At 42.3% G+C, this 144,179-nt stretch overlaps 1 long non-coding RNA gene across 1 annotated transcript; it reads left to right on the top strand.

Annotated features, from left to right (window-relative positions):
• The first annotated feature begins 77,350 nt into the window (after nt 1-77,350).
• Nucleotides 77,351-141,797, top strand: LOC130163593 (uncharacterized). The gene is made up of 3 exons (XR_008826488.1): nt 77,351-77,479; nt 85,506-85,697; nt 141,584-141,797. It is a non-coding gene; the product is annotated as an uncharacterized LOC130163593 (long non-coding RNA).
• Nucleotides 141,798-144,179: the final 2,382 nt, after the last annotated feature.

The following is a 144,179-nucleotide window of genomic DNA, read 5'->3' as shown; positions in this document are numbered from 1 at the left end:
GCGTGTGTGCGTGCATGCGTGTGTTTGTGTGCGGGCGTGCACGCTCACAGACGGGGCCCAGTGTATGTGTGAGGCGGTGTGTGTTGTGTAGGTGGAACCTTCTGGAGTGTTGGAGGAAAACCCATAGGAGGCGACGATATGACTGGGCTGCAGCAACAGGCCACGGAGCCTCCTGGGGCTTATTCATCCTCACTCATAATTTTAGTTTAAACCTCCAACTTCACCCCATCTTTTATTGTTACTTCATCTCTTTGATACTTTCTCTTGTCTCTTCCCTCCCACTTCATACTCCCTTATATTTTCCCTTTCTTCCCATCAGTCTTCACTTCTTCTCTCCCTTTGTTTCCTGCTTCCCCCTCCTTTCATCCTTACCTCCCTCCTGTCTATTTACTTGCCTCGTCTATTCTTATACTTCACTCCTAATCTCCATCCATCTGTCCACTCTCTCTTCTCCTGTCGTTTTTATTATTTCCTCACCCTTGATTCTTTAAATCCTTCCTTCCTGTATATAATGATCCTGTAATGCTTCTCAAACAACAGAAAACAGAATCGTAAAAAAACAAAAAGGAAACTTTAGCATTCTTGCATACTCGGGGCCTCAGGGTGGAGCCAGAGGAAAAGTCGTTTGTGTCCAAATCCCAAAAAAGTTGAATCCCTCATGATGGTCATTTTTAGTTTGCCAGACTCAGCGCTTTAATTCCAGACTTAACTTTCATCAGTTTCATCTGGATCTCGACAGCCTCAGTTGTACTTGGGCTTAGCTGCGCTTTGAAGTAAACGCTAAGGTTAGTGTGCCGACATGCAGACAGCTTTTTCTGAACCCGTACTGCGGCTGCTTCACACTTTACCGAACTACACTGAAGCCTGAAAATGCCTTTAGCTGTCAGGGAGATGTTTTTTGTAGTGTTAAACGCTTTGATAAAGGCATCTATCTCATGTAATATCTCTGATCGTTTTAGGCCAGCTCAGGAAACGCTGTCAATCAATTAGCTGAACTTATTTATGGCAGTATGCAATGAAGTACTTTGAAGCCTCGGGTCTTTCATCCGTTGGATCCATCTAGCTTTACAATGCATAGCAATATTATGACATAAAATAGACTGTTGTTTTCTTTTGGCATCAGGAGTTTAGTAGATAACAAGCCTGCGGCGCTCAGCGCAGGTGTAGATGTGCAGCACAGTGTCCACTCTGGTTCTGACTGCACAGCCACTGGGTCACATCCTCACAAGCTCGTCTATCCAGCAGCGTTGTTCCTAAACATTCTGGTTTTTCCAGCTCTTCTGCCATTCTTTCGCTTTCTTCCTCCCCCTGCTGTCATGTTGTGTGTGTGTGTGTGTGTGTGTGTGTGTGTGTGTGTGTGTGTGTGTGTGTGTGTGTGTGTGTGTGTGTGTGTGTGTGTGTGTGTGTGTGTGTGTGTGTGTGTGTGTGTGTGTGTGTGTGTGTGTGTTTTGCAGTGGCAGGCATGCAGGCAGGCAGATGTCTGACAATATTCTGACGTTCAGTCCTGCTGTCTTCCTATGACTCAAGGATAGTCCACACACACACACACACACACACACTGATGCTTGTTCCCAGTCCCAACGGGCCTAATTGGGACAGCATGCTTAGTACAGCACTATTATTCAGCACTTCTGACAAAAAAAATATTGTGTGTGTGTGTGTGTGTGTGTGTGTGTGTGTGTGTGTGCGTGCGCGCGCACGGTAAAGCTTCCCAGTGACACTTAAAGAAGTCCCTCGAGAGCTTCATGTCGTCTCATGCTCTGACACATCTGTCGCTAGCTGAGGAAAGAACACCTTTCTGGGTTTCACACAAGTCCAGAAAATCTCAGTCACACACACACACACACACACACACACACACACACACACACACGGTATGAAAAGAGAAAAGAGGAACGATATGGAGAGGGGGAAGAAAAAAAAAAGTTTTTTTTTTTTAACACCCATCACGAGCTCACACCGCACAGCCGTGATTATGTTTTCCTCAGACGACTTATCAAAAATACTTCTTCACTCTCCTTTCCTTCCAGCCTCCAGATTGATTGCTTTGCCTTCCCTCAATAACAAACTAAACCCAGTGTGTTTGGCTCGGTGCCAGGCGACTGGAGCAGCGGCCCCCTGCTAGAAAGAAATCAGGACCGTGGCGTTGGCGTGTCGCCCCCCCCCCCCCTCGCCCTCTCCGATCCCTCCCACACTGACTCCCCTCCACTCCCTTCTGTCTCTCCACCCCAATCATTACTCCAATCAGCCGCCCAGCACTGTAGAATGATAATTCCCTTTCCTGCGGCGATTCATTGCATTAGTCATCAGGCAGTTTGTTTAGAATTACGGCCTCACCTTGCGCCAGTCTTGTTTTGGCATATGCTAGGACGCCCGCTCGCCATCCAGGGGGCCTGAGCCGTCAACGATATGCTGTTCGGGGTTATAAAATATCATCTGAAGAGTGTTTTTGGGTTTGTTTGTTGTCGCCAGTCGCTTTCATCGTGCAAAATCTTTCTCTAAAGGCGCTGTGATGAATTTCCGGCCACTAGGCGGCAGAGAAACATCAAAACGAAGTGACAGATGATCGACCACCTCCACTCACAGGGCACAGGTCAGAGGGGAACGGAGCTGAGAGACAGAGACGCTACAGTAAACTCAGATTACCACTGAGGTGGATGGGCTACGAGTCGAGCTCCTCTCCTGTCAGCCCCGAACAGAAACCTGAGGCTGCAGTCGACACAGACTCACCAACACCGGGCAGATGAAGACTGGAAAACGTGTCCTTTTCTGATGAATCTGGATTTCTGTTGACAGCATGAATCCATGGAGCTAACCTGCCTTGTGTCAACAGTCCCGGCTGCTGCTGGTGGTGTGATGTCGTGGGGAAAGTTATCTTGGCAAACTTTGGACCCCTTAATACCAATCAGTCATGGTTTGAATGCTGCAGCCTGTCTGGTGATCGTTGCTGACCACGTGCATCCCTTTATGACAGTTTACCGTCTTCTAATGGCGACTTTCAGCGTGGTAGTACTCCCAGCCTTCTCAAACTGCCGGCGAGACTGACCCAGACAGTGAATGCACCGTAAAACTAAAACAAAGAACTGAAACAGGTTTAAAATCTCTGCAACGATGCCGATGATTCTCTGTTGGTTTGTCAGAACGATTGAACCCTGAAATATTACATGCACTCATTTAATTTAGTGTTTGAATCAATCAAATATTAATTAATGCGTCTTTACCAGAAACTTAGTCTTTACACATAACATATGTAGATATATACAACTCTACAAGTATGAGCCGAAACTCTAATGACCACCCACAAATGAAGCAAACAACATTGATTATGTTCTATCAATGGCACATGTCCATGTCTGGGATATATCACTCAGTTCTAGTTGTCGATGAGTTGGATGCCGCAGTTTTAATAAGAACCAAATTTGTTATGGCCAGACGACTGGACAGCACCGTCTCCGAAATGCCAAATGTGTGTGACAAATGAGTATCTAACAACAGCGGCCAGAGAAGAGACAAACCATGACCCGGCCACAGGGTGTTCGGGGACGTGCTGGAACAAGTCTGACCTGCGGTGACTTCACCTCACACCTTACAGGACTCAAAGGATCTGCTGCTAACGGCTGGTGTCAAATAATACCTGCTCACCACAGGCAGTGTGTAACATCTCTTCTAAGAAAATAAAAAGTCTCCTGGAAGATGTGCGTCATCATATAACTTACTTCATATTTGAGCGTGTTTCACCTTCTTCACCACACACATGACATAATCTGAATGATGATGTATTACTTTAAAAACAAAAACAAAACAAAAAAACGTATGCATTTTGGCTTTAATAACACGATTACATCCCTGCCTGACTGAATCGTGCTGAATTTCCTTTCACAGTTTTCACGGATTCTTTACAGCAGCAAATCAAAGTATCACTAGAGTATGTGCACTCATGGGGGACAAATGTGCATATGTCTGCTATTACAGAAGAGCAAGAGAAAAAGTTCAGTCAACATGTACAACAGCAGTTGGTGTGAAAATAAAAAATCTCAAAGTGCTGTCACAAGCACTAAATACCTGCGCTGTGCCACAGACACTCACTTTCAAACTTTGATGAAGTTTTTTTTCCCCCCTCTTGTTTGGTCCTCCATCTGCTTGGCTTGAATAACTGCACAACACTTTGAGTTTTCCTCCTTCGCCCCATACCTCCGATTTATTTTCTTTCTGTTTTTTCTCTCCTCCTTGCTTGTCATTATGTTTTTCCGTCTTAAAGCAGGCGCACCAAGCAAATACAGCGTGTTTGAATGTGTTCTGACACCTCGTCTTCACAAGGCCTGATTTCCCGGGGGAAAATGGGCGTTTGGCGTGTTTACATTTTGTTCCCATTTCTGTGTGTCGCATCAAAAACGTTCCCTCTCCTTTCTCTTTCCCACCTTGCCGCAAACTAGACGCTCACCGAGGGAAAACGGATGCTGACCCGTCTCTCACACCTAAAGAGGAAGGAAAATACTGGAGAGCCGACAAACAAGAATTGCCTTGGGAGACAACAGAAACCCCAATTCGCCCACTGGAGTGTACAGGCCGCGCCATGTGAGTTTACTTGAGTGATTTCTTTTCATAGATCCCCCCCTTATAATGCATGCAAGCATGTGTTGTTTTGCGCAGAGGACGAATGCTTTTGGTATTTAAACATTTCATCGGAGGTTACGAGAATTTAAAGATCAAAAACTTTTAAAAGTCGCTCTCCGGAGTCCACACCCCGGCTTCTCCTCAGGGAGAGCTTCGGAGGCGTGACGGCTTCCATTTCCGTTTTACCTCCGATCCGACAAGTAAAACGGACGGGGAAATGAAACGTGGTACATCGGATTCAAACATCAGTTTTGGACAGAAACTGATTTGTCTCCACAGTGGAGTGTGATTTCTGACAGGATGCCACATTTTAACAAGCTGACTGAATCCTTATCCAATTATCCAAAACAGCTTAATCTTGTCTTTTTATTTCATAAACTTTCAAGATGTTATTAATACAGTATAAATAGCACAGACAATTAAAAGTCTTATACTTTCGGTGATACGTCAATAATGTTAACACTGGGCTCCCTTTCATTAGCTGCCAGTTAAACATATACATTGATTGTCCTACTGATCTGACCATTCAGTGCCAGTGCCGCGTTGGTGAGGAAATATCAGACTAATATTTTTCTTTTGTTGTGATAGGTTACGTGCTTTACAACTTTCAGATTCACAGCCAAGAACTAAGGGCTTAAAGTTCCAAGATTTTTATATTGAAATTGGATTTTGAAAGGTTGCAATATTCACTGCAAGTAAATATGATGCCATGATAAATGTGAAGAGATGAAAGTTTAAGCCACTTTATTAGCCTTATAGTGAGTCATCTGTGGCTATTTAACATCCATGACGCGACCGGACTACAAAATAAAAGTCTTTGTTGTTTTCTGGCTTATATAGTCTCTGCATGCTGGTGTTAGTCCTGTTGTTCAGCTGCTCTCGGGCCAAGATGGCTTCCTTGATAAAGAAACACCACACCGTGTCTTGGTGTCTGAAAAGAGAGACAGCGGACTGTATTGTTTTGCTGTTTCGGCCAATGGAGAAACTGCATCTGAAAACATTTTCGCTCTGGCTTCAGCGTTCAGCTATGAGAGCAGCTACTTGCAAAACTGATTGCTGTGACACACCAGAGGCCCACAGTCATTTATCAAAAACACACTTCACACTTCACACTCACCGTCTCCAGATCTTCAGGTGTGAAGATTTGCTTGTTCTCTGTTTTATATTGTTGTAAATTAAATATATTTGGATCGGTTGCTCAAGAGAGAAAATGCCACTTCAAACTGCTTGCATTTTTCTCTTTAGATGAGTTTTGTCAGGCTGTTGGTTGATAAGTCCAGTAATCCAGATTGACTTACAACTAGTGGATGGATTGCCGTGTCATTTTATACAAAGATTCACGGTCTCCAGAGGAAAGATCCGAACGACTTTGGTGTTCCCTTGGTTTTTCTTGTGGCGCCACTGGCGGCTCAAAGGTTTCACTTATCTGGTGAAACATCTCAACATCTCTGCAATGGATTGGCACCGAAGCATTTATGCTTTCCAGAGGATGAACCTTAATGACTCTGGTTTCCTCTCGAGCCAGCGTTTGTAAAGCCCGGTGCTCCGGCACAAAGTTAACTTTTCCACTGAAGCTCTCTCTGTCACATCTCTCCCATCCAATCATACTATTATCTCCCAGGTTTTGTCTCCCGCTATGATGTGTCCTCCCTCTCTCTGTCATCCTCTCCCTCACTGTCGAACCCATCATACATATTTCAATGAAATATGTTATATCCCCTTCTCCGTCTGAGCTCCTCTCCTTCCATCTGACAGGTACATGAGTGTGTGAATAGTATGGCTGGAATTAGCCCGTGTCATTTGTATTGGTCTGATGGTAAAACTCCCCGCCTCACCCCGTAACATGTACGAGTGTGAATGTGTGTATGTATATATATATATATATATATATATATATATATATATATATATATATATATATATATATATATGGTGGAAGCAGTGAAGTGAGGTGAAGGAGAGACGGGCTGCTGGCTGTCGGTCTGATCAGTGATCTGGAAGCTTTGAAGTTACACGGCACAGCTCATCATGAGGAGGACTTTAACCTCGCAGTGCGTCGGACACCTCTGTGTGTTTGTTAGGGACCAATGGCGTCACAGAACATTTCAAACAATAAGAGGAAAACGCCTCGGACCTATCCAAGCAGCTCAAAGACAAGACGCCCGGATCAGTCCACAGAACTCAGGGTTCAGAGAGTTTCACTTGTCAACGTTATATTAACAACTCATCCTGAAATGTTACTGTCATTGTTTGTGAACTGAGACAGCTGGGATCTGTTGTAGCAACGCTCCACACTCAAGCTATCTCATTCACTGTACGGAGGTGTGTGTGTGTGTGTGTGTGTGTGTGCGCTGTTGTATTGGATTTGGTATTAAGAATTGTGGAATTCACCGACTACCATATTTCTGCTGTTGTGACATCCCTTGTGGGTGTGTTTGTTTATGGCTGACAGCCTCAGTCGGCTTCACTCCACGTCCTTCAGTCATTTACCTTTTCTAAGTTTTTCCCTTGACTGTATGTATCTGTGTTGTCCGTCAGGTCTGGCTGATAAGGGACCTTGAAGACCAACGTACTTTGACAGTCTGTGTTTCCCTCAGGTATTTACTCGCATTAGTAAAACCACTATGAGAAAAGGACAATAAGCCCCGCAATATCTATTAGAAATAATGATTATATTAAGACATTATTGGTGATCATGTAGCTTAGAATCAAGGGCGCCCACAGGTTCAGGACTTTGGCGTTGTGACCCGCCAATGTGCCCCAGGATTAATCTCAGAGGTCACAAAGGTGTATGAATTATTTCTTTTCATTTAATACTGGATACTTCCACATCTTTAGGCCTCTAAAAGTACTTCAAATGAAACAATATGAGATGGAAATACTCTGGTCACAGCTCATGTCTAAGGAAATAACGTAATGAGATGTCACCGGTGGACATTGATTAGTTCAAAGAGGCCAAAACAATCACAAACCGCTGCCATAGACAACCAGTGGTAGAAAACCCCTCCAATCATTTACATAGAAGTCTGTCAGATAAAGTTGAGTTAAGTACACAAAGAGAGAGAGAATACACCTTTGTTTCGCTGTCGGGGAAATCCTGGCGTCTCATCTTTAGGGGAATTTTCAGACAAGGTAAAGAAAGAAAGAAATGCAAGAAGGTGAAGAACAGAAAGAAGGGAAGAAGAAAAGATAGAAGGAAGAAGGAAATAAAGAAGTACAGACACAAAGATGGAAGGGAAAATGTCGGATCAGGAAAGACTGACGACAAACAACCTGTTTATTGTTTTGATTGTAAAGATGAAAATGCTTCATCTTTGTACTGAAGTACTTTTCTAAGTGCTAGTGCTTTTCTAACCATCATCTACCACCAAGGAGACGAGCCGTGTCGTTTTGATCAGGAATAACACGGCGATCAATCAAGCTTTATCTTACCTGTCAACTCAGAGGTGGACGACACTGACAGCCTGATGTCTGACTGATATATATGATATATAGCCTGATATATTGACACACTGAATATTACCCTCCTCCTCCCTGTCCTCTTTCCCTTCTCCCACCAGTGATATAATGCCCCCCCCCCCCCCCCCCCCCCCCCCCCCCCTCATTAGCCTTTTATTCCAGCGGATTTATTTCATTCCTCCTCTGCCTCCTTCCCTCTCTCTGTCACCCCCTCTAATTTGAAGTGCAATAGTTTCCCTCTGGCATGAAAATATTGCGTCATTCATCATGTCTCTCTAATTCGTCTTAGATATCCTCCACCCTCCACCTCCAACCCTCCCCCTCCCTCCGATCACCCACCACCCCGCTGCACCACTTAGCTGTGATATTGCCCAGAGTCAACGAATACAAGGAGAGTAATATCCATCCGTGCAGTGATTCTTGATACATTTCAACAGACATGCAGTTCAGGAATGTGCTATTATCACTCTCTCACCTCTTTTCTCACACACACACACACACACACACACACACACACACACAAGCTGAGTGTGCTCTGGCAGTCGTCTGGCTGGTCTCATTGCGAGGCGAGGGGTGTGGGCCATTTTTGCGGCTCAATGCTCAGCGCTAAGCTGTTTGCCGCGGTGACTGGCCAGAGGTGTATTGGGCTAAATTGAACCGGCCGCTGATTAGATGGCTACTTATCGATAAGGCCGAAGTGGAATTTCAGCCTCGGCTCGTGTGTCCCGGAGAGTCGAAATGTAGCTGCGGGCTCGTAGTTTGCTGAGAAAAATATTGTGGGTGATTGAAGAGACGGGGCCTCGGCTCTGTCTGACAGAGTTTCAAGAACCCTCCTGTCTGTTTGGACTCCCTGCACCTCGTCGTCTCCTTCGCTGTCATCTTAATGAAAAGCCATAGCTCATAATTCCCTCACTGGATCTCTTCACAGGGGTCAATCCCATCATCAGTCTGCATAATTTATGTTCAGCCTCTTGGTTTTATAATTTTACTTTTCCTACTTTCATAGAACATAATCCTCTAGCCTTAGGACTGCAACTGTTATTTTCATTACTGAGTTATCTGTAATTTATGATTTTTTAAATGAATCTATAGTTTGTTTCCTTTTTTCGTGAGTTGATTGTTTGGTTTAGAAAATGTAAAAAACAAAAATCAGTCAAACCAGTCGAACACTCAGTTCACACTCATACAGAATAAATAAAAGCAGCAGATTTCTACATTTCAGAAGCTGAAGTCTTTGATATTTTTTGCTTGATAAATTTGATAAATAACTATCAGTATTTTAATCCAATACTTTTTTGTTTGTTGAACGGAACAGAAATTGATTGATTTTTGCATTTAAGGACAAATTTACTTCAATCTGACTTCAGTCAATTTAAATCCTTGTATTTACCCCAAATAAAGAGAGAATTAGGCTTTTATTTATTTATATATTTATTTTTGAAAATTAAAATAATCAAAAATGTCCACTTCACATCTTATTTAAGGCTTTCAGCTGTAATTCATTGTCTTCAACTACGTGCGATGCTTGTTCGTGCGAAGAATGTTTTGTCACACTAACTGTTGGCGAAGTTTTAAAAGTGTCTCTGGAAGGCTTTTATTCTGAAACATCTACAGGGAAGTGATGTGACAGCAGATCAACTACACCTACAAACTTTAGTCTGAGACTTTTTAATAAGTAGACTTTATCAATAGACTCTTATGTTTCATAAACATTAACAAATTTAAAGAGCAGTGGAATAAATGTGAAAGTATTAGAAAAATTAAACAAATATTGAGCTCCAGGCAGGTTGATATATAAGTACTTTTCATTCTGTCGGTGCCCGTGTGTCTGAAATCAGGCCACACAGCGATGTTTATATCGATGTGTGAGGTTTATCTACAATTCATCTGTCTCAGACGACACCATGGCTCGGTGTTGTTCCCATTCACGGCTCTTGCTATCATTAGCCGTGACAGAATAAAGCTGTATTGAGCGGCATCCTGTACCTCGCTCTTATTAAATTGTGTGTGTGTGTGTGTGTGTGTGTGAGTGTGTGTGTGTGTGTGTGTGTGGTACACGGCGCTGCAGCAGGCTGTCTGTGATACTGCTGACAGCAGCAGTTTAGGAGTCTGGACTGGTCCGTCTGACTGCATACTGTTATTATTGTGATCACTATCAAACTCCATTCAGGGACGATGTGATGTGAATTTTTTGGCTGACTTTATTTGGGTAGATGTGACGGCTGAAGTGTTTCTGCCTGTGGTTTTCTGGTGGACGAGTTTCCTGGCTGACAGTGCGGACGTTAACTCCACCGACACACACACACACACTAACACACACACACACACACACACACACCGGCGCACTGTGGAGTGTGTCGGTGTAAAAATGACAACTCAGGCAGACTCTTAAGAGTCCTGAGCTGGGAGGAGACTTCAAGTTTATTAAACCCCACACATGACGACTAGTGTGCACTGAGCTTTTAGTCTTGGCAGTCAGGAGAAATGAGGTCGTTAGCCTCAGTAGATACAGAGAACTGCATCTGCACCTATTTCTTTATAATCAATCGGTCTTCAGATTATTTTTTGAATTTTCTATTTGATTGATAGATTATCCAAACTGTCGCAGCTCTACAAAGGAGAACAGTTAGACAACATCCTGAAATCCGTAGAAAACACAAATTGTACATTCTTGCATCAAATAAGAAAAACAGGACGAAACTGTCAAAGAAAAGTCAGCAACAAGTAAAGTCGGAGAGAGAGAGAAAGAGGCTGAGCTGTGGCTGAAAATAATTCTCGCTCACGTCACACTGGTTGATTATTGTGAAAATCAAACATGTCTGAAATAATCTTTATGAACTCAACAGGCAGCAACTGAATCACAAGGCAAATTACTACAATCAGTAAACCCCACACCCACACACACACACACACACACACACACACACACACACACACACACACCACGAGGATTTTATTTCTGGACTGTCAGAACCAGCTGATCAAGTCTGCAACAGGCACCAACAGTTCAGCTTGATCTGATCAGTCAGCGACTCCCAGTTGTCAATAGCTGGGTGAACCTTCCTGTGGAGGCCCAGCAGTCATGTTGTGGTGTTTTGACCTATCAATAGGCCCCCGAAGCATAGATAAAGTATAATCAATTTCCACAAACTCTTATTTTCCACAAGCCTCTCCTCTTCTTTATGCTTTTGTCTCCTTTACATTAATAAAGTAGAGACATTTGCCTCTTTTTCAGAGCAAAGCTTCATCTTTTTGCCTCGGTTTTTGTCTTTCTGTATAATTCTTTCCACGTACCCGCTGCCTCCGAATTTCATTTTGAGTTCAGTGTGAAAAAGCTTTTTATAGAGGAAGCCAATGATGTATTTTCTATAGCTGCACAGTCTCTAATTATACTAATATTCTTTTATCACCTTCCACTCAATATTCAGACTTAAAATGAACTGAGTGGTGATTTGTGCGGTCTTAACTAGATGGTAGGGATAATTTCAGACAGGACAAACTGCATCAGACAGGTTTCTTTACAGCCCTGCTCATTGTCCTTGCCCTGTTTTGAACTGACTGAAGTGACTCTCTAAGCAGTATGGTTATATATATATAACCAATAGGAAAGTGGAAAAATTAAGAGCCAGGCTGTAAGTAAACAGACTTAACAAAACCATCACCTGGATAACCTCCTCCTGCTGAGCCTACAGTCACTTATAGATGGGTTCATTGACAGCAGACTTATGTTAAAGCAGCTTTATGGATCTGCTCCGATAAGTCACTTCCATTTATTTGAGGAAGGAGGCCAGTCTGTCTGAGCGCACAATGTGACAGTCCTTGTATTGATGCATTGACAGTAGCTCAGGGGTTCCAGCAAGTTGGCAGCTCGTCAGACAGAAAAGAACAGCCGCTCATGGGGCCAGTTACGATTAGTTTTAAACCATAAGATAATTCTTACAAACAGATCATCAACTCTTCCAGTTTTTTTTTTGCAGTGTTTTATTAAGATTTAGATTAGAGATGATAGGAATTGAATTGAGGTTAAAAGTTAAGGTTAGCCGTGGTTGAGGTAGATGCTCAGTGTTATAAGCAGGCAGAAATTGTCAATGGGAGTTCTTCATGTGTGTAGTAACACATTAGTCACAGCAGTGATGATGCGTGCTGCCTTTTTCTAACTCTCGACAGAAATAAAAACCCGTCCGTCCTGTAATGGCATGTGTTAGTCTAATCATGAGGAGTAGTAACACTGATGGAGTCTAGTGGTTCGGCTGTGTGGGAGAGGGACACTGTTAGCTTAGTGCGGCTATTTCAGGGCCCTTCCATGCTAAACCATCAGCACCCACACACGCACACGAGTGCCAGCACTCACATGCAGAAGCCTGAGCGCTGAACTCCATTAATACACAGATGCATGTAGAAGCCTTTCGCTGTATATCAGTTTGCATGAGAAGCTTCTGTGGCTTTGTTCATAGACATAAAAACATTAGCAGCACACTGACTCTTTTGTGTAATATCAAAGCACTAATTTAAGTATTTTATTAAGTTTTTTCTTTTCATCCTCTGTCAAGAAGTTGAGAAGAATATGATAAGTCATTGTCTTTGCTATTAGTATATAACATTTAGCAAATAATATGAGAACATATAGGGACAAAAACAGACTTAAATTAATTGCTCTTTGTAATCCAACCTCTCATGTCTCTCCTGTCTTTCTATCTCGCCCACTCGCCTCCTTACATCGCTGCTGGTCTCACTCCAGTGCATCAATGGAAACGTGACGCCTCTGACAGGAATACTTGTAATTATCCTCCCACACTCCTGTCTCTTGAAGGTGATTGGACGGCAGGTCCCGTTCCGACACGCTAGCCACCGCCCACGCCAGATCCGTCAATCTCCTGCGCCCCCCCACCCCCAATCCACCAACACAGAGGGCCCCCCCCCCCAACCCTAAACGCACTTTCCGCCAAACACTTCAGCAGGCACCTCCCACTTGGGAACCTGCACGAACCACCACGTCTCATGTTAAATGCAGTTTAGGTGAGCTGACAGGTGAAACACACACACACACACTGTACACACACATTCAGTTACACAGCAAAGCCTGGAAGTGACGCACATTCAGTCACAAAGGTGACTAATTGTCATCACTTGTCAGTCAAGCTCTCTCACACACTGGCACACTGGGATGAACTAGAGCAGCACTGTACCTGGTCCACACTGGTCTAAACAGTAAATAATTCCACTTCCTGTTTCACTGTTTCTGTTTCTTCTCATTGGACCCCAGACAATAAAAACATTACATTATGTGTTACAGTTTGTGTTATGCTACGTTGATGTGGCCATAAATAAAGTAAACGTTTTAGACCACTAGGCTTGTGCAATAATGTATTTATTTATTTATAATATCCCCATAATAACTTACATCACGATATCGCCCGAGCCGATAGACCACGTGTTACCACATATCAGATCATCATCAGTTCTGACATTTCATAGTTTTTGCTGGGATGTTCAAATGTACATCTTCGGTGCCTCTTTTGCTCTTCTACTTCTACCTCAGCTGCTTTATATTTCCTAAAATGTTTTGATGATTGATTGAAAATTCCCAGTAAACAAGCCCGGAGTAAATTTCACCTGTGGGTTGTACATGTAGGTAGAGACACAGAGGATTTAGAGGAGAAATGATTAGTTATGAAGTCAATGATTTATGAATGCAACATGTATTGTAGTTGTATTACACTCTGCTCTTCTGATGCTACTCTCAGTGGAGAAATTGGTAAGCTATTATGTTTTGCTAAGCTTTTCCCCCTGTATTACATCCTGTTGAACGTCGGTGAAAGAAGAAGTCCTGGAAGGACTCTTCAAACCTTCAGCTGACAGCTGAGACTTTTAAATTGATATATTCTCTCTGCTTATAAATTTTGTACCGGAAACATCTTGATTTGACATAATCTTTTAAAATATTCATAAGGATAAAAAAAAAAAAAATAGACCCAGGAATTCAAAATACAGTCAACAGTTTTAGGGGGATTATTCTTTTAAATCCTTAAGATAATTACCTTTTGGCTGAGTGCTCTCAGAATATCTTGAAGTTTAATACATGCCCCTCTCAACAAACTGAGCAGTTCAACTTTGACCCACCAGAAAATGTCACTGATTGTCGTTACACAAAGCAGCACTAATTGTTTTGAGACCGCGCTCTGATGAAAAGCCACGACCTTGAGTGTTTGACGTGGTTGCAGTGACTGAAAGAGCACATATTCTTTGTTGCTGTGAGGAATGAATTCATTTCCATAGCTCATGGTAAATGGGCAGGCACAGGCATGTTAATTAAAGGTTTGCCAATGCTCTTGAACTTATTACCTAGCTTCCTGCTAATGAGCGAAATGATGCCAAATTAATAAAAAAAAAAAAAAAAAAAGCTGGAGAGAAAACAAGTTTTATCAAGGAGGAAAAAAAAACCCTCACTGACAGCTCTTTCACTACTTCACCTTTATAGAGAAATAACTCTTTTTCTTCCTCGCTGCCCATATCTGTGCTGTAATGGCAAGTAATTTAAGGGAAATTAACATTTTGACATGCTCCTCGGGGGTTGAGGAAGAGTGCAGAGGAGAGGATAAGAGAAAAGAGGAGGAGGGGGGAATATGGAAAGGAGACGGAAAAAGAGAATGAATTAGTGTTTAATTCAGTATGTTTGAATCTTTGGTGCAAGGGTTAAGTGCGGTTGAGTTAAACTGTCGTCTGCGGTCCCATTGGCCGAGAACCCTCAACTGTCTAATGGATTTTAAAGCCAGTGGGGAGCGCCAAGGCAGATGGTCCAGACAGAAGACATCATGACCACTGAGCACAGCGAACAGATAATTAAAAAACAGATATTCACGTTTAATTGTTGTCCAGATCAATTTAAGAACATTTTGAATAAGCTCTCGAATGTCCACCCAGGCACATGTCAGTCCCTGTGGCTAAGTGTTGCTTTTAGCATGTGCCGCTCAAATTTTAGCAGCGCGGGCCTATTATGAAAATTCAAGTGTAATGGGCCGTGAGGCTGCATCTGACAAACTACCGGTGTCTCTGGGGTTTTTCCCATTTTTGTTTTATGAATTTATTTTAACAAGCCATTTCTGTGGCCCAACATTTTTGTTTTCTTGTATTGTTTAGTAGTTTTTAGAAAGTCCTGGTACCCAAAAAATGAAAGACACTGTTTCTTATATTATTCTCTACTTATATTTAATGGCATTTTCCCTTTATTAGACAGCAGGGAAGTGAGAGACTCTATTTAGCTCTCGAGGAATTACAATTACAAGGAATTAAATTGGCCAAATTGACAACTGGCCACCATCCTGCAACTTCCTGGCACGCTACGCTTTAAGAAGATGGCACTAGAGCCACCAACACACCAGGTGAACATAGTGCCCGCCATGTCAACGATCTAATCTCTTTGTCACAGTTCAGGGAATTAGCCTTGGCCCACTAAATGAGTTGATGCTTCACTGCAACAACACCCTGGATTTGTGATTAATGGAAAGAGAACCTCCAACCCTCCTCCACCCCCCCCCCCCCACCCCCCACCCCGATCAATTTAGAAATCTACACTTTCAAACTGCCAATGGAAACCCATTGTTATCAGTCTAGCTAAGGCCTCTTGCTTTCATTTAAGACTTGGGAGCAGCTGATCTGGCCTCTTGCAAGTAAATTACACTTTGCAGCAGCCAAAACACAGCTCTCGCTTTAAATTTAGACTTTGCAAAAAAGCCAGTAGGAGCCTCTTGTTTTTTTAAATCTAACCTTTGAAGCAGCATATGCAATTCCACTGTCATTTTAAAAACAATTATACAGCAACTTATAGGAACCTAAGGACTTAAAATGTCCCCAAAGGCGCTAACTTCCCTAAGATATCACCTTCAACTGCATGAAGATCTTACATTTTACATTTTGTTTTGAAACAGCTTTATGGTATTTTTCCTCTTTCTACTACTTATTTATCATCCATTATTCTTTTCCTTCTCTCATTCTCTTTGTCTCTTGCTTCCTTTCCCCCTCAGGGCCATGTGGATTAGCGCTGAAAGCTAATGAAATGTAATTACCGCCTTTGTCGATAACAATCGATCGGCTCGGGCCTCGCAGACCCCTTCCCAGAGAGGGTCCCGGTGGAGCCGGAGTTGGGGCCGCAATGGCTACCGCAGTTCTGCCCCCTCCCCCAATGCCCAGGCTTTATTTCCTGTTTGGCTGCCATGAGCCGGAGGAGATAGCATTGACAGGGCAGTATGAAGTGGAGTCAGATCTGTCGGGTGGTCCCTCAGCGCAGCCCCGCAAGGGTGAATGAGATTCCTTATCAAATCAGCCAGGATTAGAGAAAGGGTCTCAGGGAAAACGTCAATTCCTACATCAGGCACGAGAAGATCAGGTTTTGGCATGTTCGTGTGCAAACTCGTGTGTAACAGACTTAATAAGAAAAAGTGTGTTGCTGAATTTGCTTAACTTCTTCCCTCTGCATCACCTCATGTGAACCAGTATTCATTTAGCAAACTTTGTCTGTTTTTTATGGTAATTTTTATTTCTAATTATGATTTCTGTTTCAATTTACTTTAAGTTTTTAGATGAAGTTGGCTACTATGAAATACATGTCTTTTCTGTTGAAATGTGTGGCATTGTGATTACTTTTAATTTCTGCAACAATGAAATTGGCAATAATTTCTTCCCTCATGACCTTCACCGAATATTTTGGTTCTATATAAGTTTGCTTTGTAATATTAAAAAACTAAACTTTGGTTCAACCATACAAAGGCTTGACAGATTTGACAAGGCATTTCGTCTTACACAGAAAATCTTTTGTCTATAATTTAAAATTGAATCAATGAGAAACCAGTCCTAAGAACATCGGAGCACTACGACAATTCCTATAAAGAGAGGTTTCATCTTTTTTTCTGGTCCATATTGAGAATGTGATTTATAATTTAATGTCAATAGCCTCGTTTAAACTTGTAATTTGATCTGATTCATTCACCTTAAATCTCTGCGTTAACAGACAGCCGTGCAATATAGTCAGCACTGTTTTTGTATCCGAGTTGTTTAAATACAAATAAGAGTAACATTTGAAGTTTTGCAGCACAAACAACAATGAGAAAGGAGAGTAACGGTCTCGACCTACAAAACGATATCACCGAGTGAACGAGCAGAAGGTATCGGTCATCAGAGCCGTACCTTGGTAAATGTGTCTGTGGTGTCTCCTGTTGAAAGTCAAGAGGTCTGGGAGGAAGTGTCAACATGTTGTGTCAAGTGCACCAAAAGTATCATGTGCTGACGTTGTAAAGAGAGCATGTGGCAGTGTTGCTAACAGTCTTCTCGTGCACGCCAGGTAAATCACAGAGGTCAAAGCGACGTTTCGAGTGTGCCTCAGGTTTCTTATAGTGATTGTAAAGAGCGGATTTCAGCGTGATGCCCTGTATATTTTAAAGTGTTCTCTTGCACGGCAGGTAAAGCACACAGGTAAACATGGTGTTTTGAGTGTACCACAGGTGTCTTACTGTGACATTGTAAAGAGAGGATGTCACAGTGATGCTCTGTGTGTAGCAGGAACCGAGGCAGATCAGGCTTCTGTAAAACACGTCCGTGCATCCTACTTAAATACGGCAAATGCAGAAACCACCAGCGTGCAAACGTCACCAGAGCAGACCTCGATAAAGGTGATATGATGAACAAAGAGACCAGAAAAAAGGTTTCCCTAACAATAAACATTTGGCTACTGATGAAGGTCCTGCATGCAGGTATCATGCAGACGAGACACAGCCTTCTCGGTACGACAGCTGTCAACTACTAACTACAAGCTTTATGAAAAAAATAAAGTCTTAGGTCTACTTTTAAACATGTAGAGGGTCTTGCCTCCTGCCCCCGAACTGGAAGACGGGTGCACAGAAGAGGAGCCTGTTAGCTGAAGGCTCTGCATCGCATTCTCCTTATGGAGACTCTTGGAACCACAAGTAATCCTGCATTCTGGGAACGCAGTGTTCTAGTGGGGTAATAGGGTAGTATGAGCTCTTTGAGATAAGATGTGTGCCTGACCATTGAGGGCTTTGTAAGTGAGGACGGGGGGATTTTAAATTCTACTCTGGATTTTACAGGCAGCCGGTGCAGTGAAGCTAACATGAGAGAGATATGATCTCTTTCCTAGTTCCTGTCAGTACTCGTGCCGAAGCATTTTGGTTCGGCTGTAGAGTCTTTAGAGACTTGTTTGAGGCAGCCTGATAATAAGGAATTGCAATAATCCAGCCGAAAAGTAACAAAAGCTTGGACCAGTTTTCTAGTATCTTTTAGAGACGGCGCGTGCCTGATTTTCGCAGTGTTATGTAGGTTAAAGAAGTCAGTCCTTGACATTTTTTTTATCAGGGAGTTGAAAGACATAACCTGATCAAAGATAAGTCTGAGATTCCTTACGGTGGTGCTGGAGGCCAGGGCAAATACCATCCAGAGTAACACTTAATACTTTACACTTGTGAAAATAACAATGAATCAAACATACTATACAACCTGGATCAATTGCAGCTGAAGCAGCTCAGCATCATAATACCACCCTCTGTTGCATTATCCTTTTTCTTTTTTCATAAGCCTGACATTAACTCTTGTCAAAGTATTTACCTTTGCTAATTCTTTTTGGATGGAAATATTAATAAATGCATTCACTATATGGTAGACACGATACGCTGTTGTTTACTACATGGACACTTGAATTCAGATTTTTCTCGGCACACATTATGATGATGAACCAAGTTTGTGATCGGTCTCGCTCTGAGACTTTAATCGGTTTTGTCAAACCTGAAACCCGCCCATAGCTGCTGCTTCAATTTAGAGCGATTGAGTTGCTTCCTTTCATTGAGCACAAAAGGGTTTAAACCCAAAAAATTGCAGCTTACAGCTATAGTATTGTGTTTGTATTTTCCCTTGTGGAGCTCTAGTACAGAAAAACCACAGTGAGTTTGATTCATTTTATACGCTTCTACTTGTACCAGACTTAGTCTTTGCAGATGCAGAAATTGACCTTACAATGCTGGAAAGGTCTCACGCCTCCAAGTGCTGCTTAATGGAGAAAAGCAGGTTAAAATCTTGAACTTTCCAGTGTGAAGGAACTTCTCATTTTGGCTTCAGCTGAAAGAATATAACAGATGTTTGTTTGTAGTTCTAGAGTATTCAAAGTACTTGGATTCACTGCAGTTTTCCTGTTGTTGTCTGTTTTATAACCTTGAGTGTTTACAGTCATCAACGAAAGACATAATGTTCCTTCCTCTGCGTGTCTGTCTGTTCAATTGTTTGTTTGTAATCACATTTTCTCAAAAAATGAATGGATTGGATTTGCATGAATTTTGATGTGTATATTCACACTAAAAGCCTAATGGTTTTATTGACCCCGTGACCTTTCCTCTCGTGCAACCGTTGGTCTTAATCACCAAAGAAAGGAAGCAAGAAGGCACCTACTGACTTTGTGCACCCTGTGAACACTGGCGTAGCATCACCAGCAGACCAAACAATGCCAACATAAACTCTACAACTAGTCCATAATGCTTAACCATGAGATTAAAGATTTTAGGTTTCAAGTTTTTGGTTTAAGCCTGCACACTGCTGAGTTCTGTGGGAAACTATTTCTGTGCGGTAAATGGCAGCAAGCATGCGAGAGGTGGACAAACCGAGTTGTATCTCTCCCACACACTCACACACACATCACTGTGTTGGTATGGGGAAGGGGCCAAGTGTGTGGGAGAGATGGAGGGAAGGATCGATAGAGCAGCGAAAGAGTGCTGTAAACCATGAAAGAAGACAAAAGCCTCCTGTTTTCCCACAGTGCACCAGACTCTGTTAGCCTGGGAGCTACAGCGCTGCCTACCACCAACACTCTCTCACACTCTCATACAAACAGAAACACTTGCATACAATCACCCGGCTCAAGTAGAGTAATAGAGAAAAAAATAGCATGTACACAGGAAATATCAATAAGCATCTCTGGGAATGAACGCACTTTAGCTGAGGGAGGAATAGTTTTATTCTGCACTCTCTCAGACCGGCATCCACGGGGGATTGATCTTTATTCTTTATGTCCTACGGCTGTGTGCGTAGGTTTTTAATGTGCACTTCTTTGTGTGTCTGTATTTTAATCCTTATGACTGGACGCATTGTGCCACAAATGGCACCCTTTCTTCTCAATGTGATTAATGAGTCAAACTGGAACACACATCCTGACGAAGCTACTGCTATTTACTCTTTCTGGCAGTAGCAGTCTGCAATGTTCATCAAGAGTAAACATCCATAAATCTGATTTAGAAAAATCCTCGTTCAAACCCTCCACCCCCCCGTTTACATGATTAGGTGTAAGTAACTCATTGGCTCCTGTTTGAAAGACCTTAGACATGATGAGAGCTTTAGTAGCAAAACTCTACACACATATCGCAGATGTGGAAATAAGCCGATGGATTGTCAATCGCTTTTGGCCAGACTGAAAAAGTGTAACTGCTGTTGGATGGATTGCAATGAAATTTTGAATTCCATGGTCCCCAGAGGATGAATGCTTCTGACTTTGGTGACCCCCTGACCTTCCTTTCAGCATACACGAGGTTAACATTTTTAGTTTTAGTGAAATGTCTTGACAACTATTTGATGGATTGCAATGAAATTTGGTTTAGACAGTCAGGTCCCCCGAGGATGAACTGCAGTAACTTTAGTACTCCTCTGACTTTTGATATAGCTTCATCATCAGGTATGAATTTATTAAAATATTTTGTTTTTATAACCTATGTGGTTCATGAATTGTGCTTTGTGTTTAGTGCTGATTGGTTGCAATGAATGGAATGAATGAATGAATGAATGCAAAGAATGCGGATGGATTGCATGAAATTTTGGATGTCATGGTCCCCAGAGGATGAATGCTACTGACTTTTTCCAGCTTCATCGTGAGGTTAAAATTTTCTTTTGTTTTTAGTGAAATGTCTTGAGAACTATTTGATGGATAACAATGAAATTTGGTTTACACATTCATGTTCCCCTGAGGATGAACTGCAGTAACTTTGATAATCCTCTGACTTTTGATATAGCTTTGTCATCAGGTTTGAATTCACCACAATATTTAGTTTTATAACCTATGTAGTTCATGAACTGGGTTTTGTGTTAAGTGCTGATTAGCAGCTGTTACAGCGCTAACTAAATTTAGATGGTGAATATGATTACAACTATGTTAGCGTTGTCATTGTGAGCATGTGAGGATGCTGATGTCAATTTAGCTCCAAGCGCTGCTGTGCCCAACTTTCACAGAGCCACCAGCATGCCTGTAGACTCTGGTTTGACAGTCCCATCAGCATTGTTTTTATATTTCTAAAAGAAGCTTTCCAAGTTTGCTTCCAAATTTAGTCCAAATTTTAACAGAATTTGTGGAAAAATCAGCAAAAGAAAATTAGATAATTTAGATGAACAGCTTGTGGCACGGATTCTTTAGTGGGATGCCAGTAAACCAATGCAGAAGAAGGTGGCACAAGAAATGATATTGACAAATTATGTCAAAGATGTGATGATGATTTGTTTGTGTCATGTAATAATTTGAGGAATGTTACAGTCTCTCACAGATCGAATGTTTTCCGCTGTTACTACATTTCATCTCTTCAGTGGAGCAGAAGCTCAAATCACATGCTTCATGTATGTCGTGATAAATTTGTCGCGTCTCTTTCCACTGAACTTTTCCACATTTGCTCTTTTCTGTGCACCAACGTTTCCGCCTCAGCCGAGCTTGAAAGCCTTTTTTGTGATTTGTTTATTCTGAGATTTTATTCAAATTTTCAGCATTTTCACTCACACTTTTATGTGAGCCGATTAAAAATGCACATAAAAACAGGTGGTCGGGAAGACACCTATTGACTCTCTCCACCATCCATTCATAAATGAAATAAAACACAAAAGTTCACACGTGAAAGGAGAAAAGGAAAACTCTACAAGCTTGTAAATAAAGGGAGTGAAAATAGAACAAAAGCAGCCAACAGTTCAAAGAGTTTTAAACTCTAAGAGTGTGTGTGTGTGTGTGTGTGTGTGTTTGTGTGTGTGTGTGTGTGTGTGTGTGTGTGTGTGTGTGTGTGTGTGTGTGTTAATTGTCTGAGTGCCTTCATCTCTATGTGTGTGTTTTGTCTTCTACGTGCTTCATGTCACTCCTTATTTAATGACTGATGGATAGATATCTAAGGGGACAGGTTTTGGTGTCATTCAAAGGCCCCTGAACAGATTGAAATGCTCTGCTGATGATGCACACACACACACACACACACACACACACACACACACACACACACACACACACACACACACACACACACACACACACACACACACACACACACACACACACACATGCACGGCCATCACTGGCATATAAAACAAGTACACAGCACAAAGGATGAAAAAAATGCACAGCATGTATTTGTTTGACCAGCAGTTAGCAGAGAGATTGGGTTTATTTAACAAGCATCTAAGCAGAACCAGCAAAGCCCTCACTAATAATAACTCAAACAAATGCCCTTCAACTGTATGAGAGCAGTGGGAATACTATTAATACTCATGTAAATAGCTGTCTATTTTCAGCAGGTTGTTGTGCTCTTGAGGTGTGTGTATGTGTTTGTGGAAGCAGAGTGGTGGTGGGGGGGTGGGGGGGGTTTGCATCTCATTTGTTGTAATGTCAGAAAGAAATTGTAATTTAACTGAGCGGAGAAGGGAGGGGCCCGGGATGACTCAGAAGTTTTGATTGTAAACACTGTTGTTGCTGTTTGTGCAGATAATTTAGTGAAACTTGTTAAAAGAAAAAAAAAAAAAAAAAAAAAACCAACAAAGTATTTTTGTGCCTGTATATTTTCTGAACCTCATTTGCATTTGTTGGCCTGACACAGACTGAACAAAAAAAAAAAAATCATGTTTTTCATAACTCTGTGTTGTAGTTTTGGCTTTCAGTCAGTTCAGTCCCCTGGGCATGGACCCAAATAGGCTCCACTGTCGCTGTCTTTGGTGGTCAAGTTACCGCTCAGGCCATGTTGATTTCTTTAATCAGATTCCGAGGGGACGTATTGCATCGTGTCGGTACAGACCAAGTCTACTACAGAAACCCTGACACAGCCTTCACAGGAATCATGATGAGCTTCTTTCCTGCGGCAGCTTCAAAGTATACGTTCAGGCTGTTAGTCAGTTTTTGCATCCTTCGAAGGCTGCGTTTGAAGGCCGATTGCGTCACAGTGGTTTGACAAGGATGTCCAATTTCGAAGTCTCCTTTAAATGCGTCCTTCAGGTGGATCCTCTGCGCCCTAATCTATCCCGAGATTCATTGTGCATCAATGAGGAATCACTTTTCGAAAAGAAGAATAAGACAGTCTCCGCAAATAAACAGTGGCAGAGAATATATAGAAAATTCTCTGCAGACCAGAGCGGCTCGTTTGGGTTCGGCCTTCCCGGTGTACGCCGTCTTTGGAGGCCACGCCTTTGTAGCCCAAACCCTTCGAAGGATTCGGCCCATGAATTGCAAGACAGCTATTGTTTGTGGTACAGTAAACAGTCTAAAGTCACATTTAAAATAAAAAAAAGCATGGGGGGAGGGGACTGGGTGGCGGTAGTGGTGGGTGGGTTAAAAGCAGACCAATTAAGAGAAGCCTCCCACTTGCCCTGCTGTTACCACGGCAACTGCCAGGTGGATTTCCTGGTTGTTGCAGGAAGTTAAACTGCTTCCAACCGCCAAAGCTTACTTTCTCTTTGTCTTTGTTTCTGACTCGATTTCTTCCACTTCTCATTTCTCTCCCCTACGTCGCCAGTCACTAACACTGTCATGGCTGCGAGCTTTATTCCCACTGCCCATGTAATCTAAGACTTTTAGCAAAGGCTGCTGCCGCTGCACTCCCTCTAAACCTCTTCCCTCTCGGTTTTATTTATTTCCCTCCTGCTTTTTCTTTCTACCGACAGCTGCCTGCCCATCTCTCCTTTTTTTTTCCCTCTACCACCACTTTCCCCATTTCTTTCTCTCTCTCTCTGTCAGTTTGTCTTTCATTTCGTACCCCCAGCGCGAGAAGAGTCCTGCAGAGGAGTGGCATTTAGAGAATCTCGCTCTCCTATTGCTGTCTCTCCACTGGGGTTAGAGAAAATCAATCCCACTAATTAGATCTGTGCATCACTGTTATTTTGTCTCTATGTGTGTGTGTGTGTGTTCTGCATGTCCTGTAATCTATATTTAATGTTAGGAAGCGCAGCTTTAAAGAGCGCCACAGCTGGCCTGTTTGCTAATTAATGACATTTTCCCCTTTAATTACCATTCAGTGGAAGCCTGTGCTCTACTCTTCTGTCTTTCTCTTGGCTTTGTTTTTCCTTTCTGTCTTTTTCTCGTTTTATTTATTTATTTTTTTCTTTCTCCACTTCTCTCCTCATAATTTCTTTCTTTTTCATCTTTGCTTTCAGTTTTCTCCTCTGTCAGGCAGATCCATACTTAACAAATATTTTCATATCTTCAACCCTCTCTCTCTCTCTCTCTCTCTCCCTCTCCGCTGCCGCTATCACTGCACTCTTGAGCAAGACACTGAACCCAGTACAGTTTACCCTTTTGTAAAGTGTAAATGTCTTAAAGGGACTTACTTGGTCTGAATAGTTAAACTTAAGTTAAAGACGTTTCCACTTGCTGTGCATTTTCCATATGTGCATAAAAAAGTCAGGTGGAAAAACAAGATGTGCCCTTTTCTTTTATAATGGACTAATGGCTCCTGACTGGAGATTTTATCACCAACAAGTGTTTATTTTGATGAACCAACTTCTAATATTTGCGTAATGGTAGTTGGTAGTATGGTAGCGTGCATTAAATTTCCTTGCGTTAGCGCGGGAATAAAAATCACAGGATCCCCAACGTCAGCAGGGTTCATTCTCTGGGGACCATGAACGTCTGTACAAAATATTAAGGCGATCTGTTCAATAGTTGTTGAGGTATTTCAGTTTGGACCAAAGTGGTGGAACGACAGGCCAAGCGACATTTGCATCCACAGAGCCAGACAGCTAGCTTAGTCTAAAATCCTCAAGGTATTCGATTTGCGATGATTTTAAATGGAGAATAGCAAGAACATTCTCACAATTGAGAAACTTCAATCACATTTATTGACTTAAATCAGTTCGTTTTTCTGTCTGTTGAAATCTCTATTTAACCACTTTTTCTATTTTATTATTTCAGAGGAAGAAAAATGAAACTTTCATTCTGTTTTTTCCTCTGTTTTATCTATTCTTTATACGGCAGTCATGAAACTACTCAGAAGCCACCAGTAAATGATAGATTGTTTTGCCGGGCAGCTCCAGTATGCAAATGTACAAATCTGAAGATGGGGGTCACTGGAAAAAGAGAAACATGAAGCTCCTGAACATAACCTAAGGTTTAAAAAAAAAAAAAAAAAAGCATCATCATCTTCCCACTCTGCATTTCGTGACATTCCCTCTCTCTCTCTCTTTCTCTTATTTCCATTTCATTCTGTTTGCGGCTCAGATCTCAGATCGGCTGTTTGTCTCCTCGGGGAGGGAGAGCGAGAGCTGAGTCTCCATCTGCCTCTCGGCCTCGTCATCCCTTCCGCCCCTTCTCATCCTCCTCACCCGCTCCCTCTCTCTCCCTGGGATCTTGGTCCGTCACCACCTGTCAGATGCCCGTCTTTCTCCCTCACACCAGCTCTGTCTGCGTCCAACTGTCAAATGAAATTTTGAGTGAACTTCAAAATGTCTGAAACGATAGAAATGTGAAGAAAAAAAAAAGGTCCACTTCCATTGGTTTGCTTGAAGTAAGCACTTTTTAGAAAACTACTCACACAAAAAAGTTTTTTTTTTTTCCTCGTATGGAATCGTCTCCTTGGGTTCAATTCAAGTGCATAATTCAGCTTTTAGTTTCTTCTGTCCATTAAATTTTCAGCAATGTTCGCATGCTAGGTTCCTCACACAAACTATCCTGTTCTTTCTGTGAAACTAGTCTTACCTTGTGTCTAAGAACAAGAGTTAACCATGTTGAGTGTGGAATATCCGGGACCATAGTGGATAGATTTCAGGTTTTGAGAGTGATATAGATACATGCAAGTCCTTCTGACTTCTCCTCCCGTGGTCGTCTTCTTCTGCTCCACTTTTTCAATCTCCTCTTATATGGCGGAAAGGCAAGGTCTTTCTCTGGTTTCCACTGTGAGGCGTCTCCAGAGGATGGACTCACTTCGTCTCACAGACTCAGTAAATCTGTAAGCTATAGAAAAATGGCTGGCTGGTATCAATCTTTGTTTGATATATTTTCTTTGGTGGCGTTGGATCCAACTCACTCCAGGGGACTGAAGTTCTTCAAGCCAATGGGAAGGGTGGGAAGTCGTGAGCACGCGTAGAAACTAAGTAAGGTTTCTGGTACCATTTCATTCATACTTCCAAGATGCATGGAGAAAGGAAAAAGTCCAAAGATGTCAAAACTCCAGCGACAAAAGCCTAGAATTGGAGCAGAAAAAGAAGAATTAGACCGTTGCATTTCAGCTTGTGGCCGTCATTGTGTAGTAACATTCAAATAGGGTAAAAATATGAAACAGCCAACACATACATATCAGCCTATGGGGCTTCTTCAAAGATGGGTTGGGCCTACGGTCATGTGGCTTCAGGTCAATCGTTGTCTCAGACTGGTGAGGAATGTCCAATAGAGGACACGGGTGCCACCATGTTTAGTTCATTGCATGTTCCTCAGACTTTATTTGCGCCATTTATAATTGACAACTTTAGCAATGAACAACATTTTGTTTGTTTGGTAGCTGCTGACAAACGGCGCCAAAAGAGATTACTGGGGTTATTGACATTTAGTAGGTAGGTAACCGTGGGAACTGTTAACCACCACTAATTACTTAGTATAAAATAAATAGTTTGTGTTGAGTGAAACTTGCGGAAGTAAACATACAGATGTTAGATCTGAAACATTATGTTGAGTTGACTCAGATTGCACTCAGACAGTTGAATTAGACTCTGACTTTTGTGACTGTCAAACACCTCCGCTGGAAGGTAATGAGTGTGATTTTGGGGCGATGAAGTCAGCAATGACGGTTTCTTTGCCTGTTTTTGATCCCTAATGAGGATTGAAACCTCTTACGCCGTTGAAGACACGTTGGCTGCCCACACCTCGTCGTAACATCTCTGACAGGATGCTTTGACACGGCTGACAAAGTGCCTGTTGCTAAGAGACAAAGTGAGAAAATAGCATGGCACAAACAGAGAACCGGGAGATTAGTGTGAGAAGCAGAACTTGCTGGCATTCAAACCCAAAAACTTCTAACTATCGAGTGTTTGTTTTGATATGCCAGGCTGATGGGGTTTGATATAGGCCAGAGCTGTATGATGTAGTTGAAGCTGACACACGCAAGCTTGAGCAGGTCATAGAGACAGTCTGACCAAGTGTTTGAGTCATCTCAGGCTTTCAGATTTTTGAATATGCTTGATTTTGTCTGCAACCCAGTTCCTTTGTAAGAGATATCAGGCAAGTTTTAAATAAGTGAGCAGAATTTGCTGGAGAGAACTTGGAAAATCAGGTATAAGATGCACCACATTTCCTACTTCCTGCATTTCTGATCATGGTCACATGGAGTTAGAGGCCTCTTTCTTTTTAGGGTTACCACTCTCAATCATGTCCTGTTTTCTAGGAGCTGCATTTGATAACTCCCCACTGCAGCTACAGCATCTTCAGGCAAACCGTAACGGACAAATCTATAAAGTGCCTTACTGATGCTCCTCCAGGCTGCGAAACCAGCAACAAAACCTCATCATGACATATTGTCTGGTGACTTAAAACTCAACTTGGTAAAAACAAAAAAGAATGGCATCGAGACTTTTACTTAAATGTCAGTGACTTGATTTGGACTTGGAGTTTTTTGACTTGAAGTGACTCGACATTGTCCCTGAGTCTAAATATTGAACATCATCATTAAGGAAAGCTTCCTGTGTTAAATAAATGCAACAGCAACCACTCACATTGCTTTAACACAAACGTTTGGCAGCATATAGCGGCAGACAGAAGAGTAATGGCTTGTCTAGAACTTGAAACACAAAGTTTATGACTTGGGCTAAACTTAAAACTTGTCGACTTTAAACTTCTTAGCCAAGACTCGAAAATTACTCGTCACTTGCCTTTTCATATTTCTATCCTAAATTTCTCCTGATTTTTTCTGTGATCATTATAGTCTTCCAAGCTGAACTCTCCCTTAACTGTACAAACCTATCTCAGCTTGAAGAGTGTCGCCTGTTTATGAAGAGGTGCAGATCAGGAGTCTTGATCATTAGCATAATCTACCCCGCTGAAATTGCCATGTAAGGTTACCTGCTCCCCTCCATTTGTTTAGATTGGATTGAATCTTTTTCAAGGTGATCACAGCACTCCTCCAATGCTCGGCTTAACGTGCAGGAAAACACAAGCTACCGAGATCACATGAACAGCGTGGATATCAATTAGAAAAAGGCGCACAGGCGCTAAAAATACATCTACGGTGATTGCTGCTTTAGAACAGAAATTCAACTTTCTGCTTCCACTTTCAAGTTCAGTGTGAAGTGGCTCTTAAATTCAAATTGGTCGTTCTTACTCTTTGTGAGGCGGCGGCTCATCAGTATTGTGCACGATTAAAATACGAGAAATAAATCGTTTTACTGCGTGAGCCTTGATTTTTGTTGTGTCTGCAATTTACATCATCATATGGTGTTTTTTTTTTTCTTCTTCACATAGCTGGGTGGAGGTATTTGTCCACCATTATCGGACTGGCCATAGGTCAACCTCGAGCAACTGCACCAGCCTTTCTTTCTCAGTCTCCAGGGCCCCTTGAGTCGTAAGGACTGTGAGAATACAAGGATTGAAATGCACCAGTTAGCCTAATTCTGTCCCTCTCCCCCTGCAGATGTCCCACTGCCAGTCGCCTGAATCAAATCTCACCCTCCAGTCATTCATTCAGGGTTGTGGGATGTGGGCTCTCTGTGCCACGTCTCCAGCACTGGCTGTTCCTTTCGCCTTTATTTACGCTGTGTCTGTGAATATCCCCTTGTATCCCACAGCAGCAGATGACATATCACATCCCTCTCAAGCTTTTGTCAGGCGGCTAAATCCCGTCCCCATTGCTTTGGCGGGCCAACAGTGGAATGGGAAACCTTAACTCACTCCTGCAAAACCCCCCGGCAGACAGCGGCCTGGCCCCGCAGCTTCCGATCAATTCCACTTCCTCTGAATATCAGTAAATCAAGCGGCAGCGAGATCCCTCCCCTGGTATGTTGACGCAGACTAATTCTGCCGGTTTCCTCGATAGTGATCTCACTAAGACCCCCAGTGAATGGTGGAGAGAGAGAGAAAGAACTAGTGTTGTATAAGAAGCAAGCCAACAGGTCTACGGAGCAGGGATTAGTGGGTAAAGTGGATTAGGAAGCGGTATTCTGATATTCCGCCCAGGCTGCCGAGAAGGTCTTTAGAAAAGCAGAGAAACATCTGCTGGAGCTTAGTGAGGCAATGAAAACACTGGAAATCAGAATGGCTAGAAGACACACGCGTTAACACACTGAGAGATTTAAAACAACGAAGCCATGGCACGGGAATGAGATACAAAAACCTTCACACTTTTATATATATATAAATGTACATACAGCAGCACCCTGGGGTGCTTGTGTTCTTGGCTCTGTGTTTGTGCATCTGTGTGAGTGTATTTTTATAGATGTGTGTGTGTGTGCGTGTGTGTGTGTGTGTGTGTGTGTGTGTGTGTGTGTGCGTTTAAGAGTGCGAGCGATTGCACCAGCTAGACAGGTCCTGGCAAATTAGAGCTCATATCCTGATTGAAGCCTTTGTATTTTGAAAGCCACGCAGTCTCTATCACTCTTCCTTTACCTCTGCCTCTTGTTGTCTGTTCCTCCACCTTTATTTACAGCTCCATCGCGGCGCTGACATAATGAGGACATGAGTTTCAAATGAGATGAAATGAGGTAAAACAAGGCTCCTGTCAGCGCCGTTTTCTGGACAGCTTCTAAAAACAAACCACCGCCGTTTCCTTAACTGGGCCATTAACTTAGAAGGAAGCCTTCAAAGTCCTGCTTTGACTGAGCAAACGGTCCAACAGGACGGTAATGTGCAGCGGAGTGGGATGTCGCTTTGATGGGACGGGCAGAGGCGCTGCACGGCTGACTGCAGATGTAAGGCAGAGATGGGAGTCGGAGGAATTTAGCATCAGAAAGAATTGGGTGACAGGACTTTGCTATTTTTACTTTTGCTCGTCAGGAACAGTGAAACAAATGATTTCAACATCAATGATGTCATTAGTTGGCAATAAAAGATTCATTCATTTTATCAACAGGGCTGCAGCTAATGATCATTTACATTATTAATTACTCTCTCTTTTTTTCTCTTAATTGATTGATTTCATTTATAGACTGTCGTTAAATAGTGTCCAGGGTGACCTCCTTGTTTTCTTCTAACCAACAGTCAAAAATTCAAATGTGTTCAATTTACACTGATATAAAATAGAGAAATCAACAAACCCACGTAGTTGAGAGAAAAACCAGCCTCAGTAATTGTCCTTAATGATTAATCAATTATCAAAAGTTGTTGTATGTAACTACATGAATTTGTCAACCTCTCTCTCTGCTGAGCTCCGTACCTTTACGGTCATTTGTAGTTTAGATTAGTGAAAATATTACCACTCTCTTTTATTGGCCATTTTTCTGCCTTTGTTTGACAGGGAAAGTGGAGACAGACAGGAAGTACGGGAGAGAGAGTGGGCGAGAGACATGCAGTAATGGTATGCGCCATAACCACTTGGCCCATTGGGTCGCTCCAAAATATAACCGCTTTTAATTCATCAAGAAAGCAAGATTTGTTGAGTAGCTGCTCTGGAGCTTTCGCTTGTGTTGGCGTTTAAAACCTTGGAGCCGTGAGCTTGGAAACTTGTGCTGAAGAAGCTCATACAATATGAATGAAATCACCAGAGCAGCTACTAAATGGATCTCATGGCGAGACTGTATTCTCGACTTATTTGGGGGTTAGAGTTGAAGATTTCACAAAGCTCACCGAGTATTAAAAAATAAAAAAACGACAGCTGCGTACGAGGTCAAGTACGAGTTGTAGATACGTTTTTTTTTAACGTAAGTTTCACCTGCTGGCACCGTGTCAGCTGCAGTGAGGTCTGAGTTAACTTGGTTCAAAAGGACAAATGTGGTGTCTCGCCCTGACCTTTCGGCGCCATTATGTGTATGTGTGTGTAAGTAGTGTAACTAAACGTGCAAACCTTCCTGAATGTGTTTTCAAGTGTGTCATTGCCTCGTGTGTTTGTGCGCCTCTGTGCATGTATGTCTCCCTCTGATGCAGCCATAAGTCCAGTCGGGGTGTAGCGTGTTAAATATTGATGCCTGACCAGTCCCAGGGGAGGGCGGTGTAAAGGTTGTGGCTCTAACAGCGGGCTCCTGGGAGCTGCAGTATATCGCTCACTTTCCTCCCCCCAAGGCCATATTTTCCTTCTTTTCTCCGCGGCCTCTGTAGACTCACAGCAGCAGTAAATGCACCCTATATTTCATCTTTTATTTTTTTATTTAAAAGCCATGAGATATTCTCTGCCAAATCTGCAGGTTGCCTCACAACTCTGTCCATTTATCTAGCACAGGAGCGGCGTGTTGTGTAGACACCAAAGGAAGGCCAAAGAGACTGCCGAGGCTTTTCTGATGCACGTTTCCATCTCCACTGGAAAAACAAGAATAGCGGTTTGGGGCAAGTGTGGGCAGAGCTCTGACATAAAGGTAGTTATTTTTATCAACTGGTGGCACAAAGCCACTCAAAAGGGCAAGTCACATGTGTTTGTTATTTTATTTATTGTGAGCATATACACGAGGCAGCTGCCGTGCTGGAAGGAACATGCAATACACTACTTTACAGTTATTGGCATACAAGTGGGGGAGGGGAGAGTGTTGCAAAGACACAGCACCACAGCTGAATTCAGTTTTGTGAATGGAGATGTTGACAACTCAGTGATGAGTGATAAGCGCTGATGTGCACCAACAGCTTTCTTTGGAAGACACAGATTCTCACACAAATATTTGAGCTGCTATTGTTCAAATTGTTGTAAAAATAAGCCACATTTACTGCCCATGCACACAGTGACGCTTAGTGCAATCGTGAGTGAAGCGGAAGTCAGTGCTCTGCCGGGAACACACGACAAAGACATTTCGACGTAGAGTTTGCAGGCTGCTGGGATGTTAGATTTCTCTTCATTATAAATTAATTTGTCTGCAAAGTGCCACTGTCTCCACATGCAGCTGCTAAAACGGTTAAAAGAATATAATATTAGATGTTCTGCACACACCACGCAGCCAGTGTGTTCCCGGCCTTAGCGCTATACATAAGCTGACACGTCTACAAAATCATGCATAATCATGTGACTTAAATGCAATACGTACTGATTATTGATTATCAGAAGAAACTCAGAGGTGTTTGCTTAAAAAATAAAATGCTAAAATTTACTGTGCTGAACCTTTTCAGGCGTCAGTATCATGAGTCGAGTCTGAATCACCGGGAATTTCCCACATCTGTATATTTGCTTTGACAGAAGTGAGTTATCAGTTCATTTTGTTCTAAAACATGTAAAATTAATTTAATATTAATGTGACTCAAACAAACTCTGTAACATTTTTAATTGGTTTAATGAGTCTGTCTCAGCAACAAACCAGGGGTTTTCCCCTCTCAACTCAAAGTTGTATTTTGGGTAAGCTCTCGAGAGAACAGCTGGGCCACAATTTAATTAAATTTAATTTAATTCATCTACATCGTACTTTGCCTCTGGTCTTTTTCCCTTTATGTTTGAATAACAACAGTTCAGCTGTAGAATTTTGGTCACCCTGGCTTTTCCTGTGAGAAATGAATTTTCTGCAAACTCATGAAAATGCCTCGCTGATATCCAAGTAAACTGAGGACTTTGAGAGAGGCAAAACTGAGGTCAGCCAGGGTTTGAAAATCTTAATTCTCCTCTATTAAACCTTTTCATGGTTCCTCTTGAAGTTTTCTACAAAAGCCGTAGATGTTATCGGTTTAGCAAAGATTATCTGTGACCCTGCCAGCATCCACGCTGTGGAGCTGTTGTCAGAAGAACAAATGTAAAAAATCAAACTAGCCTGCAACAGTGTTGTGGCACATTTTGGCTTTGTATCAGTGGAAAACTTGCCCAAAGTTTCTCAGTAGATTAAAGGGAGATTTGGTTTCCTTCCTCAGGATTTTTGGATCTGAGGTAAACACTGGGATTTGACGTAGGTCTGAAATATTGGGAAATTTGGTATGGATCCTCAAGGTCCCAGGAGGATGATTTCTAATAACTTTGTCAATCCCCTGACCTTTTGTGTAGTTCAAGGTTTTCCCCTTGACCAACACTTGAAACTAGTGTCTGGGTTTCTGTGAAATTCAATGTGGAAATTGACTTTCCTGCAAGGGATTACTTGGCTGAGGGGCTAAAATTTAAACCCTTTATATGTAGAATTTTAACTTTTTATGATTTTATCCAAATAAAAGTCGTGGATGCGTCAATCTGATTGATTATTGGAGCCAATACTGACCTTAGTAAGTGGATCAGGTATCGGCCTTGATGTGAATCCACATTAAATACAATTTGTTTTTTGTTTTTTTTGGTCAGTGTTGTTGCTATCGGTTACATTCATTCATTCATAGTAAGCTGTTGTCTCAGTTTATAGCACACGGTGATCCCTGTCCTCATGTTACCTCACATTAAAGTGATTCCAATGAGTTCCACACAGCGTGGTACACAGATTATACATTTGCAACATAGAGAGCACTGCTGTCGGATTGTTGCTCTGTGTCTGCAGATTGAAATATCGAGTTGGATCAGTGCATCCCTATTAAATGCTGTGGGAGGCCATGATATTCAAATTCTCTGGAGAATTAATCTCACTCACTCTGTGTTTTTTTTTTTTTTTTTTTGATGACGTGAAAAGCTTTCCTTCATTGCCACCATCAGGTGAAGATTCCACTTCTACATACACCATCAAATGAGTCGGTTGCCAAGAAATGTGCACGTTCATTAGATTTAGCGACTCCATTGCATTTCCTTTAGCAACACCCATAACATGCATTGACTGTTTTTTTTATCCCCTCTTTAGTTAACACCAAGATATCAAATTTTCAATATATTTGTTTATTAATTGAGTCCAGTTCAGTGTCTGTAGGTTTCTGACCAGCTGCTCTGGTTCTGTCCACACTTAGAGACAGTAGAAACCAACCAGGTGAGAAACTCCTCAACAGCTTTGGTGAAATTTAAAAACCATCTTGTTGTTTGCAGGATAATATCTGCATTTCGGCTCGTAGCTCTACAACAACACACTGACGCGCTACGCGAGTCGGTGCTCACTTTACAAATGGCTAAATGCAATACGCCCTCCAGGGCTGTGTTACAGCCAGATGTTCACTCCCTCTCTCGCTCCATTTGCCTTCCCTCCATTGGCTCTTATTTCTTCCGTCTCCCTGTTCTCAGTCCAGATGTCCATCTCTCCCGGGTCCTCCTCTCTGTTTGCATGTGACAGCTTGTGGTTCCTTCCCAACAGATGGACAACACCACCCAGGTGTGCAAGAGCGCTCTGGAGTTGTCTCGTATAAATCTAATTGTAATACTTGTGTTTGTATGCACCTGAGTGTTTCATTGTATGAATGTCCATAGAGATACTGTGCTCGCATAATACAGTTTATAACCATCAGGTAACATTGTTAATGTCAGGTAAAGTCATTGTTAAAGGTGTCAATACTGTATAGGGCTGAAGGTTGGGTGGTAAAAGTAGGTATTTTCCTACTTAAGAGAAAACAGCAGCTGTTGAATTAAGTCCAATCCGGTCTAATTAAAGATTTTACAGCAGAAAAAGTGTCATAAGATTCATGGAAATGTTTCAGATCAGTCCTGTAGTATAATCCATTTCTACACTCCATATAATCACTATGTATGTTCCGGTGAAATATATGTAGAGCTTCCTTCAGCTTCAATCCAGAGCCTCACATGTGACGTTTTCGTGGTTGTATGAGAAAGGGAAGAGTGGTCTGTCGTTAGCGATATTGTTTGATGAAGCTATGGACACAAGAAGAAAACACAACGAACGTTGAGCATCGAGCAAGCTAGACCCACGTACAACCCATCATGTTTTCCTCCGAAGCTAGCGGACTAAACCGGGTAAACTGTGAAAGTAGATGATCATATCTAGCATTATGTTAGCAGTAAGTACTTGATCAGCTGCTAGTACGTCAAGCTTGTTGTGAGTTTGTTGTGGATTCTTTCTTTCGGGTCAGACTCCTTCATGTTTGTTGCGAGCGGAGCTAGCTAGCTTGCTAGACTACATTAGCTGCGTGTGCTAGTTAGCTTGCCAAAAAGAAATAAAGCACATTTTTATGATCAGACTATCACACCATCTGCTTGATCATGTTTCATAAGCAACAGAAAACCACTTGAATTTGTATTTATTTATTTATTTGCTATTTTATCTAAAAAAAAAAAAAGAAAGAAAGAAAGAAAGAAAGAAAGAAAAAAAAGCAGGGTATAAAACTGTACTAGCTAAAATGTTAAGCTAGGAATTAGCTGGAATCTACTGTGACTGCTGCTGCTTCAAAGGTCAACTCTGTTAACAGATGGTACTGGCTGACACACTGAATCAAAGTTGAGCAAAGTTAAGATGTCCCTCGCTGATTTACTTTTCTGCAGTGGCCAAACAGTCTGTGATAATTATAATAAAATTAAATGATATGATGCACAATTACAGTGTCATAACTTCTGATGGGAGCGGCACTTTTACTCAAGTAGAGGAGGGTTTATTATGAGACTTATTATGAGTACTCGAAAAACATCTCATTTATCTAGTTTCTTCTGTAACTAGTCATCCCATACCTGTACTTCTGGAGAAGCTAATGGACCACAAAAGCCTTTCATAAATCCAATAACACATATTGAAGAAGAGTTTTGTTTGTGTCAAAAGTTTCTATACACCAACTTACTTCTCCACTTGTGTTCATCAACGCCCAACCAGCGAGTTAATTTGAGCTTCCAGAGCAGCTCTGCGTGGAGGGAACGACTAAACATCCAATTAGATGATTTATTTTCTTTTTTTACACCAAGATTTGTCTTGCACAATAATTATCAATCGGTGAAGGTCACAGTTTTCCCGCCTTTCCGTTCACCACCACCACGTTGCCGGTTGTCAGTTTCTTACTTGTGTGTGTGTGTGTGTGTGTGTGTGTGTGTGTGTGTGTGACACAGGGAAAGACAAACAGAGGCAGAGGGAATGAGACAGTCGAAGTGTGCGGGAGTGTGCTTTGCCGTCAATATAGCCAGAGAATTGAGTTATGCTCCTAAAGCTGCTCCTGCAATCTGGCATCCTCGTCTTCATCCTTCCCCTCCCATGTCTCCCCATCTACTTCTCACTCTTTCAGTTTCTCTCCTTCACACACTCTCTCACACACATGCTCGGGTTACGAGACTGTGTGTGTGTGTGTGTTTTTGTGTCTATCTGTGTGGATCTGTGTGTGTGTGTGTGTGTGTGTGTGTGTAGGAGTTGCTTTGGCAGCCTCTGGTAGTACAGTATAATAACAAAAACTGTCCGGTTGGCATTTACTCACACATCCCAGTCCACCCTTCGTCCTTCGCCCTGTCCCCCCATCCTCCTCTTCCTCCGCGCTCTTGTTTTTTCTTTTGCCGTTCCTTTTCTCCCTGCCATCTTTTTCGCAGCACAGATGAAACTCTCGTCCTCACACCAACTCCTACGCTCTCTTTACTCCTCTCTCAAAGTCATTTTTTTCATCATTTGCCTATCTCTGAAATACATCTTCTCTATTGCTCCATGGTGCTGCGCGTCGAGATGCTCAGCCAGTGCTTGCACTTTAATTTTGTCCAAATCGCATTTGTGTGGCTCTCGCCCTGCATGTGTACTTTGAGAATTTGTGTGTGCTGCTCTAATTCCATCCAGTGAGAACCAAATGTCCTAACAAGGTTAGAAAGATGAGAGAAATCTTCTAAAGTGCGGACATTCTGGCTGGTGCTCATGGATCAAGAGATGACCTGATTTGAGTCCTTTGATTTGAAATATCTGCTGATACCGGTTCCACTAGCTGTGTTTATTTCTCTCACAGTCGACCTTAAATCTAAATATCTGAGAATATTCAGGCTGAATCACATCGCTCCTTCAGTTATTTCCTAATATATAAGTTTAGTTTTTTCTTTAGTTGTTTGAATAATATCCATGGAGAGATGATTGCCATGTAAGACCTAGTCTGACTCACCGGATGTAGGCTGCCATTCGGCGCCATCTCCTCCCTTTTCCAACCTCTCCTGCCTGTTACTGTTTTTAAAATCCCCTTTAATACGGGAGACGACGACGGCGACACCCTCAGAGCTAGCGACCTACACGCTGAACACGGTAAATTTTGATGAAGATTTGGATCGTGCAATTAAACAGTTGATGCACATCTGTGCTGTTTTTTCGCTGTTTTAATGACTGAAGTTTTCCACCAAAACAAGTTCCCCTCCAACACAACATTTCGCAGGGTCACCGTCGCTGCATCCTGGGCTCAAGATGATCGTGATTGGTTTAAAGAAATGCAAAAGAAATTACCCTATTCCAAAATGATAATGGGTGCAGGCAAACCGTTCTCCAACGCTGTGGAGATGTGAAGATTTTAGTTTTGAAGAAAGTAAACTGGGGAAATTAAAAAGTCGTCCATTTTCAATTGGTTCCTGATAGTAACATTAGCTTAATTATCTACTGTAGGTAGCTACAGCTGAGGCAGTCTGTCAGCAACAGTTACATTTCAGCCTTTCAATTATTTAAAAAATCTGCCCCAGTACTCACTACAACTTGTACAAGAATGGAAAGTTTGCAGTAGCAACAGGAACTACAGGGGTGGGGCTTCGACTACATTCAATTATTTAAAATGTGTGTTCTGTGGTTAATGTACTGTTCAGTATGTGCTCACAGTGTTTTAACAAATAGTGAGGAGGGAATAGACGACGCAAACTAACAAAGGAAATGGACTGGACTCCACTGCCAGTACTGATCCATCAACATTTAGGTTTCCAGGTTGAGTCGAGGGGCTTCGTAGGGAGGCAAGTTTTGAAAAACATTCTGCTTTTATTAACTACTCCACAAGTCACTTGTAATATTGGCCAAAACTAGGAATTCAATCTGAGCCAAAGAGAACGGCCGGGCTTTTGTATTTTAACAGTCGCTTTTCAGAAAGAGTGAAACCTGAAAGGAACTGTAGTTAAAAGAATAAGATTGGAGCGTTAAAGGGGGTTTGTTTGGAGCCACTGAAATTGTCAATCTACCGACATTTGCTTCTCTGCTGGAGAGTGATCCCACTGCGGTCGGATAAAACGCTACACAGTACCTGTTCATGTCACCAGTGGCTGGACCGAGCCAAATAAATCAACACCATGCCAGGTAATTCAGTGAAATCTATTAAACTGAAAAACACTCCAAGACTGCAGACTGTACTTGCACCAAGGCTGCACGAGCATGAGACACAATTCTTACAGTGATAATCAAAGGTTATGTGTGTCAGAATTTTTTCTTTTTTATTTAAATGTAGAGAAAACAGTAAAAACATGTTGAAAAGCTTCATTCCTTGTAAAGATTAGAAATCATAAAGCACTAAAAATCCCCCGTTTCTAAATCTTATGACCTTAATTTCCTTCACATTTCATGACCTCCTTAACAGAGGAAAGCAGTGAATGCAGCGATAATCTAGTTATATCATTGCTTTTAACAGTGATTGTTCAGACACTAGTGAACTCTCTGATCTTCACAGGTTCACGAGGCTCCTCTGCTCCACTCTGTCAGATCTTTACTCCCTCACACCAGCGTCCGCCCCTCAGCACTTCAAACTAAAGCTCAACCTGTCGGCTGGGAGCATTAAAATCAAGATAATCAACTTGATAGACATACTTGATACTGGATACAGTACCTGATTTACATGATGAAGAGATTGATTATCACAGAGCTCCGTTCATTAGGAAGTAAAATATGCACAAACACTTTTACAGAATCAGAAAGTGGTTCAGCTAAATTCTTTTTTAGGGAGAAGACCCATCTTTTGCATCCAACAACGCTCATTTTTCTTTCAGCATTTCATCACTCCCCTCTAATTTGTCATGTTTTGGGAGTTACACCACGAGTGCACAGAAGAATAAAATAGTATATTTGGAATCTACTTTTGTTGCACCCATATCACATGATGAATATTTTAGTTTTCCTTTGTATTAGGGAATTTAGTGGGACCCATTAGAGTAAAGTAATATTTGAACAATGATTGCACAACGTGTGGCCATTCATATGCATTGTATGTTTTATTGTAGATGTACTTTTCTCATTTGATTCTTAATTGTATCTGGTTTTTCCACCATTTCAACTTTTGCACTCTCCCTACAAACCCAGACTTTCCCTCTTTACTGTACGAACAGTTTTTAAACCTAAACATGTCTTTTTATTGTTGTTGTTATTTTGATACGTCATACCGTTTACTTATAATTGGTTGTCAAGTTTTTGCGTAAAAGTCCTATTTGTCATAAACTCTCATGACTATTGAACACAACATGTATTTTTCCCAAGCAGATTTAGATATAGGCAGCGTTACATCCACATGATGAATTTAAGTCCCAACTGTTCAGTATCAAAGTGTCGACCTTTTTTCACAGGAGACTTTTTGACACTGTAGGAAAATAATGTAAATAATAGATTCAGTTTCAGGATTCGAGTTATCTCCGTTGTTTATATGTCGGATTATGCAAAAGGTTACAGAGCTGATTTACACCGAATGTGGTGGAGGGATGGAACAGGGGCCAGAGAAGAACTCATTAAAAATTGGGGCAGATCCGGATCATTTACTATAAATTAGATTTTTTTTTCTCTGAAGTCTGGTGTAGGTTGTTTGACATTGGCCTTGGACTCTCTGAGTGCCATTCATGTATTTCTAATGCTGCAACTCCTGTGCTTTTTCTACTATTCAAAATGTCCAGTGTGTAAAAGGACTGTTCTCTGAGAAACATGGCTGCCATCAGCCAATCAGCATGCTTCCCTGTCACTGTGATAGTTGTGTAACTTGTACAAAGGTCATCGTTTTGTCATTTTCCATACGCAGGCAAAGCAGCGGCTGCAGTTTCCTTTGTAATTGGAGTCCTGCATGGCTGTTCTGAGATCAGCCCGTCTGTTCCCAAAACAGACGTGAGCCCTTTAACCTCAATCACTTATTTCCTGCAAATACCAGCAGCTTAAACAGCAGCTTTACCCAAGTCCCCATTCTGTTACTTTCTTTAAAAAAAACATTCATTAAAAAGGGTCCGATTGTTTGAGGAAATGTTTTGGTTTATGTTGAACAAAAAGGGAATTTTAAAGGAGATAATGGCCCCGTCGTTAATGGCTTTTTTTTCTTTTCTTTGGTAGAATTTCATCATTGTTGCTTTACTTGTCTGTTATGAGTAGAGTGGCATAATTTAGGTTCATTTTATGATTTTTTGTTTTATTTTTTTCCCCACACACACACACACACACACACACACAACACACACACACACACACACACACACACAGTCGGAGGAACGGGGTGATAATAGAATCATTGATGAATGAGCTGAATGCAGTTAGGGAAGCATGAAAGGGAGAGGAGGGGCGTGTTGAGATTAACGTAGCACAAAGCAAATTGGGTTTGCCATTATTACACAATTCAGACTGCAGAAAGCCCCTAACCATGAGAGACAAATGAGGCCTGAGATTCATAAAAGCTCCATTAACGGGAGCAAAGGGAGTGAGGGCAGACCATCAATGGGTCCGTTTAATACCAAACATTTATAGATCTGTGTCTATGGCCTGTGGCGTGTAATGACTAGACTGCAGGGCTCCTGCTTTCCAGGGACATCCAGACCGCTAAATTAGGATCAAAATAGATTCTTTGAAAGCGTCCCTTCTCAAACCAGTTCACTTAGTCTTGATCGCCTGACTGTGATCCTTAAGATAACAGGGAAATGCTATTCATTAAGTTTTTCGGTCCCTACTTTGAAGCGAATAGCCTCTTCCAACTTGTTTTTATTTACCTCTTTGTCTTTTTAATTAAGCTAAATCTGGATCCTCCTCACCCTGCGGTGCTGTTCTGTTCCGCGAAGTCCATCATCCTCACAAATCTGACACTGTTTTGTAGTTCGCCCGGATGTTGGCATTAGCAGGTGCGTCTGGAGATCAATGGAGTTGTTACCGACTTCATAAAGCCATCACCATAACCATAACACAGCCGCTATCATACTCCGCTTAACTGACTGAGAACACATCATCGCCCATTCAGGCTAATGTGCTAATACGTCTTAGTGCTAATGTCAACGCGACGGTGGGACTCGATGGATGAGGCCCCCAGCGCAAACCAGATTATCCGGCCGTCTGACTGTCTCTCAAATGGCCAGAGGAGGGGAAATAGAGTGTCTCATTATCATCATCTGCAGACGGCTCTTCACTAATCTCGAAAAAAACGATGCCATCAGAGTCTGTGAATATTTGCTTAGCGGGCAGGAGCGCCGAGGGGCTGCTCGCTACCGGCACAGATTGGCAGACGTAAGTCGCACACACTCATCACAAGTAGTGTCAGTGCTCAATGCAGGGGCATCCGTCAGCAGTATATAGATACAGATGGCGGGTCAAGTTTCAAACTGAGTGAGAATAGAGAGGGAGCAATGAGCCGATTGGGGGATAGAGGGTTTCTGGGATTGTTTATTGCTGAGCTGTAATTGGATAAACCTGGCGTCTAACCTCTTTAGGCCTGTCACATTGCTTCATCCTCATGAGGCCAATCTCAGATGCCCTGATTGAGTTTATGCTCAATTGAAATTTATCAGCTTTTTTTTTTTTTTTTCCCTGTCTCTTGTTTTAAGAGTGCTTGAACAAAGAGGTTCATAAGTGTGAAACACAGAGTTCTTTCTCTTTGCACAAAGTCGGAAAGGAGAACAGGAAGTAGCATTTTCATTTAAATCATTACGTTGTTAATGTTGATATCATCCCTCTGAGCTGACAAGTGTTAAGTTAGACTGGATGTCAGTCGGGTTTCACTTTTTACATTTCGGCTTTTTCATTCCTCAGGGCTGAAATCCGACATGAATTTGCCCCAGGATTGTCTCTGCACTGGTATTGCACCCCGCCAACAACTACATTTTCAAGTGCCGCAAGCAAACTACTGTTACTGCCTGGGGTCTGTCGTGCTGTAGAGTGCTAGTTATTGAACAAAAAAGTGGGAGGGGGGCGGAATTAGCATCTTCCTCTCACATGCTACATGATTACAATGAACTCCATTTAAGTCATGTCAGTTGTGGTAATTAAAGAAAATGTTGAAAACCACAGGGAAGTCACACTAATTTAAGGGATAATAAGCAAACCAGTTGCCAGTTCAAGAGGCGCTCGATCAAATCACACTCGTCTTTGATGCAATTTGTCACCTTTAACAGAAATCTTTCTTACAAATAGATAAGAGATTAAATCATTCGGAAAGTCAAATTAGAAAAAAAAGAAGTTTCAGTTGTGCTGTTTTTTCTTGATTTTAATATATGATATGTTCCGTTTTATAGCCAGTTGGTTCCCCCAACGTCTATCAATCAATCTCAACATGAGTAAAACACACTCTGCTGTTTGTTACTCAACCCAACCAAAGAGAGTGTATGTGAATGTAGCCCAAAAGAAATGGGATTTCTACAGAACTAAGTCCAGGAAAGGTTAAAACTCACTGTGTGATGATGCACTGTATAAAAATGCCAAAGAATTTCTATCAGATCCTGAAACCTTCCCCAGAGCAGAGACATTCTTACACCTCTTTTGACTGTTTTATGAACAGAAAGGTCATTGTCGGCCATTGTTCACATTTAATCTGTCTCCATCCCTCTCATTGATTCTGGTTCTTATCTGTCTCTGGTTCCAAATCTCGGCAAATTAGTTTGAGCAAGAAAAGAAACCAAAACTTTCAACGCAAAATCTTTATTTTCAGTCAATTTTGGTGACCATCAATGATCCAAAGCAATGAGATATTTTGTGATTCTTCAGGGATTCTCCTCACAATCAATTAATATTCATTGGCCAAACCTTTCTAAAGGTAGCTACTCTGAAGGTAACACTGTTTTCTCATTCTCTTGCCAATTACCTGCAAAGAAAAGGTTAGTGTAGTACTTCAAAACTTCACTTTCAGGAATCAATATGTAGAATCGAACAATTCTCCATGCCTTACAAATTTGGAAACAATCTCTGTCTGTCTTGTTCTATCAAATGTTTGAAACAAAATGCAAGCCAAAAGCAAAACCAAGCTTGTTGAGCTATAAAGAGACAGTCAATATCCCATCAGATCCACTAACCTGGACTGACTTGAAAGTTTGGACCTGAGACTGTGTTCGGTTCAAGTTTGGTCCTCAGGTCTTTGGCAGCTGAAGATCCCATGAACACACACCTTCACCTAGAACAAGTTTTTCCCTCCTGACTCCCTCTGGCACACACACACACACACACACACACACACACACACACACACACACACACATACACACACACACACACACACACACTCTCCTCTATAGGGTGAAGTCAGTTTCTTTCAGGCTCGTCCATTCACCTCTCCTCTCATGCTGATTCGTGCCCCTCTACCTTCCTCCCTTCATGAGTTACTTTCCAGAACCAAGGTGCTCTTTACATTTGAAAGACCAATTTCTTCTATTGGATTAATTCATCAAAGTTGCCTCGGAGCTCACTGACCACTACAGCAGGAGCAGAGGAAGGAGACATGAATGTAGAGCGAGCATGAAAGGCCGGTATCACTAACTTTCTGCCTTTCTATCGACAATTCACTCAGAGCCATAATTTTGACTTACTGCAATCCAAAGAGCCCACCCCGTGCCATCATGTTTAAACCATTTCAGCTGGTTTTATTTTTGTCTTTTTCCGTGCTCACATTTCTTTTACTCTTCACTCCAACCGACTCCAGTTTAAAGGTGTAAAATCTGTTTTAAGAAAATTACAAATTTGCTGGTCGCCTCGTCCCTGTAACACTTTATCCTGAGAAATAAATCTCAACACCTGCTGGCCTGCCGGCAATGACAGCTGCTACAAACGTTGGCACCGGTTGTCATGGGGACCTGACAAAATAGAGTGAAAGTGTAAACTGCCATGAAATTAACGAGCACATTCATGTTCCGCTGAAGATGAACCATTTCTTGGATGTTTCATGAGCTTTACATTATAGCAACCCACAGGCCAAAATGTCAACTTACCTGATACATAGATGGGGAGTAAAGCTTGTGGTTTCAAGGGCGTTATTTTAGTGCCAGCTACAGGATAAAAAAACAATATTTTTAGGCCTACTAATAAAAATCTTAAATGCTATTTTATTCAGGCCAACATATTTGTGTGTTTAGTTAAAACTGCAACCTCTTAGGCGTCTTGCTTTGACCACTAATGGTCTAACTTGTTAATTGTGGTTGGAAATTTTGAATCTGTTGAATTTGTGCAAAACAAGCAGTTTCTAGCAAGAGTTTCTAGAGAACAGCTTGTTCCCTTTAATATGACCACAAATTGTTTTCATTTTCATACATCTGACCTCTTCCAAACACGAGTTACATGGACTCAAACTAAATTTCTTCACGCAGCAGAGTTTTTCTAATCTCGTGATATCGTAGCCGAAGAGCACAAAGTGTTAAGCTGAATTTAAACATCAATCCAGAATGTTGTTTACCCTCAGTTTACTGTGTTATACCAGGCTTTCCATGAGTAATCACTGACGAACAGATGTCAACATCTGTCTCGTAACCATAAAGCCGAGGCTTGTAATTGGTTTCAAATATGCTTTCACAATTAATGGATCACACAACAGTTATATCGGAGGGAGGCAGTGAACTGGGCCTCATTTGTATCATGGTGTTACAATGAAATCTAATCTTAAACAATGGATTACACCAACTGGTTTTTGAGTATGTAGCTCTCTGCTTCATGGACATTGGTGGCTGTGCTTTGGGTTAATGTTTGGGGGAAAAGAATCAAAAACTCTTCTGCAGAGGTCCTCACAAATCTACCCGAACTCTAGGAACCGAGACCCGACCAGGGACAGGTTCGGATCAACGGTATCGTACGGTCAAACAGGTCCTGGTGAGGTCCCGTTCAATTGGTGCAAACCCTAAATGTATTTAACATTATGTGCGATACCAGAGGATATGATATGATTACACGCATCAAGACTACTACTAACTTTATTAAAGACAGCTTTGACAACTTGTAATCATAACATTAACTTGTCAATAGCAATCAACTGTGAAATTAGTCCTGATGGCGTCTGCGTCTCGCGTCCGGTTTCAGGTGTGACATTTCTCGGTTCTGCATGGGTCCTGGACCAGCTTTCAGGTAATAGGCTTATTATATTTGGTCCCACCAGGGTTCTAATGACATTATTCCACATGACCAAACAAATCAAACTAAAAGACTTGTTAGTCCATGGTTCAGATAAACAGCGTGCTTTTTGTGACTGCAAAACAAATTAAGGCTTTTAGTGCACTGAAAGAATGCATTGGCAGGTGTAATGGGTCGTTGCGGCTTGGAAAAAGGTTGGCACGTCTTATTGGTTTGCAGGTCCTAAAAAACCGAATATGTCTCTTAAGGCATATTACTTTCATTCCAGGTTTTATAAGCATTTTTTCACTCTGATCTTTCCAGATGTTTAGATTACTTGTTAACCAATCGTTGACATTCAGAGTAATTACAAGCGACTCAATAATTTGATCTGGTTCAGTAGGGATAAGAGATTGCTGGTGATCATAACTAAGTCCTAGCAGTGAAATATAAATCCTCGCTGATATAACCGAGTTAAGGATCAGAGAGGATTCAAGATGTAACATCTGCTGTCACTTCCCAATTGAAAACTACCCACACACTATAATTCAATCAGTATTTTATTTTCCAATTTCCCCTGCTCTCATTGCTTGGATGACCATGTTAACTTGTTCGCCTCCGTCTCCAGTGCAGATTAAGTTGTAATTGGTTTTTTTTCAAGAGGCCAGTGGGTTGAGCCGAATCAAAAGGGCCTGATTTGGCTTCCCTCTTCCTCACGACCTGGGCTACCTCCGAGTTACCCCCACCCCCCCCACCCCACACACACACACACACACACAACCACACACACACACACACACACACACACACACACACACACACACTCTCTGTGGAGCCACTGGCCGAGTTGCATCCCTGTTCATTAACAAGGGTTCGACGTGGCCCCCAAATGACAGCGCAGCCCCTACATCACATCGGCTGCTCACCAGATTTAAAACCAAATTCACTGAGTGTCTGAATGAAAAGCTCCAAACACACAAACACACAAATACACACCGAGCTTTAAAACCTTAGCTTTAAGTTTCTTGCACATGCCGCTGTGTCTCTAGTCGTATAAGGACATAAGTATATGTTGTATAAGATAAACATATTATGAAGAATATGGATATTACTTTCATGTTATACTCATAAACAAGCTCTAATAGTTCTCGCCGTTGCAGCTCGCCCATCAATTCGACGACAGCAACTAAAATATGCTTGTCGTTCCTCTCAATTACCTTAAAGTCATAATTGGAAAAGGCTAAGTAGCTGTCGTCTGTCTTCAGCGTGGGCTGGGAAGCAGAAGTTCAGTCAGTGGCTTTTAAGATATGTGCGCGCCTTCCGGTTGCTATAGTGTGATTTGCACCAGCACAAGACTGTCAAAAGCAATGAATCACATTACTTAAGTCAGTAAAGACGTGCTATTCCTGTTACACAAAGTACTCACATCAGCAGCTCCCCGTGACACCAGAGCAAGCTTTTAAAGCTCTCACCTGTGACATCGCTCCTGTGTTTTTCTTTTTTTTTCTTTACTCTGGCAAGATATTTGCTGGTTCGTGCTTATTGCTGTGTGTTTTTCTGAGATCGCTTGTCAATCAAACAGTGTGGGCAGTGCGTTGATTTCTTTGTCCTTGGGTTCTCATTGTAAGGAAAAAAATTATGAGGAACCATAAATGTGCACTAAGGCGCTGCGTAAGGATGGAGACCAAAAGGTCTTTACAAACAGCCACAACAGAAAACGCTGCACACACTGAACACTCAATCACAGTTATATCATTAATAAGAAGCCCTGAAGAAATATACTGATTCTCTATTTGAAATTCATTATTGAGAGGCAGAAGGAATAGATGTAATTTTGATCATTTTTAAGAAGGTATTTAAGTTTTTCTTTTTGGCCAGAAGATATCAGACACAAATTCAAACGACTCAAAGCCCAGTATTTTATATTTGTTAAAGGTTTGTAAGTTTTTCTGCCGCCAAACGGGAGCGGGTGGTGGTGATGCTGATGGTGGCTTGACAAGAGCTTCATCCATCGTTAACTCTACAAAACCAGAGGTTATACTACGCCCGCTGAGCAGCGCTATGTCTTCAGGGCAGATTAGAGGCTACAGTGAGTCGCTGTGGGAAAATGACGAGACAGGTCGGCGCTAGCTGGTTAGCATGCTAACTCCATTAGAAGGACAGATGTGATAGAAACAAGAGTTAACATCGCCGTTGCTTTTCAGTAAAGGAATGAAGTTTGATGCTGAACTTATAACGTTTCTCCTAGACTGCTGAAGTAAACAGCTGTTAATGCTAACGTTCACTACTGTTAGCATCACAAACTAAACTCTGTTCACGTGTGTTGTAGTAGTGTAGCAGTGGAGGCAGAAACATCAGCTAGGTAATGGGTCTGGCAGTCAAGTAAGGAAATGCTTTGTTTTTGTAATTTGGGTGAATCAACCTTTTAAAGCTGCACTGGGCAACTTTAAAAATAACAAGTGGTATAAATTGAACCGGAACATCTGTAACTGTGGGCGAGTGACACCAGTAAACCCAGCAGGTGGATTTTTCATCAAATATCTTGCCCCTGACGAGGAAATGAAAAGCTCTCTCGCTGTCATATCGCAGACACCTCTGCACTAAGTCGCTGTGCAGACGGCGGTGATCTCAGTGTTATGGTCAGTTGTACATGCAGTACCACAAGGTGACTAATAAGGAGGAAACAGACTGATGCAAGAAGTCCCAATATCTTGCCCCCATGCTGCTTTATTCACATGCCCGCCCCGCAATGTCTTCCTGCACCCACTCACTGCTGTAATGAGGGTCCCCAGGGTGCTGGGGAAAATCTGCCCTCTTCCTCTAACCCCCCTGTGGTGTGTGTTCATGTGGTGTGTGCTTATTTGCTCATAGACGCAGCTCACTGTCAGATTTATGTGGGGTTTTAATGGAAAGGCTTTTACAATATAAACAGCAGTACACACACACACACACACACACACACACACACACACACACACACACACACACACACACACACACACACACACACACACACCAAATACCATTATTGGCTGACAAAGATGACTGCAGTTTGAGCAGAAGAGAGCAGAAGATTCTCACCTCCACATTTACTGTCTGTTAGCAGAATAGGTGTTGGAAAGCTGATGGTGGATATCAATGAAATCAGGTATAACGTCAGAGCATGGTCCAAGGAACTAATTAGTTTTTGTTTTTTTTGTGGATCTGGATTAAATGGAGCCACCATGTGGTCGTTTTATTCTTTGGCTCATAACAGCTGAACCTTCAGGTGTAGGTGTGGAGGCAAATTATGTTACTAAAGTCCTTTGTTCGAGGTTAATCGTCAGTCCTGTTTAGTGAATCTGTGAGTATTGTCCATAGTCCTGGGTGTCCTCGACATGCCGTATGTTTATCTTGTCCCCGTTTTGATTTCGGCAGGGGTCCTTGGTTGCATTCGTACTCCCTCTCTTTTCATGCTCCCTTTTTGTATATGAACTGTCATCTCTCCAGTTCAAAATCCTCCAAAAAATAATGTGAAAAAAGTATAATCCATGCGCCATTACTGCCTGAACTGATTGCCTACTTACTCAAATGTCAATTTTCACCATATTTCTTGAAATGGCGTCCATTTATTCCAAAAAAAAAAAAGATGGTGTGACCATTTAAAGAGGAACCACACCCAGGCTGAAAATTCTCCGTCCACAAAACACAGAGTGAAATCTGGATTTAAATACATTTTTTTGGATCTGTGAAGCGTGTTAAGTTGCTCTTTACGCTGTCGTAACACTTAAAAGCTTTGGCTGCAAATGCAGTTTCGAGCGACATGCACACAATCCTGATACATTTGATGACATTTTCTTCGTTTTTGAAGCTCTGCAGGAAAATGATCAAGTAAATGTCACTTGAAATTTTGCCAAAATCTTTCTTGTTTCAAAGCCCCTGCCTTTTCAAAAGTCATCGCTGCCTCGAGCCAGCATGACGACGCCGATATAAAAACCACATGTAGCTTCACAATATAATTTCAGCGTTATCTAGTATTAAAAACAAACAAACACTAATATAGAGGACTGTGCAGCCTTGTGGGAGGAGTACACTCTGACTACTGTCGAGTGCATTACAGTGTTTTGTTTTAATTGTACCTAAAATGGGGACTTAACCAAAAAAAAATGTGATTTTTCCAACGGACTGATCTTTTGTCCCTTTGTAAATGTCATCAGGGGGCCAACTACAGCAAAAAACCCACACAAAAGAATCACTGAGGCCCATTACATTACGCAGAGATAGACTGTGTGGGTATGTCAAGGACTCTTGCATAGCCATTACTGTTAAAAAATAATTGATTGCATTAACCTGCCCTTTCACCATTTTACAAGTCCGATCCATATTCCTAAGTGGCCGTGTAGTGTGGGGTTTTAACCTAAGAGGAAACAGCGTAATGATTTTGTCAGGCCCGTATTGAATGGCTCAGTGGTGTTGGTGTTACTCATGGTGTGCTGCTTTTCAAGCATCCACACCACAACGGAAATGTCAGTGTGTCTTTTTCCATTGAGAGGAACCGACACACACACACACACACACACACACACACGTATGCACACATTCAAATAGAGCTTTCGACCTCTTGGTGTCTCTTTTATTTGTGTGTGTTCCAGTTTGTGGGACTGATGAACAGTTTGAAGAGATTTTTTTAAGTCAAGCTGCCAAAACCTGTTTTTTGTTTGTTTTTTTTGTACCAATCAATATGTGGTTAGAAAATACCAAAAACACCAAAGTAAATATTTAAATTTTTCGTAAAATTTTTCAATCTTTTTTTATTTATTTATTTCTTTTAATCTATCTATTTTTTAATTATATATCCATCTTATCAGAGCTGGAACGACCATGTGGGTGATATCTGATTCTCAATAAAAAGCCAGTTTATTGGCCTAATATCTGCACACTGACATCGGTCTAACTCATATCCGCCGAGCCATCAGCTGCTTTGTCATCCCGGTTTTTTGTTCTCGAGTTCATAACTTTTCATCATGTACGCACTTCTTTCCGGTTGACTTGAGAGGCAACGCAATGAAAAGTGCGAACGTTTGAAGTGGTACAAACGCCATTAAATTAATCAATTCGATAACCCCCCCCCCTCCCCCCACCACCCCCTCACGCAACCGTCGGCCTCACTGTCTCTTTCTGCTCTCTCTCTTTCTCCTCTTCCCTCTTTCAAGGCGGCACTGAGGGAGAAATATAGATTTGATAAGGCCGCTTACTCCCGCTCCACATCCATGCAGAGAAAATACATTTCCCCCCGGACAGAGCTGAGTCTCATCCTTCCTCTCTCGAAAGATTACAAAGCAGGCAGGGATGGAGAATGACACAATCTACCTCACTATCCCTTCCGCATCAGCGAGAGACTGTTCCTACACCAGCGTCCATAGGTTATGATGACAAGACGCCCAAATTGCTCAATCCATAATGTCTGGCGCTGCACCTGTCTGCAACCTTGTGTATAATTCATTATTATGTACTTATGGATTCCTGCATGCCTCACAAAGTGCAACTCTGATTCATTGCGCAGAGAATAGAAACGCTCTAAACCAGCCTTATTATGGCGAGCACAGTTCTCCACCACAGCTCCAAAGATAGATGCTGTGTTATGTTAGAGCTTTATTAGTACCACTAAATCATTTGATAGCAATATGGCTGGAACACAGATAATTATTGGCGTTGTATCTCGCCATTTAATGGCGTGGCATCGACACATGTAGCTCAATGAGTCGCAAAGGACCCGCTCTCTTTTATTCCTTCCTGCTTTTGCACATTTTCTCTTTCATTAGATCTCGCAGAACTTTCTCTACACGTGTTTCTCTTTCATCTTGTACTTTTGTTGTATGATTCTCTTTTATCTATTTTTACTCATTCCCTCTTTGTCTTTTCTCGTCCCTCGCCTTCCTCTCATTACATAGTTTAGAGAACATCTTTTCTCCTGCCCTGCATTGCTACACTGTGCTCTTGCATTTAAGCCATTAGTCTTAAAATGTGTTTGTGTCAGTGCATGTCCTGTTGTTGTTCTCCCTCCTCCTCCTCCTCCTCCTCCGCTTTTTCTAAGGCTGATGTGTCTTTCATTACCGGGGTCTGACAGCGCTGAGCCGAGTGGACGTCTGTTTGTCACCCTCTAATGGGGCTTGGCAGCCTACAAGGTGTGCACAACACCTCAGAGAGAGTGGCCCTCTCCTTCTGTCTCTCTCAGCGAGAGGAAAAGACCAATAACACTACCTTGCGCATTCAGTCCACTGTTCAATTTCACTTCACGTCTGCATCAGTGCCGTGAATTGGATCAGGCACCTATGGACAAATTCCACGTCCAGTTGACTTGATGGGAATTGACCAAACCTTGCCAGGATCTCACGCGGTGCTGGCTTTGATCCTGCTCCAGCTGTCAATTGCAATATACAGTTTAAAAGTAAGGCTATCTAATCCATTTTGAGTAAATCCTGCTTCTTGGTGTTGGACTATCGACCTGCTCTCTCCTGTACTGTTGCTGTTTTCATTTGATGGATTCCCAGACAGACTCATATTAAGGCCATAGACCACCAAGACTCCATTGGAGCCAAAATAGGCAAGCTTGGTTTAAATTTGGCATTGTATTGTGGGGCTTTAATGTTCCTTACACATCCACCAGAAAAGACACAATATGGAGAACCCAGTGGAGTCGTCCACTTTAAGCACCTGTGGAATACAAGTTCCTACCCTTCCTACCCTTTGGCTCGCTAGATGGATTTTTCCATCTACTTATTATTTTCAGTATCAGTATCAAAACTGTGACTCGTCTCAGCAGAAAAATATCAGCAATGGTCATCTAAAAAAAGAAGAAAAAAAAATAGATTTAGCGACAAGCCGTCTCTTGTGATCATGCAAATAATGACTTTCCTCTTTCACAAGCAAAGATGGTAAGTAATTTGATGTTGTTATAGCACTACAAAAGATCAGGGTTTCTTTTAATCATGACTTCAGGATGTCCCTGATGTACCTTGTGTAGTTCTGGGCACATCTTCTCCCACATCTAAGCTAGGTGCCGGATAACAGATTCAATGAAGGAAGAAATGGAGAGTAATTATACACTGGATTGAAGATCCAACTGAAAAGCAGGCGATGTGTTGACCCTGGTCAGAACATGTCTGGATACTCCTAACTTTACCTGAGTACTGACCTAAACTTAAAGGAGCTATATGTAAGATCTGCTATTGCTACATAGCCACGGTTAGCATTGAAAGCTGGTGTAGACACTACATTTACTCTGTATCGGAAAGTGATGAGACAGTTCTTGGAAAGTACCAAGAAACAGCAGTTACTTTCAGCCATGATGACAAAACCTCCCTGACATCAACCAAGTAGCTTTTGTTCTCGCATGGGTGACTTTCACATTTATTATATGCATCATTTAGGTCAATTAGGTGTGAGAGCATGTCACAAACATTGCTTAATGGAGCTTAGAATTAGATATTTTACAATAAATATCCAACATTTTTCAGAAGAGGTGATCTAAGGCCATCTGCAGACCATGGGCCTGACTTTGAGATCCACTTCTCTAGAGGACATCGTTCAGTTAGGACGTCAAAACCAAGGCAGGTCATAGAATAAAAAGATGGAAAGAGAGAAATAGGAGGAAATGGAATAATTCTGATGGAGAAGGAAAAATAGAAGACAAAGCAAGAGAGATGAGAGCAAAATGATTAGAAGGGCACCAGAAGATGGAAATAGCAAAGAATGGGGTGAGAGAGAGAATAGATCCAAATCCTTCCTTTTCTTCCTCTGTGGGTCTGTCAGAGCGTCACAATGAGCGGCCGGTAACCTACATTAACACGCATTCAGACCAGAGCCCACATCTTTTTATTAATCCCTACCTTAATTTGATCCCACGGAGGAGGGAGGAAATGGAGAGAACGGGAGGGAGGTGGAGGGAGGGAGGAGAGGATGCGGCTGAGGGTTGAAACATGATGTGGGAGTCAGAAACCTGCTTTACTCCGCTCGGAGATGAAAGGTCAAAAAGCCCGATAGATCTTTCCATTTTTAAATGCACCTCTGCACCTGTGTGTGCATGTATTTATGTGTTTGTGTGTATATGTGTGTGTGTGTGTGTGTGTGTGTGTGTGTGCGTGCTGATGCATTTGTGCAGCGAGTGTTTATCTGCATGCCAAGTGTGTTAGAATGGGGAAACGCTGGCTAATAACAAGATGTTCCTTTGAAAATCGCGGAGCATTCATCCTGGTGTGTTCTTTCAGGCGAGCGGCACAGGGCGAAATGTCAACCATTAGAAATAAACAGCCTTGTCATGACAACTCTTGACAGAGTGAACAATACCGGAGAGAAAGTGAAAGAGGAGAAAAGAGTGATAGATGTAGCAAGATGGAAATAGAAAAGGGTGGAAAGGAGAGAAAAAAGAGTGAGAGGGAAGATGAAAACACTTCCTCTTTTCTGCTCTTCCCTCTGAGTCAGCCTGCCAGTCCCTCCTTCCAAAGCTGCTGAATCTCTTTTTCTCTCTCTCCATCATATTGTCTCTTATGCTCTAAATTTATTCCACCTTTTTTTTTTTTTTTCTTGACTAACACAACGGAGAAACCTCGTCTCTCACGCCTCACACATCATTAGCGACTGGCTAGGTTTCCTTTCGTTTCTTTTGATTCCTGTCTCTGATCTTCCCATAATGCTTTGCTGATGAGCATCAACAATTCGAGGATGATTTCGGTTTATTAGCATGTATGAAGTAAATCCACCCTAAAAAGGGGGATTCATATGTCGTTTCTGTAATATACACAGCTCAGTTTTAATTTCTGAATTTCAACAAGCCTCTCCTCAAGCTGAACACAGAGACAGATTGTAGTGGTGATGTTATCTAGAGATGAATCCCGGAGCTACTCCATTAAGTAAATAGTACTCCATCCAGTAAATAATGGAACGAATCTGAGGACACATCAGCTGCTGCATCTTTACTGGGATATAAGGACATTTTCTGCCTAAAAGTGTAATTATCCCACACAAAAGTTCTAGGAAGCATCAGTTTTGACTTTGTTTTAATGGGTTTCCTCTCAAATTACTTGCATATACAGCAGGTGAATTTTTCATTGTGCAGAGGCAAAGTATTTCTTTTTAAGGAATGAAGCTCTATATTCATTTTTGGAGGTGGAGTCGTCAGGAGCTCGTTGAGGCGGATGACCAGAGACCAGGGTTTACATCCACAGTCCTGTCTGTGGTTAAGGGTAGGGGAAGATTACAGTCTGGTTTAACACAGAAAAAGTTCACTCTGAATTCAAAACCATAATGTGCTCTTGCCCAGAAGATAACGGTCTGTGTGTGACTCAATGGAAGTCCATCACACTACCCTCCATGTTGAATAATACCCAGTACGTCAAGTGATGCTAAGGGTTTCCTGACGAAGCAGCCATATGTGACGACTTGGCAGCGTGACTGCCCTTGATGGAAACATTTGTCTTACACATCTTGCCATTGCCAGCTTCTGCTTTTTCCTTCGCATTCTGCTGCCACTCATTTCATGCCTCCACTCCACCAAAAACCGAAGACTACGTAACTGCCACATCCCCAGCTTGTTGCTTGTCTCTTCCCACTCCAATGGTACAATCTCAGGTGGGACTGTGCAGTGAAAATGCCATGATGTATTAGAGTTATTTGGTGCTTGAGTAATTATGTAATCCTGTAGGATCCTCTGGAATAGTTTAACATGTAGGTTGTTGGATGAAACAGGCGCAGATTGTCATTTAATTTTGCCAAAATTTCAGAAATTTAGTTGAAATGATTATTGGCTTTGGCATTCTGCTTTAAACATCTTGGCATACTCTAGGGTGGTAGGGACTGTGAGCTACTAGCATCCAAATAAAGTAGTAGTCTGAAAGTAGTCAGAAACACATTTTAATAATAAATTACTATGTCAGTGTGGCTGGTGTAGACAGATTTATATTATTGGAAGGGAATGACAGTCAAAACACTAGAGCTTGGAAAGGGTCAAATACACTGAAATATATGCAGATACTAACAGAGTGAGTGCAGACCTCTGCCGACACTGACAAGTCCTTAAATAGGCCGTTGCACTCCAAAAAAAATAGTTTCCTTCATTGACATGTTAGTGAAATTGATATCCTGACCTTGAAAATATACCTTTAGGATTTTAAACCAAGTCCCTGTCTGTAGCAGTGCCATGATTAAAGATAAAAAAAAATAATTGTGGAACAGCAGAAATCCCAGATCCGGATCACCACCAAAATCTAATCGACAGTTCCTTTGCCCAAGGCCAATCTGCTCTCCAAATTTCATGGCGGATATTCTGACAGACAGACTGACTATCTAACATAATGTTTTGAGCCACCAGGCGTTACATTCTTGGCATACAAAGTGATAATGAATGGGTGAAAGGGGACTGTTTAGAGCTAAAAATATCTGTGCTGCTCATTAGCACGTGTTCGGAAACCTGAAATACTCCCAAAATGAAACCTGGAAACTCAGAATCATACAGGGAAAAAATCACAAAACACATACATGAAGTAAAAATCATTACATATTCTAATCTTTAATATCTGTTATATATTCCATGACCACACTTTACAAAAGTGTTGTAAAAGTAAATGTTGCTTCTGAGGGTAAAAACAAAAACTGCAATAACTGAGAGAAAGTCTGTAAGAACTGAACAAAAAGCTGCAGACAGCACATCCTATCTCTAATATGATGTCAGTAAATCAAGGTCTGTTGTGGCCAATAGATTAATGAACGGTCATTACCTGTTGTCAGTGCTGTGTGTCCACTTCACCTTCACTTAAGCTGTTTCCAATGATGGACCTTCCTTTCAGTGCTGGGAGCTTTTACAAATTGCTCACTGCCAAAAAACAAAAAGTCAAATTCCTCACAACTAAACACAGTCCAGTCTCCCTGAGAATAAAATGAATATCCTTGTCCAATGTCCTTTTATTTTAGTGGGGTAGTTAGTGTTGGATTTGCATAACAGTGATGGTAATCTCTTTGTAGCCATGATCTGGTACTTTTATTTGCCTAATCCGAGCCATGACTTGTTGCTGTATTGTGATGTGTTATCTCAACCTATATTATCTTGCGTTTATGGAAAGTAGTAGATTTCCTTGATCTTAAATATCTGTTGTTTCAGCAGACGTAACATAACTGTGTTTTTCCTGCTGAAATTCATCGCTGGTTCATTTTAACGGTGACCGTGATCATTCCCTACTGCATTCCCTATTGCAACTATGACAATGAAGGTCTCCTAACATTGATGAAGAAATTGTAACCCAAACCACGATCCTTCCATGATCTAAACCTCACTAAACCTCAGATCAGAAAATTGTTAATTTTTGGAACAGATTCGTGCTTGTAATTCATGTTTTTAAAGTATGTGTATGACCTTCACAAATAATTTGTTGAACACTCACAAAGATCATCACTAAAGGTAACCTTGCGTTTTTTTGCAGAATCCTCAAAAATCAACTTGTTGTAGCTGCTGTGAAGAACTGGCCAGTTCTACAGGCAGTTCCACGCCATTTCTGCTAAGATGAAGCAACAGTTTTCCATCGTGTCTTTGGCTCTTCAAACTTTAAAACCAGATCTCTAAAGGCAGTTTTTCATTTACCACGGACCGACAGATCGCCAGAAGGAATGTGGTTTGTAGGATATCTTAAAAACATTAATCATTCTTTATCATTAACAGGTCACTCTTCTAATTTCGACATATTCATTGTTAAACCGTCCAAACAACAATCTGCTAAAACACATGAGCAATTAAAGTGTCTATACGCTCATCACTTTAAGATAAACAAGGACACTTTTCCTCCAAATCCCGTCAAAAACTTTAGCTCTCATCATTTGGACCTGTTCTGGTGCTGATGTCGATGACGTGTTGAAGGGTTCTGGGCCGGTGTCTTGGCGCAGTATTTATTCCCACGTGCGATCAGGTTGGAAACTGCTGCAGCCCTGAAAGGCAAATTCCCCCTTTCCCGCCGCACACCACCTGGGACGTCAATCCCGATTGTTCCAAAGTGACACCCGGCACCCAGATTCTGCCATCACTTGTCGGCGCTCACAATAACACTCTCCCCAATCCTCCCCTCCCTCTTGCCCTCCCATCCTGTCTCTCCATTCTTTTCGTCTATTCAACTGCCTGTCTGGAGCGGTGACTGGCTCATCCTCATTTGCACTGCTCATATCCCGAGACTTGACATCGCCAAGCAGGCGCCACTGTCTCCGCTCTCCCAGTCCTCCGCTCTTGATTGTTTTCCTGCCGGATCCTTTTTTTTTTTTTTTTTTTTTAATTGTTATTGTGGATTATTGTTGGTTTGCTGGCGTGACCATGTGTGACCCTTACCAACAGATGGATGCGTTTTTTTTTTTTGTGAAAAATCACCCCCTTTTTCTGAGTCATTACTCTGTCAACCTGCAACACATGGGTGTCAACACATAAACGCGTTTGGATGTTTTCTTAGCAGGTAACCCGGTGATTGTTGTCTGTACCGCCATGGTTACAGCACAAACACCCGCCCGTGGCCAATGCAGACTTTCTATGGAGAGCGGAGTGAATACCTGACTCCATGGGCTAAAATTCAAAACATATCATTCCTATTATATAGCTCTATATTTGCCAACTCGTACAACTTACCCATGGCACAGTACTGGTCTATAGCCTTGGGGTTGGGACCCGCCCCTCACCCCCCACCACTCACGATGGCATTATCTGGGATTCGGAAAATAACAGTATATTCCATGCCTGTTGTCAAAGTCTATAATTAAAGGGAGTGAAAACCAAGCGAAAAACAGCTACGGGTTCAAAAGGTTAAGCAGACAGTTGTAGCTCAGATGCCACCAGTTCAGCTTTAATGTGTCTGTTATTTTATACCAAATTGGATTTTCCACCGTTTTGAGTTTCTTGCATCATTCACAAGGAACGCTATGTTTACTCTTACCTTGTTAGCAGTGGAGGACATGTAGTTTTATTCTAAGTGCAGCTCTCAGCGGTTAAAATACTTAAAAGTCAATGGGACGCAGAGAGAGGTATAAGATGGGCGCAAGGTAACAACAAGGGTGATGAACGGCAATCTTAAAAGAGATAGGGAGAAAGCAAGGTGTAGAAGAGGAGTTCCAGGGGAGATTGTGATTGGCTCGTTCCTCTCCAGGTTTTAATCTGCCTCATCTGCAATTAGTGGCAACTGTGTCACAGCCAGACCTGCTTAGAGAGACACACACAGACACACACACACACACACACACACACACACACACACACACACACACACACACACAAACACACACACAAGGGGGAGAAAAAGAAAGAAAGTCTACATACAGGACATAAAGGACGTGACAAACACATGCACACACACTTTGACAAACACAAACATATAGGCTAATGAGACATGAGAAAATAAGAAATGTAAATACGGCAAGTCAAAGCTGTGCACAGAAGATTCTTACACACAGTTTTGAGAAACCAAACACTCCATCAGCAGCACAGAGGGTTGAAAGCTCGTCTTCCCTCTGAAGCAGATAAAATGAAAATATTACAGCACATTCCAGAAATCCACTGAGGGACAAACTCCCACGTTATGCTTTTATATCCGCTCTGCCTTCTGTAAACACTTAGAAGCTTTCCTCAAAAATCACCCATCGACACATATTCACATACGGCCGCATCTCTCTGCCTTTTCTCTTGCAGCGGATCTCATGGTGTCTTGCTAGCCTCGGGCTACATGCTGCTCCTGATTGCTACGCACCCGGACTAACGGCACATCAAAAGTGGCCCCCGCACAGGGCTTGTGTGTTTTTATGCGCGTGTGTATGTCTAACATAGGTCATTCCAGCGCTTTTTCACAGATTAAAAGGCTCAAGACAAATGAAGAGCAACCAAGTAATCTCTCCCTCTCTGTCTCCGCAGGGTGTGATTTAATAAGATTGATTCTCACAATAAATGACTGAACAGGTTTTTATGCCTCTATTTTTACACTTTTACTGCCAGTGACAGCTCAGCACTGCTTCGTTAAATTTTAACGTCTGCATCATTTCTGTGCATATGTTTGCATAATACGTTTGAGTCAAATTAGAGTGCCCGTAACAATACTAAACACTTTAAGATGAGGATGATATGTGTGATGATATGTCTTTGAATAACGGATTCCCAAATTCATTATAACTGAGGTCTGGCCCAGTGGTTCCTAACATTTTTAGCTTGCAAAGCTAAGCACGTTTATGACCCCTCATCACAGGCTGCAAGTATTTATGAGCTCTAATCGTTTTAACCACAGAGTGATTTTCCTTTCACAAATTGTTTTATTTAAATCATTTACAGAAGCCTGAAGAGGTGAAACAATCAAATGTTTAACAAGAAAAAAGCAAAGATCAGAGAAGGCTGAAATAATAATAATAATAATGTGAATCTCTTTGTTTCCTATCCTGCTAATCATTTCCACCTCGATAATTAATCTTGTCCTGTTGTGGGGTTAGGGACCACTTGTCTGGTTCAACTTAAACCCGTTTCTATTTAGGAAACCACTGATTTAGTCCACCTTAAGCTTTGTTTTGGGAACTGAAGTCCAAAGTCAGATTTAATTCACTAACGACAGACCTACTCCCGCCTACATCTGTTGTGGTAACCCCCTCCTTACAACTGTTTTGGGAATCATTGATTTAGTCCATCTTAAACTTGGTTTGGGATCCACTGATGTGTTCCACCTTAAATCTTTAGTGGGAACCACCATCTTTGTCTGCCTTAAACTGGTTTTGGGAACGACTCCACCTTAAATTTAGTCCTTAAATCTGTTGTAAAACACCTTAAATTTTCTTGGGAAACCACTGGTTTAGTCCACCTTAAACCTGTTTTGGGAATTACTATATTAGTCCACCTTAAACCTTTATTGGAAACTACAGATGTAGACCTTCTGATTTAACCCACCTCAGACTTGATTTTGGATCCACTAATGAAGTCCACCTTAAATTTTATGTGGATCCTACCAACTTACTTCACCTTAAACATGCATCCACTGACTAAACCATTTTTGGCAACCACCTGTGTAGTCCACCTTAAATCTGTTGTGAAACACCTTAAATCCGCCTAAGCCTACATGTTTTAGGAACCACTTGTTAAATCCACCTTAACATTGATTTAAACCCACCTTAAACTTCTTCTGGAAACCACTAATTATTCCACCTTAAACCTGTTTTGGAAACCACTAATGTAGTCCACCTTAATATTGATTTAACCCACCTAAACCACAGATTGTGTCCACCTTAAGCCTGTTTTGGGAACTACTGATTTAGTCCACCTTTGATCTGTTTTGGTACTCGCACATTTTGTGACCCAACTATTAAACCCACCTTAAACTTGTTGGGAACTTTTGATTTAGTCCACCTTAACCTTTCGGTCAAGCACAGGCTGAAATAAAATTCAAAGAGAAGAGAGGAGAGTGTTACATGCTCTGTACGTTTTCTTTTCCCTTTCCTCCCAGTGTTTCTGTGTTCATGTAGACTGACAAAAACACACTGCGTCATTTTAACATTTCAGTTTCTCTGAGTGGGAAAAGATGTTGAGCTCAGCCAAGCCGAGCAGCAGTCGCCCAGGGCGAACGTCACGTACACGGTCTTGTAAGTCTGTTCAGAATCCATCTCCAGTGTGGAGGGAAAAGGTGTGAAATCATGATACACTCTCGTCGAGTGAGTGAAATTTGTACGTTTGGTTACGCACACACACAAAGTTGCACAGTGATTTTTTCCACTTTGTTTACATCACGCTGCGGAGGCATGTTTCATGGGAAGAGTGCGAACGTTGCACCTGTCACTTACTGATTGTCAAGCCATGTTTTCAGCACAGAACACACACACACACACACACACGCCAGCCATGTTAATAAACTCAGAGAAACTGCCAGAGTTGTTTTCCTGCTAATTGTCTATGCTAATTTTATCTCCAGAGTAGCAGTAAAAGTATTAGTACAAAGCATTTCTTGGTGCTTAGATGTTTTTCTATCCCTGATGTCTTTGAACAAAATAAAAAAAGTCGTCTGGCAAAACTCAGAACCTAAATCTTGATTGCAAAAACTTGAGTTTGTCATTCATCAAAATGGTTGCACACAGTTGAGTAGAGGTAATGATTCATTATTTTCCTTCTCCACAGTTTTACATTTATGGATTTGGAAGAGTCACATAAGAGTGAAAATATCTCAGATTGCACACACACACACACACACACACACGCACACACACACACACACACACACACACACACACACACACACACACACACACACACAGAGAGAGAGGCACGTACGTGTTCTGCCTTCGACAAAAGCAGCAGTGACTCCCTTTATTCGTGCAAACATTGAGCGCCTCCTTTTCTTGGCCACAGTTGCAACCTCCCCGCTCCGAAATGCGTCACTTATCGGCTCGGCCTGTGACCTCCGATCGCAGCGTGACCTTTGAACTCCTGAGCCTGCCGCTGGGATATTCCCATTTGGGTGGCTCGGTATTGACTCAGAGGTTACTGGTTCAGCTAATTGCTATTTGCATAGCTTTATTAGCACCCCAGCACCGCCTCTGTGACATTTCAATCTTTTTTCCCCCCTTTCCCGTCTTGGCGTGTCTCCCTGGCTCTGTCTCGTTCCGTTGCATTCAGGGGAGAGGAATTAGACAGTGTTTGGTGTGTGATTAAGTATTCATGGTTAAAGTAGCGACGGGCAGATCTCAGGAGAGGGAGCCATGGAGGAAGAGAGCAAACATTAATATGCGCTTAATAACTCTTTCTATCTGCTTCCATGTTTTCCCATTCTATCTTTGTCTGTCTGTGGCCGACTTTTCCTCCACATATTATTTTTTTGTGAATTATAAAATATTGAATTTGAAAGGATGAATGGAAATGGAGAAATCTCATGAAATTTTAATTTAATTTAATTTTTTTTTATGTAGGAAAAAAAAAAAGTTATTCAGTAAATATCAATGGAGGACACATTTGTTGAATAGAGATGTCCGGGCCCCGTCTGTTCAAACAAGGCAACGGGGAGTCGTGGCGTTGGGGTTGGCAGTTTATCACCTGAACCAGCGGGATAATGTTGGATGAGCGAGTGCGTACCGGAGGACGCATCACACGGATTTCACCCTAAGGTGTTCAGAGTGACATCAGCACCGTGTGAATCCCTGCGCTCCGACATTCGGGGTCCCGACACAAAGGGCTTCAGAAAAAAGTTGACTAACTTAACCTCGACCTGACTAAACTTTTTTTCCGCAACACAATGCAACGCAATCTCCGGTGAACCAATCAAATATGTGCAACCGTGCATCCCTGCTAGTATATTTTTATAACTAATTGCTGAGACGGAGGATAGAATTATTAGTGCTGTGAGTCTTAAAGCCCTGTTGTGCAGTGTTTTAGTGTCTGATAAAGCTTCAAACTTTGATTTATCACTTAAATTGGCTTCACTTGATTGTTTCTGTCTGTGTTTTCCATCTGAACAGCCGGTAACTGCTTCACGGTTGTTTTTATGAGGGGAAAACGTCCCGTTCGAACAAGCAAACTGCACCTCAGAGTGATGCCGCATTTGGGATCTTTAGTCATGAGTTTGCATACGTCTTTAGATATGGTGCAGGGGAGTTTTAGAAACCAAAGGACTTATGGGTAAAGCGGAAAACCTTTTTCTGGTTTGTAAAACGCTACATGTGGCGTTGAAATGTTGTGTGACATCGGATTAGATCAGTTTACTGGATCCTGACTGACGCCTCTGTTATGTTAATCCGTTTCCTGAGTAGATGTACAGTTGTCGCACCAATTTTCATGCAAAAACCAGCGAGTACCGTTCCTTTAGTGGATGTCCCAGAAACTTTGTCTCCGTCTGACCAGGTGACTTTTGTAGTTTTTCTTTGCAAATGAATTCCTGAAAGAAAGCCACCTATAGATGACGTTGTGTATGTAAAACGGGCTTCTCGCCTAGTTTTAGAAAAAGAAATATTTAGTAGACTGCTCCGGTTTTCTGAAGGATTGTTTTACCTTTTTAAAGAATTAATTCTGTCAGAACCATCATGTAAAAATCCCACACATATGGACTTTTCAGAATTCAGCGTTCCTGAGATAAATCTGTTTCTGCCACAGTTTGTCTAGTTTTCTTACAAATGATTTAACTCGTGGGAAAGATGCCGAACACTCAAAGTTTAGGAAACTGACTTTGACTCTGTTTTGTTTCCAATTTTGAACGTACAATCTGTCTTCTACCTTTGTCACTCTCTGTACCCTCTTAATGGCTTGTTGCATATTAGTGTGGTGTTCGTGTGTGTGTGTGTGTGTGTGTGTGTGTGTGTGTGTGTGTGTGTGTGTGTGTGTGTGTGTGTGTGTGTGTGTGTGTGTGTGTGTGTGTGTGCGCACATGCCATTTCCTGCTCTGTGTCTTTGTGTTTGTCCTGTGGTCTCTCAACTCACGGTGTGTGTGTGTGTGTTGTGTGTGTGTGTGTGTGTGTGTGTGTGTGTGTGTGTGTGCGTGTGCGTCTTCCAGAGTGAAATGTCAGTCTCATTTCGCTGTTATTACTTCAGGGACAAAGAGGAGGGCTTTACTCTGTAATCTCTGCCTCCCTGTGGCCGCCGCTCACGTACCTGGGAACACACTCGCCGCGGTTACATGGAGGTTTTTAAACACTTTAAACTCACACTGTTCCAGTTATAAGCGCAAAACATTTTGTTTTGTATTTGCATTCCTGCTGCGCACGGCGCTGTGAAACTGTAGGTGAAGGGTGACAAATGGTTCGGTTAAAAGCATCACGGAAAGAGCATTTGATTGACTGATTGATTGTGATGGATTGGCCTGCGGGGGTGTGGATCAGAATAATGAACACCTTCATGGTGGTTATTCAAAGCACAACTTCTCTTGTAAAAGACCCTCCGTCCAAAACTCTTGTCAAGAATTAGCTGTGACAGGAATAATAGCAGTGTGTGTGTGTGTGTGTTTGGTACTCAGACGTATCGGAGGGCGGTACTTATACATTAAAGAACAGTGTGTGTAGAACGCAAAGACAGTTCCTGCAAAACTGAAACTCTTGGCCGGTTGATATGCTCTCTGCAAACATGTGTCTGGGGTCGTGTTGTGATGGCCTCTTCCACTTTGTTCCAGATAAAACACCTGGACTCAATAAGCTACATCTCTCCTCGCGCTTCGTAGGAAAACTATGGCTGTAATTAAACATTTTAAAATGATCAAGTAATATGTGAATTATTTTTTAGATTCACGGATCATAAAAAAAAGTGAAAAAAAATGCCCATCACATGTTCTCTGACCCCAGTATTATGATTTATACAGCTCGGTTTCTAATAATAATAATAATAATATTAACTTTTATTGCACTTTTCAAAAAAAACTAATTTACAAAGTACTTCACAGACTTAAAAAAAAACAGTGGCAATCCAGATATAGAAATAAAAGGCAATGAATGATAAAACAAACAATAAAAGCATATCACAAAGAGAAACTCAGTTAAATAATATTATAGAGAGAAACGTCACATTTGAGGAGCTGGACGGGAAGATTGGCATTTCATTTGATAAAGCACTTGAGTGATTAACACGTAAATGTCGATAAATCGTCTTTCAAAAATTACCAATCTGTGAATTGTTCCAATGCTGTGGTGATCATTAATTAGGCTGCCACTCAACTACAGCGCTTCTACTTCACACGTGACAAAACGAGATCTCAGTTGCAGTTATTCGTGACTTCTGTTGTTTTTCTGATCTCTTTTCCTTTAAATATGATTCATTAATTTACTGTAACTTTGCATCTTTCCTCGTGTTGCATTAACACTTCCTGCTCAGTTTAATTCATTGCTGTTTAATGGCTGCTTATGTCCTGTCAACTCGTTTTATCCTCTTACCTCTGGAAAAGAAACGTGTTCTATAAATAAGATTATTATCATCGGTGAAGCTCAGACTCGTAACGCTCTGCAGCTACAGGGAGTCTTTTTTTTTTCCCCTGCCGTCCGGTTTCATGTCAAGCCCAACCGCTGGCCTCTCCCACACGGAGCCGGCTGTCTGTGAATATGTTAGCATGCCAATGAGGCCTATGTAGATCCGCTGTACACATCTTCGTGAAGCCAACCTGTGTGTGTGGGAGGGGAAAAACAGTCCCCCCCCCCCCCCCTATTCCCCGGAGCCTGAGGGAAAAGGTGTCCTCTTAAAAACACCAACATGCGTTTGTTAACTTGCAGCTATAGATTCACAGCGAGAGGTTAGCGGGTCAGTTTCATATCGCTAACGTGTTTTTGTTGTCTGGTTTGTGTTTTTTTTTTTTTGTTTTGTTTTGTGTTTTCGCCCAGCAGAGGGGGAGACTGGAGGAGGTGGAGGAAAGGGCATAAGAGGCAAAGGAGGGAGGGGGAGAAGGGGCAGATGAAATTGAAATAGAAATCCAAGTCAGTGGATAAAGAAACAGGACTCTTCATTTTGCCTTGTTGTGCAACCATGTATATTTCCCACCCGCCATCGCTGTTTCTCTGTGTCTGTGTCTCCCTGCCCCGCAGCGTCCCTGTGATGATTGATACGCACCGAGAGCGAAGCTAGCTACAGAGACACAGAAAATCATGCATAAAAGATGAGCGCAGTTTATTGTGTTTTCCTGGGGGCCGAGGGGAGAGCCGAAGTTATGGATTTATGCGGTGTGTGATTGGATGAGATCCCGGACCCGTGGGACAGATGTTGAGCAGGGAGGAGGAGGAGGGGGCGGCGGCTTAAGGTTTAGATGTAAAGAGAGAAGAACTTGTGTCGGACAGGTGTGGATAACTTAAAAGACAAGTGGCGGGACTCGGCGTGGCCGGAGGGAGCCCGCGGTCCCCGCCCGGCTCCCACAGTACCCTCACTTCACTCTCTGCAATGGAAGCTGGCATCATAATTACATTATAATAGCCCGGTTTCACCTCTTCATTCAGCTGTGAGCAACCAAATGGACTGAGCGGGCTCGTCTGAACCCTCGCAAAGGACCGTCACCTCGTCGGGTTACGTTGATTAATTGGTTTGCTGATACATTGGGTCACTACTTATTCGAAATTGGATATCGGCCAGCGTGATGGATGTGACACAGTTTGTTTGATGACAGTGTTTAATTGATCAATTTCTACGGGAAGCCATTAAACTGAAATCATTCTAATGAGACATTTTGATTGGATTCCACACAAGTGCGCTTGAATATATTTTCTTCTTATTATGGAGAGTTTAAGTGTCCTATTATACTGTATACATGCGGTTAATGAGCTTTTGCCACCCCGCCAAGAACTAGATTATGATAAAAATGCTGCATAATTGGAAACTTTATGCTAAATGTTGGAAATCTTTGACATTAGCATCCGGGAGGAAGCGTTAAAGGAGAAATAAAGTTTACAACCACAACATGACGACAAACGACAAGGGGGAGCTGTTGAGTCGGAATTAACGACAAATAAATAGCAACAGGATCTGCTCCCAGCTGCATTATGGGTAACAGCAATGAGGAGATGGTGCAGCCAATAATAAGGTTTGAGTTTCTGCAAGTTGACTTCCACGTCACTCTAACAAGAACCCAAACTGGTAGATATATATACACATATTGTATATTGATACTAAATGTAAAGGTCCTGTGCAATTATTGTATCACCCTGGTCGAACGAGGCACTGGAAAATATCAATAAAAACAAACTAAATATGCAGTAGATGTCTATTACATTTTGAGAAACAAGACTGGATGGCAAGTTTACATATAGTAACAACACAAAAGCCTAATGCAGCTGCATTATGGGAAACAACAATGTACCATAACAATAAAACGGAGCTAGTATAATGTGCCGTAATGCTTGTACAACTGGAGGCTACTCGTCGTTACACATTTACGTTAAGTAAGAACGCGGAGGCCTAATGGAGCAGTGTGGGCTGCACTTAGCGCTTGGTCGGGAGGCATCACTCCCTCATTTGGAAAACATGGCTCAGCTGACACACACTGTTTTATTGCTAAGGTTTTTTTTTATTTTTTATTTTTTTATCATGCGTCATTTGAGGACAAATAATCCGGGAGGAATAGAGGAGTGCCATCTCTCACTCTGACTGAAAGACGTGTGATTGAACTGCAGCCTCTGGCAGATTGTTGGAATTATCAGATTTAAAGGCGGCGCCGATATCAACGTTTTTTCTTTCTTTAATTCTTTATTTCTGGTGGATTCTAATTTTCAAGTGCAAATTTAGTCAGTGCCACCACTTGTAATAGGTCATAGTTGCTAAATTTGCTTTTAAAAATAAAGATTTGACACAAAATACCTGCTACTTTTATATGAAAAAAAACTAAATTCACAAATTAGATACTGGAGAGAATAACTTTCAGATTGGATGGCATACACGACTAGTTTTGGGGAAAGATTCACCAGTAAAAGCCCATCTCATCCAGACTGTAGCAGAGTAAATCCCCCCTCTGTGAATACTGGAGTGAAAATCACCTTTAATTTTTTGTTTATGCGTCCGACAGGACAAATGCTGTTTCATCATCACCGGCGGATGATTGTGTTCCTGCGCCGAGCCCTCGGAGAGTGCAGCAGTTATGAAAGTTTATCTCTTGATTACGGACAGGTTAGCCGTGACTTGGTGATCTCTAATCACGTTGGGTCTCTCGGAGCAGCTGGTATTGATCAGTGGTCGTAGAGCAGGAGTGAATCTACCTTATTGATCTGCTTTGATTCCTTTGTTTCGTCTCCTCCTAGCTCAACTAATTGGGCTATTCTTTGTCGACAAGATTGACTTTTATGCCTGATATTACAGAGCTGTATTTATTCCCTTGAGGGGAAAAACAAATTAAAGGGAGTGTTTTCCCCCCTTCTTCTCCCTCTTCTTTTTTTCATACTGATATAATTCATATAAACCTTTTTTTTTCCTCCAAGATGCTCATAAATTCAGAGAAGAAATCATTATTTTCTCATAAATGTGATGATATTGCTCTCATCGGGCGGGCTCTGATGTAAAAGCACTTTATGAGATGGGCTATCTATCCCACACGTCACATGACGAGCCGTCTCGGTTTCTGATTGGCCCGGGCGACGGTGGCGTTAATGCCATTTCATTAAACAGAGACACACAGACGTCTTCCATCTGGGAGCAGAGGATTCTCTTCATGCGTCTCGCTGCCGAGGGAGAGTTAAAGATGAAAAGTGACCTGACGCGTCCGTTCACTCTTCCTCTCTCCCTGCGAGGGACACGGCGTCTCCGTAAAGACTGTCTGTGTCTGTGACTGGCTGTCCAGTAAACAGAGATGCATTGATGCAAGTGTGTACCCTTTAGCCCTGAGGCCAGTATTGACCAATGCGTTACAAGGAGGTTTTGTCCAACTGGAGTGATTACAGTGTTTAGCTAAGATTTACTCAACGGTCAGGGAGACGTTGGGCTGTCTGAGGAAGATGCGCTGCTCTGCAGGCGAGAGGTTGTGGGTTCAGATTCCTGGGGATAGGTGCGTGAGCGTCTCTGAGAGCTGCTTCGTTAGACCCTCCGGGTTATTCACAGCCAGAATTATGGATCCATTTGTTTGCAGAAGAAAAAGCGAGCAATTTGGGGTTTTTTTTTTTAGTTATAAAATACTTTTGAATCAAAGGTTACAAGAACACAGATGGCAAATCTCTATTCTGGTGCACCTACAGAGGAGTGAATGTTAATAGCACAGTTTCTGACACAGTTCTTTCTTAATTTATGATACTAAACTTTGAATGCACCGGGACCTAAGTGAGGAGAATCGGTAGCGTTTGCAGGGTTTTTCCTGCAGAGAGAATTGCGATGCAGCCGCCTCCGCCTCCCGACAAAATTCTAGTAGACCTATTTGTTTTCTCGGTACTGGGTGGATTTGACGTTTGTAACTGCAATTGTGGCTGTACGCCACTACGGCAATGTAGTGGCGCTGTATAGTAATCCGTGCATCAGGCAGAGCCGTCCGACCCCGGATAGTACCCCCCTGGTATGTAGCCGAATTTTTGGATGTAAACGAAGCTTTTGTCTGGACTCACTGTAGTTTGAACATCAGCCCACTCCACTATCACTCATTGTCATTCATAAATACATTCAACATGATTCATATGTATGCAACACGTCCTCATTCATCTTGGCCCTGTGCTCAGTGATTCCCCCTGTGGGTTCTTGTGTGTGACAGCATCACGTACGGCCGGTTCTACATTTATAACTTTTTTATAACTCGTAAAAACATTTACTAGACCAACAACTTTCAGCTCTAAATGCCCATTTTCCTGAAATGATTCTCACTAACTCTGCAGACGTTGTGAGGTGTTGTAACATTCGCCGTGAGGTGGAGCCTAAAGGTGAGATGCAATGCAGTTGAGCCAGTTTGCCACAGACTTTGAGACCACCATATAATGAAATGTACCTATTAGAAAAGTCAAAAATGAAGAACAGACAGAAGACACGTTCCACAAGCATCAGCTTTTTTTTTTTTACACTAGCAGAATCTAAAGAAGACAAAAGGACAAAGGTGTCGTTCGCTGATGGACAGGTGTGACGCTGACAGCTCGTCAACATGAGTGGCAATCGTGTGAATTTAAAAATGAAGCATTAAGTTGCAAGCCAGAAAAAAAACCCACCAAACATTAACAGCTGCAGTGTCAGAAACTGTGACTTGCAGTGTATTGACATATATTTGGAAGGTATTACTGGAGAGAAAACAATTTTCAGTTGTGTCACTTGTTTCTGTCCAAAGTTGTGTGGTTCAGAGAATTAAGGAATATTTATTCTCAAATTTTCTCAAAGTTAATTGATGTTTCAGGTAGGAAACATCTTCAAAAATAATATACAGCACAGTTTGTTTTGGCTTGTCAATAATTCTTTCTCTTAATCCTTTCTTTTCATTTTGCCAAAACAACAGTTCGACTCACTTTGTGATCAAAGTATTACTACTGATCAAAGTCCTCGTTTTCCTAGAAAATCCTCCTCTGCTTTTTAGTGCGGTCTGGCGTCACCCGTCTTTAACCCGTCCGGCATCAAAAATGTAGAAATTCAAAACTACATCTTCCTCAAAAAAGGGCGGCCGGCACCGACGAGTTCATCCATCCTCCACCACCGAGTGTTGTAAGTGAGTGATGATCAATGACTGGTTAATTATTTTCACCTGAATATTAAATTAATTTAACCCAAAATGGAAAAGAAGAAACATTGCCGTCATCTGTGGTAACAGACGGCTAATGGTGGTGGATGGTAACCTAACCCTGTAATAGTATTCTAATACCCTTGTAACTGTGGTAAATACCAACCAAATTAATTTGGTTTTCCGGTGCCTTCCTGAGGGGAAACTGGGGACTATTAGCTGTAATGAAAATGGCAGAAGCAGCCGGGCCTTCTGGGCGCTTGAATATTTCCCTGCAGACAGCTTTCACTACTTTTGGTGTTGTGCGTGCGTCGTCTTGTTGCTGCGAAACCTGCTCCTTCACTGGATTGGCTGAACTTGTGACACGTTTTGCAGCCACTAGCAGAAAACGTTTTTGTAGGTGTTAATGTGACCCGCTGCTCAGAAAGAACCGCACGTTGTTGCTTTATTACAGGCTTCCTTTGTTGCTTTGTACATAATTCCTCCTTAAATGTTTTCTCTGGGTGAATGAACATGCATGCTCACACACACTTCAGGCTATCAGCATGTCTATGAGGCATGACGGTGCTCCAGATTGCATGTTTTCTGCCGTTGCCCGGTTCCCAAGCTGCTTGCAGCTCGGTCACATCCGAGCCGAATTACATGCATGCGGCAGCGAGCGCGGGCCTTGTAATTTCAGCAAGGAGGTGTCATGTTTAGTTACGCTCTCCATAATGGAGCGCTCCTCTTTTCATTACCCTCCCTTTTAAATGGGCCACACCATAGCAACATGTGGCAGTGATCAATTTGAATGTCATTAACACGGGGCGGCTTTAAGGTCCAGCCTTCATTCTTCCCACTCCCTAAACCGCAGTAATTGAATCAAGGAAAACGGGCAGCGTTCGAGAGCTCCTGGTCAAGCAAACAAAGGGATTATTAACATCGCCAATGACATTGTATTTACAGGAGAGGCTGAGGGAACTGTGCCATTTACAAAGCAATTTGCCGCTGTGATGATGCAAGAATAAATAAATGGGAATTTGTTGTTGATTTGTGTACAGGAATGGGAAGTGTGACATGAGGGATATGGCAGCCGGAGGAGTCATGCATGTCCTTAGGCGTGTTCTGAATGACTAGGGACACTGTTTTAATATGCTGTTTGACGCCTGGAGTACATCACACTGATATTCCACATCCAAAACACAACTTGTCCTCCTGTAACCTTTAAGAAGATTAAAACTATGCGAGCAATAATAGCTTTTCGAGTTACATATGTGAGATTTTATTCGTGTGCTTGTTGGTATGCGTGGAGTCATCTTTGGCGTCTTAGTGTGTGTTTTTATTTTTTCTTCCATGTGTGCTTGTTGATTTGGACTTCTGTAGTAGTGTTGCCGATGGCAGCTTTAGTCTATTTTCTCAGAGAATAAAAATCCAACCCCATCTGCAATTTGTCTTGATTAAGCAGGGTCTCCATCTGCGAGCACCGATCTCTTGTCGGTGTCTTTTCCCATTTGCAATATATTTCATTCCAGCAAGCCCCCCTGTCCACTTAACACCCCCACCTCCTTCTCCAAGCAAAAGATTAACAGATTAGAAGTAACATGATTGCCTGCTTCCTCGTTTCTTTTGTGCCTGCTGCCTTTCTCCTCCTTTTTCAGGAAGAACTGAGGAGAGGGGAAAAAAAAAAAAAAAAAAATCATCATCAGCTCTATGATTTGCCTCTTTGTGTCCCCGTCTGCAATATCAAGCCATTCGAAAGCACTTAATGTCCCCACTATTCTAATTTCATCTGTCATTCCCGCTCTGTACTGTATCACATGACACATATGCCCACACACAAACACACACACACACACACACACATTCATTAGAATTCGGCACAGATGTATAGTGTGAACAGGCCTATTTCTCCAGTCTAGTGTACAGAGGCCTATCACACACCTCAGCAATGCGTAACCAATAACTGAAAAAAAAAAAAAATGAAAAGAGATAGAGGCAAATGAAGTGCAGTGGATGAGAGAAAAGAGAGGTGGAGTAGAGAGCTCTACTGGATGGAGAGAGCAGGAGAGACAGAATCAGGAAAAAAAAGAAGTGAGGATGAAAAAATAAAATGAAGGGGAGAAAGAGAGAGAGAGAGAGAGAGAGAGGGATGGTGGTGGTTTTAGTGAGAGGAGGAGAGTGGTGAAGCAAAGGATGGAGGATCTAGCAAGCTGGGTGGCATTAGTAGGGAAAGCCTCTCCACTTCTGCTGGATAAGAGATGGCCCTGGCCAATGATGTGGAAAGGTTCTGATTGGCTGAGCCTGATCCCCCAGCAGAGCGAACCGAGCTCTTCTCCCGGCGCCCGGAGCACCACCGTAACACTGTCGGATATTTCATACTTCACACTTACAACCGTGACTACTGCAGGGTACTGCAACTCTGACCCCATCCCCATATACCGCTCAACATTTCATACCTCACTCCCACAACGGGGGACGACTGTAGCGCGCCACAATCGGCGCCTCAGTCCCGCGTTCTCCGGGCCAGAGAAGGTGCTGAACTCGTACTGCACCGTCAAAACGTCTTTACGTTTGACAGCCACCACTATTCCAATACGAATTCAGTGCCAATGCAGGAAGTAGCTTGTGAGTCACAAAGTAAAGTAAAGATCCTTCCCTAACCTTCACTAACCGAAGTGTCTTGACGCCTAACTCTAACCATTCCTGAAGTTTATTTGCCAAAACAAAAACAGCAACATTGCCACCGGACATAATCTAGGGTTCAGAATCATCCAGTGTTGATGATTTTGTAGGTTTGCTGTACAACCAGGGAGTTCTGTAGACATTGTAAGGTCCAAACATTTCTACCCAGCCTGCTCAGCAGCAGTGACAACCTTATCCAACACCGACTCATCGATGGAAAAGAAGAAACTTCAGTTTACTTTAATCTGGCGTCTGTTCCTTTATCCCGCCCTGAACCGTATGGGAAAACCCTCTGATTTAAAATTACATTCAATTTACATTCAATCTGATTGTTACAGTCAACACTTTGATTTTACTTGATCATTTCAACATCACAGACGTGAAAACGTTTGACATCTTGGAGATAGTTTGTCAGTGGTTTTAGAAAAAATTAAAACGACTCATCCAGCACCTTTTTGGTCAAGGTTTGGTTTTGTTAAGGTGATAAAAAGGTCGGAGAAAGGATGACTTTGTTGATAAAAGAAACAACTAGTGAGTTCGAAGTGAATTAGCCTCAGACCGCTGTTTCTCCTGAAGCAATCGCCTGTCATTTTCCCGGTGAGGACGTTCTCCCTCACCTCTAACACCCGGTATTAAAATGTGATCTGTATCCTAAATGGCCAGTTTGGCTTTCTCTTTCCCCAAAATGCAATGCACTTTTAAATATCCTGATTTGTATCATTTAAATCTGTTTATGCATCCTTCAATTGATTTCAGTGGCGTCTGTTTTTTGTTTTGCAGAAAATGTTGTTTGCTTTCGGGCCATGTATTCTGAGTTTCACCGGGTCCTAGCGGGTGTTAGAATCTGCCGGGTGTCGTCTTTGATCCGGGCCGCTAGGAGGCACCACTGTGAAAAATTAATTTAAAATAACAAGCACAGTCTAACTTGATTAAGACTCAGACTGTGTTGGTCATGATATCAGAAACTCTCCACCGGTGTTGGGTTCAGTCAAAACTTCCTGCTTCAGGCTGCGACAGCGTCACACTGAACAAGAACAGACACCTTGATTTCAATACATCTGGCTTGTACACCTCACTGTGTAAACCCTGACAGTTGGGGGTCCTCCATACTTCATGACTACAACCATGACTACTTCTGGGCATCCTGACCTCACTGTTACCTAGCAAACCAGCTGGCTATGATTATGTAGCATGGAGACTTTGGCAGCAGGGGCCGAGGAGCCATCTGGCGCAGCGGGAGGTCTTTCCCAGTGGGCTGGTCGACCTGTGGCCCCTGCAGCAGAGAGAGTCCAGCGATGCTCATGCACAAAGCAGAAACAAAGAAATAATACAGTCCCGGGGGAATATTAAAGTCTTTGTGTGTGTGTGTGTGTGTGTGTGTGTGTGTGTGTGTGTGTGTGTGTGTGTGTGTGTGTGTGTGAGAGCATAAACAAGCAGGTGAATATAGCAGGGACAGTCTGTGTTTCCTCTTAAAGTTAAAGTTTACATGTTTTTAAGTAAAATACATCATTGAAACATGATAAGAGAAATATGCTATTTAATTTCACTGTGTCTCTGCTGCTTGCACGTCCTTACTTATTTGCTGAAAGTGCTGCTGTCATGTGCATCTTAAAACTTCTTTTTAAGGGCATATCAATGTCTCCCAGCCAGTCAAACACAGCACAAACCTGCTCTTTGACTCACCAGTAATACACACCCTCTTATTTGGGTCTCGGCTCGGTACATAATAAGATGAATTGAGTGCGATTTTAATGACAGTTTCCACAATACAACAGATCGTTAAACGATTTAACATTGACAGCTACAGTAGATATGGCTGAAGTGGATTGGCTCCAATTTAGGATTCACTATATTTAACACAATTAACAGCATGTAACGAGCCGCTAAGTGACTTTACTTGAAGTGTTAATTAGATTTGATTATTTTAGATAAAACTTAAATGATGCTTGAAGGGAGACAGGGTCACAGCAGCAGCAGAGAAATAGAGACAGTTGTTAGAAATAAAAAAAAAATATATTTAGTGGGAATAGAGGCAATTAATAATAGAACATAATGAGAGATGAGAGTCATACAACAGAGGGACAGTATAATCTCTGACAGGTCAGTACAGTAGATGTGATTATCAAACAGATGTAAGAACTGTGTACCGAACATCTTTTATTCTTTGTGCCACACAGTTTGATCCCGTCTTTATCTGTGGTCTGCCATATGGCCTCATGCCTGTCCTCTTTTCTATCCACTGTCCAGACTCTGACTGCTTACGGCTGAACCCCGACAGGAAGCTTATAGCTGCGAGGTCAAACCTAAAGTCCGAACCTCAAAGGCACACATGGCGGGCGGCGGGCACGGCCGCAGATTACTGTCTGGTCGAGTCGACTGCAGACAAAAGGAGCCCGACTGTCACCGGGCCCTTTTTTGAATGTTTTCAAGATTGAGACCGGAGGCCGTGTTTTTTTTTTTGAAGCCGGGTCTTATCGTGGCGAGCTGCACAGATGAACTGCTCCGTATCCTCGCTTTTATCAGATCAGATGCTGACAGGATCGACGTTAGCAGGAGGCGATTCAGCAACTTGGAAAAGCTGCTGGAGGACATAAAAAGCTTCCTGAGAGAGGAGGACGACTCGGCTTTCTCTCCCCGTCCTTCTCTCGTCTTCTCTGACTAATGTGCCTCTGCACGTCTTCGTATGCGCCATGTGACGATGTGCTTGCTTGCAATTAATATGTGTGCATCTGTTACATACAGGGATGCACCTGGCTTAATGGTTAAGATATGAACCTCTGGATGCAAACAGCTCGTATTGGACAAAATGGAAAACACATACAGTATGAATGTCATCAGTATCAGTAAATCCTAATATTACACTCAGCATCTGATGATTTTCAGCATCTTATCATTCCTAATGATGCTTCTTTTGCGCCGTTTCTCCTCTCTCGTTTTTACTCCAGAGGTAAACAAGGCTCAGATGTGTTGCATGATCCCAGCCACTCATTTAAAGAAATATCAGCTCCGTGTACCGTCCCAGCAACTGTCGTGTGCCTGCTGGATGAATTTGCAACACCGTGGGGAGATATTCTTCATGCACAGTGCCAAGTGATTAAACCTAAACCAGTCACTCAGTTCTCACACAGCTCTTGTTCATGTTCGTGGATATGCGTCATTTAACATTTTAAAAAGCCCACAATATGTATCTGTGCCACAGAGCTGTGACTTATAAAGCTGAAATGATGAGTTGATTCAGTGTTTACTCCGTCAACAGAAAATTCTGATAGTTAATCAATCATAATAAAGTCATATTTTCAGCAAAAAAAGTCAAACATTCACTGATATAAGCTTCTCAAATGTGAGGATTTGCTTCTTGTATCTGTTTTATGTTAATGTAAAGTGTGTGTATATATATATATATATATATATATATATATATATATATATATATATATATGTATCTGGCTATTTGTCTGTTGGGTCGAACAAAATAAGCAATCTGAAGACATCACATTAGGCTCTGCGAAATAGTGATGGACATGATGATATTTTATAGAACAAACAATCCAATAATCATGAAATAATCAGCAGCGTAATCAATAACGAAAGTGTTTGCTGCAGCCCTGGACATACGCTATGTTCTCTGCAAAGGTGGTAATAACATCCTACTTTCTTGCTGTCATTTGTGGAGTTCGTAGAATCAAACGGTTACAAAAATATAGCAAAAGAAATATGCAAATGTTCCGACTGTTGATTCACTTTGTGCTGAATCACAGCACAACACACACGTTCAGCTGCAGCAGATTGTTGTTGGTGTATCAAGATGTGAATCAGATCTGTCGCAGTGGGCGAGAGGCTTGATTCTGACTGATCCCGTCTTTTTGAAGCAGCGAGTCCCTTTTAATTTGAGCTTTTTAAACATATTTTCTGGATAACTAACAAAAAAAAAACTGCAAACTTACTATCTGTTGTCATGAATGCATTATGTCAGAGGTGGTTGATGTGTAATAAATGCTCAGGATTGTCCTATATATATCGTTAAACATGGATATTAACCCGACAACAGCATGACTGTTACCTCTCTCCTGCAGTACTCTAAGTGCTTTGTTTTTTGCCTGCATGTGTGTTCTCAGATGCTGCGGATGGTTGTTTTCTGCCCCCCCTGGCTCGGCTCCAAATAGCTGCACTTCCTCTCCAACGTTAGCGCTGCCTTCAGCTGGAGCTTACACTGGGAAAGCGAAGGTTATTGGCTACACTGCTCAGCGGATGAGAAGGGATCAACCCTAGAGAGAGGGAATATACCTTCAGGTGAGAAATTAATTGAGCCTGTAGATTTTGGTTGCAGTGAGATACCTCCGCTGATAGGCCGCATTCTCGCTCCCTGACTGTGTATCTTCTTTCTCAAATACCCTAAGAACATTTTAGCACTAGTTCATGGAGCACACTGAATAGAGAGGCATTAGGTCTGAGAAGTCAGACTTTATATATGTGCCTGTCTGCCACAGTCAGGCCTGTTTTCCCTCAGTAGAGCTGATGACTCCATAACCACATCCACGAGGCAAAGCGATGTCAAAAAACCAGGAAATCACAAGTAGCACTTAAATTATCCTGTTTCATTTTTGAACTGAGGGAAATAAAAATCTTCACGATGTGTGTGTGTGTGTGTGTGTGTGTGTTCAGTGTTTGCATGTGGGGCAAGGTTTCCATAGAGACTAGGCCAGCTAATCCGACGAGCTGTGGAAGACGGAGAGAACAGGTCTGAAGTGCTCAGCATTACGGCGGCTTCTAAAAGCTCCCTGCCTCTCAGCGCCTTAGTCTTCATTACCTCCACATCCCCTTTTGATTGGCTGCGTTTATCCTGAGTACCCCAGGTTTGGGAGGGAACCGTAACCCCATACAACCCCCCTTACCGCCAACAACACACACCGCCAGCATCGTTCAAGTTGTCATAGCAACCCCTGAAGGTAGGAATTTGGACTCATAAACTAGATATTGTATCATGTTCTGTACCTGGTAGTTTAAAGACAATACACTGTTCTCCTCTGGGCCTGTTATATACCACGAAGCAGCACAAAATAGCGACTACAGTGTATGGTTTGTGGGTGTTAAAGTGATATAAAAAATGAATTTTGCATGTCCTTGGATGTGCTAAGTGGCAAGATAATGTGGCTTTTCTGTTTGGGTTGGATGGTGTTAGTTTGTGCAGCACTTTGGCAAGCATTCAGTCATCCTGTGATTGAAATAGAAAATTAGCTGGGGGTCTTAAGCCCCTCCGCTCGTGCCATGCAGTGCTCAGCGTGTTCGCATTGCTTATCTGGAGTCAACTTGAACACTCCAGCTCAGTTAGGGTTGAGTAAATGCTGGCAAGACACTGGACCCTTGCCATGAAGCTTTGGTTGTGGGGTGAAAGAAGCATTCGGATTTTATACTTAAGCAAAGACATAAATAGAAAAATACCTATATTTTTAGTTGCTTAATATTCCACTTTCTTGGTGTTGGGCAGAGTACAGTTAATTTTAATAGAGCTTCTGGAAACATGGTTGATTATAGCTGTGAAACCGAACCAATACAGTAAATTTTTAAGGTCATCAAACCAAAACAATATGCCAAAAAGCTCCGTAGAGCTGAAGAAAACTGAAAAGTTGGTGAAAATTCTTGGTGTGGACATTCACATTACACTTTATGTCATTCATAGTTAGCATAAGAATATGGATTAGTGCAGCTTTAAAGGTTTTTAAAGCCTTTTCTGATCACTAGTAGCGCTCATGCATACATTTTTAGTAATGGTTGAAGTGGAGCTAACTATTGGTACTTTAATCTAAATCAATGCAACACAACATACCATTGGTAAGGTTATCATATTTTATGAATGTAAAATCTTGATCTGTCTAGTAACATGTAATTACAGCAGTCAAATGAATGTAGCTGGTAAAGTATAAAGTAGCATAAAGTGGAAAACACTCAAGGACAAGTAGCTTGGAATTGTATTAGTATATTGTTATACACAGACTTCCACTGGGACAATCCCCAGGAAAGTCTGCATTTAATCTTGGGATGACCAATATCTGGCTAGATGCATTGTGGGTAAAAAAAAAAAAAAAAAAAATACTCAGGGAAATCAGCCTTTTGACCAGAGCTGCATTTACCCAAGTGCTGTGGCGCTCTCATTCCCACAGATGATACTTCATAGTTATTTCATGCATAAATATTATCACTGACATGCACATAAGTGTATGTGCAAACACACCCGTAGGAATTTGATGTAAATAATACAGCTGCCCTGTATTAATATTCCTCAGAGAACTTGTTCTTCTTACTGTTAGAAGTGCAGCTTTTGCACTAGAGCTTATATTTGAATATAAAAACTACAAAGACGGGCTGCTGCTAACCAGCTATCCCCGGCCCGGTGGATCTGTCTAGTGACTTTTCCGATACCGAGTCACTGTAGCGTCCAGGCTGCCTTGAAGAAGTAGTGCTGCTCAGAGCACGTATTATAATAACCTCTTGTCTTGTAAACACAGCAATGACTGTAGCTCTTTTCAAGAAGATGCTAATGCTAGCTGTGTAGCAATAGCAAAATTTACAAATAGCTCCTTGAAATTTCTGCCCAGTCCTAACCGAATGAGGATGAGAATCCGCACTGTGTCGCACATACTGTGTATTTGCACAAATAAGTTCTAGTGTCTATTTTTTGTTTTGTTACTGTGGTAGTTTTGTTCTGTGGTTGGTAACTGGCTTAAAACTCAGCAGCAGTACTACAAAAAAAAAACCAAACAAACAGAAACATTAAGGTTCAGCAAATATGATAATCAGTAATTTCAATATCTCAATACTGTTATGGGCCACACAAACTGGAAGATGAAGACCACTGGACTCCACAGCAAGCAAGCAGAATCAAGTCATATGACACATTTAGGACCCAAAAGACTTTATCTCATACACAGTTATCGTAAAACACATGGCTGGAAACCACAAAATGCCTTTCTTCAAGTGATCATGAACACACTGAAATCTTTGCATCATCACAGTTTGAGCCTTTGGGTCCAATAAAAGTTAAAATGTCACATAAAGCTGCATTTGAATTGTTTTTGTGCCATTTTTGTGCACAGTTAGTTCTGAGAATGACTCCAATGTACATACATTATGGGTCTGAAAAAGGACGTATGGGCTCAACTTTTATTCAGATAGATGGGGTGTTTTCTTGCAAAAACACTTTCCAGTTCTCTTAATAGGCCCATTGTGTGTCCTGGGTGAATAATTTAGGTTCAAATCATTGTGCAGTCATTATGATATACAATGTTCAGGTCTCCGATGTATTACATCAGCGGAACTGTCTGCAGACAGGAAACGATAAAAACGTGAACTGACATCAAACTGCATGAGTTCACGGCATCAAAGTCGACATTTTTCATTCTGTTATCTTACAAAATTCCTTTAATACTAAATGTAAACTTTAAACCTGTGGCTCTAACATTAAGATTCCTTCGCTGCAACCCTTAACCTACACCTTCATTACAGGTGTAGGTTTTGGCAGGCACCAGCCAAATAAGTCAGTGATTCCCCTTCACAAATCTCTACTTCAAAGCACACACACACACACACACACACACACACACACACACACACACACACACACACACACACACACCTATGCTGGTCTTTCCTGCCAAGAGGAAATGCATTGGTCACCATTATTTCATTCCCAAAAGGCTATGCTTTCATCTTGACTCAGCATCCTCTCTTTATTTCTCTTTCTTTCTCTCTAAAACACACATGCAAAATCACCTGCTGAAAGCTTTTCATCCTGTTCTTTCACACCTTCTTCTATTCTCATTTTAGACTCACCCTGACCCACATACTTTTAAGTCCCCTCCAAATTCTTCCACGCTCACCCCTTTTTGTCGGCTTCATTTCGACCTTTACCTTCTCTCTGCGTTTTCTATGTCTCGTTCGATTCACCGTGGGGATTTTGCTTTTTGGTTTTTTTTTTTTTGGATTGCTGGTTCCCTGCGCAGACATTCAGTATCTTTAAATTCGACCATTTTAATTTCAGTTTTATTCTTGTAAGTGTGGAAAAACCACCGCACCTTTGACACTAAAATGTTTTACTTTGACACCAGGATTGTAACAACAGAAATAAATTAATAAACAAGGCTGACCCAAGTGTTTTTGTGGCCCTAAGCAGAACAGTTCTCCAAAACTGACTGTGACGGACCATAAAATTCTTACAGATAACTTAGAGCAGCTGCTGTAAAGGTCCAAAAATGCATTATTGATTATAGTGCACTAGCTTTTTGAAGTCATTTTATGGTAACATTATTACCTATTGTTGAGCTTTAAACAAAATGTAAAGACAACAAACACCTCAGTGTGTTTTTTTGCTTTTGTTAACATCCAAAGTTGAAAGTGGGAATCATGTATTTTCCAACCAGAGCGCATTTAAGCTTCCAAAAGTTGGTTTGTTTGGTCGCTAACAAGCATTAGAACATGTCAACAGTATTTTGGGTTGTTTGTTTATTTAAAAACAAACCATGGAGAAACTTGAGATGAGTAGGTTTTATCAGTACGATTGTATAAAAAATAATGTTAGCTTGCCGCTGCCTGTGTTTGTCATCCTGTCATGAACTGGTGTTTTCTTTTTTTTTTTTAGAAATATGGCTTTTCTCCTCACCAAGAGCTCTGATTCAAGATGATGCTTTCTTCTATTTTCCCCAGTAGTTTTGAGCAAATAATGAAACTTATCCTGACACACAGCTAGGTTTGGTATCGAGAATCATTTCTGAAGTGGGAAAAATCCCAGCTTTCTTTCTTTCAGTTTGTTTTTCTGTCTCACTGTAAAACAAAGCATGAAATTATGAGGCAATAAAAGTCCTGTTTGCGTTACTGTAATTGCACTGAAGAGCCAAAACATTATGGCCACCCCTGCCCTAATATGCTGCTGGTCCAAAACAGCTCCAACTCCCTGAGGCCTGGACTTTATAAGTCTGGTATTAACACATTAGCAGCATATAGTTTTTACACCCTGTAAATTGCAAGGTGGAGCTGCCACGGATCCCAACTGTTACAAACTGTATCTCACAATTTATGAGAAACGGAGGGAATAAAGTTAATTTTGACCTTTAACATATTTTGGTTTTCATTATGCCGAGAACTGGAACTGTCTATTGATAAATAGAATTCATAAGCACATTCATATTTGCAGGAAAACATCAGTTAGTGAGGGGATTTTACTTGAGGTGAAGGTGTGATGACGCAGAAATGTGTGTATACAGCAGTTTATTAGGTACACCTAGGTAAAACTGAGGCAGTGGTTCCTCCTTCAAGACGGTTCCGATGTTGTTTTATTGAAAAAACTGTGGTAATATGCGGCGCTCTGCAGATCTGTTTCATTCGACCATTAGTCTTAGCAAGGTGTACCTAATAAACTGAAACGTGTGTGTATATTTTTCCTTTACCAGCGGTCCACTGCGTCAGTCTAACCCTAATCATATATTCCCATAATGTGAATCGGAGGCTCTAATTAGGGTAAGGTCAGCCTGGTAAAGTGTTAATCGCTTCCTATCAACTGCACCGTCATAAATGATGTAGAACAGCCATGAAATGATATTTATGGCTGTGGCTAGGCCTGAAGTGGCTATTAGCCATGCTGGTTAGCAAATGAAACGTCCCCGTAGTCTTTTAATTCTCTGAGGAGATGATTCATGGTTACCGAGAGGGAGACCAGGAGAAGACTGGGTTGCGGGGGTAAAGATTATAACCTCGACTAAATCGTGCGTGTCTCTGTGTGTGATATCGTGTGTGCATACACGTGCGCACATCTGTGTCCGCTCTGGCATTAATGTGAACCCGAGTGTGTATTTAATTGGTGGCTGTGGTGCTCTTTCCGGAGCCATGTGTGCTTGACGGGTGCTGTGCTTGTGGCTGCATTCACACACACACACACACACACACACACACACACACACACACACACACACACACAATGCCGTCTATAAATCCATAATGGAAGGAAAGACAATGGCACGTGAGGTAATTTCTGTCCAACCACACCCACCAGGCTCTAATTGCGCTGCAAGACATGTAAAGGAAAATCAGCGGCTGTGCGCAGAGACTGTCAAACTCGGGGAAACACTGTGGCTCTGACAACTTTAATTGGTAGTTGTCGTGTATATCCCTGTCTTCATTAGCAGCCCAAGACTACCTGCTTCTCCTCCCACACACAGACACACAGACACACACACACACACACACACACACACACACACACACACACACACACACACACAGAGGCACAGCTATTGGTGAAAAGGTCATTAGATGTGGCTTGGTTTAATAGCAGATTGTCATCCAGAACCGCCGATGTTCCACAGACACTTACATAAAAAATCACCTAGAGGTATTTTCATTCACTTAATTCAAATTTTGTGAATAGCTGCTCCTATGTATTGTAGGGGAGCTGTAGCTTTTGAAATAAGCAATTACAACAGAACAACTGACAGGACCTTTTTTTTTTTTTCTTTTTTTTTTCAACTGCCTCCAACCTCTGAAGAAATTTTAAGCAAGCAAGCACGACTGAAAGGATATTGCTTAGAAGGCTGAAAGAAAAGAATATTGCTTAAGAGTTACACTCTCAAAATAGATTTTTCTTTTTTTCATTTTTCATTGGAATGTGACAGATTTTTTTCTTGCTACAAGCGAATCATCTCAAACCTTGATTCAAGACGAGCCGCGCTTCCTGATCCCGCAGTTGTCATTCATATTAGCAGCCTGCCGGCATTAAAAAAAAAAACAGAGCAGCCTATCTAAAACTGTCAATGCAGGACGGTGTCAACGCAGAGACACACTGTAAGTCTATCCGACATACATTATATACACAAAGATAAGAGTGCGACCGCTGTTGACGGTATGAATGCGAGCGCTGTAAGCTGCGCCTGCGTTGAAGACAGACACTCTAGGTGGCCAGAGAGAAGCCATGCATTATTGAGGAAGGGCTTATGGGGGGGTAAGAGTGGATTAGTCTGATATTAACCTCCAGAGGAAGAGAGAAAAGGAAGGGGATGACATGATGAGGATCACCCCTGGCCATTTAAACTGCTTTAATTAAATCCTGGATGGAGAGGCCACCACTCAGACCTGGAGAATGTGAAGAAAGAGGAGAGGAAGAAGATGATGAAGAAGGAGGAGGAGAAGAAAATGAGGAGAGGTGGAACGGCGGTGAAAGAGACTGATTGGAAAAACGGAGGATAGGAAATAGACGAGGAAGGAAAGAAAGAGGAGACAAAAGGGAAGAGTGTGTGTGTGTGTCTGAGTGTGTGTCTGAGTGTGTGTGTGAGTGTGTGTGTGTGTGTGTGTGGGTGCTCGCTTGCAAAACCTCCCACTGTGATGAGGCAGACTAATGAGTTAGCCTTTTGCCATGCTGGTCACATGTGTGTGTGGCTGACAGGGACCGGGGCGAGCTGATAAATCAGCAGCAGAAATGAGATTTATAAAAACCTGATCTCCATCTCAACCTCCTGCCTCGCTCCCCGGCCACCCTGTCACCTCGCTATCTTCATCTGCAGAGCATGGGGTGGGGCGGGGTGGCGGGGCGGTCCGCCTGATGTGTAGTAGGAAATGTAGCTTTCTGTAAAAGAAAGAGATGGTGTGTGTGTGTGTGTGTGTGTTAGCATCCAGCGTCACTGTAGACGATCCGGATTATTAAGTGGCTGTTTGCTACAGCTATGTTGATTTTACAGTCTATATCCTAATTAGAGTCCAAATGAAAGGGTTTCTCTTATTTGTCATTATCTTCACCATGAAGGTTTTATTTTGTTTATTAGCCCCAAAACCTGTGATAAAGTTTTACTGGAATCAGGTTGAAAGTTAGTCAAAGTTAGAGGAATGTTTTGTAGTAATTTAATATAAAATTAACGTGTAGAAATGACATTTTGCATTAGTAAGGATATCACATCGTCATTTGTTTGATACTTTTGACAATAAATATGTTATGTATTGTGTAAAGGGTAGGCTTTGATAAGCTGCAGCTTCAGCCTACACTCGAGCAACTGTTGGCGTTGTTATTGTTATTGTTATCATGTGTTTGGAGTAATTACATTTCTATTGTTTTCCCTAATTGTTTTTGACTGGAATAAATTTCAATGTTAATTAGTTCCAATAAAGGAACCTACAGATTTGTTAGCATTGCAAAACAGGCTATTTTTGAACATTTTTACTTTTTTTCTCATAAACTTCTGTAGCCTTTTAATATGAATAAAAAAATGTAAAATAAAAAAATGACTGATAATGGGTCAAATGCAAAACAGATGTGGATAATTTTGTGGATGTTCCTCTACAGATCTACTGTGATTCTGCTGAATGACCATGAGGTCCAAATGACACCGCCCACTCCTTAGTGTCCGCAGCCTGCGCTCGGCCAGTAATATGGATGTGACAGTAACGCAGACCTGATGGTTTGGAACCGGATCCCGCTGGAGTCAGTCGCTACCTCGGCGCCGTGTGGCAGACAGACAAAGTCAGCACCTAGCTGGTAAGTAAAGTTTAGCATTTAGCTTCTCACTTATTTCCCTTAGAGGTTAGTAAAGATCAAACCTCAGCTTTAAAGGACAGTGAATATTGTGCCTTCATTTATATTGCACTTTGTCAACGTGATGTGTAAATATGAAAAGTAACCCAACTTCATAAGATTAAAATATGTCAATATTGTGTAAAGTTCATTGCACTGCTGCCAGGTCGCCAAAAATCAGTTAATGCAGGTTTAAACTAAGGTCAGATGATTGGTAGAGGTACATGCTTGAGTATCCACATGGCAGGTGGCTTCTGGTTTGTGATTTCTGTGGTGAATAGCACTTATTGCTTTGTCTCTGTGTACTGCACTTCTCAAGGCAGTCCTGGTCGGTCTGTGTCAGCGATATTGTTTGTAAAAGTTCAGTCTTGATTTCTGGGAATAATAGTCTGAACACAAAACCTTAATACAAGGTCGATTACTGTTTCATCCACAGCCTTCACCAGGTCTCTAACATGAGAACAAGAACACCTCACAACGTGATGCAATCTTTAATATTAATTGATTTTTAAAAAAAAGAACACGATAAACTATGGCCTTAGTCTTCGTCTGTTTCAACAAAAACTGACAAAAGCAAAAATACCAACTTCACAAAGGTGTGGTTTATTGCAATGCTATTGCACTGAATTGCATTAAACTGTAAGCTGATGTTATTTTGACGGGAAAACAACTGCAGGGAATTTTAGATCCAAGTTGGATTTGAAGTGAACTTTGCAAACTCGAGTTTTGTTTACTGCCCACTTTGTGTCCTGTCATGTTGCAGTGAAGCCTGTTCTCGCTCATCTCACAAAGACGAGCCAAAGACTTGTTGCTTGAAACTCTCGACTTTTGTTGTGCGTGCGTTTTGCCGTTTCTGCAGTGAAGTAGAACGTGCACGCACGCACAGCATCCATGCAAACACAGACACACAGCTCGTATCAAGCGCTTCATCAGACTCATCTAGGGTCTTAAATGTAATTGTGTCTCCATGTGGTGTGTACTCATTGTCTTAGCATTATCAGTCAGCAGTTAAGTGTAGCTCATTAGAAGCGCTATTACAATATTCTAATAAGGGAAGCCACAACGAGGCGTGAAGACACAGTGTTTGATTATCTCCACTCCGCCTCGCTGGCTCCGCCCCTCCGCATCCTGATCCAGTCCTCTCTGATCCATCCGCAGAGCAGTGCGGTTTAATCGGCCCATGTGTAATGAGGAAGCCTACATCCAGGTAGAACAAAGCTCAGGAAGTGACTGTGTTCATCAAAGAATGAATGAGTACACACACACACACACACACACACACACACACACACACACACCCTCTGAAGCAGCACTCACTCGTTTAACAGAAGATGATCAGAACAAAGACGCTAATAACAATATCTTTGGATTCATAACCAATTATTTGTAGTTTGGTTATTTTAGATTTTGTGATATTATATAATAAAGTAAATTGTGATTGAGTAGATTAACAGATAAAACAACATTTAAAGGATCAGTCAAAGTATCAAATCACTGCAAAAAACTTCAACTTCAAATCCAATGTTGCTATAAAGCAGTCCTGTTTATTGATTTGCAACACTGCCCACATTGATCTATTGCAACAAGAGCTACAACAATTCATCAATTAATCAATAAGCCAATCAACAGGAAATTAATTAGCTGCTCTTTGGATAGTTGAAAAATTATTTCACACATTTTTTGAGCAAATAAATTGAACATCTTTGGGTGGGGGACTGTTGATGATGTCACCTTGGGCCGTAGGAAATCATTATAACGAGCATTTGTCACTTACTTTCTGACATTTTATACACAAAACAATTAATGAATCAATAGAGGGAATAACCAGCAGATTAATCAATTAAAAGTCTGTGCCATCTCACAGTATACACTGTCCTGCCATGCAACACCACCAGCACGCAGTGCTTTGCCCCCGGAGCATTGGGGTCGGTGTGGTCAATTTAGATTTTTGTCAATTTTGTTACAATAAATTTGCTCAACTCTTGCCACTAGTTTTTATACTGGAGATGTTTGAAAACACACAAACTCCTCAAACACACAAACTTCTCAAACCTCTCCTGCAGCACAATAAACTTCTTCACTGCTCATCTGTTTGCTCAGTTTGTCAATAAACTTACATTTTATGGCAAAATCCAATACTTCTGACTTAATTCTCACACTGGTGATAAACTGGAGACACATAACTTTTACTATTAAAATTGAAACCTTTATTTCCTGGAAAGGTTTCACAACAGCGCACGTAAGTCAGGGAAAAAGGAAAAAAATATATATGTATATACCATGAAGCGTAAGTCACACTGCTGCTTTCATTCAAACTGAAACAAATCATTAAAAGTAAAAATGGCTGCTGAAAGGCGCGCAGCGTGGACAGAGCATTACATGGCCTGTGCGCATGAAAGTAAACACTTTTAAACATCACTGCCCCTCCTATCAAGTCTAAAAGCATTTCTCCTCTTAATTAATATTCCATTAGTTTACAGTTTGGAAGGATCCCTCACTGTGCTGCAACATGTCCTGCCGCAGCACATCACATTAAGCAGGTAAAGATGCCGTTTGATTTGACAAAATAAAACAAGAGCACTTCAGCGAATTTTACTGCAACTAAATGAAAGAAGAAATAATTAAAAGTAGGTACTGCTACATCCGCAATCCCTAGAGATGTACTTCTTCCATTAATAAAAGGCTAACCTCAGATAAATACGCCAATGACTGATTCACTGGTCCGGCCAGGATACTCGGTTGCATTTGCCCAGTAACCAAGTATCCTGGCATGGAGGAGGAGAAAAACCTTTCCTCTCTACCCTGTCTCTCCACTCTTAGAATTCAAGGGGCAGGCAGCCATTAGCAGGCCAGAGATAGTGGTATTCTCCACACACGGCTGGCCTCCATGTACTGCGCGGTAATCTGTTGAATTATATTGATTTTCCTCACCTCAGTTTCCAGCGGCATTTACAGTATGTTGAGGCCACGGATGGAGACAAGCTGTGAATTCACAAAAGAATTCTTACAACCTGCAGATCAAAGCTTCCTTGTTTCTTTCACATCAAACAATGAGTGTTAACGGAGGGCTGGGGAAAATGAAGAGGTCATCTTTAAATAATGTGAATAAGCAAAATTGTGTTTTTATGACGAACATGCCCTTTTTTTTCTTTTCTTTTCCTCATTTGCAAACGCTGCTACATTGGTGACTTGGGAATTTTTTTTGCTGTGCAGAAGTGGGAGGAGACGCACAGCAGGGGGTGGGTTAGTAACAGTCAGGTTGTGCAGTGCAATTCTGGCCTTTCCTTTCAGATGATTCAATCCCTCTAACTATCTGAGGGTGGCAGGACAGGCGTGTGCCTTCCATCTGGTGGGGGGATGGTGGGATGAGGTGTGCATTTTCAAAGAGCTGTACAATCACGCATGCCTCTCGCACTGGAGCTTCCCTGATGAAATCTTGCGCAACCAGCGCCAGGCTCGGTGATACACAAACCAAACTGGTTTGCAGTAAATTGGCTGGCTACTCCGCGAGGCTTTTAATTTCAGTGTGGCTCATCACCTCTCTGAGCATGTGACTTGCAACCTTCTTTGTACATACTTGCAATTCCCTGCACATACATTGCACTTGACCAACAATACTGCAAACTTTGTTGTGTTTACCGTTTATATCCTGTTTGTTTTGTCTCATTCATATTACTAAAAATCTCAGTTTTCATTTGACAACTGTCTGAAATAGCGTCATTGAACTAAGGCTGTGTAGCAATTATTTTCATCAAAGGAAACTGTTGATTATTCATTTTCCGATAAATGTTTTTGTCCCAAAAATATAAAATTGTGAGAAATGCTCATCAGAATCTCACAGAGCTCAGTGAGACGTCTTGAAATTGCTTGTTTGGTATATTCCAGACACAATTGGAGAAAAGTGTCCAATCATTAATCTGTTTCCAGATCTGAATCTTGAATTTGTCCAGGGATTCGTGCACATCAGGTGTTGCAACCATAGATGATTTTTCTGCTAGTTGGAGAAACAGTTGACAAATGAGAAGTCTGGAGAATGGTGACGTTGTCGTCCTTCATTGCTAGCTTGATAGCTACCTTGCTACATCAGTGAATAACAGTGACAGAAATGTACATAGCTGTACAAGTTGCTGTAGGTCGTCAATCATTGGGAAAAATGGTAAATTGGTTGCCCCTAGCAACCGCTACAGCAACTAACATGTTGATTTTGTTGGGGAGGATACATCCTTGACAACTGATTTGTTAGGACAAAACAAAAGACAAAGTAAAATGAAAAATAAACGATCTTCTCCCAACAACAACAACATGAACATGGTTTCAGGCTGAATGAATGAAGTAAAACAACATGACTGTTCAGTCTGATTATTGTGAAGCTTCAACCACCAAATGATCTGCAATTCTGCTTGATAAGAGGATAATCAAAATCATTTTTGATTGATTTACTACTGATTGTCTAATCATTTCAGCAAATGCATTAAACAATTTGCAATCTAAAAATTGTTGCACAGTGCTGTTCTTTCTGTGTCAATGTGGCAGTAAAGACCTTGAACCCTAAAGCTGAACTCAAGCCACACAAAATACATGCAGCCAGCAAACACATTAAAATATCTTTTCTTTTTCTACAAAGATCCCAGATCCATGTATCGGCGTCCTTCAGAACCTTTAATGGTTGTAATTAGCCCTCACATCTCTATGAGTGCATGATCCACTGAGCATAACCCCTATCTGCCATATCCCTCAACATGAGGTTGTAAATCACAAGTTGTGCCAGTATCAGAGAGTTGTATCTGGGTTTAACGTAAGGTAATAAAAGAAAAAAGGACACCACAGCCCCTTACTGAAAGCACAATTGTATGAATAATGCCTTTTTAAAGTTGTACTATTAAAAAGGCAGCTGGCTCTTACAGCTGCCTGTGTTTCTCAATCGACTTGTCTACATTTAATCAGGTTCCCTGATATGAAACTCCTGTCCTTTTGTATAAAAACTATTCTCTAACCCAATCATCAAGCAGAATGACACGCTATCTTAGGCTTCTATTGTGCCAAGCTGGCTGTGCCACACATTTACTCAGAGTGCTGATAGCACCTTCCATTTGCTAATGATTAGTTTGTGCCCCAGTGTGAGGGCTGTTTGTACCCACTCTGCACTGGAGAATCATATTTTTTTTCAAGGAGAGAGGGGTCACAAGAACAGCTGAGAGAGGCTCTGAGTGTCCTATTATCTATTCAATAGGTTTGTGTATTTCTATCTAAGAGAACCATATTTTGGAATGGCTCTTGTAGCAGTAACATTGTGCTCCTTACTCCAGCACCCTTTGTCAGCCTTGACTGTGTTGAGTTTGGGTGATGTACCTTAGCCCATAGCATGAATTCATCTTTCTCTTCAACATATTTCAACACATTCTTAATCCATGCACCTAAAGGCTGTGGTAAAAAAAACAAAAAAACAACAACTGCTTGTACGGATCAATGATTTTGGAATCAGTAGACCACAAGCTTTTAAGTCAACCTCAACAAAGCAGAAAATACTTTATTTTGAAGTGCAGCAAATGCACTGACACAGCACTTCGCGAGGCTCTGTTCGGATTGTGACTCAATGACTAAGGAGAAATGTAGATCCTGAGGCTACAGTAGTCGGGGAGCGACCGCTCCAGACACTCAGCGTCTGTTCGTTTACCATGTTGGCATGGAACACGTCACCATACATCAGTTCATTTCTTATGGAATCAAACAAGACAACTTGTCCGTGACTAGCAGCTATCTAGAGTCCACACTCTATATGTGATCTCATTTCATAAACAACCATTCCTCCCAGTGAGTAGCTCCAAAAATGGAGTTAATCCCAACCACTTAGGATCAAACAACCTACAACCTTTGTTTGGGAGACTACAGAAATGTTTCTCAGTGTCAACACACAGCGTGTCTTGACCAAAGCCTTTGAATCAAACGATTTCAAAGCATCATAAGATGGTGTAAAGGTTTTCTGAGAAACACCTTATAATTTCAATGAGAGATGATCTACTTCAGAGGGACGTAGGTAGAGAAGGAGGAGGAGGTGGATCTCACTCCTATTTCCACGCAATGGTTTAAATTCAGACCAGACCAGATTTCAGGACTGAGCTTCAACATCTCCAAATGAGTCTTTTGCTTTTTTGGCAAAAAGGGAAGGATTAGTGGTTGGAGCTCAATCAGCTCCTTCCCACAAAGCATCAAGGCCAAATTACTTATTAGGTAGTTAAATGACGCATTTTAATGTAATAGCTTATTAAATCATTACCCATGCTTTATTCCAGACTGGTAAAACCAACAGTGTGTCGTGTTCTTCCAGCAGTGGCTGCATATGCGATTCCTCATTGTGTCACCACTTAATAAAACTGTGTGTTAACGCATGTTCATGCACCATTCCTCTTATAGCATGGTGGCATCATAGCAGCCTGTTAAACACGTATTTACTCACACCGAGACCTTTTGTGTGAATGTGTGTGTGTGTGCGCGCTTGTGTGTTTTGTGCATGTCTGGGCTCTTTGATTGATAGTTATTGAGCTGCTTTATTTGCAGCAGAGATTCAGATCCAATCAAAACCGCCGTGTTTACCTGCAATTATTGTGTAGAGGCTTTTGTCCATACACAGAAATGCACGTACACACTCAAACCATATATAAATAAAAAGAAAATGACCAAAATACCCGGCCGCAGTTGCTTGTTCGTTAATAAAAAAATCATCGTCACTGCCACCCAAATCACTGTATCTGTCCCCCCCCCCTTTGGTGTAACCATGGGTTTCCTTTCCCCATCGCTCTCCAACTACCGCCCACTTATGGTTCAACTCGCTGAGAGAATAACAGGCTGCTAAAGCTTTCAATCTGACCGCTAACCACAGTGCTAACACATCAGCACTACAGACACAACCACAGCCGGCTATTACCCAGACTGCCAGCCACTGCTGGTTTGGCAGCTGCGCTCCGGGTGAGTACAGTCGGCCTGCTGAAGGGAATACACTGTATCTACTGTTGAAGACCCTGTTTCTGCAAAGTGTGAAGGGCAACGAGTTTTGCTTTAGACTTAATGATAGATTTCCACACCACTGACTTAATACACACATTTCCCCTTCCTCCCCAAATCTGAATTACCACCCAAAATATCTACCATTCACAGTCTCATTTACGCCCACACAAAATTTAGAGTCATCGGTTTACAGGATTCTGCGTGTCTTAGAAGGAAGCTGGAGCACCTGCTGCAAACCCACGCAGACACAAGGGAACTTGCGCACTCCAAACACCGAAGAGACAAACACAAAGAACCCAGCCAGCCGGTGCCAGCTGCCGGGAAGCCGTGAAACACAAAGAAGAAAGAGACAAACGTGCGACACGAGATGCAGACAGAACGACCATTACAGTTGGAGAAAGCTAATGTTTATTGGCTGAGGCGGCAGAAACTCAGTTTCAGTGGCAGTCTAATTAATGTCCACGACCCTCATCGGCCCAAAGTTGGCGAGGGCATCAACTAAAAGCAATAAAAGTTTAATTTTAGCCATTACGGAATTAGATAGATATAGAGAAGAGCATTGTATTATTCCCGGTCAGAAATGTCATTACATAGCATTAATTGGATGTAGCTGATTGAACCTTTCATGGGTGACGGTCAAGCAGTGAAAGTGACAGTCGGCACCGGCTACAAATGAGAAACATGTTTCCTAAATCGTTACTTAAAGAGCATCAACAGATTGAAAGGTTGGTAACAGAGTGTAGAGACTGAACATTTTGTCAACCAGGAGCCAGAAACTCAGGAGCATCGTGGCTCTCGTTAACTTCTCGTTTGTGTGCATTAATCCTGTGTATGTTTTTGATCCAATCTTTATTGCCGGAAACATACAGCACTTCTGAGATTTATTCTCTACCTTGTTTTCCTGTATCGCGTATCTGTGACAGCACCACTGTTTCTCTGCTTGCATCACTTGGCTCAACATTATGCATCAATTAAACATTTTCATGGGGAAATGTTTATTGTAATTAAGTTCTCTTTAGCATCTTTCTTAAATGCAATTATATATATTTTTTTTCATGGTGGCTCATTATTCTACGCAGGAGAAAACACTGTATCAATTAAACAGATTAGGATTCCATCTGTGAGAATTCTCTTTGTTATTTATTATTATATTACCTGGGTATTTCGTAATGCATACGTCATCTTATGAAGCTGAATGGATGAAAGTTTCCTCGGTTTTAGTGCCCTAGTGTGCATCAACCCAGTGGCACACTCTCCTCAAAGCCCCCATCAACCCCCCAACCTGATCCCCGTCTTTGAAATAGAGAGAGGAACGCCAGTGTGATTGAACTCCTCTCTTTTATTTTTCTCCCCTGCGCTCGTTTCTCTCTGATTGAATGTGTTTTATCTATTCGTGTAAGGGTGTGCAGGGGGGAGGGGGGGTGGGTGAGGAAGAGGAAGAAGGAGGGAGGGATGAGGAGGAGGCGATGGGAGGGTTCTGCGGCACAAGTCGCTGTGATGAAAGGGGTCTTTCACTCTTTTACTCTCCCCGTCTTTCCTCCTTTCAGTCGTTTGAGGCATCTCATCAAACGGGCCTGAATAGTAGACGTGACACTATCTGTCTCTCCTCCTCCACCACCACCACCACCTCCCCTCTTCTCGGTATCTCAACCCACACATCCTTCCATCCTTCCCTCCCTCCCTCCCTCCTTCCCTATCTGTCTTGACTCTGTCCTCTATCTACCTGCGGCCACTGGCATCCGTCCACCCATTCACTCGTTCACAATGCCGCTCAATGACCACTGACAGGAGGCTGAAGTAAAGAAACCGAGCTCAGGCTCGAGCTGAATTGTAAACATTTAAGCTCCCGTTGTATGTTTTCCTGTTTACTGTATATGGGTGATATGGCAAACACGCTCAATGGCCACTCTATTAGATTCACCTCGCTGCTCCAGACAGCAGGTCAGATGTAAGAAGACTGTAAAGACTGTGAGAGATATTCTGTGTCTGAACCACATTGGAAATGCCATGGAACAGATACCTTCTCCCCGTCTGAGAGGACTTATGAACAGGAAGTAATCATTGGTACAAGAGGTCAATATCAAACAGTGGAGGTGCTGCTAGGACTCATCTATGGGCCACATGTCCAAGAACTCGTTTGACACTTTGTCAAATTCATACTGTCTCTTTTTTAAAACCACATCACCAGTGCAATTGGTGTTGAGTGCAGGCGTGACTGTTGGGTTGTCAGTTATGAAAATGTACAAAAATCGGATGACACAGACCTGTTTTTAGACTGTCCAATATGCATCTTGCAAGAATCTGTATTGGCTTTAATCTCTCGCTCTGTTTTGAGATGTCACATGAAGCTTCCTGACCGATTCTCTTCTTCAAACCTGGAAAAGCACGGTGACTGTTCTGGAACTGTCCAGGCTTCACATAGACAAACATGCTCGGTTTAGGGTCTACTTTATTTTCTTCTTCTTTGTTCAGAGACATTAGCAACCAATCAGCTCGCACATCTCTACAGGACACGTTGAGAATTGGGAGTTGTAGGAATTGGCCTATCTGCAAGCGAACTACGGTTACCCACAACAACCTTTCCCTGAGTGTATTGTTGCAGAAGCACAATCAATTAGCTTAATTAACTCATCTATTGACCAAAAATATCACTGACAATTTAGATAAAAATAAAAAGTTTTGCTTAAAATTCATGTCATCCATGTAAACTGAAACCTTGAGATACTTGTAAATTGAAACCCCCTCATAATTTGCTGATTGGTCCAATTTCTAGCTGCTGGGTTAAACCGGTCATTAGTCAACCAACAGTGTCGGTTGTGATATCCCACAGATATTTGGCCAGAACAGGTGTAGCTGTCCGGGGCCGCTGGGGGAATAAGGGGAGGCTAGCGGAAGTGGAAGTTTGATGTTCAAAAAAAGGTGGGAACAGCGTTGAGTCGAGAGGAAAGAAAAGGTGGTAAAAGCTCTGCAGTTGAGAGAAAGAAAATGCTGGCAATCGGTGAGAAAGAAAGATGGGGTTAGGAGATATGTTTAAAAGGCTGCGAAGGAGATGGATAAGAGGAGGAGTGGAATGAGAGAGGGCGAGAGATAATGAGAGGGAGAAAGAGAGAGAGAGCGAGGGGAATGAGAAGATAGAGACGATTTCCTATTCCGTCAGACGCACTGTGGCTCATTCATTATATTCCCCAGGCAATTACCCAGGCCACCTGCTTTGTCTCTCCCCTCATTGTTTCCATCTCTCTCTGTCTGTATCTCTCTCTCTGTCTTTCACTCGATCTCTGTCTGTCATTCTCGCTATCGCTCCTTCACCATTCCTGTGTGATCCTTGCTGTTTTGCCAACTCTTTCCTCTTGCTCTCCACATTTCTCAGTTTCTCTCCCGGCATTGTCTCTATCCTCCTGCTTTTCTTTTTTTTTTGTGTGTGTCTGCTTGTTTAATGTGAAAACACTGACAGATTGGTGTGTGTGTGTGTGTGTGTGTGTGTGTTTGTGTGTGTGTGTATGTGTGCACATGTGTGTGTGATGTTGGGCCAGTCCTAATGAGCTCAGCCTTGCATTTAGCAGGGTGCCAGGTCTCGGCTAGCTGCTGCTTTACTCATCTCAAATGAATTCGCTGGACGACATCATGAGTTGAACCTCGGACCTGCAAATTTCCACCGCTTTCTCTTTTCTCTTTTTTTTTTTTTTTTACGTCTTTGTTCCAAATCGTGCGGTCAATGTGGGAAAAATGCTTTTAGCTTCCATTGTCTTAAACCTGTGTAATTTCCATCTCCCCATTGTTTATTCTTAGATACTGGAATTCTCGCTCATTCAACTCCTTCACTAATAGTTTCCAAGAAAGAATACGTCGCATCATATACAGAAATGTTTACAACACCAGTTTCACAATTATTCTCATTGTTTGTATTGTTATTTCTACCTTCCTACAGTTTACAGTCATTTACAACTAATTTCTTTTGAGAAATACATTTAGAGGAGATGAGATGCTTACCAGAATGAATATATGTGATCAAATATATTAAAAAAATGTTTATATTTAATGCATCTTCAACACATTCAAATTATTTTCTTATTTTTCTCAATTTCCCTTCCTGGCAACTGAAGAGTCTGTTTTATGTTTATTGATTTCGCAGTTAAAAGCATTGTTACTGGGTTACATGGTTACAGTTTGGGAAACATCAGTCTTGTAAGTGCAGCTACGTAAAAGCTACTGAGGCAACTTCCACTGCCAACCAATCTCCAAAAATATTATCTTTAAAATTCTGCTCATTTTTTTTTTATGTTTTCTGATTTGAAGGTTTTCAATTGATTCACAAATTTTTCTCACCAAACTTTTGGTTTTTTTTTTAAAAGTTTTTTTGCTGTTTTAATGGTTATCTTTAACCATGACCTACTCAAGGCACTCGATTAGGGAGAGACTGCAGTTTCCAAAGTAACGTTTGTACTTTTACAGAATTTCACCAAAACAGGATCTTTTCTTGACCCTAACTAAAGTACTTTAGGAGCCATGACACAACTCCATATTCTCCGGAGTCCTGGGCTTTGTCATCAACCTGGCCACCTTCCTTTGACTTCCACATCATACAACAACTAAACACTCCCTGACCTCAAGAGAACATCGCCAGTGAGCATAATCCAGGAAGCAATTAGGTTTTAAGTTTAATGCTATTGCTATAAAAATGTCATTTGTAGAAGATGGGATTATCAGCTGCAATGCACTCCGAGAGCAAGACATAAACTGCACCTGTTTATCTTTCTATGTAAGACCTTCTCCATCAGGATCATTTGAAAGAGTCTGTACTTGCATGAAAAGTTCATTCATCCATCCATTAGCTTATCCTTTGAGGGGGGGGGGTACACCACAAACATCACATAGCTTAGAAAAGCATAGCATAAAAAGTCAAAATGCATTAATGTTGGCATGAGATGGGACACAAACTCCTTTCTCAATAGAGCCGTGTACTTTGACTCTATTGAAACTGTCCAAACTAAAATTCTTAGCAGTTCTTTGGGAATGGGGTAACAGCAGCTTTGTGATGCATCCATGATTTTAAAAGAAAATGAAAGGAAATTTCAGGCTTGAGCAACTTTCATAGTCATAGGGAACCTGTCATCATGGGAATGGCTGGAACGACTTGACTATATTAATATGTATGCCAGTCACATATATATGAATGTAGTCGGCCCTGTAGGAATTATACAACACAAATTGTCCCTTTAAAAGGAAAATTGGTAAAATACCAGTTGAGTCTTCTCCATCACTGACCAGTTGAAATATCTGCCAAGTTAGCTGCCAGCTCATAAACCAGGGGTCGTCCTGTTGCTGTGGTTTGGGGTGTGATGAAGGGGACTGTCGCACTAAAGGTCAGATGTCAAGTCCCAGCTGCCCGAAGCCCAGCAGGGGTCTACGGCTGGAACGAGTGGGCTTGGCGATGGGACAGCCGAGGTGTCATTAGGACACAGTGGGCTCTAACATTAGACCTCATTACTGCTCTCTGATGGATCGGCCCAAATTACATCCTGGCAAAAATCGCATCTGCCGGCGAGGACAATAACAACTGGAGATCTCTCTCTCCAATCACATTCACCCTTTCCTCTGTCTTTCTCGGCCTCTCTCCACCTGTGTGTTGTTCAAATTGAAGGCATTTAAAGCCATTATGGAGTAAATAATATGTGCTGACAAAGGGGCTTGAATAATTGCGGCCACTTTGCCAGACTAACATCATTATAATGCATAATATCAGATTCTATTCCTTTTTTTTTTTTTTAACACAGCAACATCTTTCCCTCACGGTTCTCCCTTCCCCCCTCGGTACAGTACAGTGTGACTGTCTTTTATCTCTTTATTACAGTAGGAAGACACACCGCTGACATTAAACATGCTACATGCAGGAGCTCCTCATGAATATTTCACTGTGAAATTAGGTGTGATGCCTCATTCTAATGCTAGCGTATAAATAAATGCATTTAAGCCATTGGAGAGAACAGTGAGAGCCAATTGGCTTCTTTCTATGATTTGCTCTTATGCAGGTTTATTTTCCTACAAAATCTTACACAAAGAAACAAAAACACAGCATGCTGAAGATGCAGTAGTACACGTCTTTGTCCTGGATTCCCTCATTCATAATCTTTCATTGAACTCAATCAATTCCATAATGTTCTATATAGAGAAAGCTCTATGCTGTATCTATAAATGCCACAAACGCTGTTTTCTCTCACTTTTTTTTTTCTCCGCTCACATTGGGATCCGTCCTCAACACAGTTCATAAATACACATTTTAACACTTACAAGCACGCCTGCGGCAAGCTGCGAACGCCCACACGCAGCCCAGATTTCATAGATGGGCAGGAATAATTCATTCTTCACATGTCCAATTGGACTGTGGCTGAAAGCGCGCAGTGTTCATGGTGTGTGCTTGTGGTGTCTCGCTACGCTCCATAGCAGGGACACGATGCATCCTCCTCATTCCCCAGCAGTGACCTTTGCCTCTCTGTGTTATCCTGCATTCTGTGGCCTATCCCCCCCCCCAGTAAACCGCAGCCTTAGAGGGATCAGGCCCTGCATCAGAGGCTCTGCAGGGCTGTGGAGAGGGTGCTGGTAGTCGGGCCGTGAACGAAAACACGCAGTCCAAGGGTTACACTGATGTTACTATTGTCCGATGAAAGGCCAAGTTGTCTATTTTAGGAAAGACCAGCCATGTATCGTAGATAGTATGTTGATATTGGACGATGATTTATGTCCAGTAGTGTTCAGTCCGTAAAATGAGAGTGTGGAGGTTGGGGTGGTGAAGCACGTCGGACTTTCACACAGGAGATTGGAGTTTGAGTCTGGTCATACACCTGGTTTTGTCATTCGCAAGATCTTTCCTGACCTCAACCCTAACCAGTGTCGATTTGTCGAACTTCAATTCATTATTTATTGTTGTATTTCTCAGTGTTGCATTGGATGTTTATGGAGCTAAGCCTGAATGAAAATCATTGTAGTGTGACCCTCTGGTAAGTTATAAAACAGTTTTGTATATTTCTATTAAACCTTGCAGATGCCAGATTGTCATGAAGTATATTGCAGCAGTATATGTTTTAAAAAGCTGCAAATTTAACTAATATTTATGTGCTTTATTTGTAATGTAATGTAGAGTTCTGTTTTTATAATACGTTCATTTCTACAGTTTACTGTTCAATATTGATCTCCAACTCAACGTTTTAACCAAAGTTGTGGGGTCCTTTGCAAAAACTGGTTGTTTATGTATAAAAGAAACAATAGAGGATATGTTGTTATCGGGTTTTTTATTATTAAATATTGATTTCAGTATCCACCTCAAAAATCCAATATTGGTGAAGCCTTATTGATCCCACTAATAATGTCCTTAGTGTCAACAATTTTAGGAATTTATCTGGCAAGATGATCAGATGATGATTGTCAGTGGGGGCCGGGAGCTCTCTGTCGTTCTGGTACAGTCGGTGGAAAGGCCTTCCCCCTGTAAGGCGTCTTTTTAAAAAGAAAATTAAGTGAAAGCAACAACATTTTACCTGCCTCCCTTTGGCCTCGTTTGAAGACAAATCCCCCACTGCCTTTAACAAAAGAGCCGCTCCCCAAACACATTCATGATGGACACTCTATTTTGAAGCTAATAAATTGTTTTCCCTCCCCTGGTTTCCCCAGTGGTGGTCGCTGCCACTGCCACTAGCTTTTTTATTTATTTTTTTATTTTTTTATATGCTTCACAGAGCAACCTGGACTCTGTCCATACACAGTCATGCATGCAAGTGGAACCAGACATGCTGGCTTTTCTCCACGTGGAGTAGTCTGTCGTATGTGCATCTCGGGCCCAGTGGGCAAGTACTCTGCAGTTTTCTGGCTTTGCTTTAATGACCAGTGAGCAAACATACTCCCAACTGCCATACAGCAAGGGACAGAGGCATGACACACAAAGATAAAAGCATAGATATAAAACCACTACAATGAAAGGATCATGGACCACTATTGAGAACCAGCAGTTGACATCACAGCCTTGTCACAATAATTTAGGGGCGGAAAGAAAAGCTATTCTCGGTCTTGGTAGAATGTAGAGGTACTGAGGTACAGAAGGTCTCTTGGTAGTTATTGGAATCGCATCAAAGGTTTCGTTTTACACAACCAAAGTCTTATTTGGTTATCTTACGACCTTTTACATGCAGGTCATCGGCTCATACCCTCTGATATGACCTATGGGAGCATCTTGAATTGCGATACAACAGGTGTACAGGACCTCGGATGTCATGGTTACAGTAACAAACATGTGGTTAAGCTCATGGAACGATCATGAACTGGTCAGGTTTAGGCAGAACATCTACTTGGTAAGGAGTAGAAAAAGAAAGAAAGAAAAAATCGTGGTTCAGGTTACATGAAGGACTTTCTTATGGTTAGAGAACCTTCATCGTCATGGTTACATCAATGAACGTGTGGTTAAGGTTGTAGTTGCACGCTGATGGTGAAAAGAAACAACGACAACTGTTGGTTTCACGTAGGGAACAAACAGTGTCTCCCATGTCAAAGTCCGGCCCATTAAATAGATTTATCAGCCAAATGTTTTAGTATAGATGGAAGTGGAGACACCCCCCCCCCTCCCCCATCATAAATAGTACAAAACATGGGTTTTCATAACATAAAAATCTTACGGCTTATTACTTATTACTTGTACTAGGGACCCAGAGGAGTTCACACGGCTCTGCAGTGATCATTTTAGAAAAGATGAATCATGTTTCAAAAGTTCTAAAGACATTGATCGACAAACAGCACTTCAGATTTTCTTAAACCGGCAATAACTGAATTGTTTGGCCACCTGGGGGCAGTGGAAACGAGCTGTCTACAAACATTGACATATCACCTTTTTAAAGCTGATATGATGAACTTGTTAGCAAACAGTTGCTTATTTACACATCCAGCAGCTACGGAGCAACATCATCATTCATGTGGAATGGTGAATGTAAGTCCAATATTCACCCTCATCTATCTCTGTTTTTATTCCCTACTAACTCCTGGGGGAAATATCCTGCTGTTTAGAGTTTAAATGCTCCGCTATGTTCACCAGCCTCTCTGTATCTGTCTGCTGTTTGCTGCTGAACAAGTAGTGCACAGTGCATTTTTTTTTAGAGCTTTTTTCTCAGAAAACAGCTGTCTGCTGTTTCAGGAATGACACTTTGAGAGTGAACCGGAACAGTTAAGATGTGGGCGAGACGACTAAATCATGAGGGGAGCTGTTGATTCGAGTGATTCCTTTTACACTGTCACATTGTTTTCACATTGTCATTTGATATATTGTTATAAACATGTGTGTTTTTGCTGTTTTAAGAGGCGCTAGTTAGTTTTAAGTTTTGCTATTGCTGCATATCCAATTTTATCATGAACAGCTGTTAATGAGAACATTGTGAGTTCAGCATCAAACTTCACTCCTTTACCCACAAAGAGCTGTTTCCATAGGTGGAAAGCAAACCCTCTCGTTTTGCTTCTGTTCCCGTCACTTCTTTTCCTTCTACTGAAGTTAGCATGCTAACCAGCTAGCCCCTGCCTGAGTGGCCCATTTCGTCCCTTTCTGATACTGAGTCACTGTTGCGTCCAGTCTGCACTGAAGGAGTATCGCTGCCCAGAAGATGTATTATAACCTCTTGTGTTGTAAAGGCAATGATGGCTGCACCTCTTGCCAAGACTGGTCAGTAAACAGCTGTGAATGCTAATGTTAGCCATGTAGCAATAGCAAAACTTACAAATAGCTGCTTTAAGGAAGGTGTAGTGCACTGCGTTGAGGCTATTCAGGAAGTTATAATTAACTGAATAGAACCAACCAAAGTTTATCTCACAGACAAATGGTCCATATTCTCACTGACCAAAAGCCGCCCCACTTAGTAACTGATTAATTTGAAAACATTTAATTAGCTATTGTTGTTTATGGACTATTCCTCCTGCCCTCAGAGATGGCGTATGGCGCTAGATGGTGACATCACTGCAGGACCTCAGTCAGCCAAAGGGTTGTATTCATCCAGGCTTTCCATTGGCTGGGGACTTGCTAAGACGAAGCCATTGGCTCTGGGCTTCTGTAGATCTGGACCACCACTGGCCCAGGGCTTTTATTCATCAAGGCCAATGAATTGCTGCAGGCCCTTTGGAACAGCGATCCAATGAGTGTGCCGCTCGCTCACAAACCCAGTTTTTAGAGGCCGTGTCAGTAAAACTATGATATTTTATGTAACCAGACCACATCTTTTTATAGGCAGCATCATTAAAACAGAGCTTACATAAGGCCCTCCTCTGCCGGGCAGCTGATAAAGGTGGGACGCTCGCCAAAAAAAAAAAAAAAAAAAAAAAAGGAAAAAGAAACACTACCCCGCTCCCCCCCTCCACACACACTTAACACCCCACACCCACCCCTACACCCCCAACCGACACTCACCGGCTGCACCACACAAGCACCATGGGAACCTGTTACCATGGTTACAGCTGGCAACAGCACCGCTAGGGCCCTGGCAACCCACCACCCACCACCACCATCGCTACTGTCAGTTCGCTTTCCCTCCTTCACTCTATCTTTATCTCCTCTTTCTTCCTCTTCTCTCTTTCCGCGGTTTTGCCTTCTGAAGCCCCACCCAGCCCCCACCCCCACCCCCACCCCCCAGCTCCCTCTGCTCCCTCTCAGTCTCTCTGAGGTGTTTTACTGTGGTGTAGATTTCAGGAGCTGTTTTCCCCTCAGTCTCATTGGACTCATTAGTGTCCTTTACCGAGGCTCCGTCTGTGCTGAGCGCGCAGCAGAGCGCACACACAGGCCCGTGTGTCTTTGTGTGTGTGTGTGTGTGTGTGTGTGTGTGTGTGTGTGTGTGTGTGTGTGTGTGTGTGTGTGTGTGTGGTTGTATGTTTTTGAAAATGCGACTCTCTACCCGCGCGGCGTGCGGTTGCACGCCACTGTGTGTTTTTGTGCGTGCGCACTCCTCATGCAGGGGGCCCGAGCAGCCCATAATTACGGGAGCTTCAGGCTGATGCTGCCTGTGTTTGATTACAGTGATCAAGGGCCAAGTTATGGAGACTAAAAGTGCCATCACCCAGTGTCAGCGTGCATGTGTGTGTCTGTGTGTGTTGTGTGTGAGTATGGAGGAGCTTTGTCAGGAGTTCACATTAACTGGAGCAAAACAAAATTGTCGAGAGTTAAATCACCCTTTCTGTCACTGACAAGATGTATTGAGATGTTTTTTGTAGACTTCTGGTGTTGCCCCTCATTCACACCTCCTGCGGGTTCAATTCTTAGTGTGTGTCGAGTGAAACAGTGCAGGAACACAGAGAAAAGTAAAATATTTATGTCTAAAGTTCACATTAGGAGGAGAGAAGTTAAACCTGCGTGAAGTGAAATCCCCCTCCATGTGAAGTATGAGCGTGAGAGAGCTGTGTGAGAGCTGCCTCTGCTAATTCTTCATTTCATTAAGGCAAATGTAATTCATCTCATCGAGCTAGGTTGGAGACGACGAGTTTGTGATTTCTGTCCGGGGCTGGAGAAGGTGTTGATATCAGTGTGCACGGGTGCTCAGCGCTGGCAGAGAGACAAGCAGAGCCTATTTAGTGAGTGTTATGTGTAAGGGTAGACATTGATTGGCGGTCATTTATAAATGATGGTGCATAATGTAGTACATCCCCTCCGATAGCAGTGACTGGCTCAATAAAACATGAGGCCTCCAGTCAGGGGATGAAATATTAAAAGGAGGCAGAAAGGATATAGGAGCTGTTTCACCCCAGGGATTGGCTGTAAGTATGTGTGTGTGTGTGTGTGTGTGTGTGTACATGCCTACATGTGTGTGTGTGTGAGCATGAGTAAGACACTTGTCCAGAAAAGAAAACCTGTTAACAAATGTCAGGACAGTTGGCTAAAAGATGAAGAGTGAAAACCCCAGTCTGTAGTTAAGCTGGCTAAAGTGTGGAATGAGGCACGCTGGTATAAAGTAGGAAAAATATCAGTTGTAGTGGCTTAATGGGACATTTTGTGCTTTCATATAGAGTCTGTCACTATGAATGTGACCACTCTGTTTTGGTGCAGTCACCAGCACTGAATGAGTAGCGAGCAGCTGGATTGAGATGATGCATCTTCCTCTCTCTATCTTGTCACAGCCGCCTCCTAAACGGCTGCAGATAGCACAAACGGGAGACATCTCGGCATGTTATCACATCACTCCCCATTTCCTTTTGTTGCTGTGACAAAAAAAAAAAAAAAAAACTCAAATCCAAAAAAAAAAAAAAAAAAAAAACAGGAGGGTGAAATGCAAAGTGAGGCAACTCATTTGCCGTGGCAGTCGCATTGCCTGCTGGGTCGGTGAATGGAGAGGAAGAGGCTGGAGAATGGTTTCTGTTCAGGGAGCTTTTCCACATTCCACTGCTTGTCAGAGCCGATACCTCTCTGCCTCTAATAGGGGCACAGGAGAGGACAGGCAGCATCTGCTGTCAAAACCAAATTATCTTCTGTCAACAAAGCAGGAGGGAGAACCGGCGCCTCAGTCATCCCTGTGGTCTCGCACAGATATGCACAGATACAAATACATTTTAGGGTTTGGCCATTACAGGTCACTTAAGGGAAGGGCAGGTGTGTGTTTTTTGTTTATTTATTTTTTATTCATTTATTGACTTATGGCAATTTTGTGGACAGATGTGCGAAGGTAACCTGTAGCTGAGTTGGAATTGGTGTTGGATTAGGAAGAATACATCATCAGCTGGTGTTGTGCCTGACAGTTTCATGATGGAGGGGACAGTCTGGAGCTGTCGAGCCACAGAAGCTCCCGGTCTCCCAGGAGGAAAATTATGTCCTTGTGTGGGCGGCACAGAATCACCACAAGTCAACATATGGCACCTTGAATCAAATTAGCCAGGGAGGAGATACAACATTTCACTGTGTTGCTCGGAGCTTAAGTGAAGCATTGCCAACTGTAATAAACAGGTCAGTGATATAAGATACAAGAGCTGAATGGAGCCGCAGTTTATTTATTATGGGGAAAAGCACTGACCAGCCAGACCTGAAGGGTTTAATCTCAAGTATGGCAGTTATGTTGGATGACAATATTCAAAACCTCATGTATTTGACTGTAGACTCAGCTGAATTAAAAATTTAGATCTTAATTCATTTTTTATTTGGAATAATTTTGACCAAATGCTGCTAAAGACCGATGTGAATCATCCTGTTGTTACAAAGATAAACTTGACCCAGCAGGTAGAAGGAAATACTGACTGCACAACATTAAATAAACATAAATTATATATTATATAAGTTCTGTTCTTCTTATTAAGTATCAAAACCAAAAGTTTCTTCTAACTAACTCTGAGCTGTTATGTAGCTCAAACATCTGAGGCCTTCCTTCATGCCGAATGGAAAATCTTGAATTGAATATATGCAACAATTTCCCTTGAAGCTGTGAAGTAAATGCAGAGAAGTAGCATCTTAGATTCTTCCAAGATTTCTTTCCAAGAAAATATAGAGGCTAAGACGAACGTGCACAGATGTGTTTCTTAGTTACTTGCACTTCGGCTCACCTCAGTGTGTTGTGTACCTGCTGTAGGTGAACAAGCACAGCGGAGATTGAGGAGTGACAGTAATAACAGTACGAACTAATATGAATCATATCACAATCTCTTTAGGTGGAATCACAGTCTCTCCACAGATCTAGTTGAACTCGTGATCACAAGACTAGTTGTGCATGATGTGGTTGCCTGGAAACAAAAGCCTGTCACTTAAACTCAAAGCCCCAACTCACAAATCTCTGCATCTCGTTTCTGCTCTGATTTTATTCTGAAAATCCTGACCAGAAGTTGTGATTCATATCTTTCCACCGCTTTGACGCATTCTTTCGGATTGTTTCATCCGCTCGCCGCTATTCTCCGCCCTGCCTCGTGTGTCAGGGTCACCGTCCGCCATCTTGGACTGCAGCTGGTGACGTCGGTTCTTCTTCTGCTCCAGTGGAGAACTGATTTGGATTGAACCTTTAAAATTAAATATCTATATATAGGAAGGTAGTTTACAAATATATTATCATTCTCTTTTTCTTAAGACATTTTCGTCCTTGAGAAGGATCTGAAAATACTGATCTGAAATACCAATGAATTTACAGTATATTAAGAAAGATGACATGTTCAGGGTTGACTATATGTTTTCTGAAGCACTTCCTTAATAGAAATATCAGAATATCACTATATCATAGTGTCACACAAACACACACACACACACACACACACACACACACACACACACACACACACAGACACACACACACACACACACACACACACACACCTTATCATCTCCCAGGGCCCTTCAGTTTGTTTTCACGACTACCTGGCCCCTTGTCCATCTCCCTCTCTGTAAGTGCATGTGTCACTTCATTCCTCGCCTGCATCTATTTTTCATGGAGGTAAATTGCACGGCGCCGTTGTGCGTTGAACTCTGCCTCTGTAATCCACAGAGATGACCTCTAATAATGCAGGCCCTCCACCCCTCGAACACATCAACAGCCCTGAACCTCAACACCAACACCGCTTCCATCATTCCACATATCTCCTGCGCTTTATATCCAGCGCTCTGAGCTTTAGGTTTACTTGCCTTTACCTTCTATCTGTGTATCCTTTCGGCTACGTTTTTCTCCCCGTTTCTTTCCGTTCATCTTTCTTTTCCATCTTTGTTTCATCTCCTTATTTTATATTTTTAATTCTTTCCCTATGGTGTTTTTCCCTTTTCTTTTTCCTCTCCATTTCTTTTGATTTTCCTTAATTTATCTTCATTTCCTTTTATGTTTCTATTTCCTTTCATTTTTTCCCCATTCCAGTTAAATTTCTGTTTCCTTCCCTTTCTATTCCCATCATGTCTCTTTCTCTCTCTCTCTCTTCCACTCCCTCAGCTTCACCTTTCCTCCCTGAACTGAATATTAACCACAGAGAACAGCATGCTATGCTGTACTGTACCGCACTGTATCTGAAGTATGCATGTCACAGGTGCTGTGGCCTGTTCGGTGAGGAGTTGAGGAAGAAGCCAGTCGCTCAGACGGAGTTCACACCCTCTTTGATCTGATGGATACTCGGGCTGAGGACAATAAACAGATGCTTTGATAGCCTGCGGCTCGGTACAGCAGCCTCGCACTGCTTTACGCTGTAGAGGAGGAACAGTATGGCCTCAGGCGCATCATCCCATGGCTCTCTCTATGTGTGTGTGTGTGTGTGTGTGTGTGTGTTTGACTGTACTCTGTGTGTTCTTCATCATCGTAATATTCAGCCATTCTGAAGTTTGATTTTTCAAGACCAATAGTGATTTTTAAACTGTTGATATTTAGTGTCAAAACTAAAGCTGAAATCTGCATTTTTTTATAATATATATTAATATTTTATCTGTTGTTATCATAATTTTTTATTCTTATTTTCAAAAAAAAGTACATGAATCATCATTATATTTGGCTGAAAAAGCTGCATGTCTCATTTCTTAAAAGTTTCTTACTTTCAAATTAGTTTAAGACCCCCCTCCTATAAATCTAGTTTTCAACCAACATGTCAATACGGTGTTTTTTATATAATACAAGACAGAAGAGGAGCGAAATAAGAAGTGAACGCCATGACTGAGTGTTTCCACCTTGAGCTGCAGTGAAACAACGACAGTGTCATAAAAACAGATTCAGACAGCCAGGGTTTCACACGTCACAAACCTAAGGAACCAATCCTGTCAACGTGTGGGGACGGGGGGCGGGGCTAAATACACCTGAAACCTCGTCAGTACAGAGAGAGGGAGAGAGTTAGCATTAGCAGATCCGCTAACACTGTGTCAGCCACTGCCAGTTAACAAAAGCTAACAAACAACGTAAACAAATAAAAGATGCTAACTATGCTAACTGTTCTGATACGTCTTCTAGTTGCCGCTTTTTCCGTGCCAACTGACTCATCAAAAACTCCTGGGCGTGGGTCCAGGTCCGGGTCTGGGTCTGGGTCTGGGTCTGCCTCGAACCATCACTGCTGAAAGGTTTTCATCCGACAGCAGTGATGTATTTTCCCCTGCTGACCCTGGTCAGTGTGTTTGCGTTGGTGTAGGTGTGGCACACATGCTGGATTCATGGCGTCACTTTGTTTGAATAGCCAGGCTGCTCATGCTTCATCACAGACAGAGACTCCGGGGATGAAAGCTGATCACATATGCTCGACAGTCTGTGTGTCAATAACACACACACTTGCACAGACAGTGACACCTCACAGACGAACAAACAGCAGAATGTCATGATCCTGTCAGCGCTCATCATCCTGTCATCCTGAAACTTTTTGTGCATTGATGAAACAAGTTTCCTGTACTTTGAGTCGATGAAAACAAGGAGCAGGTGCGGAGATGTATGGATTTTTACATGCAGAGCATTTTTTGGAGTCCTCGTCTAAATCCGCTCTAATTAAATATGGCTCCCATATCTCAGTACCTTTGATAATGCAGAGGCTTTCCAGTGTGAGTGTAGTTTCATCATTAATATCAATATTATTTTATTATGAAACAGGGACACAGAAGTGACCAGACAGGTTTTAAACTCATCATTTTCAACCCAGACTTCTGTGCAACTATTGACAGTTTAATGTTACTCAAACTACCGTGGAGCTAAAGTGTTTAAGGGACTGACCACGAGCCTGAACATCCCCTGTTGGAGTCTGGGCGGAGACTTGTTTTTACGTGTCATTCCCCATCTCACTCTCCCTTCATTTTCTGTCATGTTTCTACTGATGTCTGATAGTAAAGGCTCAAAGCAGCCTGCAGTAGTTGTTTGTGGCCACACTTCAGCATTGCATTTAAATATCATACCCAACATCCAACAAGTTACTTCTTCACCATCAGTGGTGCACTTAATTTGCTGCACCTTTAAGTGACCTTCTTTGTGTTTTATTTTCACAGTTTTATTTTGAAGTTACTATGTTTCTGGTGTGATTTTACTTCCTGTCCCGCCTGTTTTCGGTTTCATCTTTTTCTCATTTGCTAATTAGTCGCAGTGTATTTATATCCTTGTGATTCACCTCTTCAGTTGCTAGAACGTTATGTAAGTATCTGTGCGCTTGTTGCCTTCTCCCCCGTGTCTCACCTGATTTACGTGTGTTTGGACTTTGGGTTTTGGCTCTCAAACAAATCTTTGGATTTGTTTGCTCTTCCTGGTTTTTGACTCTTACCCGCCTCACCACTCCATAAGCCTCTGCTCCTTTTTGTGTTTATTAAATCTTTGAACTGCCTTAGTTCTGCCCCGGCGCTTGTATCTGTGCTCCTGCTGCACCAGTAGTGACAGTGCGTTTCCCTAAGATGCTGTATCACACTGTATCACAGGAGTGTTGACGCGCCCCTACAACTCCACAGTGAAGCCACTGAGTAAAATGTCACCATAACCCCAAAGCTCCAGTTGTTGAAACTGGAAAAATAAGACCCAAAGTGTTAAAAACAAACAAAAAAAGAACTGAAAGAACTAGGCTCCTCTGAGTGCTTCTCCTTGACACACAAAACTCCAAAAACACCAGCAACAACAAGTAAAAGTCTAATTCTAGATGATGTGTATGAGAAACGTGAGCTCACATGAAGGTCATTTATACACCACATGCTTTTTAAATGCAATATCGGATTATAATATGTTCATGACAAAACATGACTCATGAAAAATGTATCGCAGCCAACCGAAGACGTCTTGTTTCGAGCGTACGCCTCTGGGTGAGAGTCATCTAAATGCATATAATGATATAAATGGAAAAATTGTAGAATATCATATAGACAGAAATGATGCAAATCAGCAGCAGAAAAGATAAATAAGAGAGGAAGGGAAGGGGGCAGTTTGATCGCTGCTCTGTGCAACAGATAATCAGGATTGGGAATGGGGATCTTTAATGGCTGTCAATTAAAAACTAATTAGAGGGTGTAAGCTCAGCTAGATCGGCTATCAGTGCATTTATCATCACACAGCTGTCTCAAATACACACACACACACACACACACACACACTCTGTCTCACGCACAAACACACACCATCATAGAGATATTGCATTCAATCCTATTTTTTTTTCTTTTTCAGTTCAGCTTCTGTTTCTGCCCCTCTAGCGTTTGTGCACACGGACAGCAGAAACACACACATGCACGCACTCACCTGCACATTCACACACACACACACCAATACAGACAGTAAATACATATGGAGCTCATTCAGCACCAAACCAGCTGTAATAGACACATTCCCTCCTCCATCTCTTTCATTTACCAGGACAGAATTGCCTCTGAATTGATGGCAAATAGTGGAATTTGACCCAAATGTATTTCTATAAATGGCTGTGAACTGATCGACAAATGAAAACATATGACCTGATGAAATTGCAGAAATTCAAATTCAGTGAATGACTCGTACCATGACAACCAATTAGTGACAAATGGATGCATATATCTCCAGGGGCATCAATCTAACATCAAAGCAGCATGCACACGGGGGTCTAGTGACTTTGCATCTCAGGCCTCGGCTAATGCACTCAGACTCTTGATGTTTCAGAACAGAAACCTTATATTTATTCTTAAGTGTGTCGAGGTTCAACCAGAAATTTTGAAATCATCAGCCTTTTAAAGGAATAGTTCAATATTTTTAGGAAATGAGCTTATTTGCTTTGTTTTTTTTGTGAGTGAGATGACTGCCTAGCTTAGCATAGACACTGGACCTGCCTCCAGTCAGCTAGTGACTGACCTCACAAGTCTCGTATTGAAATGACCGAACCACGAAACTAACTGCGATGGAAGTGGAAGACAGGTGATGAAAACGGAGCGCAGCACAAAGGCGGACATCATTTCTGTCGGTCGCTCCGATACCCTTCGTCTCTGGCGTGACTGATGGCGCTCTCAGGATATGAAGCGAGCTGTGTTGTGACAGTGACCTCCCATGTTGAGTGTCAGCCTGTCTGGTTGTGATGTATGGTGTTTGTACTTCTTGTTTTGCTCCTGTGGGGGGAAAAAAATGAAATGCTAAAACATTGTGCAACAGCAGCTTAGCTAACATTAGCTACTGGTCGTACCACAAGTAAGACTGTTGCACCGTATACTTTTAACATGTTTGATTTTGAGTATTTGATACCAGGTACAATTTTGAAGGCATCACAACCCAGAGTTTATGCATTGTGTTTCCAGTAATTTAACATTTTGCTCTCAGAGTCTGGTTGGTTGAGGAAGTGAAGATGTTCAGCAACTGCCCCTTAAATCACATCTCTGAGCTGTAAACATAGTTATATGGCTGAAAAAGCATTGATCCTAAACTTAACTTCAACGTTTTTTTTTTCATGTCGAGCGCTGTGTTAGCTTCAAGGTACAGTGGGATTATTGATGTTTTTGCTCTGCAGACTCAAACTTTGAGCCATGTTGCCCTTAATGTTGCCTCACCTCAGTCGTTCGGGTCAAGGCAGGTGTTTGACTTTTGGCAGCATCAACTGCTTTGTGAACAGGAAATTGCTTTCACCCTCAGGTACACTTGGGTGAGTCTTTATCACAGATACATCTCACCCCAAAACATTATTTTTTTTTTTTTTTTGCTTCTTTCAAAATTGTGGACAAGGTGAAAACTGTTTCCACGCTCTCCTCCAGCAGAGTTGAGGTCCACTGGTACCATGTAAAACCCAGGTCCAGGATCAGATTGGTTTTCAAATTCATTTTAAATCCCTTATTGATTCTAGTTAAGCAGCTTGTTAGCAGGAAGATTATTGTTTGTTGCTCATATCTGCACTTATTTTGTACATTTGCCAGCTCAAAAACCAGAGAGAAAAGTGATATGAGAAATAATTTAATAAGAAATGTTGGTTTTCTACCAACTTGGAACCAGATCCAAAATGGAAAAGAATATCAGAATCCAACTGTTGTCTTCAGTTCGCCTGACAACACAAAGACAAAAGCTTAAAAAAAATGAAAGGAGGAGGATGTTAGCGTTCTGGACTCGCTGTTTTACTGACAAGAGCTTGTGGCATTTCCTATGAGAAATTTATTTTGGGTTGATTCTTCACTAGCATTCAGTTTTTCTGTGTCTGGGAAAACGGATATCACATGAATCTCCTTCATGCTACAGTCCAGCCTTTTAACTCAACATGCAGTACTCTGGGAAATTTATATACATTAAAAAGACATTTAGTTCCATATTCACTTTAACTGCAAAACTGCAGTCTTATCATGAAAGGCCAATGTAGGACAGTTTCTCAAGAATTTACAGGAACAAGTAAAATCCTCCTTTTATTCACAATGCACAGTCAGAGCACAATACTCGACTAAATTACTTCTGATGTCAGGGATGGATCAGGACAAAATGGCTGCTTATCATCTCAATAAAGGAACAAGATAAGTAATCAAAGGCGATTAGCATTATCCCAAAAGTGACACGTGTATAAACCTGCCAGGTTTTTTTTTTTTTTATTTATTTTTATTATTTATTTTTAGGGGTTTGAAAAAAAATACAAACAGAAAGGGATGCACTCTTTGGAACTGTTTTCAAAAGGCTTCAACCACAAGACTAAAAATGTGACCTAATTATATGAAGCCCTACAAGTAACATACACTAAGAAATCCATGTGACAACGCATCTCGTGTAGATGAGACCGATGTAGGCTTCTGTAATAAGTGGAAATGATGCAAAGTTGTGTTAAAGGAGGACAACTGAACTACAGAATTGGGACTCTACTGCCAATTTCAGATTTGAATATTTCACAAAGAGCAAGGATTTAATATTTTGTTTTTTGTTTTCTGAGCTCTTTCCAAAATTGGAACCATCATCCGTCAGTTTTTTTTTTTTTTACAGTCTGCTGCATAGTTGTACTCCCCATACTCCAGTACATATTTCCCATGGTGTCTGAATCCAGATCCAAAGGTACAGTCAGTTTATATTTTTGTTGAACGAATATTCTCTCCTTCTCCCTTCTGTTTGAGGTGAAGACTGCGACCGACGAATTCAAGTACGCGCTTCCAGTTTTCGATGCGATCTCCCAGCTGGTTTGGAGTTGGGCACCAGCCAAACTCGCAGGTTGCAGTTCACCTTTGCTCAGATCTAGACGAGGCGTGGGCCAATATTCAATTCAATTCTCTGTCTCGTTCCCGTCCCCATCGGCATCAAGGGCTCTCACCGCGATAATATCATATATCGTGATATTTGGGCCGCACTGTATCGAGATAGTACATTTTGGATTTCGCACAAGCCTAAATCAGGGTGCATTTGACCGCTGACAATCAAGGCCAGTGTTTGCATTCTATCTGGTCAAAGGTTTTATGTTTAAACTTATTCAAACTTGATGTATAGCATTGACAGTTTAGAAGATATACCTGTGTGTGTATATATATATATATACATATATATATATATATATATATATATATAAGAGAGAGAGAGAGAGAGAGAGAGAGAGTTATATATAACTCACTGTTGTAGCAGACATTTGTCACAATCTTGCGAGGTACTGACAAACTATAGTAAAAAAAGCAATGACAAATTTTATTTTGTCGTTTGATTATTTGTCAGATTTTGGGGAGAAGAGATGAGACTCTTCAGATGTGTGTTTTGTTGCAGTTCGACTGGCTCGCTCTTTCAATAGCAGCCTGGGAAACGGTGGGACACTTTGCCCCCTCTAAGTTGCTTATTTTCAATGATACCGCGCTTTGTCATCTGCCTTGTCAACATTTGTCACTATGGGTTTGCACATTCCTGTGTGTGTGTGTGTCTGTTTGTCTGTGTGTGTGTGTGTGTGTGTGTGTGTGTGTGTGTGTGTGTGTGTGTGTGTATGTGTGTGGCGTCTAGACAGAAGAAACCTAATCTATTTTCCATGTTCCCATCCGGTCCTGTTGGAGCCTTTGAATGGCAGATAAACAGAGCGGGGCTAAGGCTGAGGCTTCATCAAGAGGATTAATTCTGCGAGTCTTATCTCCAGAGGAGCCTCTCTGCCTCCTCTTTCTCTTTCCCTTCCCCATAGGCATGGAGGGCTCTCACCGTGCACTACAGAGTTCACTCCCAGTTCACACACTTTACTGTACAAACCGCTGCCACAAGCTCAGCATCACACGAGGCGCACTGGGACGCACGTGGCGTCTGGTGACGTGGTGGCACGAGTTGACGTCGCATGCGGATTCGGTCGTACTCCTGATACAAAGAAAGTCCATTCACAACTTTTTTTGTTTTGTTTTGTTTTGTTTTGTTTTTTGCCAGAGTGGATTAGTGTCAGATGGAATTAACACAGACAACGAATGCAAATGTATTAATCGTGAAAAGATGGAGAAAATGCAGCATTTGTGAGGGAGTAAGACAAAAATCAAATAGGAGTATTAAAATATGTCGTGTCTGTTGAGGATGTCTTGGTTATTGCAGGGGACGCCGCCAGACAGAGTGCCATTGTCAGTGTGTCTAAAAGCCCAACATTTTGATATGAAAGAAAATTGAATAGGAAATGTACATTATTATCAATTAAAAAAAAAAATAAAAAATGAATGTGGCGATAAAAATGAGGACAGAGAAGAAGTTATTCAGCCATACTTGTGCTGAATTCAGTTAAATCAGTTGGATAATCAGTATTTGCTTTATTGACTTTCTGAAATAAAAGATGGAGTCTATATGTTGGTTTAACAGTCGGCCTTTTGCCTTTTTAACGAAGCAAACAAACAGATGCGTACGCGGCGCATTTACATAAACAGACACCAACTGACAGTTCTGATGTGATGCTGAATGACGGTGTTACTGATGATTAGGCAGGTGGTGGTTGTGTCGTAGTGATGTGTGTAATCAGCGGCAGAGTAGACTGGAGTGGATACTGTGAGAGGAAAGGCGCCGATCACTGTGATTTCCACAAACAGTGGTCACAAAGCCAGCCGTTCCTTTACTGTCATCGTAGTTCTCATCATTATCATCATGGTCGTCATTGTTCGTTGTAATTAATAGTAAACAAGCGAGTCAGGCCCTCCGCTACGGAGAGGCCATGGTACTCTGGAAGGAAAACGGCGGATTGCTCGGTCCAGGTTGGGAGTGAGTTGATGCGCCGAGAAAAGGAGTTTTAAGTAAATTCAGATCATGTTCGCGAGTGAGAGGAAGGTGAAGAAGAGGAAGCTGATTAGTCAGATCCGTGCTCCAACATTCACCCGTGGTCATGAACTTAGGGTCGTCTTCTTCACGACCATAATCATTGACGGTGTCATCGTCACAGTCCTCATCGCGTCCTCTTCCAGACTTTTCTCGCTTGTATGTTTCTAAGCTTTCCTTTTTTCATTCCCTCTTCCTGCCAACAGAAATTGGTTCTATTGGTTTGATTGGAAAGCTGATCGATCCATTGATAAGAGGTCGGTCCGAACGCGCGTTCAGACCTGATTTCACCTACACTACAGAAGCTAGCTAGGCTAACGGGCTAATGGCAGCCAGTCTATAATCGATGTTTGTTGAATGAGAGGTTAACCCCATCGTTTCTGTCACACCGGCGAGACAACGAAGAACCTCGAGAGTCAAAGTTCAGGTAGATTGAACTTGACGTGAAGAAAACTCATCGTCCTCTTCCTCATAAAGGAGGTAAAATCCAAAGTGACCACGTGTTAACGGAGCAAAAACCCAGACAGGAAGTTGGGGCGACTTTCTCCACTGTGCACATTAATTACAGATATTGGCCGGTCAGTTTTGTTTAGACTCAGTATAATAATCAGAATTAAAATCTGTCAAGAAAAGGTTTGTTATTCTTTTCAGATCTTTGTCATGATTTCAGATTAGTTCTTCATTTAAAGAGCCTGTTCCTCTATCATTCAGTCGGTTGGGTGTGCTCTGTGTGTGTGTGTGTGTGTGTGTGTGTGTGTGTGTGTGTGTGTGTGTGAGCCTCGTAGCCATGAGGCAGCAGCTGACGATAATCTCTCGGAGGGGTCGATGTCGTGGTTGTCACGGCGATCTTCCCGGGGCTGATGTTGGCTGACGGCTGGTGTCACCATTGCTTTCCATCACTGGCCCCTCTGATGGCTCTCATTTCATTCTGTGTGTGTGTGTGTGTGTGTGTGTGTGTGTGTGTGTGTGTGTGTGTGTGTGTGTGTGTGTGTCTACATGTGTCCAATTGGTGTATAGCTGTGTCTGTGCCTCGTGAATGTGTGTGTTTGATCTCCTGTGTGGCCTTTTCCTCTTATTTTCCTTTTATTTTTATTCTGTCTTTTGTATCTTATTTTACTCACAGGATATTGTCACTTCCCTTTTTTTTTTTTTTTCTTCTCGTCAAGTTGTTAGTTGCTGCTGGAGGGAAGATTTCTCCAAGCGGATCAATAAACATTCGACTTATCTTACATGTTTCTAATTATTTCTTGAGACATGAAGCTGGAGCACACACTCCACTCCAGAGCCCGAGAGAGAGAGAGAGAGAGAGAGTTCATACTGCAGAGAGCGACAATAGCAGAGCTCACATTTATTTCTGTTGGGTGTAAAATAGCAGCTTGTCCAGCTTCAACAATGAATGAATGAATAATAAACAAGTTCACGAGTGCAATTTATTTTCTATGATGAGTTTTCTGATTAAATTAGACAAGTTTGTCTCGCTCTCAGCGGGTTCATCTGCTCGCTTGCTTGCGTGTGTGTCTTTCTATGTATGTATGTGTGTGTGTGTGTGTGTGTGTATGTGTGTGTGTGTGTGTGTGTGTGTGTGTGTGTGTGTGTGTGTGTGTGTGTGCCCGCCTGCCGATTTGACTTGCCTGCAGATGGCAATGTGTTACATTTCTATAACAGTCTCTCCCTCTGTCGAGCACAAGTGCTGCTGCTGCTGCCGCCTCTCCTCCTGCGGCTCAGGCTGGTATGCAACTCTGCTTAAAGTCGTCACCACTGAATGGACCGAGGGGGGGGGGGGGGGGGGGAGAAAAAAAATGAATACGTACTTTGCATTTCAATGACCCGACTTTTCCCTCTTTCTGTAACTTCATTTTAATCCCTCTGAATCATCAGAGTCGAGGCGGGAATCAAACTGAAATTGAAAGAATATCTGTCACTTGTAACATATTGTGATAAGGCCTTGTTAAAAGTGACGTGTCATAATGTGAGGAAAAAAACTCAATAAACATCGCTGTCATCCTCCGCGGCCGTCTCTCGCCCTCTTTCTCTCTCTCTCCCTCTCTCTCTCCCTCCCTCTCTCTCTCTTGCCTTAATTCATCCCGAGTTATGTCTCAAAGCTGCAAATTTGGGTCTAATTTTCGAAGCCATGAGTGTTATACAGGTTGTCAGCGTCTACAATGAACTGTCATCTCTCAAGCCGAGCTCATGCAACGCTGCATTTTGTCTGCAGAGAGAGAGAGAGGGAGAGAGAGAGAGGGAGGGAAAGCTGATGGCGAGAGACAGACAGAGACAGAGGGACCATATGGAGTTTCATAGTTTTTAAGATTTCTCTCACAAATGCTTTTCTCAAACTGGCTGGTGTTGTTTTTATTACTCCTGACAGTAGTAAACAGCTGGTGTGTGGGGTGGATAGTCTGGATTCCTGTCTGCTGTGGGCTTACGTGTGTGTATGTGTGTATGTGTGTGTGTGTGTGTGTGAGCGTGCACGTGTCTTTACATACGTGGACATGCTCGGGCTTTTCATACCTGTGCCCATGTGTGTGTAAATGCATGTGTGTGTGTGCGTGCATGTGTCAAATCTGAATGCATTCCACCACTCTGTTTACGGGGCTGTGCGGCGTGAGAAGTGTGTGTAAGAGCCAATGCTACACATTCAGCAGCCATGTCCAATTGAAATAGATTGGAGCCATGGAGGCAGGGTAATTCTTGGGTGTGTGTGCGGTTCTGCTGTAATCTTCGCACTCCACCATGCCTCGTCTGGTTTCTTTCTCTTACTTTCTTATACATAATGAGATCGATAGCTTTGCAGAAGATGGAATCACAAAATGAAAGAATGGGCGTTTGTCTTCAGCTGGTTTTTCTTTTCTTTTCTTTTTTCTTTTTACAGGTTTTTGTGCTCCTGGTAAACCCACACCACTTAGTCAAGTTCATCTACTCCTAATTCTCTTGGTGTTGGAGGTTATTAGCATTTTAACTAGACTTCAGATCTGTGGCTGTGCTCGTGGCCTGTTACACACCAGAACACGAATTGTTGGCTGGATGGAAAACTTCCCGCAGCAGAGGATGTGACGTTCCTGGGTTTAGTCTTTTTACATTCGATATTTCACGATATCTTGCACTGCATTCCGTCTTATCTCAAATCCTTAAGTGACCCTCAATCAATTAGGTCTAAACATTTGTAAGAGTTCCTGTAATTTTCTTAAAGGGTGAGTAAGAAGCTTCTCTGGAATAATTTTCCCATGCAGCTGATCTGTCTTGGACAAGGCCTGTGACTGCGTCATATTCCTGCAGTAACCCTTGAGGGGGATTTATGGGTGTGCGTTAAGAGGCTATAGCAGTCACATGTATATAGTCTCTGCAGCTGCTGCAGGCAAATGAACCCACACATCTGGAATATGGTCACTAGAAACACCATGTGACGTCCACAAGAACTGCGATTGGTCGGTTTGGACTGATTGTGTCATGACATTAGTCAACGCAAATACTGTGGGAAATATACTTCAAGCATGACGTGGCTGGATCATAAAATCCATCCAGTGATGTTGTGGTGAAATCTGATGCTGGACTATAAATGAAAAACCTCTGCTGTTGGTTTCTACCACAGGACTGCTGTTCATCTGTTGTGTCGGGCCGCTGCAGCTGTTGGTACAACATCCTCTGCTACCTGACTTGTGACCATGAGCTTGACCCTTACACATGGATCTATGAATGGATGGACAACTCTTAGTTAAACTTTGAGGCTCAGCCTCATTTGTCCATGTTACAGCAGCTTTATGTAATGGTGCCTGCTGCTCAGAGTTCTTCCCTTCCTCTGTTTACTGTTATTTAACTCCAGCTGAATGCAGCAGAGATGCACGGCTGATGGGATTTGATGTTTTTTTCATCTTTCTCTTTGAATGACAGGCCGAAGCTAAATATCTCCCTTTGCTTTCTCTCTCTCTCTCTCTCTCTCTCTCTCTCTCTCTGTCCTTCCCTCTCTTCCTTTCTCTCCATCTATCTATGTCTAGGAGGACAGGCGTTTCAGGAATAGAAACAGAAACACTGTTCAAGTGGGGAGATACGCACGGCTGATCTTTATTCATAGTTTCATTTCACGACACTCTGCTGCAACAGGTATCATCCTCGGGGACGGGAGGAGGAGGCGTCTGGGTAGACACATGAAGGCAGACAAACTTGTCCCACTGTTGAAGTACAGTCAACAACTTTCATAGTCTGAAGTTGAATATAACTCACATTAACCTTGGCAAGTTACACGGCATGTTGTCTTGAGTCATGATTGTCAATGCATGAAAAACACAAGTGGAAATACATGAAATCTGTAATATAAAATAGAAAACTATGAAATTAAAACCAGGAAAACAAATGTGAAAAGCAAAAGTTAAAATCATTTCCAAATATGGAGAAAATATAAATAAGTATTTTCTGTACATAGGCTTTAATGCATTTCTTCATTGTTATAATAGAGGTTTATTATTGATGAAAAGGTTCTGATGGGAAAGGCAGTGATGCAGTAGGCCTACAAACACACAAACACACACACGACCCACACTTCCATTTGTCTGTTTGCTCAGCTAACGCTGTCAGCGTTTGAGCTGCAAGTCCTTTTTTTTTTATTTTTTTATTTTTTATGAGTCCTGAGTGATTTAGCCCTGAGAAGCAGAGTGCTCTCTTAGAGCAGTCAGAGCCACTCAGCACTCAGTGGCAGACAAGAGGATGGGACATTCAACTGTTGCCTGTAAACCTCGGATATCCAAACATTTGTCTGTTTTTTATTTTTTATTCCTGAAACTAGAAGCTTTCTTCAAGAAATTCAACAACCTTTGAACTCTAATAGAAGAATGTGAAAACCTTCAGTAATGACGAAGCTTTTGTACTGAAAGTGCCAACACTTGGATAACACTCAGCACAGATAAGTCATAAGAGCCTTACTTCCATGTCCACAACCATCTACTTAGCCTGGGGGGGGGGGGGGGGGGTTCTCTTCCGATGACGCTTGTTGCTATGGATGCAAAGCTTCTTAATGACATATTGAAGTTACCCTGACTTTGTGCAGGTGGCATCCTTGTGACATCTTTTTACATCAGCTACGGAGTGTAAAATTATGAGTTAACAGTTTGACTTTAAACCAGCGTGAATTTAAAGGTGGGTGCCTTATTTTTGGATTTAATCTGCTAACACAGACTCAACATACCAGATTTCGATTATATAATTATAAATATCATACAGTGTTTTCTCCAGAGCTGCATACTTGGCATTGTAGAAAAAACCTCTGAAGTAAAAATGTGAACAGCTGACTGCAGCTGAAATCCATACAAATTGGCAGCTCCCTAATGCATGTTGAGGCGGGTTCATTGACGACTGCTGTTCGTCAAAGTTGAACCTCCAGATTTTTCAAATTGTCCGTCTCACTCATCAATATATTGTTTTTCATTCTGTTCAACTGAGACACAATTCACATGTCTGGAAGAAGATTTTGGACTTAGAGCAGCGAGCGACTTGTTTCAGCAGCAGTCAGCTCCTCTCCCTCGCTGCAGCAGGGCGACAGTATTTACCCATCAGCTAATGGCTCAGAGGTCAAGGGTGACACACTCTCATGTCTCCGCTGTGCCCTTTCTCTCCGACCTCATCTCGTGGTCGTTCGGGTAATGCTAGACGATCCCACTGGCATTAACTATACACACAAATGTGCCTGTCTTTCCACACACACACACGCACACACACACACACACACACATTCTCTCACAGAATCAAATTACATACAGACACACAAGTGGCGGACACACATTCTGTTGTACGCCTGCCCACCTCACGCCATATGAAACATTCATACATGCGCCTTCATATACACCCACGCATGCACACACACAGTGAATGCGTCCCTCCTCATATATGCATGATAGGGAGATAAAGCTGAAAGGTCAATTCCATTAGACGATCACATTTTAATGTCACAGTGCCTGGAAAGAGCAACTGCGACCTCCCCGTCTCTGCATCACATCACAGTGTAATCACACCGCAGCAGCAGCAGCAGCAGCAGCAGCAGCAGTCCATCCCACAGGCCTGCGAGCATCTTGTCACTGGCATCAGGACAGACTGATACACCCGTCTGATAACGGTGTATTTTAGACTTAAATTGTCCTTTCACTCCTCAAAAGTCGACTGACGCAACCTTGTGCTGTTTATCAAATATTTGCTGTGCGGGATTTTCGACGTTGTCAGAATCATTCGAGTTTGCGCGGTTTGTGAATGGAGCCAACATTTTCCTGAAAAGTGACAAAAGAAAATAATAATTAATCATTGTCTTTAAGTTTAGATGATGTTCAGTAATTTAAAAGAAATGCCAGTCAAGAAACAACGTGGAAAAACCAACATGGCGGCAAGCAAGTAGGACGTGTTAAAAAGGTGCTCTCATAACAAAAAGCCCAAATCCTGTGCAACTCAAAAACTACAATAAACAGAAATATTAAGTTACTGATGACAACAATAAATGTCCGACAAAAAGATGGCAGCGACAAAAAAACATCAACAAACAGACAAAAACAAAAAGGGAGAACCATCAGGAGAAGCTAATATGACCATCTCCTCGTCTCTTTCCACTGCACTTTGCATCAGTACATTTTCACAAATTTTTCAGCAATCATGAACATTAAAAAACGGACAGGTGCTGCTATTTTCCAGAGCAGAAAATAAATAAAAAAAAATCATAAACATTGTGCAATTCTCTAAGAACACCAGCTACCAGGCTGGTCCATGCCCGGTTGTCACTGTTTCCCGCCCTCACTGTGCAGATGAAGCCTATTTTAATGCCATTTCCTGGCAGCCCGTCTGTTGTTGTGGATGATTGGCTAGCCCCCTGCATGGCCCCTGATTGGCTGATGTCAGGCCGAATTTTCTGAAGCTAATCCCTCTCGAACACACAGACCAGTACACATCTTCAGACACGCCCACACACACATACACACACATACACACGCAGGCCGACACACTGGCATCACACACACAAAAAAAAAAAAAAAACCAAAAAAAACGCAAACACAGGTGTTTTCTTTGTATGCCCGCCACATTGTCTGAATGTTAATTACATGCAGAAGGCATCTGGGCCCGTCCATTGCTAATCCTCTTTTAATTATATGTGTCCTCACAATGACACAAGGTTTACAATGGTGATTACAGCCGTATTAGACATAGTGGGAAATAGGTAGGGGGATGTCAAGGGAAATGGCAATCATCATAAAGCAAATAAGAGTGCTTGTTTGTCCACGCCATGATGTAGTGGTGGTGATGCTGGTTTGTTTCTGTGTATGTGAGTCGTCCATGATATCTTTTTTTTTTTTTTTTGTTATTTATTTTACTAAAACGTTGCAGGTGTTCTGGAGTTTACCCAGAGTGTTAACATATTGCAGATTAGACATTAGCACCTTTGATATATCATTGTATACATTTTAATAAGTGGTATGAAAATAAGAGAATGGGAACGGCAGGGTTTACAGCGTTGGCTGCCCACGACAAGCTGCAAACATGACATCTGACATATTATCTTTTATCCTATTTGTGCGTTTCATACAGGTTTCGTTTGATTCATCAGAGGGGTATATCTGTAAGTTTTACCCGCCGCAGGACGTGGTTTCTCTCCCGGGAGCGTGCAGGTGGTGATTGTATGTAGTTTTTGAAGAAGAAAGAGCGTCGGCCATTGTTGCGTTTACGAGACGAGAGGTTATAATGCGTCCTCTGAGCAGCGCTACGTCTTCAGGGCAAAGTGAAGAGACGGGGGCCCGGGGCTAGCTGGTTAGCATGCTAACTTCAGCAGAGGGAAAGAAGTGATAGAGACAAGAGTTTAACATCGGCAGCTGCTGATGAGAAAAGGAATGAAGTTTGATGCTGAGCTCATGACGTTTTTTCCAGAGTGGTAATAAAACAGCTGTTAATGCTAACGCTAGCTACGTAGCAATAGCAGAACTTACAGCTGGCTCTTTATCTGCTTATTTATTGCTTATTCTGTGGTTCTGTGTGTTTGGTGCTGGGCAGTCGGTGAACAGTCAGCAGTTATCTGAGCCTGAGAACAGCTGCCTGCTGTGGCCTGAAATGGGTCAGAGCCATGACACTGAACCAAAACATTAAAGTTGTAACCTTTAAAAAAAACAAAAACAACAATTAGATGCTAGAAAGGTCTGAGAGAATTTGCAGAGTTGTGGTTTAATTCTTTGTGGATTCATTAAGAGCGACATCATTCACATTACATTTTTAAAATGTTGATCAGTGCAGCTTTAAATATCGGTATTATATTGGTATGAAGTGTTTTCTTTATTGTTTGCTTTATGCTGATTCCCTAGCTGCCTAGTCTCGTCTCTCCATACGTTTCTGGCCTTCAGCTAGTAAAACAACCCTACACTCTCGCACTGTCCACCCACTCCGGGGCTCTGCAGTGTTCTGCTGGATTTCACAAGTGTGCCTCACACGTGCGGGGGAAAAAAAAACAAAACAAAACAAAAGGATTTTCTGCAATTTCCTGCATTGCTACGTGTCCTGTTAAAATTGGACTCCGTGTTGGCTCTGCTCAAGAACATACAGTCAGCCCTTTGGGAACGAGAGCCACTGAGGAATGTCCCCAACACTGGCAGGCCGCTGCACACCGAACATCTGCCGCCATCCGAGCCCCAATCACAGCAGTGCACAAAGTATGAGCCGTGAGGAAATAGCAAGGCATATAGCTGCTCCCCCAGACTTCAGGGATAATAAGTAGCTTTAGGCTATAAAAGTAGACGACACACACACACACACACACACACACACACACACACAAGTCCAAGACCTTTGTGTAGCGTGTTTGTCGTGGCGAGCAGGAGCGTGTAGATATTTGGAGACTAAAGTTGGTCCTAAGTGTAAGCACGAGCCAGGAGGAAAAAACTGCATGAACACACACACACACACACACACACACATGAACACACATGCACACACCTCCTCGGCTTTAAAGGGTCCTGAGGGAGCTCCTCTCAGTGTGTAGGGGGAAACCATGAATAAAACTCCCATTTGACCCTCAGTGCTATAAAGCCTGTCTTTGTTGGGCCTCACAGGACCCTCTTTATCCCTCCTCCATCCTTCTTTTCCCTCCTCTCCCTCTCTTTTAGATGAAATCTTGCCCTTTTGTTTTTCCCTCCATCCTGTCATGGCAGGGCCTTCATGTAATATTCATGAGGTTCAGTGGGTTTTTTCTCCTGGAGACGTACAGTGGACAGCACAGTGGTGCCCCACATTGCGGCGGCGACCTTAGAACCCAAGCAGAGTTGACCTCTGACCTCCGGCGGCGCTGGCTAGCATCCTCGGTGACGTTCATTAATCACATGGCCACAAGTAGCCTCCGAATAAAAGGATTTGTAGTCACAGGCTGGTTTCTATCTGGTGATGCAGCATGTGGCAATGGAGGGCCTGTTGTGTAGAGGGTGGAGCTGTGTGTGTGCTCATGTGTGTGTGTGTGTGTGTGTGTGTGTGTGTGTGTGTGTTAAAGCCTCCCCTCTGCAGCAGATTCCTGTGAAGATTGCCTCTAGCCTCGCTGTCTGTATTCCACTACAGGACAATGGTCTCCTTTAGTTTGGTGTGTGTGTGTTGCCGGGCCCTGTTGTGTGTGTGTGTGTGTGTATGTGTGTGTGTGTGTGTGTGAGTTGGAAAAGGCTGGTATGTGAGTGTGTCTCAGAGAAGGCTGCATGGCTGAACACTGACTCAGTATGTCTCTGCTGTCTCTCGGCTCACGCAGGGAAACAGTGAGATCACACGCCTCCCGAACACACACACACGCAGAGTGTCAAACTGGGGTTACGGAGCGATATCTCAGTTCGTCTTTTGATAAAAAATCACATGTCACACAGCCTCTGTTTTCCACCTCTTGATAGGATGATGCAGAAAGTTTCTACCTTTAAAGTACCACACCGGCGCTTCAGCGTTTCCTTCCATTGCGAGCGTCCATCTGCTTCAGGCTCAAGTTCGACAAGACAATAGGACAAACGACGACCTGTGACTGTGACAGCGCAATATGAAGAATCTATTATCAGACTGTGAAAACTAAGGCATGTAATTCAACACACCAAACATCCAGTCTGGCTTTACTTTTTCCTGATTCCACAAATTATTTCAAGGTTTATTTTGAAAAGAATCTCCAGAAACAAGAAAACATGAGGAAAAAAGATTGAATGTTTTAGTTTGTTTGTTGCTGGATTTTTAATTTTAATTTTTTCCAGCTCATGGATGAGTGAAGTGTTTCAAGTCTTCTTTATGAAGTTTTACAATTTATTTATTTGAAAATTTTAGAATTGAACTCAAACAAAACACACGTAGACCCGATGTGATGGAAACTGATACAAGAACTGGACAAGATGCCTTTAAAAATGTATAGAAATATATGCAGGTAGTTGTTGACTCTTCAAACTCTTTTTTAAAATATAAACGTGAGGATTTTTCACATCTTAGAGTTTGATGTATGGATAGTCATTTTCAGGGCTTCTCTGCTGATCACACCTCAAAATGGAAACATGTCCAGGTCCATGATATAAACATTACTGATGTCAACAATCCTTTCACAAAGTCAGAAGATAGGAATAACTTGGTGACCGTTGTATTACACAGTAGTGTACATTACACTTCTGTATTGACTGTGATTGATTTATTGTCTTATCAGAGCAGAGCGCTGTCTCAGTGTCCTGTGGGAGTGTCTCTGTAACTCCGGAGGTATTTCATCACGCTGATTTCAGCCAAGTTCAACCTCAGGTTCAACTTTTTCACTTCAAAATAAGGGAGAAAAAAAAGTTGAGGGAGCGTTTAGGTTTCCTAATTTCAAAACCCGTGCACGGAGAAGTTATGAACATCGTCTCGACGTTGATGTCGGTGTGTGTATTTTCACCCTCGGCGCAGGTCGTTGCAGCAGCGTCTATTCAATAATAAAACTGTTTCCAGGGGTTTTTCTTGCTCAGCAGCGGAGGTGTCGGTCTGTAAATCCCACCGTGCACGTCGCCTCAAGGAGCTGCTAACCCAGAATTTCATTAGTACGGGCTTCGCTGGAGATTTAGCATCAGATGACGGTCTGACTGCTGTTTCTGATGGTTTGTTCAGGAAGATATTCTTTCATATTTAAATTACACTGTATGTTGTTGGTGTGATTCTTGGGAGGGGCGCGTTTAAAATACACTTTTAACATCGATTTTTTTAGTTTTGGAAAAGTTTATTTCACCTGAAAGCAACACCAGCAGTAAAATACACCCACAGAGTTGTTGTACACAAGTTAACATGCACACCAGCAGTCTGTCACATTCCCAAATGTTCCCGCGCACAAACACATTTACTGTTTACACTTTTTCTTTTTTGTTGAAGTTTCAGTTTCTCAAAGAAGCGAACAAATCTATAACACACACACACACACACACACACACACACACTAGACAAACACACGTTCTTCATCAGAATCAGCCTGGGGGCGGCGCCGCCTCACCCCTGACCCTGTCAGAGCTCCTCGAATGGGGCAGCACCCTCCAGCTGAGTGCAGCGAGGAGGGAGGAGGAGGAGGAGGAGGGAGGAGGAGGAGGGAGGAATGAAGGATGTTTACAGTGCTTGTGTATCTGTATCGTGGCTGCTGTCTCACTCTGCCTGTCTCCACCTATCTGTTTCCATTCTTCACCCCCTTCGGTATCAGCCAAACTTGAACGCTTTAAATTCTATCTGGGCTCAGAAACATCTGTCACTGCCTTATCTGTGGATAATGGAAAGATTTAGAGGCATTCAGAATTTTATAGAGTCGACCCCCCCCCGCCTCCGCTTTACTGTGCAGCCCCCTTCTACTCCACTCCTCCGTCTCCTCCATATATCATTCTCTCTCGACGCCCACACAGAATACATACCTCTCACACATTTATGAATACATGCATCAACATGTTTCCCAACCCCCACTAAATCCCCTCTCTCCCTCTTCTGCAGTCACTCACACAGGATTCTTCGCTCTCCAGAGATAGAAGTGTCGGTCGGTCGGTGGGTGGGTGTCACACCGCCCGTCTCCGAGCCCCTCCACTCCCCCCTGGCTCCCGTCCTACCTCTGCCTCTCTCCCTTCCCTCACCTCTCCTCATCCTCTTCCTCCTCTCCTCCCCTCGGTTTGCTTGTGCCACCAGCTGGGCTTGGCAGGATCCCAGGCTCTGCCCTGGGTTCTGCTCCACTAGCTTTTCCGCTCTGGCACGGCACCACAGGTCCATCATGCTGCGTTCATGTTGGTGTGCACGTGCTTGTGTGCACGTGTGTGTGTGTGAGAGAGAGAGGCAGGAATGTGTCTGTGCGCATTTGAATATACATTTTCCACTAAGGGATAAGTGATTGTACATTATAACACGCTGCAATTATGCAATACATTGGATAGAAATAATGACCTGTAACCACTTCCATTTAAGTTAATGACTGCTCTGCTCTGACAATTTATCAAGGGACTGTGTTTTGTTTAGAAAGCAGTGATAAATGTACGTATTCACTGACTGGAAGCAACAGAAGGCACAGGCACTCCAACAGGTAACCACCTGCTTCCAACATCTTTTTCAAAAGCTAATTCTTGTTGAGGACTCAGTCCACCATTCAGATATATTTGGCAAAGTGTTTGATTACCAGTGAATCATAATACGATTAGCGGCTGCTGATAAAGTTAAATCATGTGCCTTGTACCTCAGTTAAGTTCAATATAACTTTATTTATCCCTGTAAGGACAAATGAATGCTGCAGCTCACCACCGAGGTGAACAGTCACATATATCTATCTATCTATCTATCTATCTATCTATATAGATAGATAGATAGATAGATATTTGTTGAGACCCATGTGTTAACCCTCAAACAGCCATTTAAACTTGTGGGATCCAGAATTTTGGTCCTCACAAAGCTGTCGGACCCAAGTATGACTCAGAGAAACACAAACACCACGAATATCAGGTGTGTTTCATTTAGTACGGCCAGTATCTGCCCAGTATATACTCTCTAACTCATATACAGTATATAGTTTAGTACCTGGGGCACTTGTAGTAGCCCTCACTGTTTGGAGGCCCTCGGCAGAGTTTCCACCATCTCGCGCCGCTCTCCAGCCTCGCTCGTCCCCTGCCTGGAGAACCCTTAAACCCAGGTGAAGAGTACATTGTTTCCACCTGTCTCTCCTCCCACACACACTGACAGCACGCCGACCTGGGCAGCAGTTTGTTTACTCTGATAGAGCTCTGTTATTCGGCTCATTATTCTCACCTCCTCTGTTTCCTCTCTCTATTGGACTCGACGCAGACATGACAATGACGGTTGTGTAAGAGTTCATGTGCAAATTAATGTCTGTTTCCAAAGCAAAATGGTCTCTCAGTGTGTGAGAGTGTGTGTGAGTGTGTGTGTGTGTGTGTGTGTGTGTGAGTGAGTGAGTGAGTGAGAGACAGAGAGCGAGGCAGAAAGGATTCCATTTTTATGAAGCTGCTGCTGTTTGTCAAACGAGTGTGACGCTAACGGCTGGTGATGCTGGACAGATACGAGTGTTTGAAGGTCAGAACTCATATTTTTGGATTTAAAGTGCAGACAAGAAGATATTTACTGCCAATATTCAATATTTTCCAACAAATGAATGTCTCTGTTTGGGGGCGGGGAAGCATCAGATACTCAAAGTAATATGAATGTAAGGAAAGATAGGGCTGTAATATGTAGTTATAAAACGCTCAGAGAGCACATACCTCCGCCACGGCTGCACAATCCTCCTACTTTAATGTGTTTTGATGCATCTGCAGCAAAAATATACACAGCTCAGTTTTATGGAGAACAACAACATCACTGCAGCATTAGGGAATCGGACAGGAATGAATTGTGCAAAATTTCGAATGGGTCAGTCAGATTTATGGCCATTTAGATTGATCCTGTTTCTCTGGTGCCAGCTGCTGCCAAAACGCCATCAAAGTTTATGGAGTTTGTTATTTGGAGTTGACATGCACATGTGCGTCATCTGCATGTGGTTTCAATCGCAGCGTCGCTAGAAGAATTTTAGCAGTTTTGTCAAATATGCCGATCAGATTTCTTTTTAAAGGTCATCAAAGGATCATATTCACTGTATGAAGCTGTGTGACAACAAGATGGAATTTATATAATCAAGAACTAGTGAAAGAAGTAAGTGCTAGATTTAGCTAATTCTTCAAAATCTTCTTTGGCAGAATTCAAACATAGTTATTTCCATCTTCCCACCAAACGTCATTTAAATATCTTCAGATTTTGAGATACTGTGGTGACCAGCAGGCAAATGTAAATAATACTTCCTCATCAAAATGAAACATGAGAATCAATCCCGACTGAAGCCGCAACATGCTGCAAGACCGACAGAGGCTCCGAGTATCAGTGAGCTGATGCGCCAGTCTTACGAACTTCCTGTTTCTGAGTGCGAGCGCTGTTGAGCAATAGCCTTGTTGCTGACTGTGGTTTGGGTTTGATCCTTTGGTCTTGTGTAAACCCCTCGGCCCCCTCTCTTAAGCATCTGTTTCCTCTGGCCCACGGGGTCAGTGGACAGGCACACACACACACACACACACACACACACACACACACACTGGCATGTACACTCACATTAAGGAGACCTCCAGGTCTGGCTAAGAGTGTTATGAGTCTAAAGGGGGCTGTCTGTGAGGTTTTCAAGTAGGGTGGGTAAAGATGTTGTCGAGGGCGTCTGGGCTGGTTTTCAAATGCCAGTCAGCTGATGCAATATTATACGGTGTGTGTGTGTGTGTGTGTGTGTGTGTGTGTGTGTGTGTGTGTGTGTGTGTACTGTATGTTCAAAATCCTGACCACAAGGATATGACTTTCCTCACTCTAACCTTTCTCTGTCTGCACTTTCCAGCTGTCCCTCCTCCAATCCTCCTCAGATGATTTATTTTCTCCACATTTTTATGAAGAGCCCTCTCCCTTTGCCTCGTCAAGTCTCCTTTAAAACATTGCTTTAACCCCCCCACCCCACCCCACCCCCAGTATGGGACTGATTAGCTGCAGGGAATAACATGAAACAGACACATTCTCATCTGTTACACAAATAATCGTGTTTACACCAGGATCAGCTGGTTAAAAAATAAATAAATAAATAAAAAGAATCAAGTCTCCGGTTACAGATGATGTTTTGGAGCCGTCAACCATTTTCTGTCAGCAAGGCTAAAGGTTAGCGGGGTTGCGGCTAACAAGGTGCAACTACAGCAACAACGAGAGTTAGAGCGGCAGCAACAGTGAAGAAAAAAGCAGAATGAAAAAGTGGAGCTAAGTTAAACACGTCAGGTGTCAAAGCAAAGCTAACCTCTGGCTAGTTAGTTTGCTTTGCAGTGTTAGCTAGCTGTGCTAACTTTAAATCCTTAACGTCACCATGGTTACCATAATAACGGTCAGGGCTTGCTTAGGTTTAGGTTTAGGAAAAGGGTGACGTGGACTTTCTTTATACTACGTCGCCGCACTTTTCCACCTTCCCTCTTGTCATAATTTCCTACAACCACTAGATGTCGCCTAGCAACAAAGCGTAAACGATGTGTCTTAATAAGCTGCTGCACAGACGACCCGTGGGCTCGGAAGTGGCCGATGGTTGACGCGTCATCTTAATGCGTTTCAGTCTCTGTTTAATACTTTTCCCGTTGTCTGACAACAGAAACAGAAAAACGTGTCAAAGACAAAAGCTTTAATGGGAATTTGACCGTATCAAAACACTGTAGATGTGAGCACAGAGAGGAGGGGAGAAGCAAACTGACAACAAGCAGAGTGCAAATAGTCCACGACGCGGTCCAACCGTTCTAGGCTTTTGACCTACACTTGTTTATTTTACAGGCTGTCTTGTTTTCTGGTGTGTAATAAGCATCTCAGCCTCATGTGGCTTTTACTGCACAGTTGGTAAACACTGCATTGGCTGTCTGTGTGGAAACCCTTAACCTGAACTGATTCTAACGTGACATTTTAAATCAGATTCCACGCGAGGATGCACGAATGTGTTCATCATCATCATTACTATTATAATGCTTGGTTTTGGTGATGAGTTTCCGTGTCTCATAATTGCTGTTTTGCAGAGGCCGTTCCACTCTGCCAAGAACACTGTTCAGGACAAAACACTGCCTATTTTTTTTTTTTTTTATCACGAAACTGGTAAAATGTGAAAAGATGGCACAGCAAATCAGCTATTGGCAGGTTTAGTCCAGAGAAATTGCTCTGCCTTTAGCAGACTGCATTAGTTGAATGTTAGTTCCAGGGCCGCTTCGTGTCCTGCACTGGATAATATCTGGACTTTGAACACATAGCCTCCTGTTCGAGGGGGCCTGGGGTCTTTAACAGACAGCGGTACGGCCATAAGTCACTTCTGTCAGACAAGAGGAAAATCAAAACCCTCTGTCACAGCAAGACAGCCGGCTCAGTAAAAAGGCTGCTGCTGCACACACACACACACACACACACACACACACTCTCGCTCGCTGTCACACACATATCAGTGACCTAGAACAAGTTCTTCCCTCCTTATTTTTTGCTCATTCTCACTCGAGTGTGCGGATGCTTGCCTGTGCATGTGAACGTCTGGCTGTGTACCCGGCTGCAGTGTGTGTGTGTGTGTGTCTGTATGTGTGTGTGTGTGTGTGTCTGTATGTGTGTGTGTGTGTGCACGCCCGTGCAGCTTTTGGGTTCTGTGTGTCTCTTCTCCACCAGTTCAGCACTAATGAGGCAGGTGACAGTGTGGGTCTGAGCGATGGAACAGAGTGTCAGCAGGCCTACCGACTACAGCCTGGCTCTGCATGACAACATGGTGGGAAGGACACTGGTGAACGGAACAAAGGAGCGAGGGAAGAAGGGACAATGGGCGGACGGATTTAAAGGCAGCCGGAAATAGAGTTTGACCAGTATGAGCTTCTGAAGGCCACTATCAATAGTTTTTGCATGGAACATGCTCCTGCTGGCATCAGGCATATTTACATCTGACTTGTTTCATGCCAAAGAATTTTCCCGAAATACTCTGAGCAGGGTGCCGGATGATTCAGAGCTGCGGGCCGGACGAGTTGAACAATATTATGAAAATAATATAAAAACCCTACTATTGCTGTCTTTCACAAAACTTTCACTTTTTCCGGGGAAAACTTTTGTATTCCCTTGTAAAAATGTAGCACAAATCTCCCCCCGAATAAATTAGATATTTGCCAATTTTCTTGCAAAAGAAATACAGAAGATTTATTACAAGATACAGGGTGGTATGGAACGACAAATGTAGTGAATTTACAAATTATTATTGTTTGAGAAACAACAGCTTAGTGGCTCATAAATTGTTTATCTTGGATCTTATTCTGAAGCATGTGCGGAAGTATTCAAAATAGTCTAATCTCCAAAAGTCCTCTTACTTACTCTACCAGGCTTTTCTAGCAGCACAAAGCAGCAACTTCTGGGGCTGAAAAATGAAGTACTGAAAACTGCAGTTCTTCGAATGACCACTAGAGACTGGCTCCAAATCCCCATAGACTCCCATGTTAAAATGTCCAACTTTACAGCAGAAATACACAGGCAGTGAATTTTTTATGTTGTATTTTTTATGAAGTTTACATTTTAAGAAGGCTTAAAGCTCTGCATAATTGAGGGCGTGGCCTCTTTGAGTGACAGGTGGCTGAGCGTATCTTTGCCACAAACAGTAATTCACCTTAGTCTCCCTCCACACATGCCCCACCTCTTTGCTCATTTTGTGGATTAGCTGGGGGTTAGGGGCGGAGTCAGACACTGCCAAGATGGCGACAGTGGAGCAGCCCTCTCTGAGCTTCGAAACCGGTCTTCAGAAACCTTTGGGTGACGTCACAAAGACTACGTCCTCACCATCTCAAAATAGCGCACTTCCTTAGGATGGAGAGGCTTCTACAACAGCATTAAGTTGATCACTAGATGATTAAACTTGATTAAATTATTAAACATCGAGTTGTTTTGGTTTAGGGCAAACACTGCAAAAAAAAAAGAAGTCCGGGTCCAACTTCTTTATCTGCCCGTCTGTTATCTCAGAACATTTCCCCGCTGATGCTGGAAACACAGAAGAATGGAGGGAGAAGTAGATGGATTGTCTGGGGTTTGATACGCTGGAGTTGTACAGGAGGGATATTGATGATGTATGAGTCTTATCTGCAAACAGACAGGTCTTAGTGCTGGAATGTATTCTCACCGACACCGTATATATATATATATACACACACACACACACACACACTCACTTTATCCACAAGTCTCTCTGTTCACACTCTCTGTTGGGTGGCATCATTATCCTCATATCTATAAATATCAGACTTTTCTCTTTTTTTCCCCCCCTCAGCTTCCTTCCTCCCTTCTCTCCCTCCATCTCTGTTTGCTCTTTTTCTGGGTCACCTGCTCAGCTCAGCCCTGGCTGAGATACTCCAGCTGAGTTACATTCACAGTTTAGTGGAGAGAAAGGCGGGGGGGGGGGTTAGCGGGAAGCACACACACATGTACACACTAACACGTACACATACTTTTGAGGCATGGTTCCAGTGAATCCGATTCCATGCCGAATGGATTATCACACTCAGTGAAAGCTGACATAAATATTGTGAAGATACGTGCACAGATGCTACCTTTTCTTAAGCTATTATTAGCCACAAAAGGGACGAATACCGGATTGACGACTATACTGTATGAGCGCACCCCAATCCTTTTCTCTGAGGATCAGTGCGTGGACGTCTCCAGTCTCCTAAAGGGCTTCGGGTTAGTTTGATAGAAAAAGAGCAGAAAAGTCAAATAAAACAAATGCAAGTAGAAGCCAGATAAAAAAGGTGCTCTTGCCCCCCCCCCAACAAGCAAAGGCATGCATGTAATGTCATTATTCCATTGGCATGGGTGTTGTGAGCATTATCCATTGCATACTTAACTAATTTCTGCTCCCACTGGATATTCACAGCTCAGCATGGTATGAATGTGCCAGTTTCCAGTGGATGGATGGATGGAAGGATGTTTTCTTATCTGTTCTCCTTTGCCTTGCTCTTATTGTTAATATAAAAAGTCCATTTGCTGTAATAACAAAAGGCAGCAGCCTCTAACCTTTTCCATAAAACTGGTCTACACTCTCTTTTTGTTATGTTGTAACAGAGAACATGAGAAAACAGACAGTGCAGCTACAAGAGGTGAAGGTGACAGGTACTTTGGACAAACCCGAAACCCTCGGAACATGTGACGTAGAACCTCTCCCCTGTCCTACGACGGCACGCTCGGCCATGTGCTAGCGACACAGGCTCTGCACACAGTTTCTCACATCATTGCAGATCAGCTGTTCTCCCCCCTGTTTGGCCTGTGCAGCGTTGAAGCCAAACCCTGATGAAAACAGCTGAGAGCAGCTCAACCAAAGAGTGAATTTTCTTTTCTCTTGGCCACAGCTCTGGACTCAGATTCAGGTCCTCACAATAGCGTTCCCACCTATTCAAATTATTTAAATACAGAGGACAAATCCTGGTTACGTGCAAATAAAGAGCTTCTTTATCTTCTGCCCAGAGCAAATATAATTCTTGCACTCAATAGTGCAACAATAAATGGACCAGCGGTCTGTAAAAAAGTTGGGTTTCTTCAAAGTTTGTTTGAACACGCTTTCAATTTGCTGTTACAGTATATAATGGAGCATTGGTTTTTATTTTATTTTATATTAAAGCAACTGAAAAACCAGGACAATCCAATGAAAAGCTTTCAGCTGGGACTCTTTCTGTCTCTCCAGAGGTGTGAAGTGAGAGGATAGAAGGCCCTCTGATCACAAGATAAAGGCAGAACAACAGAATTAGCACTTCAAACAACAAGGCACTGGTTTAAAAAAAGAAAAACCTGAAAAAATAGGTATACACACTTCATATCCGCCGGGGTCAGAGTAAACACAGCCTGCAGAGTCAGTGCCATTTTAATGGGGGATTAGCCTGGATGAAGCGAGAGATAGAGGGAGAGATGGAGGAGAGGAGAAGGACAAACATCCACAGCCACTTGTAGCAGTTGTGTGTATATATGTGTGTGTGTGTGTGTGTGTGTGTGTGTGTGTGTGTGTGTGTGTGTGTTTACCCACTTGATTGCTCGTCTTTGGGATGCAGACCGCGAGCAGATAGTAACATGCATCTATTTTGTATATTTTTTCCCTCTCTACTTCAAAAACTAATAAGCACCGAATACGAGGGCACGGCCACACAGAGACGACGTCGACGCTGAAGCTGTTTCACACTCACGCTCAGGTGTCCTCAGTTCAACACGTTTAGGCTGTTTGATAACCGAACGGGGGAGAACAAGGACGCCGACGGAAAGCGGAGAATTTGACGGACGAGTGATATCTTTAAAGTTTATGCGGCCACAAAACACTGTGGTTTTTTCGCTGATCGGATCGGATCACCTGAATCAGACAGCGGGTCTGATCGGGGCCTAACTCAGCAGCGTCGAATGGACAGCCATGGTGATCCCATCTTTTCACCTGGTAGTGTCATGAGGTTGCCATGTTTGAAATATGAGGATAAATTGCTGCTAGTGACGAGGCCTGTAGTTCACGAGACCTGGCTATTCTCCTCAACAAACTGGGGGGTTTAAAGGGGAAAAGAGAAGTAAAATTCCCATGCCATAAATGATGTCATTTGTGTGATCTCTCGTTTCTTAAAGATTCAGACTTCAGACCTCAGCTTTGGTGTGAAAAAATAGCACTGACAGGGAGTCTTACATTCTCCTGAGCTGCCACTTCTGAAATGAGCGCTTTACACTGTGTTATAAAGAGATATTCAAGCTCAGTCAAGTCATTGTCACATGTTTTTCCATCTCCCCTTAAGGCTAGTCTGGGAACGCGCCCAACTTTTGACAGTCTCTCAGTGACATACTCTCAGTGCACCTGTTATCCAGCTTTTTCATTGCACTTAATTACCCCATTGTTTATCATGACGGCGCGTCATCCTTCAGCTTCAGAGGAGCCTATATACAGTACAAAGAAAAGGAGTGGCCATAAAAAGCACAAAGGGGGAAATGTGTCTTCCAGCAGTGGGCCAGTTTTATAGGCCAGGAAGTTTAATGGTTTTCTTCCACCATGAGGCAGGAGGGGTTTCTTGGGGAGATCCGGGTCTGGACTGAAACTCCGAGTGTAGAGATTTATGACCGGGCAACAGGCCAGCATTCAGAACCAGGGCTCATTCACAAATCTCCACATCCACAAGTCAGAGAAAAATCAGCCCTGAGAAAAAGAAGTCAATCAACAGCCGCACAAGGACGCGAAGGGAAACGCTGGCGGGAAAGGGATGTATGCGGATTTGGGATGGATTCATGGGAGGCGGTGGATACAGACGGGTGACAAATCAAAGGAAAAAGCTGAATAAATGAGTGGAGAACATAACAAATGCAGATGCTTCCACACAGGTGCACTGCATGGTACAATTAAGCAATTAACATCCAGTCATGCTCTGTGGCATGTATAAAAATGCTAAGCAGGCCCGATTGATGCTGATTTTGTATCACGATGGCAAGAGGAGAAGATGGAAGTGACTTTGAAAGAGGGATCGTTGTTAGGACCGGGACGGCAGCAGCTTCAGTTACTAAGATGCTCAACAGGGTTAGATAATGTTTTCGAGGCGACACGTTTGATGACTGCGATGTTCCTGCGTTAGTGCGATACGTTAAGAAAAGCAGAAGAGCACTTCTTTTCCTCAAGTTACTCAGAATGTCAATGCAGGACAATCCATGGAGTGTGTGTCAGCAGGAACAGTCTGTCCGTTGCATAGAGAGGGATATTATAGCAAGGCTGCAGTGCATAAACCCCTCATTACAGACATGAACGCACATTTTGAGAGTTCAGTGGTGCAAAAACCATCAGCACTGGTCTATAGAGATGTGGAGAAAAACAACACGGTCGGATGAGTCATCCTTCAACATATTTTCTACCGAGAGAACAGTACAGGCCTGAATGTTTGACCCCTACACTGACGGGATCTGCTGGCTCTGTGCAGCTGTGGGGGCGGGCGGGCGGGCGGGGGGAGAGTTTGCAAATCAATACAAAGATGTTTTAAGTGATCACCTTTATCCTGATGGGAGTGGTCTCTTCCACAGGGTATGATGGGTCACTGATGGTTTAATAAGTATGAAAACGAGAGAGAGAGAGATTTTGGACCAGCGTGTCAGACGGCGCTCTCCACCGCCAACATCAAAACACCAAACGAGGGAATATCTTTCAGAAGAACGGTGTTCATCCCTCCAGCAGAGTTCAGAGACGTGTGGAATCAAGAATCAATGCCAAGGCGCATTGAAGCTGCTCCGCCGGCACATGGTGGCCCAACACCTTACGAAGACACTTTATGTCGGTTTTTTCCTTTAATTTTGTCACCATCTGTACGTTTCAAAGTGAATGTTTGGCAGTTTAGATGGAACACGTTTTCCCTTTCCAACGGCAGATGAAAAAACGGACAGGAGAGGATGAAAGGATAAAATGGCAGGCAGCGGGGAGGAAGAGAGAGCTGCTCAGGTATCTTAGCCCGGGGACACACGAGCAGACTTTAAAAATCCCAACAAATTAAAAAAAAAAAAAAAAAAAACGAATTGCAGCACGCATCACACTGCATGCATCACAGCCGTTTGCTCATGCTAGATCCCTAAAAACACCACTATCATCAACGGATATCAAGACCTCTATTCTCACAGAATCCCACTCAATCTGTTCATATGCACATTTCTCAAAAACATCCGACGTATAACACCACGTGTTAAAACAGCTAGTAGAGATGTACCTCGCAGTACTTGACTGTTTTTGATGGTGTTATTCAAGCTGTGATGTTACAATAACATACTGTGCTTCATAGGCAACTATGGCGGTTATTATAGCAGCAGGATTTGCTAAGCATGCTAAAACAATAGTAGTATTCTTATGATTTACAAACCCACAAGCCCCAGTACATAATATGTCATTTTGGTGACATCTGTGGATATTAATTTCTGAAATTCTTCCCCTTTATATGAATAATTGGGATGCAGAGGTCAAGATTCTTCCTCTGAAGAGGTCTTCACAAAAGTCTGCACACGAGTGTATTTCAAACACGAGCAAACACAAACTCAGACAAGCAGACTCAAATTTTAATTTCAAGCTTGAAAACATAGAAGACACAATAGAAGACAATAATCCTGATACAGCAAATTACCTGTTTCTCGTGTCGGGTAAGTTTGTATTTTTTTTTTACCAAAAATCAGCCACATTGAAGAAGCAGTACCTTAGAAATCAAAAGTCAATTAGAGGTTTGGAAGCTCAGCTTTGAACATTTTCTGTCCTTCAACCGGAGCTGAGAGAAAATACAACAGAGGACAAAACAGTACATTCCACGTGGCTGGGTGTAGAGCACCCCTGGAAACCAGTCCTTACCCAAAAAACACCTGCTATTTATCGACCAAACAATTAAAGCCCATCCACGTTTCAATGGCTGAACAATTAACACAGCACTTACAACCTGGTGGCAAACTAACAAGCTATTTGGATCGTTCACCTCTTCCATCGATGCTAATTCCACTTTGGCACAATCCTGTTTTTAAAGAAGTAATAACAAAACATTTTTATGTCCCATCTTTTAGTCTACCGAACAAACAGAGAATTTCTGTTCCTTCACCTAAGAGGAACACAAATGTTTTGGTCAGATTACACCACTTTCATTTTTTAATTGAGTCAACAAAGCTTGACCTCATGTTTTGGTTCAGTGCACATCTGTTTGCCCTTTGCTTTTTTAAAAAAAAAACAGATCTAGCCCAGTGCATTTTCACTTGATGTGACTTGTGAGAAGAAAAAATGAGGCTTCAGCTGCAGCCGAGTTTTGCATGACTTGCTGTCATTCGACCAGAATGAAGTTTGTTTTGATTTCCTCCCCCGGGGTCCATGAACTTCTCGATGATGTAAAATGACGACTTACTAAAATCAGCCAATGAAAACGTTACCTGTCAGGCCATGAGGCTTCATATTTTCAACACTTGGTCTGTGTGAACCCTAAACAGCCTAAAAATAAAGTCAAACATGGATCTCAATTTCCTCTGGTCTTGATTAAAGGAACCAAACTACAGATGTGAACAAAACAGATGCTTTGGCAGCCGTCATTTAAAGTATTTTCCCTTTCTGAGAGGAAAAAAAAAAAGATGAAGAGTTGAACAAGTTGAAACGAAGATATATTCAGAATCTGAGAGGGACTTGATGGAGGGGGTGGATTATTTCAAACTGAATGTTTGGCAGTTCAGATGGAACACTTTTGCTTTCCAACAGAAAATAAAAATGGACAGGATACCGAGCCTCCAGTCAGCACTTTCCCTCTAAAAAGAAAAATCATGATGATATTAAAGGACAGGCATAAATTTGCTATCAATAATCCTCCTCATAAGTCACCACTACTGGAATGAACTCCTGCTATCGGTGATACCGAGGCCTTTGAAAGTCAGTGAAGGCAACGAGACCTTCATATCTAAATGACACGGTAATTTGTCTTTGAACTGCCAAGTTCTACTTTGAAGCCAACAAGAACAAGAAGTACCAGCAATGCTCAGAATGATGGAAACCTTGAAGATCTATAGTTTTGCTGATAAAGACTACGTGGAATTGCCCAAAGATCGAGGACAAGTGGAACATGAGAGGAGGTAGTTTGATCAGCTGCTGTTTCTAAGGTCAAAAATGATCCGTCAAGTTTGAAATATATAAACCTTTTGCTCATGTGGCGTTTCCTGACACACCAGCAGCTTTTTCTACAGTTTAGACCAGTGGTTCTCGAACTCTTTCACATAAAGGACCCCTGAAGTGACACAGATCAGATCATGGACCCCCAGCTGATAAGATTTTGTCCCGGGGTCCCACAGCTGATAACATTTTAGCTTTTAGATCTTTTATTACAATTTTCTCGGAGATATTCGCACATCCAAATGTCTTTAGTTCGGCTGCGATAGAAAGTGTCACTTCAGTCTTGAAAAGAATATCCCGCACTCTTGTTCAGCTTCATGATCTATTGCCAATTCATCCTTCGTTTCGGTCTCTCTAGACCTCCATCAGAAGAAGACCTAGAGAAACCGAAACATTAGGATGAGCGGTAAATTGTGATATTCTTTTTACGACGGATGTTTTATTACAGAAAGTATTTTTGAATCCCATGAACAAAAATACCAACCAGGAACCTTCTCTACGACCCCAGACTATGAGAACCGCTGGTTTAGACAACTCAAAGTAAGTGGTTACAGTTTTTGGAAAACAACACTGATGATGTTGGTGTGTGTGTGTGTGTGTGTGGAGGTTGGGGTGGGTGGGTGATGGCATCTTGTTACAGAGCTCTGCCACAGTGAGTCGAGCAGCAGTCAGGCCGGCCATCAGCGTCGAGAGCCTCTTTACTGTTGCTCACTTCTCAGAGCGCCACCTCCAATCACACTGATGCTGTCCTTAGCTTACTGATTCTGCTTAATCAGGAGTGTGTTTTCCTAATCAGAGGTTTCTTTTTTTTTTTTTTTCCTCATTCTCCTGACTCTTTCAGTTGTATCGCCGCTTCCTCTCGCTCTTTACAGTTTGACACGGCTCTGGAAACGTCTGTAGGGATCTCAGGCGAAGCTCTCGAGCCTCTTTCCTGCCAGTAAATGTCATAGTTTCCCCCCTCACACTCCGGAAACTTGAATAAAAAACTTGATCCTCCCTGAACTAATCACTCCTCACTTCTTCTTGACCCCTGAGCTGATCCGTTTTTGAGGATATTACAGCTGAAGGGAGAAATACGGGATGGGGGGGTTTAAACAAACATAAATAGAGAATATAATAAATGAGCAGCACATTTTATATCTTTTATGCAGAAATGCTGCAGAAGGAAGAGGAGGAGACGGGCAGAATTGGGATGGCTTCAAACTCTCCCTGAATTCATCTCCAGCGCCGGATTTCAGCGATCTGAGCGAGCTGCGCCGGCGGATCCACGCCACGTCACCTACACTGAAAATCCCGGAGTCCATGATGAAGGCAAATGAAAAGAGGTAATATAAAAAAAATCAATATAATCATGTGCATAATCACAACGTTGGCACCATGCTCTCAGCTTGAGCTCATAACAGCGATATGAGATTGGAGTTTATTGCATTAATCATGTAAACGTTGCTCTTGTGATTAAAGCAGAACTGCTGTTTATTGCTTGTAATTGTATTCGGGTCGGGCTACGCTCCCAGGAATACCACACGCAGCATTAATATTTGATGAACTGACTCTGGATCAGGCGTGGGGAGCCGGTTCCCCCTTTTATGTTGATCTGGGCCGGCGGTATTGGAGCTGACCTCAGAGCAGCCCTCATTTCTCTCCACAACACTTCACAGGAGCGCATTTGAATATCCACGTCAAAATTGTTAGCTCGCAATATTCTTTTCATTTTTCCCTCTATTTTTATCAGCAAATCCAATATGGGGCATGAAAGCATGTGCATGCATAAAGAACACCAGCCATATGATTGCTGGAGCGAGGGTGGGGGGGGCAGGGAGAGAGAGGGAGAGGATGTAAAGTGCTGAGAAAGAACAAGAGAGGAAGAGACACTCGTTTTTTATTTATTTATTTATTTATTTACTTCTAAAAGCTCTTAAAAGCAGCGTTTTTATCATGTGATACTGCCGGGCTTTAAAAACAGAGCGAGGGATGGAAAGACAGAGGAGAGTCTGTCTTTGAAGGAGGAGACAGATTCACTCTTCACCTTCTCCTCATGACCTCACTCACCAAAACAGAGACGGGCCCGAACAAGAAGCAACAGATTTATTTTTCCTTGTCTTGCTTCTCCCCCCACCACCCCTTCCTCTCCTCCTCCTCCTCCTCCTCCTCCTCACTCTCTGACTGTCTTTGCTGTTCATTCACAGTGTAACACAGGCCTGCTTCACTGTGCTGCAAACACTATTGGAAGGAGTTTAGAAGTCTCTGATAGATCCCCCGAAATGTTTTCAGGATATAAACTTCAAACGCTTCAGATGGATCACTGCAGTTCAATGCATGTGTGAAACATTCGAGGGTCCCTCTCTCTCTCTCTCTCTCTCTCTCTCTCTCTCTCTCTCTCTCTCTCTCTCTCACTCACTCATGTGACGTCAGATTTAGTCCGCGCTGGAGGGGGTGAAAAGCTTTGCTGAATAGATTTAAATGCTCAGTAAACACATGTAAAGGCTCAAGGAAAACTTCCTCCGACCGATCTGCCCGTCGCAGGCGTCCTGACAAACCTCACGACACCCGTGTTGCGTCGACGCAGTCAGACAGAAACGTGCCGCAGATTCACTCGTATGTCACCGCGTTTGACCTGTGAACACATGACACGTGTGCCAAGTGAATAAATAAATAAATAAAAATTGCTGTTTATGCAATCTGTCATCGGAGGGAGTATTGACGGTTTGGTGATGCAATTATGCAGCACTCGCCGGACGCAAACGCTGAGTTGGTGGTTTTTTTGTTTTTTCCTCCGTGGAGCTCTGACCCGGAGGGCTCTGACAGCTCGGCGTTTCCCCTCCCCTCCCTCGCCTCCCTGATGTGTACCACAGCCTGTAGCTGTAGCTGCCCCACCACCCCCAACTCCACCACACACACACACACACACACACACACACACACACACACACACACACACACACACACACTGCTCTTGATGGAGTCAGACCACCGATACATGCAGCTGATATTCACATTGTTCTCAGTGGGGTTCACATGAGATGGATCTAATGCACTTTTTCTTTTTAATCGCACATCTGGTGTGATTGATCGTAAATACCCAGATTTTATTCTAATCATCTAATTAACGATGATAAACAGGAAACACACACTAAATACAAAAGATGTTGCATTCATGCATTTATAAACAACTACTCTACTATAAATAGTTCATGAATACACAATAATGCAGCTGTAATCACTTAGTTTTAACATATTTATAAGCATATGTGTAAGGGATGTGTGCATGTGAATTAAAGGTCAATAAATGTCTTAAAACTCATTGTTGAAATAAAATGAATCTGATCTCTTAATTTGAAATTTTAATCCATAAAAATAAAAGATAGCTGCCAACAGTCAATAAATCTCCTTTGTTCTCATGAAATGAAATGAAAGCATTGTAATGCAATGTAGCATTTACAAACATAAATATATAATATAAAGCTAAATATAAACTTATTGCTCATAAATATTGATGACTGATTGAAAGATATCCTTATAATTAATGTTATACACCTGTGTTATAAAGTCCTATTATGCTTTAATTTGCTAATCTGCACATACACACTTACACATATTCTTATATGTGCTTATAACTGATAAAAGATATATAATATAATATATTAGGCGTCTTCGATTCAATGTCACTGATGTTCTTGACTTTATTGGATTGTAAAGCGACATTTCCATCAGACGACACAAGTCTGAGCAGCTGTAATCATCTGGACG

Source organism: Seriola aureovittata, chromosome 22 (genome assembly GCF_021018895.1).
Source record: "Seriola aureovittata isolate HTS-2021-v1 ecotype China chromosome 22, ASM2101889v1, whole genome shotgun sequence".
NCBI classification, from domain to species: Eukaryota; Metazoa; Chordata; class Actinopteri; order Carangiformes; family Carangidae; genus Seriola; species Seriola aureovittata.
This window is presented reverse-complemented; position numbering and strand designations above follow the sequence as displayed.